The 144179-nt window shown below is 42.8% G+C and overlaps 2 protein-coding genes across 3 annotated transcripts; both read left to right on the forward strand.

Moving 5' to 3' along the window:
* The first annotated feature begins 13744 nt into the window (after nt 1–13744).
* On the forward strand, nt 13745–67210 carry LOC130357776 (interleukin-18 receptor accessory protein-like). 2 transcript variants are annotated; one of them, XM_056560523.1, is made up of 10 exons: nt 13745–13935; nt 27292–27532; nt 29786–29954; nt 33833–34013; nt 36258–36326; nt 47595–47718; nt 49266–49423; nt 50271–50414; nt 64804–64992; nt 66011–67210. In XM_056560523.1, the coding sequence occupies exons 1-10, from the start codon at nt 13854–13856 to the stop codon at nt 66346–66348; spliced, it is 1695 nt and encodes a 564-aa protein (XP_056416498.1). In that variant the 5' UTR covers nt 13745–13853; the 3' UTR covers nt 66349–67210. The 2 variants fall into 2 exon arrangements, with proteins under 2 accessions (XP_056416498.1, XP_056416496.1); XM_056560521.1 differs by lacking the exon at nt 13745–13935 and adding an exon at nt 19941–20078.
* Nucleotides 67211–92441: 25231 nt separating this feature from the next.
* SLC9A4 (solute carrier family 9 member A4) lies at nt 92442–136660 on the forward strand. Its single transcript, XM_056560524.1, has 11 exons — nt 92442–92888; nt 109133–109392; nt 112846–113063; nt 127164–127366; nt 127452–127538; nt 128487–128557; nt 128665–128823; nt 129177–129276; nt 129947–130066; nt 130453–130537; nt 136326–136660. The coding sequence occupies exons 1-11, from the start codon at nt 92457–92459 to the stop codon at nt 136601–136603; spliced, it is 2013 nt and encodes a 670-aa protein (XP_056416499.1). The 5' UTR covers nt 92442–92456; the 3' UTR covers nt 136604–136660.
* The last annotated feature ends 7519 nt before the right edge of the window (nt 136661–144179 follow it).

Here is a 144179-nt window from a genome sequence, read left to right on the forward strand (position 1 = left end):
AGGGACCCTCCGGCTGTCCTGCAAGCTGTTCGGGATGCCGCGATTTTGCCGCGGCTATCCCAAACAGCCCACTGAGCTAACCGGCAGTTTTTAATTTCACTTTTAGCCGCGTGGCTCAGCTTTGAGTGCGCGGCTAAAGGGTTAATAGCGCGCGGCACCGCGATCAGTGCCGCGCGCTATTATCGGCTGGGTCCCGGCTTCACTATGACGCCGGGCCCGCCGTGATATGATGCGGAGTCACCGTGGGACCCCGCGTTATATCACGGGAGCAGGTCCAAGGACATACTCATACGTACTTGGTCCTTAAGGGGTTAAGCAGGGGACCATTATCGGGACCATTATGTGTATGCAGGAAAAGAGGGCAGACGCAGAGATCGGAACATTGGAAGACAGGTAAGATAATATAATTTTATGTGATTTATTATTAATACATAATGTAATGTTGAATGAATGAGTAAATGAATGAATGCTGTATGAATGATTGATGTGTTTGATCGATGTGGTTGATTGTCGGGAGATTTATGTATAACATGTCATGTCACTTGCGCTAACACACTGTTACTGTTACCAGCGTGCCTCCAGCTGTTGCAAAACTACAACACCCAGCATGCCCTGACAGCCAAAGGCCATCTGGGCATGCTGGGAGTTTGCAACAGCTGGAGGCACACTTTGGCAAACATGCGCAAAGCTTTTTAATAAATTTTCAAATTCCGCTTGCTTTTTTCAGAAATGGGTTAGTATGTTAATGACATGCATAGTAATTGCCGTGGGAACATTTTCATTCATAAAACCACAGGCTTAATTGGATAATTGCTGTTTAGAACATTGGGACCCCAAACGTTCTAAACGGCAATTGTCCAATTAAGTCTGCGGTTTTATGAATAAAAAATGTTCCCACGGCAATTACTATGCATGTCATTGACCTACTATAACCCATTTCTGAAAAATGCTGGCGTAAGTTAAAAATGAAAAAAAAAAGCTAAGCGCATGTGTGCCAACGTACCAAGTGTGCCTCCAGCTGTTGCAAAACTGCAACCCCCAGCATGTCCAGACAGCCTTTGGCTGTCAGGGCATGCTGGGTGGGTGTTGTAGTTTTGCAACAGCTGGAGGCACCCTGGTAACAGAAACAGTGTGTAGCGCAACAGTGTTAGCGCAAGGACCAATACAAAAATTAGAATTAATTCTTTACTTTCGTTTATGGATAACGAATGCATTCGGTAAAGAACGAATGCATTCGTTATTTTGCTATTCGTATTATCGTGGCTATTCGGGAATGTTCAAAATATGTTTTCATGCATTCGGATCGGTCTGAATGCCCGAAAAGGGTAAAATTCGGTAAATTAGACATTCGTGCCGAAACAAATTGCACAAGTCTACCATTCACCTCAAGCCTGCATTACTGCAGGAAGGCAGACAGGCAGGTACAGTTCAGAGTGAGAGAAAGAGTACGCATATTTCTGGTGCAACTGTACTGGGGCGTATTATCCACAAATAAGTGTATATACGCACTCAGCAGTTCTAAGTTTTTTCTGGTTAAAGCTCATGGGGGCAGTTAGTGTAAAAGCATTAAAAGACTTCTGCACTAGAATGTTACACTCATTTCTGGTGCAAACTTTTTGGGGCGTATTATCCGCAAATAAGTTAAATATATACACACTCAGCAGTTCTACAAGTAAGTCAGGCAGAGAAGTGCCAGTCCGTGCACAGAGGAGTGGCAGAGGCCTAAATTCATCAGGTGCAGGCAGAGGTCGCAGCAGCTTAGGGGCGCGTGGCAGCATGAGTCACAGCTAGAGGCCTGAGCTCCCGGTAACAGCTAGCGGTCGTCAGTCATCCACTTCATCCCAAGTGACTTCTTACACCCCAAGTCAACAGCCGATGGGTTCTTCAGGCTCAACCCTCAGTTGGCATGACCCGGGAGCAGTCCCTGTCCTCCAACCGCCTCTGTCCTATGCTGTGCACGGTAAGGAATAAAGAGGATCCTGCAACTCATCACAAAAACTTGTCATTCATTGTCTTATAGCCATCATGGAGATCCGGGGTAGAACAGGAGGCTCAGAGGCTACAACAGGTAGTATCGAGCAGATGCAATTCTTCCGGTTGTGAGACCGGCAGAAGTGCATCTGCACAAAACTACCGGTTGTAGCCTCTGAAAGATGCTGAATGACAAGTTTTTGCGGTGAGTTGCAGGAGCCTCTTTCTTCCTTACAATGCATTGTGTCGTTCTTAAACTTTATCCTAGCACCACTGCATGTCACAGCCATAGGATCAATGTTCATAGGACTTTCTATTGCATTACCTGTCTTGGATTGTATTGCAGATAGGGTATATTGGCAGGTGCCTCCACTAAGCTTTTTCTCCTTTGTTACCAGAGTCTGTCCTATGCTGTTCCCTCCTCCAGAGAAGTATTGTATGCTGAGGGCTCAGCTCCACTATACAGTGAGGATGATCAACTAGAGGACAGTCAGTAGCTACTGCCCAGCCAAGAAGTGGAGGAGACATCTGCCACTTCCTCCGCTAGGCAGGCAAGTAGTGATGAGTAGAGTGCTGTGGGAGGTGGTGCTGCGAGCGTTCAGGCTCCTGAAACAGACCCCGTTGAGGATGACATCAGTGACGTGAGGGGTGGCAGGTTGCCCGTGAGGCAGCAGTAGCAGTAAGTCAGTGCGGACTGTTGGGGGGAAATCCGCTACTCTGTGGCGTGGTAGTTTTTATCAAGCATCCGGAGGATGTTAACATGGTCACATGCAAGATGTGTCGGCAGAAGGTAAAACGTGGCCAGGGTCCCAATGTTGGCACCTCGGCCCTGCTTCAACATATGCAGCGTCACCATCAAGTGGCCTGGGAGAACCATGGCTCCGATGCGGTGGTCCAGCCTGCTGCAGCAACCGCTACATCACCAGTTGGCACACTGCTCCCTGTTTCAGACAGCCAAGGCTCCACCACCTCAGCTGAAGAGAGCTGTCTGTCATTCCCATCTTCTGTTGGTCCAGATGCTCCTGCTCCTCTTACTTCTCGTCAGTCATTCCACCAGCAATCCATCACTGAAGCGATGTCCAAGAGACAGCAATATGCGCCCACTCATCAACGGCGCAGAAGCTGAATGTGCTCCTGTCCAAGTTGCTGGTGCTGCAGTCCCTCCCTTTTAGAGTGGTGGACTCTGCACCTTTCAGAGAACTGATGGTTTGTGCCGAGCTGAGGTGGTGAGTCCCAAGCTGTCATTTATTTTCTAAAAAGGCAGTACCAGCCCTGCACAAACAAGTAGAACAGAAGGTGGGCCTGTTAGTGTGTACCAAGGTGCACGGCAGTGCCGACGTGAAGAGCTGTAACTATGGTCAGGAAAAATACATGTCCTTTACGGCCCACTGGGTGAATGTGGTTCCTGCACAGCCACTCCAGCAACTTGTCTAGGTCACGCCGCTTCTGCCTCCACGCCGTTTGTCCTGCGACAATGTTCGACTATGCCTCCACATCTTCCACCATATCCTCAGCCTCCACTGCATGGACAAGTCACAGTGCCCCTCCAGCATACCATGTGCGCAGGGCATGGCGGTGTCACGCTGCTCCTCACCTGGTTTGCCTTGGCGAACGGAGTCACACGGGGAGGAACCGCTCAAAGTGACCGACAACAGGAAGAACACTGAAGCGATGTCCAAGAGACAGCAATATGCGCCCACTCATCAACAGCACTGAAGCTGAATGTGCTCCTGTCCAAGTTGCTGGTGCTGCAGTCCCTCCCTTTTCAAGTGGTGGACTCTGCACCTTTCAGAGAACTGATGGTTTGTGCCGAGCTGAGGTGGTGAGTCCCAAGCCGTCATTTATTTTCTAAAAAGGCAGTACCAGCCCTGCACAAACATGTAGAACAGAAGGTGGACCTGTTAGTTTGTACCAAAGTGCACGGCAGTGCCGACCTGAAGAGCTGTAACTACGGTCAGGGAAAATACATGTCCTTTACAGCCCACTGGGTGAATGTGGTTCCTGCACAGCCACACCAGCAACTTGGCCAGGTCACGCCGCTCCCGCCTCCACGCCGTTGGTCCTGTGACAATGTCCGACTATGCCTCCACATCCTCCGCCATGTCCTCAGCCTCCACTGCACGGACAAATCACAGTGCCCCTCCAGCATACCATGTGTCACGCTGCTCTTCACCTGGTTCGCCTTGGCGAACGGAGTCACACAGGGGAGGAACCGCTCAAAGTGATTGACAACTGGAAATGGGAACCATGGTGACCGACAACGGGAAGAACACTGAAGCGATGTCCAAGAGACAACAATATGTGCCCACTCGTCAACGGCGCAGAAGCTGAATGTGCTCCTGTCCAAGTTTCTGGTGCTGCAGTCCCTCCCTTTTCAAGTGGTGGACTCTGCACCTTTCAGAGAACTAATGGTTTGTGCCGAGCTGGTCCCAAGCCATCATTTATTTTCTAAAAAGGCAGTACCAGCCCTGCACAAACATGTAGAACAGAAGGTGGGCATGTTAGTTTGTACTAAAGTGCACGGCAGTGCCGACGTGAAGAGCTGTAACTACGGTCAGGGAAAATACATGTCCTTTACAACCCACTGGGTGAATGTGGTTCCAGCCACACCAGCAACTTGGCCAGGTCACGCAACTTGGCCAGGTCACGGCATGTTGGTCCTGTGACAATGTCCGACTATGCCTCCACATCCTCCACCATGTCCTCAGCCTCCTCTGCACGGACAAGTCACAGTGCCCCTCCAGAATACCATGTGTGCAGGGCATGGCGGTGTCACACTGCTCTTCACCTGGTTTGCCTTGGCGAACTAAGTCACCCAGGGGAGGAACCGCTCAAAGTGATTGACAACTGGAAATGGGAACCATGGTGACCGACAACGGGAAGCACATTTTGTCTGCGCTGCGTCAAGGAAGCCTGAGCCATCCACCCTGCATGACACAAGTGTACAATCTGGTTGTCAAGCAGTTCCTAAAGTGTTCTACCCATCTGTAAGGAATCCTAACAATGGCAAGGAAACTTTGCATGCACTTCAGCCACTGGTACACTACAAAGCACATCCTCCTTGAGCTGCAGTGTCAGAACTCGCCTGTCCACCAAAAATGGGGAGAGAATGACCTTTGTGAAGATGAATCAGGCTTGGATCAGCCTGGATTTCCACTCACCAATGCCTGATACATCAGACTAGATTAAACATGGTGCCACACCAACACTTATGGATACAGCAAATATTTAAGGAGCTGCTCCCCAGTTACAGAAATTCCTCCACATCAGACCACAAGTAAGTATTGAGAATATGCATTAGCTAAAACTTAACTTTTAATAATATTCTTAGGATAAAATAAATGGACCCACATTTTTTTTTTAAATCAAACAAAAGGAAAGGTATGCAAAAAACACCATGTGCCACCTACACCAGTATTGATGTGATGCAAAAACCTATAAAAAGGGAACAACGTATAGTTCATTGTAACAGGTGGGGGTAAAAACTTCCCCTGTAAGGCCCTACTCTGCCCTATTAACTCCCTTCTTGGCAAGTGTTACTCGCCCTAAAAAGGGTGACCACACACAGGAACTTCTCCTTATTTCCACCTAAAAACCCTGCTATTTCCCAGGATTTTTAGGTGGAAATAGGGAGAGGTTTGTGTGTGGGGCTGCCCTATTTAGGGCGAGCAACACTTGCCAAGAAGGGAGTTAATAGGGTGAGAGTAGGGCCTTACAGGGGAAGTTTTTACCCCCACCTGTTACAATGGATCATAGGTTGTTTCCTATCACCTTTTAGAGGCAAGTGTTACTCCCCCTAAAAAGTACAGCCCCACACAGGAACCTCTCCCTTTTTTAACCTCAAAACCCTGCTATTTCCCAGGGTTTTGAGGTGGAAATAGGGAGAGGTTCTTGTGTGAGGCTGCCCTTTTAAGGGCGAGTAACACTTCCCAAGAAGCGAATTAATAGGGCGAGAGTAGGGCCTTACAGGGTCAGTTTTAACCCCCACCGGTTACTATGGACCAAACTTTGTTCCCTACCACCTTTTACAGGTTTTTGCGTCACATCAATACTTGGTGTAGGTGGCAAATGGTGTTTTTTTGCACACCTTTCCTTTTGTTTGATTTCAGAAATGTTTTGGGTCCATATATTTTATCCTAAGAATATTATTAAAAGTTAAGTTTTAGCTAATGCATATCCTCAATACTTACTTGTGCACACCAACACTTTAACTAAAGAGACCGGTTTCTTCTCCCTACCTGCCTCAGCTACTATTCTGATCCTGCCACCCGCCTGATGACACACATCTGATGCCAAATGCTCCTTCTTTAACCCACCTTCGTCATCGGGTACTGGTATTGCCACCCACTGCCCCACTCTGTCACCAGGGCACTTTCAGGGCTCCTGATGCTGCTGCCATCTCCAGGCTGTGTCATTGTGCTGCCAAATGCTCTCCTCTTGCTGCCCCCACCTCCAGTCTGTGTCATTCTGCCACCATATGTTCTCCTCATGCTGATGCCACCTCCAGGCTGTGTCATTCTGCCACCATATGTTCTCCTCATGCTGATGCCACCGCCAGGCTGTGTCATTCTGCCACCATATGTTCTCATCTTGCTGCTGCCACTTCTAGACTGTGTCATACTACCACCATATGTTCTCTGCATGCTGCCGCCACCTCCGGGCTGTGTCATTCAGCCCCTATATGGTCTCCTCATGCTTCTGCCAACTCCAGGCTTTGTCATTCAGCCACTATATGGAAAATTAAACTATTACTGATTAAATGAAACATTCAAAGTTTTATATGCAGTTTCGCAGTACCAGCCATGTTTACTTACACGTGCATGGCTTGATATTTTCGACAAGCATTTGATCCTGGCAGGATCTACCCAATAGCTCTCCCGGGTCAGGCCTGCATCACTGATAGGGAATACAAACTGACACACTGCTCTAAAATGGTGCTGCTCTGTGGCCTACATAGGCTGCCGCCACCTCCAGACTATGTCATTGTGCCACCATATGGTCTCTTCATACTGCTGCCACATTCAGGCTCTATCATAGTGCTATCCTATGGTCTCTTCATACAGCTGCCATCTCTAAGCTCTGTTATTGTGCAGCCATGTGATCTCCTTGTTATTTTTTTTTTGTAGTTTAACAGTATTTTTTCAAATTAAACGCTTCGGGCACCCAGGACACTCAGTCATCAGCATGGGGGGGGGGGGCTGAGAGGCAGGGGCTGGGACAGGCGGTAGCTGGCCTCATGGCGGACCGCCAGCTCGATTGTAAGATACAAGTACAAGCTTTTTCACTGCAGCAACTTATGGCAGTATGCACCCACTCCAACGGCACAGAAGCTGAATATGTTCCTGTCCAAGTTGCTGGTGCTGCAGTCCCTCCCTTTTCAAGTGGACACTCAGTCATGAGCATGGGGGTGCGTTGAGAGGCAGGGCCTGGGACAGGTGGTAGCTGGCCTCGCAGCGGACGACCAGCTCAATTTTAAGATACAAGTACAAGCTTTTTCACTGCAGCAACTTATACACTGCAGCAATTATACACTATTGGAGCTGAAATTACCGCGGCTGCTGGCACCAGACTTGCCCTCCAATGGGTCCTCAAAAAAGGAGTTAAAGTTTGCTCATTCCAATTACCAGGCTCTGTCATTGTGCCACTGTGTGGCAGGGATTCTAATAGCGATGCCTGTAATCTGCATGTCATACTAAGTAGCAGTATTATTTCACTAAAACAGTACACACACTATGCATGTTACGACAAGTCAAAGTGTTCTACACCCCTATTGTAGCCCGGAAATAGCCATTTTTAATAGCGATTTTCTGCGAATAAATCCGGATTGAACTGAATTTTTTCGGAAAATTTGGCCAATCAGCCGAATCGAATTTTTCAGAAAATGTGCTCATCTCTAGTTAACATAAATATTGATAAAAACTTGATCCACAGTGGGTATGTTAAGGGGTTTCTTAAAAGAGTGTTGAAACATAACATAATAGCCAAACTTGAGACACCCATCCGTATGAAGCACTGTTTCAGCATTTTTCCAGGGTTCAGGTTGGCTATGTAGAATGCCTTTGAGAATGCAAATGTGAAATAACAAATTTCAGATAAAACAAATATGTTTTATAGTTATTTATCATAGAACAAATTCCACTTTGTGCTGAAAATGTCCAAAACTAAATATTCTATGACTCTTCGTTCATTAATTTATGAGACTCCTGTTTTTTTTTAACAACATTTCTCTCTGAGAAGGGTTTACCACAATATACCTACACAATGTATTACTCTAAATAAGCCATTGAAATGTACTATGAAACAAACAACCTTTCCAGTAATTTACTACTACATGTGCATGCATTATGTAGGTCATAGCTTGTTTTCTAGGTCAGATACTTGCCACTTGCAACCACAGAATGCAGGTAATAAAAAGGTTTCCTCTTTTGAAAGAGAAAAACATCCCATAACCCAGCAAAGTATATCTTCATTCAAGGGGTACTCTGCCCCTAGACATCTTATCCCTTATTTTTTTAACTAACATTTTCCAATAATAATTATTTATTTTTCAATAATTGATTACCGTAAATAAAACCTTTTTCCCCAAAAAAGAAAAGAAAAAAAAAAAAACTACAACCATTGCTGTGATTTCTACACTAGCAAAGAGCTGGTGTGAAATTTTTGATGTAAAATGGACTCTCACCTCTTTGAAAATATCATGTAAAACATGAAATTTACATAACCATGCCCACTTTTGCAAAACTGGTGTAAATAGTGTAAACCTTGACTCATTCTCATGTAAAACACTTTTTTGCACCAAAATTTTGACACAAAATGCTGATTTTTTTACGCAAAAGGTTTTGGATATAACCCCTTGTATCCGTTGCTGTGCACTATGAATGGGACTCACAGGAGCTCATTCACAGACTGTCTATTATAATACATTATACGCTACACTACAGTAGTAGGGAAGTGTGTTATATGTGTGATTGGAAGATAGCATGTCAATAAATAAAACAAAAAGTAAACATAAGCTTCGTTTAAAAAATATATATAATTTTTATATATATTTTGTTTGAAATCCCCCCCCTCCCCACCAAAACAAACAAACAAACACACTTTTTGCCCTTACAAAGTAATTGTAATATCCCCAACGGGTGTGGACACGTATTAACACGTACCATTATTCCCCTGTTTTTCACCCTTCATTTTGCTACAGGATACGGAAGTTGGACTTAGCCACTGGGAAGACACTATGTCGCTATTGTAAGAGTGGTCCTGGTAAGTGGCCGCTGACCACGCAGGCCAGAACACCCCGGTGCCAAGCATTGGAGATACAGGCAGGTGGAGTGAGCGGACTCTTATAGATGGCTTTAAGCCCAGTAACAAAGTAAGATGGAACAGAGTTTTCTAGTTCTAGCTGAGCTGCCGCTGTAAGAACAGCAGAGCTGAGGAGCACAGATATAGCCAGGTGGAGCACGCTGGAACAGCAGACAGAGGCATGGTCGACAATCTGGGTCATTTACAGGAGAAGCAGGCTGGGAAGGGATCAGGAAACAGGCTAAGGTCAAAAAGAAGAATAAGCAGAACTGGATACAGACACCTTTGCTTGTAGTGCAAACTACACTATTGCTTAGGCACCACTGGAAGGGAGGATTGCAGGAGGTTTCATCAGAGAGCGCACACAGGCCTTTTAAAGGGGTACTCTACCGCCCCAGCATTCGTAACATTTTGTTTGGGCTGCAGAGGTTGTGCTGCGGGGGTCGTGACATCACGGCCCTGCCCCCTCAATGCAAGTCTATGGGAGGGGGCCACCACATCACCTCCCATAGACTTGCATTGAGTGGGTGTGGCTTGAAGTAATGACCCCGCACCCAGCTTTTGGAACAAAATGTTCTGAACGCTGGGGCAGTGGAGTACCCCTGTAAGTCTTAGCCAGTGCTAGTGCACACCCCTTAGAGGGCAGAGGGAAAACTGCAGCAATGGTCGAAGTAACTGGAGAGAGTCCAGAGGAGGAAGGCAAGGGGGGTGCACAGCAGAGACATGGCATAGAAAGATGCAGATAAGAGACAGGACTCATAGTACACAGTGTAATTTTTATGTAAAGCATAAAAATATATTTTCTTTCGCTACATAACAATCTCAAATTATCTTATATTATTTATTCTGCTTGTTGAACTGAGTAAACAGAAAAAAATACCAGAATTGCTGTATATTGTTAATTCACCTCCCAAGAAATGGAAAAGAAAACTATCAAAAAATCATATGTACCCCAGATTAGTACTGATGAAACTGAATGTCTTATCACAGAAAACAAGCCCCACACAAGTCTGTAAAGAAAAAAATAAAATAGGTTACAAGTCAATTATATATGTATTTTTTTTAAGAAAAAAATATAAAGTTGGTATTACTATAATTGTACTGTCCCCCCTCCCAAAAAAAAAAAAAAACTATGAGAAAGTTATCCTGGAAAACAAGCTCTCATATGGCTATGTCAATAGGAAGAGAAAACTTACAGCTCCTGGAAAGCAACGATGAAAAACAAAGAAAATTAGTAAATGATTTTCCACAAAGCAAAGTTAGTAAAGAGAACTACATACCTTTACAGAGGTGGAACTTGTAGCTTCTAGGCTCTAATACAAAATCTATGACTTGTCTTTTCTTATCCCTTGGGGCCCCTTCAGTCACAGGGCTCCAGTGCAGCTACTACCTCTGCAACCCTTATAGTTACGGTATGTCCCTGTACATATATTTAAAAGGAAAAATAAAATTACCTACATCCATTGTACCTTGGAAATATTGTACCATGGAAATATGTATTTTCACATAATGCATCAGTTTAGACCTATCTATCTTTGTGGTTAACCCGTTTATGCAAAATTAGGTACATGTACGTGGTGATTAGGGATGACTTCCCGCATCACCACGTACATGTCCCTGATAACTTTAAACTGTCACAGCGCCTCCGGGCACAGCCGGGCCTCCCTGAAGCCAGACAGGGACCAATCGCAGCGGTCCCCAGACGGCGATAGCTGCTATTGGTCCGTCAGTACAGATGGACCAATAGCAGGGATATTGTGGGGGTCTCCTCCTTCCGCCGCTCCTCCGTCACTTCACACAATGCAGCGATCGGTGGTGAGGGGCCCCATCATAGGAGGCCATTCGCGGCACTCAGTATCTCTGAGTTAACCCTGTAGACGCTGCAGTCACTTTGACCGGAGCATCTATTAGAGTAAAAGCAGGAGGGAGCTCATGGCAACACGAGGATCAGTCACTAACATAAGGTAGAGACTGATCTATCCTATGTCTGTCAGTGTAAAACTGACAGCCATAGGTATAATTCAATGGAGTAAAGATGTGTACTCCATTGAATTATGTGTTTAATAGTAAAAAATTTATAAATGTAAAAAGGTGAAAAAAAGAAAGAATGTAAAAAAAAAAAGAAAACATTTGGAAAATAAATAAAAGAAGCAAATGTGAAAATTAAAAGAAAAAAATATAAAATAATAAAAAAAAAAAAAAAAAAATATATATATATATATATAAATATATATATATATATATATATATATATATATATATATATATATAGAAACCAAAGACAGGCGCAGCACTCCAAAAAATAGTGTGATTTAATATCTCATGTCAGCATTACAACGTTTCAACTCCTCCTGGAGCCATTTTCAAGCCGCGGCTATCCCGAACAGCCCACTGAGTTAACCTACATGGTTTCACTTTCGCTTTTAGCCGCGTGGCTCAGCTCTCGGGGCTAATAGCGGTTAATAGCGCACGGCGCTGCGATCGGCGCTGCGCGCTATTAGCGGCGGGTCCCAGCTTCACTATGACGCCGGGCCCGTCGTGATATGATGCGGGGTTACCGTGTAACCCCGCGTTATATCACAGGAGCAGGACCAAGGACGTACAGGTACGTCCTTGGTCCTTAAGGGGTTAAGGGGTGCAGTTTTTAAAATGGGGTAATTTAAGGGGGTATCTAACATACAGGCCCATTAATTCCATTTCAGAACTGAACTGATCCCTGAAAAATCAGATTTTGAAATTTTCTTGAAAATTTGGAAAATTGCTGTTAAATTTATAAACCCTCTAGAATTCTAAAAAAGTTTAAGAATGTTTATCAAATAATGAGAATTAATTGTAGATGTGAATTAATCATTAGGTGTGGCATGACTATTAATCGTACGAGTAGAAAATGTAAAATCTAGAAAAATGCTAATTTTGCTAAATTTGGATTTTTTTTACAAAAAATGCTAAATATATCAATAAAAATTTACCACAAATGTAGAGTACAATATGTCACGAAAAAACAATCTCAGAATCGCTTTCATAAGTAAAAGCGTTCTAAAATTATTACCAAATAAGTGGACACCTGTCAGATTTAGAAAATTTGCCTTGGTCATTAAAGGGGTACTCCGGTGCTTGGACATCTTATCCCCTATCCAAAGGATAGGGGATAAGATGCTTGATTGCTGCTGGGGACCCCCGTGATCTTGCAAGCGGCACCCCGTTTGTAATCAGTCCCCGAAGCGTGTTCGCTCCGGGTCTGATTACCGGCGACCACAGGGCCGACGGCGTGAGACGTCACGCCTCCGCCCCCGTGTGATGTCACGCTCCGCCCCTCAATGCAAGCCTACGGGAGGGGTCGTGATAGCTGTCACGCCCCCTCCCATAGACTTGCATTGAGGGACGGAGCGTGAGGTCACAAGGGGGCGGAGGTGTGACGTCACACGCCGCCGGCCCCGTGATCGACAGTAATCAGATGCGGAACGAACACGCTCCGGGGACCGATTACAAACGGGGTGCTGCGTGCAAGATCACGGGGGTCCCCAGCGGCGGAACTCCCACGATCAGGCATCTTATCCCCTATCCTTTGGATAGGGGATAAGATGTCTAAGCACCGGTGAACCCCTTTAAAGGGGTTATCCACCATAAGGTGATTTTAGTACATACCTGGCAGACAGTAATGGACATGCCTAGGAAGGATCTGCGCTTGTCTTGGGGCTAAATTGCTATTTTGTGAGATTTCCATAACTCTGTGGCTAGCTTTTTGTGGACTGGTATTTCCTGTTTGACTTTTCTTTTTTTGACTACCAATCCCACACATCAGCCACCCACCCATTGAAACATAAATGAGCTGCATCCATTCAAAAGACCTGTGGTTTTCAATCAGGGTGCCTACAGCTGTTGCATTAGTTGCAGATTGATCCCTCCACACATTGAAGCAGACAGGCTCCCTGTCATCAGCTGACTAGTGAGTCAGATCTCAGCCACATTGCAACCTGGGAAAAATCTGAGACAACAGTAATTTTGTATGCTGGTTCTAAATAAATATTGGAGTGAAAATCACATAAGAATTGTGAGAAAACCATCACACACAGGTACATACACTATATTATGAACTTCACTAACTTTACAGCCCCTGTAGCATAGTCAAATAAGGTCTAAAATAGGCCAATCACTAAGAGGTTAAGTACCAAATGCACAATCATACACAAACATATGCCTAATGAATAATCTGCCGTATGTTCACTGGGTTCTTGTAGAGAAGTATATCCTGTCAATAAGGATATTAGGGGAGATTTATCAAAACCTGTCCAGAGGAAAAGTTGCTGAGTTGCCCATAGCAACCAATCAGATCGCTTCTTTTATTTTTCAGAGGCCTTTTCAAAAATGAAAGAAGCAATCTGATTGGTTGCTATGGGCAACTCAGCAACTTTTCCTCTGGACAATTTTTGATAAATCTCCCCCCATTATCATTAGAATTACCAGAACACACCAGTTAATACATGTTTATTTAATTTTTATCTCTTTTATTTTTTTTTAAACTCTAGGTATAGGGTTCTCTTGTGCTCTTTGTGGTTACCGCTTAAAGGCAAAGTCTGACCATCATGTCTCTTATAGTCACTACACCAACACTAACCACTATAAATGCTGCCATGGAGAACCCAAGAATCCCTTCCATTTACCTTTGTAAGTGTTTAAAGGGGTATTACAGGACTATTATTTGACTGTGCTACAGGGGCTGTAAAGTTAGTGTAGTTCATAATATAGTGTCTGTACCTGTGTGTGATGGTTTTCTCACAATTCTTCTGTGATTTGCACCCCAATATTTTTACCAGCATACAAAATGACTGACAGATTTTTCCCAGGTTGAAATGCAGCCGAGACCTGACTCAATGGTCAGCTGATGACAGGGAGCCTGTCTGCTTCAATGGGTGGAGGGATCGCTTGGTGGGAGAGAGATCAATCTGCAACTAATGCAACAGCTGCAGGCCCCCTGATTGAAAACCACAGGTCTTTTGAATGGATGCAGTTCATTTATGTTTCAGTGGGTGGGGTGGCTGATGTGTGGGAGAGAGGACAATGGAATTATGGGGTTTGTAGTCAAAAAAAGAAAACCAAAACAGGAAATACCAGTTCACTAAAAGCTAGCCACAGTATTATGGTAATCTCACAACAAAGCCATTTAGCCCCAAGACAAGCGCAGATCCTTCCTAAGCATGTCCATTACATACTGGTATGTACTAAAATCACCTTATGGTGGATAACCCCTTTAATATAGTAATGTTTCATTGAGTCCCATTGCCACAGGTTTATAAAATCAAACACCTACCAAAGTAGGCTGTTGTTACATACATCTGTAAAAGCATGGGGTTATCTGAAGAGTTTATTGAATTCCAATGTGTAATAGGATGCTGTGGCATAAGTGGCCCATGGTTAGCAATTATCCTTGTCGTGACTCACAGTTTTTGTTGTGACATGGGGGTGCATGATATACCTGTCAAATCTTGATGCAAGGGCACTGTTAACCTACATGGTCCCAGGTGGAGATAGCTTTTCCTGGGCCAGGCACAGGGCAATAAACACACCAATGCCAGGTTACGGTTAACTGTCTTGTAATGAGACAGGAGCATATGGTACAATACTCGCAGTACAGAGCAGAGTAGAAGGGATGCAGTGTAACCTGGGGAAGCCCTCTGGCCTTACTGGGAGTTATGGTGCTTTTCACCCACTTGAATTGACTTGCCACTAGATATGATAGACTTGAGACTTGGAAATATCCCTCGCTGGCTATGGTTCTGCTAAGGTCCAATTTCACTGACACCGCCAGGGTATGAACTTGCCAAATCCTGTGTGGGGAACAATGGAGGGGTTGATTTAATGAAAGATTTTCCTTAGGATTCCCTTGGAATCACCTCACACTTCTTCCAACTCATTTCCACACTGCAGCTCACATGGAGCTCTGTACACAGTAAACAGCTCTAAACTGAACTCTGAACTAGAGCTCAACTCTGAACTGAACCGAAAAGCTCCTCCCCCCACACTATATACAGGGCAATTTGGAGGTTCCCATTGGGCAATACCTCCTTACAGATATCCAGTACATTTCTTAAAGATACAGTGTAACGTAATATAGATTAACAGACCAAATATTACTGTCAGGATTCGGCAGGCTGGAGGTGGATCCTCTGTGTCAGAGAGGGATTGGCGTGGACCGTGCCAGTGGACCGGTTCTAAGTTGCTACTAGTATTCACCAGAGCCCGCCGCAAAGCGGGATGGTTGTGCAGCGGCGGTAGCAACCAGGTCGTATCCACCGGTAACGGCTCAACCTCTCTGACTGCTGAGATAGGCGCGGTACAAGGGATTAGGCAAGAGCAAGGTCGGACGTAGCAGAAGGTCAGGGCAGGCAGCAAGGATCGTAGTCAGGGGCAACGGCAAGAGGTCTGGAACACTGGCTTGGGACATACAAGGAACGCTTTCACTGGCACAATGGCAACAAGATCCGGCAAGGAAGGGAAGGGGAAGTGAGGTTATATAGGGAAGTGTACAGGTGAACACACTAATTAGAACCAGGCGCCAATCAGTGGCGCACCGGCCCTTTAAATCGCAGAGAGACGGGGCGCGCGCGCGCCGGGACAGAACAGACGGGGAACGAGTCTGGTAAGCGGGCCGGGATGCGAATTGCGAGCGGGCGCGTCCCGCATCGCGGATCGCATCCCGGCTAGGGACATTATCGCAGCGCTCCCGGTCAGCGGGTCTGACCGGGGCGCTGCGAACAGGAAAACGCTGCGAGCGCTCCGGGGAGGAGCAGGGACCCGGAGCGCTCGGCGTAACAATTACAATGAATATCACAGCATCACCTGAGCAGCAGGGCTTAGCGCAGGCACCTGAAGCAATCTTTACCTGACAGGATGCACTCTGGTACTGGGACACCACAATGCCACTAGGCGGGTGGTGCTGCTGCTGGCTGAATGAGTGGTTTGGATGCTTTCTGTCTAACTTTCTTGCAGTGGGCAGAGTGGCGCCTCCATCAAGAGGTGCTCTAGGAGGCTGCCTATTTTGCTTATAGGCAGAGCCGGCCCTTAAGTCACCAATGCTCTTTTCTGGTAGTTTGGGGTGCACTTGGTGGTAATGTGCCCAAAAGGTAGACGCTTGATAATAACTTACAGTTCAGTTTTCTGGTGGTCAGAAAAAATCTTCCAAAATTCAAAATTGTGAGAAAATACAGATACATCAAAATAGACATGCATAGCTGAGGCTGGAGCAGGATTACACATGATAATTTTCCTAGAGACCTAGGTGCTGATCTTTTTTTACCCTAGCGTTTATCACTAACCTCACTGCTTTTTCTTTGAAACAGACTGTAGTAGTTACTGGATCACAGCGGAGCTCAGTTGAGGGAAAACACATCTACTTATCTAACCAGTGCTGTTTCCAACAGAGGGGTACAGATCTTAAGGAGTCATAACCTGGAAGACACACTGCACTAGGCTTGGCCAGAATCCCACTTTAGTCCTAGTAACCCAAAGGCAGGTTAAAGATCTTGAGTATTCATGACATGGCTGACGCGTTTCAGTAGGCCTGGCTGGCAGCAGATCTTGAAGATTCATGACCAAGTAAACATGCTGGTCTTAGTGTAGGGGTAGTAAGGCCCACATTGGGGTTGGCCGTACAGCCTATCTTTAGTGAACAGACACTCTGCTTGTGACTCCTCTCCTTCCTGCTCTCAGATAAGGATTAGGTCTGGATAGTGTCCTGGACAGAACTGTAAGTATGAACTGGCATTGTCCCAAGCTGCCCTGGGCTATTCTCTTCTAACAACCCTGCAGATGATAGGCTGCTCTAGACTTCATCTCCTCAGAAAGGCTGGCCTAAAATGAAGTAAGCTTTTATCTGCTTTCTAGAAGGTCTTTAGCTGTATGTGTGTAGGTCAACCCTAAGGCTAGGTTCACACTGCGGAATCTCGGGGCAGAAAATTTCCGCCCGGAGATTCCGAGTGCGGACAGCTCCGACTGAATCAGTCGGCGCTAGGACCGTGCAGACACTGCAGTCTCCAATAGACTGCAATGTGTTCCGCCAGTATTTCTGCCTGAAGAATGAGCAATGCCATTCAGGCGGAAATTTCCAAGCAAATTTTCCGTTTACAAATTCCGCTTCACAAATTCCAAAGTGTGAATTTGTGAACGGAAAACCATTCCCTACACTATACATTTTAGTAAGCGAAATTTCTGCCTGCAATTTCAAAGCAGAATTGCAGGCGGAAATTCCGTAGTGTGAACCAAACCTAAGGGGGAGATTTATCAGAACCTGTGTAGAGGAAGAGTGGTGCAGTTGCCTATAGCAACCAATCAGATTGCTTCTTTCATTTTTCAGAGGCCCTTGTATGAATGAAAGAAGCAATCTGATTGGTTGCTATAGGCAACTGCACCACTCTTCCTCAGCCTTTAACAGTATAAAATACTGTAGAAAATACAAATCAGTATAATACATGAATATCAAGGCGTCTGGCCTCACAGATGCACTTCTGGATGAATAGGCAAAAATGTCAACAGACGCCCTCACACGCTATCTTGAAGAAAGCCTTCCCAGTAGATATAACTGCAAATCACAAACCAACCCCCTAGTAATGCCCATGGATTTACAATGAGATGTCACAAAAGCTCCTTTAGGTGAAATGTGTATGCGGGCCAACACTTTTATTTATATGGATAACATACAGATAGGAGAACAATGGCACATCAACATATAGATATCACACTGCTTGGATACTTAGTCCACGTGCTTTGTGTGGTGGTCTCCCAAAAAAACAGCACAAAAATAGGGGACCGTTAATACATAACTTTTAATCACTTTTAAACCATTACAAATACTATGTTAAAGGGGTAGTCCAGTGGTGAAAAACTTATCCCCTATCCTATCCGACACCCGCTATCTGGCTCTCCGGCCAGATAGCGGGTGTCGACCCCCGCACGAAGCGGCGGCCGACACGCCCCCTCAATACATCTCAATGGTAGAGCCGGAGATTGACGAAGGCAGCGCTTCGGCTCTGCCATAGAGTTGTATTGAGGGGGCGTGTCGGCCGCCGCTTCGTGCGGAGGTCGACACGCCCCCTTCCCGCGGGCTGTCGGGGCTCTGTACAGGAGATCGCGGGGAGCCCCAGCGGTCGGACCCCCCGCGATCTGCAACTTATCCCCTATCCTTAGGATAGGGGATAAGTTGTTCACCACTGGACTACTCCTTTAATACTCTTACAGCCGCCACCAGACACAAACGCACATGTCTTGTCTTAATGTAGTCTCCACATACACTCTAGTCTGTACTTAATTATTGTCAAATATTCCAGACATTGAATATATGCTGATTTAGACAAATGCCTGTTATCCTGCCATCAGATAATATTCATCAAATCTGTTACATTCAAAGACAGCAAACAAGGTTAGTATCCACAGAACGTTAGTGTGGCACTGTTCACATTCAGTATGTCATCACACCAATATCATGCGTTTTATAGACAGCTACGTGAGTGGTCATAGTTCCAGACTTCTATAACAACAAAACTACTTTCATACACATGAATGGAGGGGGCGGAGTTTTCCGAAACTGGAGATTCAGCTCCCGCATAGAATGCGGGTGCTGCAGGGAGATCACGGGGGTTCTCATCGGTGGGACTCCCGCGATTGGACATCTTATCCCCTATCCTTTGGATAAGGGATAAAATGTTTTTGCCCGGAATACCCCTTTAAATCTACACAAGCTAATAGCTAGTGTACATTTCAGACACAGGTAGCAAACAATGTGCTAAATGTATTAAAAGGTGTGCTCCAGTGTATGTTAAATGCTTTTCTTAAAGGGTACCTCTCATCAAATAAACTTTTGATATATTTTTGATTAATGAATGTTGAATAACTTTCCAATAGCATGTTAATGAAAAATATGCTTCTTTCTATTGTATTTTTCCCGATCAGTCCTGTCAGCAAGCATTTCTGACTCATGCTGGAGTCCTAAACACTCAGAGCTGCCAGCCTGCTTTGTTCACAGCCAAACAGGCTGTGAACAAAGCAGGCTGGCATCTCTGAGTGTTCTCCTTTGTGAACAAAGCAGACTGGCAGCTCGTAGTGTTTAGGACTCCAGCATGAGTCTGAAATGCTTGCTGCCAGGACTGGTAGGGAGACCCCTAGTGGTCATTTCTTCAAAGTGGAAAATTAAATAGAAAGAAGCATATTTTTTAATAACATGCAATTGTAAAGTTATTCAGCATACATTAATCTATAATATATCAAAAGTTTTTTTGATGAGAGGTACCCTTTAATACATTTCCCTCAGTGTGTTTCCTCATATTTATTGTCTTAGTGCAAATCATCCACTGTGTATTGTGAAAACCAGACCATAAGTCAGCGGTCTTCAAACTGTGGCCCTCCAGATGTTTCAAAACTACAACTCCCAGCATGCCCGGACAGCCAACGGCTGTCCGGGCATGCTGGGAATTGTAGTTTTGCAACATCTGGAGGGCCACAGTTTGAAGACCACTGCCATAAGTCATCCCTTTCCTGGAAGACACAGTGGAATGAATCATGTTGTGTCCTGTTGTGATGAAGACTGTGTTCATCTCTTTTGTCACATCCTCCTTCTGGGCGTCTGCTATGAGGACAAGGAAGAGTTTGTAACTTCTGGTGTCTCTTTCCTTCTGTTACACAACAGATAGCTCCAACCTTGTTTCTTGTATAGATAAATATTACTGTAATATAAAACATGACTGGCAAGATCTGGCTACAGCTGATTGGTATTTTCTGCAGTTTAAAGGACTCCTCTTTAGAAGAAACCGGTGTATTAGGTAAGAGGAATGTATACAGTGTGTGTGCAGTGCAATAGATGTTCTTAAAATGACTACTTAGCAATGACATTTTTCATTTACTTTCCAATGTAGTAGAGATCATGAACATTGTTTTATTTTTCATATTTCCTTTACAAAAACGATCAATTTGATATGACACTATTGTATGTGAACATAGACATATCCATATTATAGGTGCACGCACATTCAGGAGTATAACCATAGCATGCAAGTGACAATGCTGGGGTGTGCTTTTAGGGGAAGGGGGCAATTAAGCACCATAGAAATCAGGGGCCGGGTGTGACCTTGAGCTCTGCACCTCCTATAGTTATGCCGTCTTTACTTTATTTATAGTATTCATTTGTATGAACTGTAAAGTTGATTTTTGTAAACTATTTAAATTTTACTTTTAGGGGTTTTATTTATTATTTTTCTACATAGATAAGATATTGTTGTATGTAACAAATATAAACAACTATTTTCCAACAGTACTTACAGCATACTGGGTCTGGGCAGTGGTTATCTTGTTGGTGAAGCAGAGCACAGTGAGGCTGGAACTCCACTGAGGTTTATTTTTTTTGCAAAAACGCCGTAAAAAACGCCAATTTTCCCGCACTTTTTTTTTTTTAGGTAGTACTACTACTCCCAGCATGGAACACAGTGTTCCATGATGGGAGTAATAGTACCTGTACTAATTGACAGACCGCCCGTTGCGGTCCTCCTGTATAATGTATAGATGCGTCCAGCTGCTCTTCTATGGTCCCCTGCACTGACGTATATATATACACATATTCATATTTCCCGCAGAGAGCTGTGATTGGCCAGATGGTTCCAGCCTATCACAGCTCTAGGAATATGTGTATATATACACGTCCGTGAAGGAGACCATAGAAGAGCGGCCGATGCATCCATACATTATACAGGAGGATCACAGCAGGTGTCAGTAGTGATACCCGCTGTAATCTTTCCTTAACAACAAGTACTACTACTCCCAACATGGGGTACACTCTGCTCCATGCTGGGAGCTGTAGTACCTGCATTAATAGACAGATCGCAGCGGGTGTCAGAAATTACACTCGCTTAGATCTGTCTATTAATGCAGGTACTACAGCCCCCAGCATGGAGCAGAGTGTGCTCCATGTTGGGAGTAGGAGTACCTGCAGGTAAGAACAGATCACAGCGGGTATAACTACTGACATCCACTGTGATCGTCCTGTCTATAGCAGAGATGGAGCGGCTCTATACAGCGCTCGCATCCCTGCTCTGCACTATACTCCGGGCTGTCCACTCATTCATTCATATTTTCCTCAGAGCTGTGACTGGCTGCAACCATCCGGCCAATCACAGCTCTGGGCGGAAAATATGAACCGCCAGTGATGTGAATAGAACATCACTCAGAGTACAGAGCAGAGGTGCGAGCTCTGTATAGAGCCACATCTCTGCTATATTATGGACGATCGCACCCGGGGTGATATGTCTATATTACAGGTACTACTACTCCCATCATGGAATAGTGTGTTCCATGCTGGGAGTAGTAGTACTACATAAAAAATGTGGGGGGAAAAGAGAAAAAAAAGTTAAACATACACACACTTTATAAAAAAATGTAAAAAAAATTTTGTTAGAAAAAATTTTACATCCCTACTGCATCCTTTTTTTTTTTTTTTTTTTTTTTGGTACCCAACTATTTTGTATAAAAAAACGACGCCAAAGGGGCCAAAAAAGGCAAATTCCACACAAAGCTAAAAACGCAAGAAAAAATGCCAAAATGCAGGGAAAAACTGAGGCAGTTTTTCTGGCGTTTTTTCTGGTGTTTTTATGCCACAAAAATCGCAGGGCAAAAATCTCAGTGGAGTCCTAGCCTGACAGATGGTTTAAGAAATATGTGTGGTGGCCCAGTACGGGAGGTGTTACCCCATACTCTTGCTGTCCTGTCAGGTAGCCTCCCTACAGTGTCCCCTGGGCCCCCTTGCATCTGTCCCCCCCATATAAATATGTTTCTAATGTATTATACCATGTCATGTGTTCAGAAAGCATTGTCACTTTAAGACTGTTCACCATGTGACTTGTCATGTGATTGTTACCCAGGAGGTACCTGTGACCAGTTGATCCCAGGGGTGACCTATGGGCTCCCTGCTAGTCTCCCCCATATAAGTCCAGGGTGGAGCGAGCTTCTCTCTCTTTTCCTTACAAGTCTTTGCTGAGGTCAGGTCGAGTCCTAGAGAGTGTCCAGAGTCATTGGAGGCCTCAAGTCAAGTCTGCAGCCACAGTAAATTGCAAGTAAGCTACAGTCATAGCTTTGTCAGTCATCAGTCAAATCAGTCCCTGTCAGCAAATGTCAAGTCAGTGTGGTCTGCATTAAATTGTCCAGTCCTATTACAAGTCCCAGCAAGCCTTTAAAGGAGTACTCCGGTGCACACTTTTTTCATGTTATCCCGTCCGGGCTGCAAAATAAAAGAAAACACACTTTATCTTACCTGCCAACGAGTCCCCGGAGCTCCGGTACAGGTGTTCGGTCCCCGGGCTGTATTCTTCTTACTTCCGGTTAGCCCGGCACGTCACACGGAGCTTCAGCCTATCACTGGCCGCAGCGATGTCCCGCCTCGGCCAGTGATAGGCTGAAGCTCCGTGTGACGTGCCGGGCTAACAGGAAGTAAGAAGAATACAGCCCGGGGACCGAACACCTGTACCGGAGCTCCGGGGGCTCGTTGGCAGGTAAGAGAAAGTGTGTTTTCTTTTATTTTTCAGCCCGGACGGGATAACATGAAAAAAGTGTGCACCGAAGTACTCCTTTAAGGTCTCTGAGCCACTGGTCACCTCCGTGCGTCCTGGCTGAACTGTATAGACTTTACCATCTGTCAACCCTCAGTAAAGCTACCGTTATCTGTAACTTGGCGTCGGAGTCATTATTGCCCCCGTGCCTAGCTCAGGATCTAGCAGTATATCTTCGGGTGGTATCGAGGATAAACCATGCTCTGGCATCACTAATACAAGGGGTTAATGCCATCTGCCCGAGGTAACAACATCTGCCCTCATCACACCCCGTTACCACATATGTTTATACTGATATTTTCCCTTGAGGTGGGATGCACTCTATATACAAAACTAATAAAATAGAAGGCCTGTTGACAGGTGCCCTATAGATCTTGTTCTGTATGTGGCTCTGTATGGTATTAGCAAGGAATAGTGGTTAGCACATCACTTATTTTATACAGAAATGCTAAGGATTAGTCAGATTGTTTTGCTGCATATAATTTGCAACACATCTAGAAATACAAATCGGATTTTAAGTCTGATCTATTACATTACGTAAATGTACCCAAAATGAAAGAATTACACTTCTGCTTTCCTGATCAGCTGTGTTGGAAACCAACATTGGTTGTTGAAATGTTTATATTGATGGACTTGAATATAAAGTAGAAGACAACAGAATGGTTGGAATGGATGGAATGCTGTCCGGTGCCAGCAGGACTTGCTCCAGAGGTGACTTGATTCAACAAGCTGATTAAAAGTCATTTGCTTCAATCCTGTCTGACTCCTTTAACAGTAATGTCAATAAGCCTTACATCTAAGTGATAACAATGGAGGTGAGGTTGCAGTTCCTGTTTTCCATCTGTTGTAGGGTCATAAAACCAATCCCTGCGGTGTAGTACACAATAGACAACAAAAAGTTCCATAGGCCTAAGAAGTCATTAAAGTACAAGAACTGATTCCAATACAAGTACGCCACCTACAGGACGGTATTCGCAATATAGTTTACGGAGTGTCAATGAACTGTACTGACTGGCTACAGAGGTGTTCATGGGATGGGCAATGTATGCGTTATGTGCATGTGCATGACTGATATATAAGTTACTCTAGATTACTTGTATTTCTACCCCTTTATTTGTAAGGATTCCCCCTTTGTATTTTTTTATATATTCATAGTGTGTTATAAACCCCTTTATAGGTTCCACTAGTCCTCAATCAATTATTAAGGCACCCAAAACCAAGCAGTTTCTAAAAGCTGTTTATTACCTTTTATGAAAGGATAAGTTTAGAATCATAGAAAACACGTGGAGTTCAGTTATCAGCTAAATATCCTCTTAACATTCAGCAATGTTATTACTACCTCTAAAGACCTTTATTTTTTATTTATTTATTTAAATTAGAAAGGTGAATGTGGGCCCTGAGTAATACTAGGACCCCTCTGTACGTAGTTCATGGCATATTAGTTAGTGGCATATCCACATATGACATGAATGTCTGATAGCTATGGGCACCACGTCTAGGACTCAAGAGCAGCCAACTCATCAGACAGGATGGTCATTGTGGACCCACTTTCTTAAAAAAAGGTGTCCTAGAGCTATAATATGCTATAAAGGTCTGAGATGTCAGTACCCCTCTATTCCTGGGGTTGCCTTAGGCCAGGTTCACACTGCTGGTTTGCCAGTTTCACCTGTTTCCATTTTATAACATTTCATCTTGATGTAAATCAAAGCATAATTGACTGTCATTGTATACAGCATAAAAAAAGTGTATACATTGCAATTCATTTTTTTCTATAATGTAACCAAATAGGACATCGATTCTGATGTATATCATTCAGTAGCATTCATCTTTAGCATCTGTTAATGTATACATTTTATCCTTTTCAAGAGTATAAAGCGTGTACATTAAACATAGTAACATAGTTTATAAGGTTAAGAAATGACCAGAGTCCATCAAGTTCAACCTATTTCCCTATTGTGTCCCTACGGTGTTGATTCAGAGGAAGGCAAAAAACCCTTATGAGGCTGAGGTCAATTGCCCTCATACTAGATGAAAAATTTCCTTCCCGACTCCAATTATGGAGAATAAATCCCTGGATCAACGTTCTGTCCCTACTGATCTAGTATCCATAACCTGTAATGTTATTATTCTCCAGAAATGCATCCAGGCCCCTTTTGAACTCTATTATTGAGTTTGCCATGACCCCTTCCTCTGGCAGAGAGTTCCACAGTCTCACTGCTCTTACAGTAAAGAACCCCCGTCTGTGCTGGTGTAGAAATCTTCTTTCCTCTAGACATAGAGGATGCCCCCTTGTTATAAATAGATCATGGGAGAGATCTCTGTATGGCCCCCTGATATATTTATACATAGTTATAAGGTCACCCCGAAGCCTTCTTTTTTCTAAACTAAATAACCCTAATTCTGATAATCTTTCTGGGTACTGTAGTCCTCCCATTCCCCGTATTACCCTGGTTGCCCATCTTTGAACCCTCTCCAGCTCCACTATATCTTTCTTGTACACTGGTGCCCAGTACTGTACACAGTATTCCATGTGTGGTCTGACTAGTGATTTGTACAGGGGTAGAATTATTTGCTTGTCGTGGGCATTTATGCCCCTATTGATGCACCCCATGATTTTATTTGCATTGGCAGCAGTTGCCCGACACTGGTCACTACAGCTAAATTTACTATTAACTACATCTCCTAACTCCTTTTCCATGTCAATTGTCCCCAATGTTTTTTCATTTAATACATATTCCCAGCCCGGATTTTTCCTCCCCATGTGCATTACCTTACATTTATCAGTGTTGAACCTCATCTGCCACTTCCCAGCCCAAACCTCCAACCTATCCTGATCCATTTGTGACAGTGCACAGCCCTCTATTGTGTTAACCCCTTAACAGAGCTTGGTATCATCTGCAAAGATTCATACACAAGATCATTAATAAATATATTAAATAGGACAGGACCCAAGACGGACCCCTGTGGTACCCCACTAGTAACAGACACCCAATCAAAATATGTACCATTAATAACCACCCTCTGCCTCCTATCACTGAACCAGTTACTTACCCACTTGCATACATTTTCCCCCAGCCCAATCCATCTCATTTTATGCACCAACCTTTTATGTGGCACCGTATCAAATGCTTTGGAAAAATCCAGATATACGACATCCAGCGATTGCCCCTGGTACAGTCTGGAGCTCACCTCCTCATAAAAGCTGATCAGGTTAGTTTGACAGGACCGATCCCTCATAAAGCCATGCTGATATGGAGTCATACATTTATTTTTATCAAGATACTCCAAAATAGCATCTCTTAGAAAACCCTCAAACAATTTACATACAACAGAGGTTAAACTAACAGGTCTATAATTCCTGGGGTCACTTTTTGGCCCCTTTTTAAATATTGGTACCATATTTCTATAGAGTCCTTAAATATTAGAAATAGGGGTCTGTCTATTACATCACTTAAATCCCATACAACTCGAGGGTGAATGCCATTTTTTTAAATACAAATGCACTGTGCACCTAGTTGCTGAATGCTGCCTTACTCGTTTAAGGCATTATATTTATTGCATTTGAGGGATGGCCAATTTAAACAGTAAGACTTGTGTCCATAAAAAATTTAGGCTGTTCATGAATTTCCAAACTTAATTTTCCACCAGCAATACCTCATAATAACTATGCAATCTGTTCACAACTACACCAAAACCTTTAGAAGATCACAAAAACATTGCACCAATAAGACACACTATGTATTCTATAATACAAACCGAAGAACAAGATAGTGGGTACTCAGGGGTAGGGACTGAGGAACTTATTGGACTGGTGATGTGCATCAAAATTATATGTGTAATAAGGCTGTGTGTGTGTAGTTGTACATCTGTGTAGTTGCCTTTATTTGGGCCTCTGTTGCAGATTTTGTTCAATGCATATTAATGGAGCCTGATGGATGACAAATGATTCTGACTGACCCCATTGACTGTAAAGGGGTCTGTTGGGTTTCTGTCTGTTTATTTAGCAGGATTTGACCAGGCAAAACATACTGCTTGCAGTGCATCTTTGGTCTAGTCAAATCCTGCTGAATAAACAGAATCTGTGATGGAGACCCACTCTCCCAATGGAGCCCTGACGCAGATGTGAACCTAGTCTTACTGTCCGCTCATCTTCTGTCTTAAGTGGTGACTTGTAGCTTTTGGGCCCAATGCAAAATTTTCAGCAGGGCCCTAAAATCTACCATGTGCCATTTATAATTTTACTCTTATATGGGGCAGATGTGCCTTGGGGGGGGGGGGGCCCTTAGGCACCAGGGCCCTTGTTGACTGCTACCTCTGCACCCCCTATAGTTACACCCCTGCACTTTGTTACTTTTGTAACCAGGTGTGTAAACTTGCAATCTGCTCTATCTCTCATTACAAGGTTTTTCATTCTCTTATGTGATGATTCTTCATTTTTCAGACTGCTTAGACAAGGAACCAGATTATCGATATCTTGTATATGCTGGAGAATTTGTATACCTTCAGTGTTCACCTTCCAAATTACTAATAAAGGCTGAAAAGAACACAGTTGAATGGTTCATACAAAAACCTGACAGAAGTCTTAAAGAAGTGAAAAGAAGAAATGATTTAATCATTCATGATAATGGAGCTCTTCAGATATCCACACTGGAAAGAAATCACTCTGGCACATATCTGTGCAGGTAAGCAAGTTCAGTATCATGACAGCAAACAGTGTCACTCTTGTCCTCAGGTTGTGTGTGGTATTGCAGCTCAGTTACACTAAGAGCAAAGTCGTAGCACCACAACCAACCTGAGGATAGGTATAGCGCTGTTTTTCGAAGAGAGCAGCTATTTTTTTGTAACCCTAGAATACCCATTTAAACCATCTGTATAATACTGAGCACATAATACTGTACATACATAATACATACATAATACTGAGCACAACTCAGTACTACTATACCCATATTGCTTTCACCAGATAAAAAAAACTCCTCCAAATGACAGCAAGGTAAAATCAAGTGCTGAGACCAAGATAGAATTCAGGGTGTTTAATTACCCACAATGCAATGCGTTTCACAGAAGTTCCACTTCTTCAGGCAGATGCCTGAAGAAGCGGAACTTCCGCGAAACACGTTGCATTGTTTTTTTTATCTGGTGCTATTTATACAAGCTTGGAGCGGCTGCAGAGACCCCTGGTTTATCATTACCTTTCTTGACGATTATCCATTGTTGTACTTGAATAGAGTACAACCACTTCTGGTAAGCACAATTCACACTGTGCGGTTGTGTCTCTTACCTAATGATATTACACTACGGAGCTCATCGTTTTGTCTTTTTGTCCATATTGCTTTCAGTCATTGCCAGAATTTGTATGATCAAGCAAGAATATCCATTGAAAGGAAATCCTGTTTACTTAAACAACTCTCTGACAAATGGGGTCAGAAGGCTATTTCTTTCTAAGGGAAAGAGTAAGGCAAGACTTCAGTGGGTAAAAGAGCACAAAACTTTGCATGGTCAGGTGATTCCCGAAATCTGTTGCATAATGATGATGGGAGAGTCAGCATATGGCTGCAACATGAATCCATGAACCCTTCCTGTTAGGTGCCAACAGTTCAGTCTGGTTAAGGTGACACAATGGTGTGGGAAAGATTGTATAGGTACACCCTGGGTCCTCCGATAGGTGGGGATGGACATATGGACAGTAGGACCTATCTAAGAACTGTGACCAACCAAATTTATCTCTTCATGGCAGCTGTTTATCTTATGGCAGAAGGACACATTCAGCTGGACCATGCAAAAAGGATGGAATAGTCATAGACTGGGTCCATGACCATGATATTCAGATTTGCTTCCTTCACAGCTTCCAGATATTATTTTTATAGAGCATCTCTAGAAAGAGGTAAAATTGGCTGTTCAGAAGATGTAAATGCCTTCATCTAATGTGCAATAACTGTGAGAAGCTATCCTGTCCACATGGGACATTATTCGGTAGAACTATTTCCACACGCTGTTCAGCTGTCATGGGTCATGTAACATATCAGGGCCTCTCTAATTCTGGTCTCTCTCATGGATGTTTGCAATGTGTTTTTTTTATATATTATAAATCCTTTAGGTGCTCCTAGGCTTTATGTCAGAATTTGCCAAAACATCACCCCATTACCCAATGCTCTTAAACCTCTTTCCTCCTTTTATCTGCCTTCTGCTATAGTTGGACCAGGATACAGAGAGTAATTGAAAGAGGCAGGCAGCTGTCAGTATTACCAGTATTATGTACAGAGTCAGAGGCGTAGCTTGTAGCTCCTGGGCCCCAATGCAAAATCTGCAACAGGGCCCCTTGTGCCAATTATAATACTGGTCTCTTATGGGGAAGATGTGCTTTGGGGCCCCCTTAGACACCAGGGTCCCGGTGTGTCTGCTACCTCTGCTACCTCAATAGCTACGCCCCTGTACAGAGTGATGGCAGGGGCAGGCGACATGAAGAACAGGAAGTCTATGGGTTACTGCTTCGGTCAGGTTTTCCTGTTACCATTTCCCTTTAACTAGAAATTCGAGATCTTGCCAGATAAACTCATGTTACTGGTCACATATTTGCCAAGCAACAAGATATACATTCTATTTTTTATGTTCTATAAACATATACAATTTTTTTGAGTGATTGACAAATAACTCTAGTATCAAGAACTATATCTGAGCTTTTGGCTTGGCTTAAAATACCAAAACTAAACAAGATGACCTAAAGACAAGAGTGGAAGGTTAAGTGTGGGTAAAGAATAAAAGAAGAGAGGGGTGGTTCAACGTAAGGGTTTTGGATTAGTTATGGCATGCTATGAGTTAATAAGGTTTGCATTTACTACTTATAAAAGATCAATCTACAGAGGCCTACAGTTTTTTTTTTGTAGATTATGTTATATTTAATATGTCAGTTACCATTCTTTTTTCTGTTCATACAGAATGAAAAATCTCTGCAGGAAAATGATAGTACGTGTTGAAGGAAAGGAAAATTGTTCAACATATGGTCCTAAAAGTTTTTTTTTTAGAATTACCGAAGCACCTACGACTTTGTCATGTCCTTCACTAAGTTGTCAAGGGGATATTAAGAGAAACGTCACATGGTATAGGGTAAGTTAGTTGTATTCTTTGGCACAAATATAGGCATACACTGATGGTTACAATTTAAAAAAAAAAAATTTAAAATTTTTTTATAGTATTGTTTACTATGTGAGACAATGGGCCTCAGTTTCTAAGGCTTTTCCCGAGTAGATTTTGTAGGGTTTTCTGTGTCCTTTCAAACAAGAATGCCTGACAGTATACCGGCATGGGCAATCTCTCACATTTTAGAAGAGATTTCATTTTAATATTCTTTATTTTCTTTAGATATTCTCAGATATAGATGTATTGTAAAAATAGAGTCTACACGAATATGGTAAGCTGCAGTCTTAGTCATTATCCAACTCTCCCATCCGTGAATGCAATAGCTTTTCAGGGACGGGCCTCCTTACTCCTCCTCCGAAATGCCAATGTAGAGATGAAATGAAGTTGGGAGGAGTCACCATACACTGGGCAGAGCTCCTATATAATACTAGTATCCACCATTAGATATTATCTGTATAGGAGGAATATTGGTTTTATCTTTGCAGTAGATTCAGTATATTTTTATGGTTATTATATTATATGGTATTATGCAGATATTCTTATATTATGCAGAGTTATACTGTAAATACAAGTTATTAGAGGACAGGGCTAATGTATCTATAGGTATATGTTTCATGATAAATTAATATCCAAGGGCAAAGTACAGATAAGGGGGGTTATCTATGCCTGTAGTGTTTTAAAAGATTTTATATAGATATGCCCATTTTTCACATTTAGAGAAGGCTGCTCTGTCTGGTTCAGAGTTAAAGGGGTACTCCACCCCTAGATATCTTATCCCCTATCCAAAGGATAGGGGATAAGATGTCAGATCGCCGGGGTCCAGCTGCTGGCGACCCCCGGGATCTACCATGCAGCACCCACCTTTAGCGGCTTCCGGAACCGCCGTCGAGTCCATCTCGACCCCGAGAACGGAGCATACTGACGTCACGGCTCCGCCCCGTGTGACGTCACACTCCCCCACCTCAATGCAAGAAATGGGGTTACAAGTTTTGGGGGCTTTTTTCCTATTTTAGTTTAAAAAAAAATTTTTTTTTTCATTTTCCCATCCAACTTTAATGAAAATTCGTCAAACACCTGTGGGGTGTTAAGGCTTACTATACCCCTTGTTACGTTGTGTGAGGGGTGTAGTTTCCAAAATGGGGTCATACATGGGTATTTCTTTTTTTTTCCGTTTATGTCAGAACCGCTGTAAAATCAGCCACCCCTGTGCAAATCACAGGCCTAATAGGCCTCAAATGTACATAGTGCGCTCTCACTCCTGAGCCTTGTTGTGCGTCCACAGAGCATTTTACGCCCACATATGGGGTATTTCCGTACTCAGGAGAAATTGCGTTACAAATTTTGGGGGTCTTTTTTCCCTTTTACCTCTTGCGAAAATAAAAAGTATGGGGCAAGACCAGAATGTTAGTGTAATTTAAAAAAAAAATTTTTACACTAACAGGCTGGTGTAGACCCCAACTTTTCCTTTTCATAAGGGGTAAAAGGAGAAAAGCCCCCCAAAATGTGAAACGCAATTACTCCCGAGTACGGAAATACCCCATATGTGGCCCTAAACTGTTTCCTTGAAATACGACAGGGCTCTGAAGTGAGAATGCGCATTTGAGGACTAAATTAGGGATTGCATAGGGGTGGACATACGGGTATTCTACGCTAGTGATTCCCAAACAGGGTGCCTCCAGCTGTTGCTAAACTCCCAACATGCCTGGACAGTCAGTGGCTGTCTGGAAATGCTGTGAGTTGTTGTTTTGCAACAGCTGGAGGCTCCATTTTGGAAACTCTGAAGTACGATGCGTTTTTCATTTTTATTGGGGGGGGGGGGGGGACAGTGTAAGGGGGTGTATATGTAGTGTTTTACCCTTTATTATGTGTTAGTGTAGTGTAGTGTTTTTAGGGTATATTCACACAGGCGGGAGTTTACGGTGAGTTTCCCGCTAGGAGTTTGCGTTTGCCGCAGCTCAAACTTGAAGCAGGAAACTCACTGAAAACCCCCGCCTGTGTGAATGTACCCTGTACATTCACATGTAGGGGACAAACTTCCAGCTGTTTCAAAACTACAACTCCCAGCATGCACTGACAGACCGTGCATGCTGGCTGGGAGTTGTACTTTTGCAACAGCTGGAGGCACACTGGTTGGAAAACCTTCAGTTAGGTTCTGTTACCTAACTCAGTATTTTCCAACCAGTGTGTCTCCAGCTATTGCAAAACTACAACTCCCAGCATGTACTGGTCGCCGAAGGGCATGCTGGAAGATGTAGTTATGCAACAGCTGGAGGTACGCAACTACAACTCCCAGCATGCCGAGACAGCTGTTTTCTTTTTGGGCATGCTGAGATTTGCAGTTTTGCAAGATCTGAAGGGCCACAGTTTAGAGACCCCTGCACAGTGATCTCCAAACTGTGGCCCTCCAGATGTTGCAAAACTACAAATCCCAGCATGCCCAGACAGCAAACTGCTATGTGGGCATGCTGGGAGTTGTAGCTTTGCAAGATCTAGAGGGCCACAGTTTAGAGACCACTGCACAGTGATCTCCAAACTGTAGCCCTCCAGCTGGTGCAAAACTGCAAATCCCAGCCTGCCCAAACAGCAAACAGCTGTCTGGGCATGCTGGGAGTTGTAGTTTTGCAACATCTGGAGGGCTACAGTTTAGAGACCACTGTATAGTGGTCTCCAAACTGTAGTCCTCCAGATGTTGCTAGGCAACAACTCACCAGCTTCCGTAGGATCGCCGCAGCAGGGAGCCACATCTCTGTCCTCTGACGCCCGCCGCCAATGGTAAGTGGACCTCTGGCGCTGGTCACCACTGGTTCCCCTGCTCTGCCCGGACTACAGTGGGCGGGTAGAGCGGGGAAACAAACTTTAACCCCCTGCCCCCGATCTGCTATTGGTCGGTCGCTTCTGACAGACCCATAGCAGGGATAGGAGGGGTGGCACCCCTGCCACCTCTCTCCTATCCCTTCAGGGGGATTGTGGGTTTCTTGGACAACCCCGATCCCCCTTATTTTCTGATTGCCGACATGGGGGGGGGGGTCTCAGGACCCCCCTGGGCATTGTCACGCGATGCCTGCTGAATGATTTCAGCAGGCATCCTGGTCCGGTCCCTGCCCGACACATGGCAGGGACTGAAATTCCCACAGGCGTACAGGTACGCGCCATGGTCCTTAAGTACCAGGGCGTCAGGGCGTACCTGTATGCCCGTGGTCCCTAAGTAGTTAAAGGGAAAATGACAGCTGGTTTACCCACACAAAACCCAATAAACAGGGTAATAGTGTGGGTTAACCAGATTAAAATGATGTATAATTTACCTGGATGCCGCCAATTTGGAGATACAGGGTGTATTAGCCTCTGTTGCTAATATGTAAATGTTGTCCTTTGCACAAGGAGGCAGGACCCAGCATACCCTGAATCCCTGCCTCCACCCCCTCTGTTCCAATATGCCCACCCACCTTGTGAATATTAATGGACCCCTTTGCACATGTAGGCACGAGGTGGCCGGACATATAGAAGCAGAGAGGATGGAGGCAGGGATGCCGGGTCCCGCCTCCATTGCGCAAAGGACAAAGTTTACATACTAGCAATGGAGGCTAATATACTCTTTATCTCCGGAACCGCGATCATCATTATTTTTATCCATGTGAGTGAACCTGGCTGTCAGTTTCCTTTAAAGCCAATAGTATTATGACTAAGCATTTTAATTTAAAAAAAACATATTGTCTGCAAATAATGGAGATTCCAAAATGAACTTACATAAAAATATAATATGTAAATAGCCTAAGAAATGTTGTTCCTGTATTATCACCTGTTTACAAATTAGAATGACCGATCAAGGTTTTTACACTTTATTTCAGAATGAGACTTTTGCGAATGTGACATCTAAAAACCGCTTCTCTGTAAAGATAAATAATAATGATATCCAGTTCTCTGAACTCTTCACAGAAGATGTTGGAATTTATACCTGTGACTATGTTTTCCATGATAGTAGTGAAGAGGAATGGATAATGAGAGCAACTATCCAGGTTTCAGTTGATAGTAAGTGTTCCCTTCTACATCTGTAAGATTTTATTACTGGCGGCCATGTCCAATAAAAATGAGCGGCAATACCATACATACTACTCCCGGTACAGAGTACGATGTCAGGGCAAGCCTTATTTTGAATGGTGCCCTATGCTGTTATTTTTAGTTGTCACTCCATGTGTTTGTAAGGGGTGCAGTAGCTTCAGCCTTAAAAGACCTGGTGTATTTTTGGCTTAACTCTTTACTGAACTTATTGTGATTGAACAAGAATGGTAATAGCCTAATATGGCTGCATCAAAATTAGGGATCTCTATGTTTAAACAAGGTAGTGTACAGGAAGGAACTCAACAGTTTCTTATCTTGTACAGTGCCGATTGGCTCATTTACAGTTTAGCAGTGGTTAATCTGGGTGCCCTTGCTATCCAAGTAGAATGGACAGTTCTATAGACTCTACTGAGAATTAACTTTTTATATGGCTCAAACTGGGTAAATTTAGGCCTTGGTCTTCAGGTCTACTGTGCTCTGGCTGAAGGTGCTTAACCTCTCGGTGTTAAAGGGGTACTCCGCTGCACACATCTTATCCCCTATCCAAGGGATAGAGGATAAGATGTTAGATTGCGTGGGTCACGCCGTTGGGGACCACCACGATCTCTGGGTCGGCAGCTGCGGCGTCCGGAACACAGAAGCTTGCAGTTCGGGATGTCACGCCACGCCCCTTGCATTAATGTCTATTGGAGGGGGTGTGACGATTAGTACAGAGCCGTCACGCCTCCTCCCATAGACTTGAATAGAGGTGGCATGGCGGTCTGCATCGCCAGTCATCGGGCACAGAGCGGAGTTCGCTCCATGACCCAAATGACAGGGGTGCCACCCCAGAGAACGCGGGGGTCCCCAGCGGCAGGTCCCCCGTGATCTAACATCTTTGGATAGGGGATAAGATGTGTGTGGCTGAGTACCCCTTTAAGGCTTACTGTGGAGATGATCAAAAACTATATAATTCTTAGATACTATAAGCTTAGATTTGTGAGAATTACAGAAGTGTCTACTGTATAACACATTGAAAATGAGGTGCGTATCATAAAACCAATTCTTTTAAGGCAAATTACAGCAGATATTTGGTGCAGGCAGTTTGATTATCTCCATCAATGTGCTCAGCCTGCTGGTCTTCAGTGCTCAAGAAGTTGGCATGCAGGCGCACTTCACCCAGGTTTCTGGTGTTCAGGCTGACAATGTACTATGGGACAGAGTTCATTGTTGAATATGTGTGTGCTCCAGAGCTGCCCTCTCTAGGTGTCAAACAGGAATTGAACTTATCCACTCCTTTAATCTTAAAGGGATGGACATCCTACTATGCTGAACACTGTATTACTGGTGACTGTGGCTCGTCTGCCGGGTACTGGTTCTCAGGTAAGCACTGTATCTGAGCTACATGCTGAATGCTTATAAAGCATATAATGGCATACAGTATGGTGCCTGAATAACAGTCCTATCGGTCGTCCCCATTATACATTTGCCCAAAATAACAGTCCTATGCAGTGCTATTTCCAACAAATGCTATAAAATAATTTACCATACTGTACCTAAGAAAAAGTGCTTCAAAATCCCTAAGCAATAAGCAAAATCTGTCTCTAAAATATGGACATAATAACAACATGCCTGCTAAGTGTGGACATACCCTAAAAAGATATCAACAATAAAAAAAACTTCACATTGGTCTTGCAATGTCCATAACAACCTGAAGTATATAGCTACCACATTAGTTAACTGTTATTTTAAATGCTGCAATGTTAGAATACAATCTTAGTATTGACTCCAAAATAACTGAACCATAAGTGATCAAAAAGTTGCATGTACACCGAAATGGTAAAAACAAAACTACAGCTTGTCCAACAAAATATAAAAAAGGAACATACATATTATAGGTCTTTAAATTCAGTGACACCTTAAAATGAAATTAAGTCAACATGTAACAAATTGTATAATAATACAATTTTTAATTGTATAATAATATTTTTTTTTTGGGGGGGGGGGGGAACGGAAAAACCTTTATATTGTTGTGGCCCAGTACAGGAGTTGCACCCCTGTACCCTTGCTGCCCTGTCAGGCAGACTCCATTTGGTGACCCCTGGGCACCTGTGTCTTGTATACAAATCCTAAGTGCCTATGTATTGTATATAAAATGTTATATACCTTTAAGTAATGTTGTCATGTGATTGTAACCAGGGAAGGTACCAATATATATTAATATTTTTCTTGCAGTACCAGATACAGAGGAACCTCCCAAAATTTTAAGTTCATCCAATGGGACTGAAATCCCAGCAGAACTTGGTAAGATTTTCCCAGTTAGGGATTTTAATGGTGGTTAGTGCTAAACATGCAGTTATACTATATATTATAAAACGTCCAAATTCTTTCCCATGTCTCAAAATCAACACATATGACTGCTGCAGCTTGATCACGTGACTTCTGATCAGCCACCATCTTAAATTGTATTGTTTATATGTAAAGTCTTAAATGTCCTCTGTTCATGTTCAGCTTGAACAAGTGCACAGTTTGTTAAAGGGGAACTCTGTTGGGAACAAGTGGAAAACAAATGTTTTTAAATCAACTGGTGCCAGAAAGTTAAATAGATTTGTAAATTACTTCTATTTCAAAATCTGAAGCCTTCCAGTACTTATCAGCTGCTGTATGCTTCAGAGGAAGTTGTGAAGTTCTTTCCAGTCTGACGACAGTGCTCTCTGCTGACGCTATTTTTATTAGAAAAATACTAAACTTATCAAATACAAAACACAAAGCAAGCTTAACCAGCTATAACATAAATAAGAAATACTCTAGAACCAAAAACAAAACCCAAAAACAAAACCCTGCCTAACCGTCCAGCCCAGCTTTGCTAAGATACTAAAATACTAAGATATTAAAATATGCCCAAAATATCTAATCAAACACTCACACGCTTACCGAAAATGAACATTAAACAAAACAAAAAAAAAATAGCACAACTTGGCTTATGAAAATATAAACATAAAAGTTATCATTACCCGGCTATAACTCAAAACCATCCATACTTGGGAACACACAACAAGAAAACTAAACAGAAACGTAGCAAGCACACCTTAAAAAAAAAAAAAATATATATATATATATAGATATATATATTTTTTCCATATATATATATATATATATATATATATATTTTTTTATATATATAAATAAAAATAATAATAGTAATAATAATAATCAAAATAATCATATCACACATGCATTCACTTACAAATCGACCAAATTAATTGAATCCTCTTTCTGGGACTAATGAAAATACCAAAGAAAACAACAAAACAGACCAAATAACTGAAATAAACTAAATAAACCACATATCAACACAACAACTGGTCCGGCTACCATAACGCTATAACATGAAACAATATGAAACAATATAGATATAACACAATATAGGTACAAAATCACTAAATATACTATATAAATAAAATATAATATAAACTATATATATGCACTACAGAAAACACCTACAAAATCAATAGAAAACCCTAGGAAAAAGCCTACACTAAAACTGTACCCTCACCCACACCACCCATCCTGTACATGGGTCAGAGTCCATACCGTTCTTACAGTTCACAAAGTCCAGTCCTTAACTGACCCATGCCAGGTCCCCCAAAGATGAACACCACCACCCACAAGCACAGCCTCCCCACCTAGCACTCCTCCCAAACAACTTATACACAAATTTATACACACTGAACCACAACCCACTTTAGGCCCAAGTTTGGTCCCCTGTAAGCCCTTCATACCATATCAGCTTAAAAACAAAACAAAAAGCTAGCGTGCACATGCATCAGCCCACCACCAGGAAGAAGGATGGCAGACTTGATACATTCAAAATAATTTTACACTCTTTCCCTAACTCCCCCTACAATTCTCCCTAATCCTATCCTCCCCCCCCCATTCAAACTAACCCTGTTCTCATCCTATCTCTATCCATAAAACACTGTCCCTAACCAAAATAAAGGTACTCTACCCAAAAGGTCTAGTACCTAGGGCACATCAAAAGAAAACCCTCTCCATAGGAGAGAAGCCCTACTGTTACCAAGACTGCCATACTCCAAAGACCTGATCTTTCCTAGGTCACCGGTGATATTCCTACAGACCTCCACCTCGGAGAGGATTTTCTGTTGGGTCGACACTAAACACTGTGCATTCCACGTGTAGTACCTAACCACTAAACTAACTAAGAATAAAGTGCCCCGGTCTAGGCCACCCAGGGTCCTGAATGCCCCATAAGCCCACTCCGGATAGGTAAGGCCGGCAAGCTGACTCCAGCCAATGGAAGCACCCACCCTGTTGTAAACCCCTATATTAAAGGGACAATGAAGCAGGAAATGGTCCATGCTTTCCAGCGTGTCCCCGCACTCTTCTCGGGGACATCCCCGGTCATCAGAGTTCCTACACTTCAAATTGTCCCTCACATATAGCTTCCCCTGAAAGCAGCACCAAGCCAAGTCCCACATTTTCTGTGGGATCCTTTTCATGTTTAAAAGGTACAACCCCACCCTCAGATCCCGACCTGGGCAGTCCCTGAGCGCCAGAGGCTTCTGGAAGTGGGTCAACAGAACCCGTTTGTCAAGGAACTGCCTTGACTGGGTCCTGATCTCCCACAGTCCTAGACCCCACCGACGTATCGCTTTCAGAGTTGGGGTAGCATAAGCCGGAAGATATCCATGGGGCGTACGGAGGCCGAAACCATTCCCTGCAGGAGAGTACACACGGAGAAACCCTCTCTGACCCGAGGTTTGAGATGTTGGCTTTCAAGAAGGTGTTCGTTAAGAACACTACAGGGTTTACCATAGATAAACCCCCTAGTCTCCTCGTGCGGTACGTAACCTCCTTCTTGACTAGGTTCATTCTGTTCCCCCATAACAGTTGGAAAAACAGGCTGTAGATCCTAGTGTAGTATGCTTCTGGCAAGATACATAGGCTGCCCAGATAGATAAACAAGGGGAGCAGGTACGATTTGATCAGGTGTACCCTTTCCCTGGTCCACTGGTCCACCTTCTGAGCGGCATCCTGGAGCTTATCATCCCAGTTTTTGGTGGGATAATCATCCTGGCTGAATGTGATGCCCAAAACTTTTGCAGACTCTTGGGGCCTTGGAAGGGTGTCCGGGAGATCAAACGTGGGATCTCCCAGCCAGAGACTCTCACACTTATCCCGGTTGCTCTTAGACCCGGATGCCTGCGAGTAGCGGTCCACTTCCGACATCACCACATCGACCTCCTCTCGCGAGGACACAAAAATGGTGACATCGTCAGCGTACCCCACCACTCTCTGGGCGACATCCAGCTCCGCCAGACTCATCACGACTCCCGCCAACGGTCCACAATCTACCCTTCGAATGAAGGGATCGATCGCAAACACGTATAAAAGCGGTCTCAAAAGACAACTCTGATGGACTCCGGACCCCACCACAAAAGAGCTGCCAGACTCATCCGTTCACCAGTGGGAAACTCTCTGCCCCTGTATACAAGATCTTAAGCCAATTAACAAAAGTAGTTGGCCTGATCCAGGGACAGCAAGTACCCCTTCCAGAAACCCGCACTACTCCGCTCCACTGCCTCCCTGACACTAAGGACCACACTTAAGGTGCTTAGGCCTGGTACAGAGCAGTGCTGAGCCCCCGAAAGGAGCCGGGGTGCAAACTTCACCAGCCGATTAAACAGTATCTTAGCCAGAAGCTTCCTTTCCGTATTAAGAAGAGCTATGGGCCTCCAATTCTCAATACAGCTGGGATCTTTACCCGTTGACAGAAGAATCAGGGCTGACCTCCTTATTGAATTCGACAGAGTGCCCGAGGAGAGACACTCATTGAATACCTCAGTTAAGAGGGGAGCTAAAGACTCCTTAAAGGTCCTGTACCACTCGGATGTTAAGCCATCCGGACCTGGCGACTTCTTAGGGGCAAGCCCCTTGATCGCCAGTCTCACTTCCTCTTCCCTGATTTTTTTCTGCCAAAATAGCAAGAGAGGGGTCTACCCCTGGCTCAGGAATGGTTTCAGCCAGGAAAGCCGACATCCTGTCTCGATCTAGATCCTTCCTTCCCAAGAGGTGCGAGTAGAAGGATCTGACGACCTCCAAGATCCCTGATCTGGACCGATTCAGAGATCCTGTACTATCAATCAGTCCTGAAATGACTTTACTACTCACTGACATCTTACAGTTTCTGTAAGGGTCAGGCGAGCGGTACTTCCCGAAATCTCTCTCAAAAACCAAAGATGCTTGACATTTGATACTGACACCCCATCAGCAAGGATTTCACTCTGGAGATATCCTCTCGGCTACCTCCTGTCGAGATAAGCTCGAGATTCCTCCTCAGACCCTGATACAAGCGGTACCTGTTCAGAGGTACCTGAGGCTCGAGAGCTGGCGGAAGAACATCGCAACCCGCTTCTTGAATATCTCCCACCACTCTGACTTACTACTACATAGGCCCAGTAAAGGTTCCTGACTCTGAAGAAAATCCTCAAAGGACTGTCTTATCTCTGCTTCCTCCAGGAGGGACGAATTCAGCTTCCAATAACCTTTTCCCATCCGGGGGGTCTCTGAAACATTCAGGGAAAACAAAATCATACAGTGATCGGAGAGCTCCACCTCAACCACAGACACTGCGGAAGAGACGGCTTCCTCCTTTAAATAAAACCTATCTATCCTAAACCTGCGACTACCTTGATGATAGGTGAGGGGCTGAGGGGCTCCGGATGTGGGCGTCCTCTAGGCGAGCTTCTCTAGCTATGCTAATCAGTGCCACACTATCGCAAGTCAGCGGACCTTTGGAGCCTCTCCTATCTTGGGACCTTGTGACATTATTGAAGTCCCCTCCAAAGATCACTTGCCAACTCGTAAAAAGAAAGGGCTTAATCCTCATAAAAAGATATTTACGGCCCTGCTTAGTTTGCGGGGTGTAGATGTTAATGAGACGGAGCTCTTGTCCCTTCATGAAGACATCTAAGATCAGGCACCTCCCCATTTCTAACTCAATTACCTGTCTACATTCAACAGGAGCGGTAAAAAGGACCGCCACCCCACTATACGGCTCAGCCACAAAAGACCAGTGGGAGGGACCGCACATCCACTCTCTCCTGGCTTTTACCAGGGAGGCAAGATCTGACAACCTGGTCTCTTGTAAAAAGAAAATGTCTGCTTCAACACGGCCGAGAAAATCAAAGGTTGCAAATCTAGCCGTATCTGATTTTATGCTGGCAGAGTTAATGGATGCCAACGTCAGTGGGGTGAGTGCCGCCATCCTGGATGATTGAATTAGATGACCTCACCCCTTAAACCTTCTTCCTCTCCTTCCCTCCACCCCCATCTGAATCGGAGGAAGACCCTTTGCCTCTTTTTAAACTCAGGGATATATCCACCCCAGGATCTTTACCTCCGGCATCTGGTGTTACCTCCGCCCCTGAGGAAACTGCCCCAGAGGAAGGAGGCTCGGCACCTCCTGGAGGCCGCACTATCTCCTGACCCTCGAGAAGAGGAGGGGAGATAGTATCCCCAAGGGCCTCATATCCATATCAAAGGACGATCAGAGTGTTGGAGACTGAGTTGTTCCTTCTATGGCCTGAGGCTACAACTGAAGAGGAGGACGGCGCCGCCTTCTTCCTCCTCTTCTTCTTTTTCTGGCCACCATTTACTGTCTGCCCCTCCTTCTCCTCCTCATCCACAGTTTCGGGTTCAGAGGCATGACTGGAGGAAGGAGCATCTTGACCTTCTTCCCTACGCAGTCTCCCTATCTCCTCATCCAGTTCGGCCCGACCCAAAGCCTCAGAGTTATTCTGACCTCCTTCTGAGCCAGTGTCTGGAGTGGGATCCCGAGCCACCCCTGGCACCTGGGCATTCTCAAGGGCCCTCTCCAACCTGCGCTTCTCCTCTCGCCTCCGCATAGAGGGGGTCTTATGTTTTTCCTTCACTGGCTTTGGTGCCCCCTCTCCTCCACTAGTCCCCTCCCCCGCCGGGGCAACCTTTAGGCTCTCCCCAGCCGGGGCGGTCACAGTGTTAGAGAACGAGCGTGGACACCAGCTGAACGGGTGACCTAAGTCACCACACAAGTTACACCGAATCTGCCCACAGGTGGCCGCCAGGTGACCCACCCCACAGCAGAGGGCGCATATCTGCATAGTGCAGTTGGCACTAAAGTGGTTTGGGTCACCACACCTGTGACACAGCTTCGGCTTCCCCTGGTAAAAGATCTGAATCCTGTAGCGTCCCAGGAAGGCGGCTGAAGGGATGTGGGTGACCGTGTTCCCTGAACGCCTGAGACGAACGGAAAACATCCAGGCCCCAGACCATATATTGTGCTTGTCAAAGTTCTTCCGGGGGACGTCCGTCACCTCCCCGTACCTGCCCAGCCAGGTCATAATGTCATAACAAGAAAGTGACTTGTTACGGGTAAAACGGTCACTTTCTTTACCATACTCTGGCGAGATACCGCTTTTACAGCGAAATCTCGCCATCTGGGCTCGTTTTTCATCAGCTCATAATTAGACCAAAATAGATCTAGTCCCTCCGGCCTAACAAAGCTGACGTCAAACTCGGAGGAGCCAAAGGGGTGAATCAGGGCAAAGATGTCCCCAGCCCTGAAACCCATGTGGAACAAAAGCTCCACCACCTTGCCCCTTTGGGGGCATGCATCTTCGCCTTTCCAGACCAAACAGGCCACATTCCTGCGACCTACCTCCTGCCCGGGTGTCTGGAGGGACCATACGGTCTCCCCATTCCTCTCTCGGAAAGCTCCCAGACCATGTCTCTCCACCCAAAAAGACAGGTCCATCTCCTTTCCCTCTACCTGGAGCGTCCTTTCTCCTCTCTTTAGTGCCTCCAGGAGGCGCTGTTGCAACTGACCGTCACTAGATGCAGGAGTTAGAGATCCTACTGAACCCCCAGCCACCACACTTGCATAACTCCTGGCGACCGGGGGGCAGCCGGACCAGACACCGTCCCTACATCCACACCACTACTACTCCTCTCATTCACACCACTACTCCTCTCATCTGCACCACTACTACTCCTCTCATTCACACCACTACCACCCCTCCTATTCACTCCACTATCACCACTCTTATTCACTTCACTGCCACTGCTCCCGATCACTCCACTACCACTCCTCTCATTCAATCCACTATCACCCCTCTCATTCACACCACTACCACCCCTCCCATCTACACCACTACCACTCCTCCCATTTACACCACTACCACTGCCACATACACCCCTCTCATCCACAGCACTACCACTCCCATCTTTCACACACCTTAATTGACATTACTTTTATTGACAGTATTATTGGAATTAGCAGCTGCTTCACCCACTACCTCTGGGCTGGCCTGGAGATGCTTTAGCTTGGCCTTCTTGTACATTCTCAGGTCACCGGCGGCTGCCATTGTTGGCAACGCTGACTCCTCCTCCATTCGAGATGTCACCGCTGACATCACCTCACGAAGCTGAGGCTGCCCCTCCGGGCGCACCTTCACCCCTCCTCCTGCCACTGATATGCAGGGACTCCCCTCTCTCACAGGGGAGATCCCTGCAGGGAACGGGCCACACACTGCGCCCAACCGCACGGGCTCAGCAGCAGGTTCTGACACCTGGATGCTCCCCCCCTCACAGGGGAGTGCCCCGCAGCACCGACACTACTAGCAGCACCCAGGGGACCGCCCCCCCAAGCAGAAGATCTCACCACACACCTGAGGCGCCCGGACATTCCCCCCCCCCCCTCTAAGGGAAGTGCCCCGCAGGGCTGGTAACATTGCCCACAATACTCGGGGAACCGCTCCCCTTGCACACTGCCGCATAACTATTGCCCACCATTAGCCTGCCCTGCTCTTCCCTACCAGCAGGACGCGTGACTGTAGCACCCGCGGCCATGTTGGATGCAGCACTGTACCCCCCCATGCTGGTCCCGTTCCAAAGCGGGATCTGGCAGGGTGGGGGGCCCAGCAGCCTGAACCAACTTTTCAGGTGGCCCAGACTGCTGGATAGGAGAGAAAACAAACTTTATCTGCTCCTCAGCCTTTTTCTTCTTCTTCTTTTTCTTCCTCTTACTCTCCTCAGGGCCCAGGTCCTGGCCAAAACTGAAATTTTCCAGACGGGTGGGTGACTCCTGCATCACTATGACCCGCAGGAGCCCCCCACCGACCGGGCCACTGTCACCTCCATCACTACTGTCACTTTCCTCAGAGGTGGCTGGCAAGGCGACTTGGGCAGGGTTGATGTAATCTGCACTCGGGGTGACAGACGTCTTAGGGTTACACGGGGTATCACACGCATCCCCCTCACTCTCATCACCCTCACTGCCGCCATCTCCCTCACCACCTTCCTCCATCTTCTCCTCCGTGACACACAAGCACTCTTCCTCCCCCTGACTATCCTCTTCCTCCTTCACAGGGGTCCGCATGGTTTTATAGCAGTCTTCATTCTTTAATTTTTCTTTAAACATGCCTGCTCCCTCTACAATCAGCATTCGGGCTCCCACCACCTCCTGCTCCTCTGCCTTCAGCTCACACACCCTGGCAGCAAACCTTGCCCTCATGGCCTTGGGAGAGTTATCTGTTTGGTAGCGCGCAAACTTCAGGTTTTCCCTTATGATTTTCAGCTTTTTTCCCAGCTGCTCATATTCTACTAGCTTTGCCTGCATGCGGGAACCGAAAGTAGCTAGCGACTCCCTGGGTCCCTTCACCCCCATTGCTGGGGTTCCATAATATCAGACACAGTCCCCGAAGACATAACCGTAAGCTTCTTACCGGACGCCTTGCGGTTTCCAGCGACGGACGGGGGAGTGGGCTCCACATTACTGCGGAGCCTGCTGGATCTTCTTACCCCGTCCTGGGAATCGGCCGTAGCTCTCTCACTCCCACCCCCCGCCGGCCTAGTTCAAGGGGTGGAAGTCTGGGGCTCCATAGCAGGAGGCTCTCCCAAGGAAGCTGCCACCCTCCTGGGGAAAAGGCTGTAGGAAACACTGCTTCAATCCTCTCTCTGAAAAACTCTGGAAGTCAGACACACCCAACAGCTGCTGTGTTCCAAGTGCTCTCTGCTGACACCTCTGTCCGTGTCAGGAAATGTCCAGATTTGAAGCAAATCCCCATAGAAAACCTCTCCTGCTCTGGACAGTTCCTGACACGGACAGAGGTGTCAGCAGAGAGTACTGTGATCAGGCTGGAAAGAACTTCACAAATTTCTCTGAAGTATATCTGTTTTCCTGGAGCTGATAGTGTTTGCCTTTTTATTTCTCAGCTAAATGTCAAAGAGGTGGGGCCATGCAGCTCAAGTTCTATAGCCAAGTGTCAAAGAGGTGGGACCAAGCTGTTCAGGTGCCACATCCTGGTACACATCCTCACTTGCTTTCACCTACCAGCCTGGTACACCTCCTTGCTCACCTTCAGCCCCAAGCCCCTCCTTGACTCTTGGTGGAGAAATAAAAAATGCAATATTGTAAGGTCCAGGAAATATACAGTTTGTTTTTATACCCTAACAGCAATCCAATGGTTTCTGCAGCTCTTAGCAGCAAATACAACTGATAGATTCCCTTAAAGTTTATCAGAACTCTCTCTCTGTATCAGCTGCACAATAAATTTAACACAAGTGGAAATTATAGTAAATTCGGCAAGTGGGGGCTGCCACACACAAGCCACCCCCTACCGCCAAAGCCCCGCCCACTTGGGGAGCACATTTCAGACCAATCTGCACCAGACTCAGCCTATAATAAATCCTCTAAAGTATAAAAAAAAAGGGTATGTGGATGTGTATTGTAGTTACAGTTTAATATCTGTTTGCGTCACCATTAGCAGCAGTCTTCTTTACTGTAGAAATTAAGCAGGATAAGGCCACTTTCACACAATTGTACTTTATATCCAGATTGCATCTTTTTTTTCTCATATGTGAATATAAAATATGTGCATAATAAAAAAAAACTGCAGCATGCGCTTCTTTACATCCATTTTGCACATGGAAAATAGCAATTAAAATCTATGGAGAAGAGCTTAATATGAATGCATCTGTATGTCATCTGTATGACAGACCTACACTAATACACTTGTGTGAAATGGGTAAAACAAGACCTGGAGGTTATTATTCATCCTTTTGTTGGCTTTTACTACATATGCTGTTGTGTATAGCTCACAATAAACATTTGAGCATATAAATGATGTAATGAAGTACCGTATATACTCGAGTATAAGCCGACCCGAGTATAAGCCGAGGCCCCTAATTTCACCCCAAAATCCCAGGAAAAGTTATTGACTCGAGTATAAGCCTAGGGTGGGAAATACATCATCCCCCCCTGTCATCATCCAGACCCCCGTCATTAACATCCTCATCATTATCACCCTGTCATCATCCAGACCCTCATCATCATCACCTGTCATCATCCCCTTGTCATCATCCCCTTGTCATCATCCCACACCCCCCTTCATCATCCCCTTGTCATCATCCCACACCCCCCTTCATCATCCCCTTGTCATCATCCCACACCCCCCCTTCATCATCCCCTTGTCATCATCCCCTTGTCATCATCCCCACCCCCCTTCATCATCCCCTTGTCATCATCCCCACCCCCTTCATCATCCAATTGTCATCATCCCAAACCCCACCTTCATCATCCTCTTGTCATCATCCGCCCTCAGTGCTCTTCAACCTGCGAACCTCCAGAGGTTTCAAAACTACAACTCCCAGCAAGCCCGGGCAGCCATCTGCTGTCCGGGCTTGCTGGGAGTTGTAGTTTTGAAACCTCTGGAGGTCCGCAGGTTGAAGACCACTGCGGCCTTCGACATCATCCAGCCCCCTCTCACCCCCTTTAGTTCTGTACAGTACTCGCCTCCGCTCGGCGCTGGTCCTGTGCTGCAGGACCGTCCGGTGGGGAGGTCGTACGGTGGGATAGTGGTTCCGGGCTGCTATCTTCACCGGGGAGGCCTCTTCTAAGCGCTTCGGGCCCAGCCCCAGAATAGTCACGTTGCCTTGACGACGACACAGAGGTACGTTCATTACCAACGTACCTCTGCGTCATCGTCAAGGCAACGCCTCTATTCTGGGCCCGAAGCGCGGAGAAGAGGCGCCCCCGGTGAAGATAGCAGCCCGGAACCACTATCCCACCGGACGACCTCCCCACCGGACAGTCCTGCAGCACCGGACCAGCGCCGAGCGGAGGCGAGTACTGTACAGAACTAAAGGGGGTGAGAGGGGGCTGGATGATGTCGAAGGCCGCAGTGGTCTTCAACCTGCGGACCTCCAGAGGTTTCAAAACTACAACTCCCAGCAAGCCCGGACAGCCGATGGCTGCCCGGGCTTGCTGGGAGTTGTAGTTTTGAAACCTCTGGAGGTCCGCAGGTTGAAGACCACTGCGGGTGGAGAGTTCACTCGAGTATAAGCCGAGGGGGGTGTTTTCAGCACGAAAAATCGTGCTGAAAAACTCGGCTTATACTCGAGTATATACGGTAATACTGAGGTTATTGACAGTACTTTGCTAAGACATAGTGTTGCCAACATTTATAGTGGATTCATTTTATAAACCTAAAGTATATATTTTTTTCTGTTCAGGAAAACCCACTGAATTAAAATGTAGAATTCATTTTGGCTATGAAAGATATTTTAATCCAGTGATCAAATGGACAGTTTTGCATCCTGAAGTCAAAGTGGAACATTCTGGAGGAAGGAATCTTTGGTAAGAGAAAATCTCTCCTCAAAATTAATTTCAATAGTGGAATCATTCAGTTGTTCTAATTTAGCAGTTACATCATTCTTAACTTGTGTTATTGCATTGATGCATTTCTCACCTTTACTTCACTTTTATAAGTTCTTTTTTGTGTGCAATTGTCATGCTGTGTTGTTTTTGTGTGCAATGATCGTCATGCTGCGTAACCAAAGTTGCTGAGATCACCTGGCCTTGGTGCATGTGACATATAAGGGGTACTCCCATGGAAAACTTTTTTTTTTTTAAATCAACTGGCGCCAGAAAGTTAAACAGATTTGTAAATCACTTCTATTAAAAAAATATTAATCCTTCCAGTACTTTTCGGGGCTGTATACTAAAGAGAAATAAAAAAAAAGAAATGCATTTCCTCTGATGTCATGACCACAGTGCTCTCTGCTGACCTCTGCTGTCCATTTTAGGAACTGTCCAGAGCAGCATATGTTTACTATGGGGATTTTCTCCTGCTCTGGACAGTTCCTAAAATGGACAGCAGAGGTCAGCAGAGAACACTGTGGTCATGACATCAGAGAAAATGCATTTCTTTTTTTTTTATTTCTCTTTAGTATACAGCCCCAAAAAAGTACTGGAAGGATTAAAAATTTTTAATAGAAGTGATATACAAATCTGTTTACCTTTCTGGCACCAGTTGAAAAAAAAAAAAATGTTTTCACAGTAGCACCCCTTTAACCCATAAGTCACTAAGATGACTCAGCAGTGAAAACATATACAGAATATGTATAGAACAGCACATTAATAAGTACAGCAATATTAATATATTAATCTTTAAATACACATACAGTATATGCAAAGTGTACAAAAAAAGAATGGCGACACTATGCTTCTAGACCTATGTCCCACCAATCACACAGGCATGCCGATACAACAGCAAGGCATATATTGGGGTATCTTCACTTTATAGCTGTACCAGCATAGTAACATAGTTCATAAGGTTTAGAAAAGATCAGAGTCCATCAAGTTCAACCTATATCCCTAATGAGTCCCTACTGAGTTGATCCAGAGGAAGGCAAAAAACCCTCATACTAGAGGTAAAAATTCCTTCCCAACTCCAAATATGGCAGTCAGAATAAATCTCTGGATCAACCTTCTGTCCCAACAGATCTAGAATCCATAACCTGCAGACTGTTCCATGGGAATCAGACTAGGATGCATGGAGCTAGTAATCCGCAGACACAATTATCATTTGGTGGCAACAGGAGTAGGTGGAGTTGAATGTCGAATTGTAAGAAAACGTTGATGTCAACAGGTCATGTACAGTGGAGCGATTGGCTTGGGGCACTGGCACCTGCAGGCTGCCACCTGAGGTTTACAAATGAGGGTTTTCTGATTTAACTATTCCCCAAATTATAAAATGTGAATGGAATTTAGTATTGACTATATCTAGTTAGTTAGTTAGTTACTGCATGAATGAGATTTAGACTAAAACAAGAAATGTATTTCAGAAGTGTTCTTATACGTAACTATGCAGTATTTGTGATCACTTTTTATTTTATTTTTAGTTTAAATAACACCAGCGGTCTGACTGGATATGAGTGCTTGTTCACAATAAAGCTGGATAAAGTAACAAAGAATGATCTGCTTACAATATTTCAGTGTTACGCTCAGAATTCAGTGGGCAATGTTACAACTACATTCAAGCTGTCCAAAAAAGAGTCAGGTAATTAAAAATCTTGAGGAACATTGATGGGAATTTGCCTGTCAGGTTACATGCTGCTCATACAAGTCTATGGAAAGGGAATGGATGGGAAAGCTGATGGAAGGAAGAGTGAGTTAATTTAGAGAGCAGAGAAAGACAGGGGGACCACCAGAGACTGCAAAGGAACTACACGAGAGCTTAGTTATAAATATAAGATCTTCCTGCAGGGCTTGATATTCAGCAGAAATGCTCTTCAATGTTCCCCATACTGCTGCTGCTTCTTAGGTTGAGTCATAGAGATATAGGCAAAAAGGATCCCCCTCCTTAGTGTGGATGGTGTTTAGGAGACATCTTAAATGAAAGTTTCTACTCATAGCATAGAACAACTGAAAATTAAAAATGCCACAGAGCAGAAATCTGATAAAAAAGAGACATTATATATATATATATATATATATATATATATATATATATATATATATATACATATATATATACATACAGAATGGAAAGAGATATTGAGGCTCCTCATTTACACATTTCAAGTATAAGTTACCTGAAAAGATAAATACCCTTTAATGGGTAATTACCATTACAGACATTAATGGCATATTTATATGTAATCACTGAGCTTTCATTATCAGTTTAATTATCAGTTTGGTGACATCACACGGCCACATCGGTATAGTAATAAGATAGTAATAGACATAATAGAATAGACAGTATTTTTATTCATTGGAGTGCTACCTTCTACTAATTATATTGCATTGAATATTACCATCACTGTATGGTTTTTCTGTATATATTGCTGCTGTTTTGAGTAACAATTGATTTGACTTTTTTACTTTCAACAATTTTCTCCTGACAGATGTGGTGTTCCTGATCTACATATTGTCTGCATCTGTAGCATTGTTGCTGGTCACGCTCATATGTGCTGGAACAGTATATGTTTACTGGGTGGAAATAGTGTTGCTTTATCGCCATTATCTGTCAAAGGACGAGACTATTGGAGGTAAGATCTTAATTCTCTATCCTCGGAATAAATATATACTGTTCACAAATCACCCTTGTACTGGATCTCATATTAGACACATCAAATATTTAGCATGCTTTTTATGTTTATAAAACACACGTGGGGGAGATGTATCAAAACCTGTGCAGAGGAAAAGTGGGACAGTTGCCCATAGCAACCAATCAGATTTATTCATTAATTATTAAAATGACCTCTGAAAACTAAAATAAGTCATCTGATTGGTTGCTATGAGCAACTGTATCACTTTTCCTCTGCACAAGGTTCTGATAAATCTCTCCCATGGCATGTAGAAACAAAGGGAGAGATTTATCAAAACCTTTTCATAGGAAAAGTGGTGCAGTTGCCCATAGCACCCAATCAGATTGCTTCTTAAATAAAGCAATCTGATTGGTTGCTATTGGTAGACAACTGCACCACTCTTTCTCTACTTAAAGTACAATAAGGTAAGTATGAACACTGATAATCATTGAATAGGCTGCGGAGCCATGCACAAGTGCTGTGGCCCCTTTCAACAGCTGATTGGAAGATATTCCAGGATCGGACCCTTTCCAATCTAATATTGGAATATAAGGCTGGCCAACCATTATTATCTCCTTAGTGCTAAATAAACAAGATTGCAGCACATACGTGAGAAGTAATGTCAATTGTCACTGGCAGTGGAATAATTGCTGGGACTGGCATTATCATTGAGATGGCAAAAGTCGCCACGCCCGCTCCCATAGACTTGTATTGAGGGGGAGGAGCCATGATGTAATGATGCTCCGGCCCCTGTATTGCCCGTCATTACGCACAGAGCGAGTTTTCTCTGTGCAGTAATGACAGCAGGGTGCTGCAGCCGAGATCCTCAGCGGCGGGACCCCCGGGATCTGACATCTTATCCCCTATCCAAAGGATAGGGGATAAGATGTCTAGGGGAGGAGTATCCCATTAAAATTTAGAAGTATTCTTGTTAGTGTTAAGACATTTGAAAATATGTAATGCCCCAATATGGATCAAAATAAAAAATCTTTGTATCAATACAAAGAAAGAAATGCATAAAAAAACATTTTTAAATATAATATATTTTATTTAACCCTTTACTGGCACAGCAAATTATGACCTTGCTGACACAAACAATTTTCTTTCTATGGAGCTGTTTGAGGGCTAATTTCTCTGCATAGGGATTCTATAGGTTTTTGTTTTGTTACCCTTTTGGTTTTGCTGGGACTTTTGTCAACTTTTTTTTAATGAATTTTTTTTTATCTATATATGATGTGACTTTAAAGCTTTTTGTATTTGTTGTACTTGTGGAATTTAATTCTGGTATAAACTTACTCCACTATGATAAAAATATATTATTTCAGCCATGTAAACAGGATATTTAATACCAAGACAAATACCAAGTTGAAAAAAAAAAAAGTGTCTGGTCCTTGAGCCTAAAAATTGCCTGGTCCTTAACCCATTAAGGACACATGACGTACCGGTACGTCATGTGTCCGCTCCCGATCTATAACGCAGGGCCATGGCCGGGACCCGTGGCTAATAGCGCGCGGCATTGATCGCGGTTCCTAGCGCTATTAACTCTTTAGATGCGGCGTTCAAAGTTGAACGCCACGTCTAAAGTGAAAGTGAAAGCATGCCGGTTAGCTCAGGGAGCTGTTCGGAATAGCCGTGGCGAAATCGCGGCATCCCAAACAGCTTACAGGACAGCTAGAGGATCCCTACCTGCCTCCTCGGTGTCCGATCGCCGAATGACTGCTCAGTGCCTGAGATCCAGGCATGAGCAGTCAAGCGGCAGAATCATCGATCACTGGTTTCCTATGAGAAACCAGTGATCAATGTAATAGATCAGTGTGTACAGTGTTATAGGTCCCTATGGGAGCTACAACACTGCAAAAAAAAAGTGAAAAAAAAGTGAATAAAGATCATTTAACCCCTCCCCTATTAAAAGTTTGAATCACCCCCCTTTTCCCATAAAAAAAAAAACCTGTGTAAATAAAAATAAACATATATGGTATTGCTGCATGTGGAAATGTCCGAATTATAAAAATATATCATTAATTAAACCGCACAGTCAATGGCGTATGCGCAAACAAATTTCAAAGTCCAAAATAGTGCATTTTTGGTCACTTTTTATATCATGAAAAAATTAATAAAAAGCGATCAATAAGTCCTATCAACGCAAAAATGGTACCGCTATAAACTTCAGATCACGGCGCAAAAAATTAGCCCTCATAATGCCCCATACGCGGAAAAATAAAAAAAAATTAAACGTATCAATTTTCCTGCATGTAGTTATCATTTTTTCCAGAAGTACGACAAAATCAAACCTATATAAGTAGGATATCATTTTAATCGTATGGACCTACAGAATAAAGATAAGGTGTAATTTTTACCAAAAAATGTACTATGTAGAAACGGAAGCCTCCAAAAGTTACAAAACAGCGTTTTTTTTTTCTTCAATTTTGTCTCACAATGATTTTTTTTTCCGTTTCGCCGTGGATTTTTGGGCAAAATGACTGACGTCATTACAAAGTAGAATTGGTGGCGCAAAAAATAAGCTATCATATGGATTTTTAGGTGCAAAATTGAAAGAGTTATGATTTTTTAAAGGCAAGGAGGAAAAACCGAAAATGCAAAAACGGAAAAACCCTCGGTCCTTAAGTGGTTAAATATATAGAAAACCAACTTCTACGAATAGCTATCAACCTAAACCTTTAAAGAAAGGGATACCCACTGGCCAATATTTGAGGGCAAAACGCAACTGCTCTCCTATGGAAACATTCTATAGAGAGAGTAACCTCCTATATGAGAGATTTAGAGCATGGGGGTACCCCAAAAAAAGCACTTTATCAAGCATTTGCTAAAGAAACCCCTAGGGAAGAGCTAATCCAGGAAAAAACAATGGAAAGTGAGAAAAAGTTGGTACGTTGCATAGGCACATACAATCAAAATAACTGCGAAGTGATGAACATACAGTCATGGCCGTAAATGTTGGCACCCCTGAATTTTTTCAAGAAAATTAAGTATTTCTCACAGAAAAGGATTGCAGTAACACATGTGTTGCTATACACGTTTATTCCCATTGTGTGTATTGGAACTAAACCAAAAAAGGGAGGAAAAAAGCAAATTGGACATAATGTCATACCAAATTCCAAAAATGATCTGGACAAAATTATTGGCACCCTTAACTTAATATTTGGTTGCACAACCTTTAGAAAAAATAACTGAAATCAGTCGCTTTCTGTAACCATCAATAAGCTTCTTACACCTCTCAGCCGGAATGTTGGACCATTCTTCCTTTGCAAACGGCAATATCCTGTATAGGAAGGTCCTATACAGGATATTCTCTTCAGTCTGTCTTGTCCTGTTGTGCATTTATTGTTTGCACTTTATCTGAGCCACAAGACTTATTACTCCCATTGGTCACTGACGTCTAACGAAAGGATTATTAATATCCAGAAACGCGTTGTGTGAATAAAAGAATTTAAGACACCTACTAGTATCCTGGAACTTGTCTGCAACAGCGCGATCTCAGCCTCCGATCTTCTCCTTCCTTTATTGTCTCTTACACGCCGGTGGATCCAGCATGGGAAGCCGCAGCAGTTGCTATAATAAGCGTACATCAGCGTTGTGCCTGGAATATGCACAACCCCACCAGGTGAGTGCGTTCCTCACTCACCTAAATAATCCGACCTTGTCTGGAAGATCCCACACAGAAGCGCTCTGTTGTTATTTGTCTCTTATTGGAGGGTGCCTTTTCCAAACAGCAATTTTAAGATATCTCCACAGGTGTTCAATGGGATTTAGATCTGGACTCATTGCTGGCCAGTTCAGAACTCTCCAGTGCTTTGTTTCCATCCATTTCTGGATGCTTTTTGAAGTATGTTGTCCTGCTGAAAGACCAAAGATCTCGGACGCAAACCCAGCTTTCTGAAACTGGACTGTACAGTGCGACCCAAAATCAGTTGGTAATCATCATATTTTAAGATACCTTGGCACAGATACAAGGCACCCAGAAGCAGCAAGACAACCCCAAAACATCATTGAACCTCCACCATATTTCACTAGGTACTGTGTTATCTTCTTTGTGGGCCTCATTCCATTTTTGGTAAAAAGTGGAATGATGTGCTTTACCAAAAAGCTCTATATTGGTCTCATCTCTCCACAAGACGTTTTCCCAGAAGGATTTTGGCATACTCAAGTTCATTTTGGAAAAATGTAGTCTTGCTTTTTTATGTCTCTGTGTAAGCAGTGAGGTCCTCCTGGGTCTCCTGTCATAGCGTTTCATTTAATTTGCTAGTGCTACCATAAAAATGTTTAGGTAATGTCCCAGCAGCATGAGGAGACCATATAGTGGCTGAATGACACAGCCTGGAGCTGGCGGCAGCATGAGGAGGCCATATAGTGGCTGAATGACACAGCCTGGAACTGGCGGCAGCATGAGGAGACCAAATGGTGGCTAAATGACACAGCCTGGAGTTTGCGGCAGCATGAGGCGACCACATGGCGGTACAGTAACACAGCCTGGAGGTGGCGGAAGCATGAGGAGACCATATAGTGGCTGAATGACACAGCCTGGAGTTGGCGGCAGCATGAGGAGACCCTATAGTGGCTGAATGACACCGCCTGGAGTAGGCGGCAACAAGAGCAGACCATATAGTGGCTTAATGACACAGCCTGGAGTTGACGACAGCACGAGGAGACAATAGGGCTTCAGAATCCCAAAAATTTAAAGATGAATTTTCAATTTTAAATTGAAGTTTTATGGTAGCTAGTGCTACCTTAAATTTTTTTTTTTTTAGCAATGTACAAGCAGCATGAGGAGACCATATAGTGGCTGAATGACACAGCCTGGAGGTGGCGGCAGCATGAGAAGAACATATGGTGGAAGAATGAAACATCCTGTAGGTGGCAGCAACAGCATCAGGAGTCCTGAAAGTGACTTGTTGACAGAGTGGTGCGGTAGGTGGCAATAACAGTACCCAGTGAAGTAGGTGGGTGAAAAAAGGTCTGATGCGGAGAAATGTTTGTAACTGGGGAACAGCGCCTTAAATCTGTTTTGCTATCCATATTTGTGAAGTGTTGGTGTGGCACCATGGTCAATAAACTCTGATGCATCAGGCATTGGTGGGTGGAAATTCTGGCTGATTAATGCCTGATTCATCTTCACAAAGGTCAGTCTCTCCACATTTTTCGTGGACAGACGAGTTCTTCTTACAGTGACTATGGCCCCCACCTCACTAAACACCCGCTCTGATTTCATTTATTTATTTATATAGTGCCTACAGATTCCGCAGCGCTTACAATTATGGGGTACAAACAAAGACAAGTATCAGACATAAAATGACACAATAACTATTCAAACAAGAGGTGTGGGGATATATTGAGGATATGTTGGGGATATGTTGGGGATATGTTGAGGATATGTTGAGGATATGTTGGGGATATGTTGAGGATATGTTGGGGATATGTTGAGGATATGTTGAGGCCAATTAGAGACTGTTGTAGGCCTGTCTGAAGAGATGTGTTTTTAGGCCACGTTTGAAACTATGGATGTTGTTGTGGAGTCTGAGGGATTGAGGGATAGCATTCCAGAGAACCGGTGCAGCACAAGTGAAGTCTTGGAGACGGGAGTGAGAAGTTCGGATTATAGAAGATGTTAGTGTGAGATCATTAGCAGATCGGAGAGAACGTGTAGGATGGTAGACGGAGATGAGAGAGGAGATGTAGGGAGGTGCAGCATTGGGGAGAGCTTTGTGTGTGAGACTGAGGATTTTGTACTGTATTCTGGACTGAATTGGTAACCAGTGTAGTGACTGGCACAGGGAGGAGGCGTCGGTGTAACGGCTGGAGAGGAGGATGAGTCTGGCTGCGGCATTAAGGATGGACTGGAGAGGAGAGAGTTTGGAGAAAGGAAGGCCTATTAGTAAAGAGTTACAGTAGTCGAGGCGGGAGTGAATCAAAGCAATAATGAGAGTTTTAGCAGTTTCAGTAGTGAGAAATGGGCGGATTCTTGAAATGTTTTTGAGATGCAGGTGACAAGAACGTGAAAGAGACTGAATATGGGGAGTAAAAGACAGCTCAGAGTCAAGTATAACTCCAAGACAGCGAGCCTGCTGCCCGGGAGTTATGGTAGTACCACATACCGAGATGGAAATGTCAGGGTTAGGTACAGTATCAGTTGATGGAGAAAAGACAAGAAGTTATGTTTTAGAAAGATTTAGTTTCAGATATAAAGAGGACATGATGTCTGAGATGGCAGAGAGACAGTAACTGGTATTCTGTAGGAGTGCAGGGGTGATGTTGGTGGAGGAGGTATAGAGTTGGGTGTCATCAGCGTAGAGGTGGTACTGGAAACCAAATCTACTGATTGTTTTTCCAATAGGGGATGTGTAGAGTGAAAAGAGTAGAGGACCCAGGACCGATCCCTGGGGAACCGCGACAGCAAGGGGAAGAGGAGAAGAAGTAGAGCCAGAAAACGAGACGGTAAAGAAGCGGCCAGAGAGATAGGAGGAAAACCAGGCGAGAGCAGAGTCGTTGAGACCGATGGAGCGGAGACTACTGAGGAGGAGTTGGTGATCCACAGTGTCAAAAGCCGCAGACAGGTCCAAGAGAATCAGTAAAGAGAAATTGCCATTTGATTTGGCCGTCAGAAGATCGTTAGTGACTTTGGTTAGGGCCGTTTCTGTGGAGTGAAGGGAGCGGAAACTTGATGGCACACTACACTGGCCGGGCAGGACAGTTTTTCCAGGGCTAACTCTGCTAGTTGTTGCCAGAAATCAAGTTTGGCTGCCCAGAAGTCCAGCGGATCTTCAAGGTGTGTTGGCAGGGGCATGTCAAGGTATGCCACCACCTGCTGGTTCAGGTCCTGCACCAGGTCTCCCTGTTGCTGATAAGTTGCATCGGCCTACTGACTACGTAGGATGTCTCTGTAGTAGGTCAGTTTGTCCTTCCTCTTAATGGGTTTAAAACAGGCCCCCATTTTGTGCCGGAAGCAAGGGTCCAATAAGGTGGTGAGCCAGAAGTCATCCCGCTACCGAATGGTGACAATTCGGAAGTCACTACGCAAGCAGGAGAGCATGCATTGTGCCATTTGTGTAAGTGACTCGGAGGGACTCCCTGCCTCCATCTCCATTGCATACTGCCACGGTGTGTCTGGGTCCTCTGTCTTGCCTTCCTCATAATCCACTAGCTCCTCTGGCTGCTCCTGCTCCTCCTCTCCTGTCAGATCCCTAGAAAAACCGGCCATTTTGCAAAACCTAAACTGTGCCCCTCCCCCTGCGCCATGTCTCCAGTGCCCTGACCAGCCATCATTTCCTACTCGTGTTGTAGGAAATGAAGCAGTGGAATGATGTCGTTCATCCCATAATCCTGGCGACTGACTAATGATGTGGCTTCCTCAAAGGGCCTGAGCAAATGGCAGGCATCATGTATGAGCTGCCACTGGTTGACATTGAAGTTACACAGGTGAGTCCCCTTATCTGCTTGGATCATCAAGAAATCAGTGACGGCTTTTCTCTGTTCATATAATCGGTCCAACATATGGAGGGTGGAATTCCAAGGAGTGGCAACGTTGTAAATCAGACTATGTTGGGGGATACTGTTCCTAAAGGTGTGCTTTGCGGTGTACAGGTGGCTGAGGTGCATGCAGAGTTTCCTTCCCATTGTTAGGATGTCTTGCAAATGGGGGGAACACTTCAGGAACTGCTTGACAACCAGATTGAACACCTGTGCCATGCAGGGCGCATGGCTCAGCCTTCCTTGTTGCAGCACAGACAAGATGTTCTTCCCGTTGTCAGTCACCACGGTTCCCATTTCTAGTTTTCGTGGAGTAAGCAATGCTCCGATTTATGAATTGCTTTTAGCAGTTCCTCCCCTGTGTGACTCCGTTTGCCAAGGCAAACCATGTGAAGAACAGCGTGACACCGCTGTGCCCTGCACACATGGTATACTGAAGGGGCACTGAGACTTGTCCGTGCAGTGGAGGCGGAGGACATGGTGGAGGATGAGGAGGCATAGTCGCACACTGTCACAGAACCAATAGCCTGAGAGCGTGGAGGAGGAAGCGGCGTGACCTGTTCAAGTTGCTGTTGTGGCTGTGCAGGAACCACATTCACCCAGTGGGTCGTAAAAGACATGTATTGTCCCTGACCATAGTTACAGCTCCAGACGTCGGCGCTGCAGTGCACTTTGGTACACACCGACAGGCTCAAGGACTGGCCCACCTTCTTTTCCACAAAATAGTGCAGAGCTGGTACTGCCTTCTGCGCAAAGAAATGACAACTTGGCACTCTCCGCCTCGGCTCGGCACAAGCCATCAGTTCTCTGAAAGGTGCAGAGTCCGCCACTTGAAAAATGAGGGACTGCAGCACCAGCAGCTTGGACAGGAGCACATTCAGCTTCTGCACCATTAGATGAGTATTAGATGAGTGGGCACATAGTGTTGTCTCTTGGACATGGCTTCGTCGATGGATTGCTGGCGGAATGATTGACTCGAAGTAGGAGGAGCAGGAGCATCTGGAGCGACAGAAGGAGGGTATGACACACAGCTTCCTTCGGCTGAGGTGGTGGAGCCTTGGCTGGCTGAAAGAGGGAGCGGCGTACCACTGGGTGATGTAGCAGGCTCGACCACCACATCGGAACCACGGTTCTCTCAGGTCGCTTTATGGTGGCGCATCATATGTTGACACAGGGCCGTGGTGCCAACATTGGGACCCTGGCCACGCTTCACCTTCTGCCGACACATCTTGCATGTGGCTATGTTCACCTCCTCCGGATGTTTGATGAAAAACTGCCACACCACTGAGTAGCTGATTTTCCCACCAACAGCACTAATTGACTGCTACTGCCGCCGTCTTCAGGAACCATTGTTCAACTACCTTCAGGGAAGGTAGCCTGCCACGAAGCAGGTGGTCTCCCTGAGCATGTTAGGCTCCGGAATTTCCACTTTTGGCACCATGCTGACTGTCAACCATGCTTCCACCTTGCTGGCTCAGCTGCTGCCTCCCGGGCAACCTGCAACCCTCTTATCCTGAGAATGATGAAGCCCCTTCTACATCCGGCTCCCAATTGCAATCGGCTTCATCATCATCATCATCAAAAAGTGTCTGCACGTCACTGTAGTCCTCCTCAGGTTCCACAACAGTGTCTGCTTCAGGACCCTGATCGCTGGCAACACCACCTCCCACGTCACTCTCCTCATCACTACTTGCCCGCCTAGTGGAGGAAGCGGCAGATGAACTCCTCCACTTCTTGGCTGGGCAGTAGCTGCTGACTGTCCTCTATTAGATCGTCCTCACTGAATAGTGGAGCTGAACCCACAGCATAAGATACTTCTGTAGGGGAGGGAACACCATAGGACAGACGCAATGGGAGGACTGCTCCCGTGCCATTCCAGCTGAGGGTTGTGTCTGAGGAACCCACCGACTGTAGACTGGGGTATCAGATGTCCAGATGTCACTTATGATGAAGTGGATGACCGTGTTAACCAATCGATGACGGCAGATGGATTGCTTTTCGAGACACGACAGCTAGCTGATAACTTCACTTATGAGGGCAAAATGCACTCCACTACGCTTAAAACTTACCCGTCAGATCCAACAAAATTTTTTTTTAATATATCACTCAGTACCTAATCCTAATTTTTATGTGTATAGCACCTTTATATATATTTTTATTGCATTTTTAATTTAGCTCACTAATCCGAATTCCTCTCAAAGGGAGGGGGCGTGGCCTCATTGTGCACGTCTCTGCCCAGTCCCTCAGTATGCTGTCTGCTCACTTCTCCCCTAGCATTAGCAAAACTACAACTCCCAGCTTGTCCTCACTGACAGTAGCGGGACACAAGCTGACAGTGGGAGGATTTTTCCTCCAGCTGTGAGCCCTGCGCTCACAGCTGTCAATCAAGGAAGAGTGTCCATGACATAGGTATTGATGCATGGACACAGCAGGACTAGTAAGTGTCCAAGCAGGCAGGGGGGGCAGTTGTTTGACTAGCTTTTTCAGTATGAAATACTATGAATTTTCTAACAAAAGCAATTGCAAAACCTTTTGGTTTTGCATGCTTTACAACATATCAAAAGTTTTTGTAGCTGACAGTGCCCATTTAACAGTATTTGTCTAGAACAGCAGCAGGTGTGTACTTTTGGCTGTCCTTTCACAGTATCTAGGCCCTTGAGACTTTAACAGGCACAAAATAGTACAGCACTTAGATGTATGTATGTGGTATGCACTTATGAGGGGAGAAAAATGCACTACAGTACGCTTAAAAAAGTATTTGTGCACAACACCAGCAGTACACACCAGTGCTGCAGCACACAGTTGCTGTGTACTACACCCAAAATTGCGCTCTCTCTCTCAATCTCACTCCCTTCCCTATCAGTGTTTCTAGGCAGGCCTTGTGCTTGAGCTGAATCATTGCTGTTCTTCTGTGCAACACACTGCTCTCTGTAATACTGTAGAACGCTGTAGACAGTGACTGGAAGGTGAATCGCTGCAGTAAGAATTATTTTCCGTGAAACACACACTGCTCTTTGTCCCTCTGTCTGTGCAAATGAACGGTGACTTGATTAGGAGGTGGATCGCTGCTGGAAAAAGCTTTTGTGTGCAACACACAGCGCTGTCTGTCCCTATCTATTTCTCTGCAGTGAAAGGCTGAAGTGACTGGCCACAATATGATTGCCGATTATATAGGGCTTTGACATCACAGGGATGACTGGCTGCTTATAGGCTGCGTCCTGCATGTGATTCAGGGTCATCCTGCCTACCTATGTTCCAGACTTCCCAGGATTCCTTGCCCCATATCATGACATGTGGATCCACCATTTTAGATGCCCTGGAGCTTGGAACACACTAAATGGAGTTTAATAAAGCGATTTGTGTGATAGAATTGGGGCAATTTTCGCATTAGTTGCAAATCGAATTTTTCCTGAAATTCGTAACGAATTCGGATATTTCAGATTCAATTTGCTCTTCCCTAGTTTTTATCCGTGTGGCAAGTGTACATTTTGCAGATTGATGCCAAAGACAAAGGATTTTGTGAATCCAGCAGATGGGGAGAAGTATGTAATTAGAGACTATATGAACTGTCAATCAACATGGGTGATCTTTATTGAAAAATGTGGGTGTCTGAAGGTGTATGTAGGCAAGACCATGCAAGAATTGCGTAGGAGAGTCTTATAGCACATTAGTACCATCCGCACGAAAGGGGACACTCTCTTGGAAGTTCATGGTGGAGATCTATCCACCTTAAAATTTGGGGGTTTAGCGAAATCTAGACTAGGACCAAGAGGTGGGAACCTTGAAAGAAATTATTATGCAAGGAGTCAAAGTGGAAATACAGGTTGCAGAGTTTAAGCCCAAAGGGCCTAAATGACAGAATATGCAAAATGGATATATATTAATAAGAAGCAAAAGCATACAGCCGTAGGGAAAGCATGAAGGTGGATTGAAATGAAGTAACTGAGGAAATGGGATGACATGGATGATAACAACTGAAAATCAACATAAAAAACTATGTTTAGTGTTGAGAAATGAGTCCAAAGAAAAGTTACCGAGTATTCAACCTATTATTCTATTATTACATGGAAGATTTAATGAGAATATCACCAAATAAAAATAAAAATATAAACAATAAGACTAAAAACATAAATTAAAAAAAATTATTGATTGTAAAATTAATGCCTCATCATCACTAATTTTTAAATATAAACAGTAAACTTTATGACAACAACAGAAGTGATGGATTATTTTCATGTAAATACTCACCTGAGGATTTGTAATACATAATTTGTTTAAAGAGAGAGATAGTCCTATGAGAATATCAGTGGGAAAACTGAGCGTCAGCGCATCCAACTTCGGGCATTTATGGGCAAGAGATACAATAAAAGTCTTCGCAGTATCATGGTATGATTCTAAATCTAAGTACTATCACAGACTGCAGACACATGCCCAGACAGAAAGCTCAGTAAATAATCAAAGTGGTAGCGCATCAAGAGCTGCGCATTCATGCACAGTAAATTGTACAGCTTTCAAAACTAAGTGCTAGCGCATATAGTGATGTGCATCTATGTCAGAAGCAAAGGGACAAATCAAAGCAGTTCCATTAACTCCGGTAATCCAATTGGTGAGGGTGAATGTTCACTGACAGGATATGTATCCTGTCAATCAGGAAATTAGATTGCCGGATAGGTTACTTGGTAAATTCATAGTTCTATTGGTTAGGAAAGTGTCGTCAGTGTCGTCATGAAAGTATCCACAGTGTCGTCATGAAAGGAGGTTTTAAAAACACCAGTCACAGCATTTTATGCTCAGTCCCGCAGCCTCTTGATAAAGCCACGGATGTGGCAAAACTGTCGAGGGGATCGGAGAGTAATGCTTTTAAAATAATGTTCCACGCTCAGTGCGTTCTCTTCCAACTCCGGGTCCCTTGATCGAGATATATTCTTATTGTAAGATTATGGAGAGTGTCTCAATCATGTGACACAGAGCAAGGAGTGTTGGGCGCGAACATTCGCATTTCAAATTTTTATTGCAAATATCGAAATTACGAATATTTGCTTTTTTTGCGCATATTCGCATATTCCTTCTTTTAACTTGTGGGCCAATTAGAATGATGCAAATACACTTGGCAGAGGTTATCAACAACATCCCTAGCAACCAATAGTAAAGTTGCCCACCCCCTCACTGTTTTCTTCCTCGAATACACGAATATAACGAATATGCGAAATTCACGAATATAGGACGAATATTCTTCTATATATTCGCAAAATATTGCAAATTCGAATATGGCCAATGCTAGAGATGAGTGTGTGGCATCGCAGTCTCCTCCCAGTTTCTCCTGATCGGTGGAGGTCTGAATGCTCAGTTATCTGCCAACCAAATATTTTGACATGTCACTAGGGATTCAATTAAAATGTACATAGTTAGAACTCATTCACACCAATTTTGGCCTTAAATGGGTACTCCACTCCTCAGCGTTCCGAACTTCGGGGGTCACCACGCCCACTCTTGACAATACTTCCCGCCCCCTCCATGCAAGTCTATGGGAGGGGGCATGATAGCCGTCGCACCCCCTCCCATAGACTTGCATTGAGGTGGCGGGATGTGACATCATGAAGGGGGCATGGTGACCCCCGAAGCCCGCACCCTGCGTTCGGAACTAAACGTTCCAAATGCTGGGGAGTGGAGAACCCCTTTAAAGGGTTTGTCCAAGAGTTTAAGAAATTAAACTACCTGCACAGACTGTTAAATAAGTATACCAACATTACCAACCTGTACATTCCCCTACTATTAATTCCAATGCTCTGGTGGTCCCTGTTGGTCTTTGTTCCTTTTTATGAGTTGAAATTCTGTACATCCACATGACCATTAATGCCAAACACTGGCCTGCCATACATACTAGCATCACTGGTGAGGCCAAATCATTACTCCAGGAAAATAAACAAAAATTGTCAGTGACCACCAGAACATTGGTGCTGGAGCACCAGGGGATTTTTTATAACATTTCCTACAGTAAGTTTAATTTCTTTAACTTTCAGACAACTACTTTAAAACTTTTCATCCAAATGGGACCAAACTGTTTAGAAGCTTCAATAATGTAAACTATAGTTAGACTAAAAATGTAAGAGTGACAATAACTTGTAAGATTTAACTAATTCAGAGTTCATCACTAGTAGTATATGGGAGCAAGGAATGAACCATTGCTGCCTGGAGATATGGCTCCATATCTTTTGCATTGTTTTTGCATAGATCCAAATAGTGCTGGGCGGTATGACCAAAAATGTGTATCACGGTATTTTTCAAACTTATGGCAGTTCCACGGTATTTGTCAGTATTTTTTTTCCCACTCATTTCCTGGGGGACTAATCATGTTACCCGCAGGTGCTGCTCTCCTTCTCCTCCTGTGAGCTGTGGGGCTGGAAATGAATGAGTTGTGAGGACTCTTCTGTTTGGAGAACGGAAGCTGTCACCGGATTTCTGCAGGCTCTTAAATCCAGTGGGCTGCTGACGCTGCAGCGCTTCTGATCAGAAGCTCTGCAGCACCCGCGGCCCACTGGCTTTCTGAGCTTGCAGGGGAAGGTGACAGCTTGCGTTCTCCGAACAGAAGAGTCCTCACAACTCATTCATTTCCAGCCCCACAGCTCACAGGAAGAGAAGGAGAGCAGCGCCTGCGGGAAACATGATTAGTCCCCGGATGTGGGGACAGCGCTGCAGCTGATAGTTCACTTGTTCGAGGGGGGGGGGGGGGGGCCCGACCGGTATTGCGGTATAGGGAAAAATTCATAAAAAACACACCTGTATTCTGTATGAACCGGTATACCGCCCAGCACTAGATCCAAATAGTGAGTAGATATACAGAAGTAATTGTATTTCTATTATTTTTCAGATAACAAAGACTTTGACGCCTTTATTTCATATGCGACACAGACTTCTGAGTATGGTGAAGAGATTACAGACAATTTTTGTAACAACTATGAGGATGAGCGATTTGCAACACAGTTGTTACCAAGTGTACTAGAAGACAACTATAACTACAAACTCTGTATCCTGGAAAGAGATATTTTACCAGGAGGAGGTGAGACAACTCTGCAGGGTCATATTTTGGCTTAGTACTTTCAATTCTTTGAAAAAGAGGGCACAATATTGTTTTTCGATGTAGTAGTCACTAAGGAAAATGATGAGGGTTATGCCAAGTGTAGTAGTCCCTGATGAATATGTCACATGGCAGTAGGGTTGCCATTTTTGTTGCAAAAAAAAAACTACCGGCCATGCTAATTTGCATAATAAATTATATATGCGTGACATCACAAGGAAATTGTGTCCTATTCTGACCCATATAACTTTTTTATTTCTCCTTATACGGGCCTGTGTGAGGGCTTATTTTTGCTCCCCAATCTGTAGTTTTTAAGAGTATAGTATAGGTCAGTGTTTTCCATCCAGGGGGGCCTCCAGCTGATGCAAAACTACAACTACCAGCATGCTGGAAGTTGTAGTTTTGCAACAGGTGGAGCCGCTCTGGTTGGGAATCACTGGTATAGTATATGGTGCAACATTCCCAGAGTTGGAGGATTGGTTGGATAAATACCAGCCATTGCATGCCAGTATTTTTAATATAAAACTACCGGAAGGGTGGCCAAAATACTGGCTGTGTCGGTAGAATACCAACCTGGTGGCAACCCTACATGTCAGAGTGGTATTAACCTGATGTTCCCCAGTAACCCACAGCCTTTTTGTCAGTGAAGCTGTTTCCATTTAAAAACCCACATCAATATCAGCCCCAAAAAGTGCACAAAAAATCATTATTATTTATTTCAGAGCGTTTTTTTGAGAACATACCCGGACATGGTAAGAAGTGAGATCTTCTGTCAGGTGCTCATGTAGAACCATGGGGAGTGGAGATTTATCAAAAAGGAAAAGTTGCAAAGAAAAAGTTGCCCAGAGGCAATCTGATTGGTTGCTATGGGCAACTGGGCAACTTTTCTCGGCACAATTTTTGATAAATCTCCCCCATGATGTTTCTGCCATTCTTTTTGATACTATGTGTTTATTACATTACCATTCAGAGATTCTCATCTTCATCTTCTGTTTTCTAGCATACGTTGAAGATATTGCCAAGATCATCAAGAGAAGCAGACGAGCCATTTTCATTTTGTCTCAGAGATACATCACAGGCCCACGTCTCTTTGAGCTCCAGGCAGCCATCACATGTTCTCTGGAGGAACAGGATAGCCTCAAATTGATTCTCATTAAGTTAAAACCTTTCAAAGAACCAGAGTCTTTACCACACATAGTAAAAAAGGCTTTAAGAGCCCTACCTACTGTCTCCTGGAAAGGGGACTTAAATAGTAAACCTGCTCACACTTCCAAGTTTTGGAAAAGAATCAGGTATTATATGCCAGTGAAAAAATGCAAGGAAAATGTAAGAATCTGATTTCTTACGGACGAAAAAGTTTGTGAAATCATCAAATAGACAATGGCCCTCATTTACTAAACTGAATCTGACCAGTTTTTAGGGTAGTTTTTGGCGCACACTTAATGTGGCATCCTTGCGAGCTTTGTGTTGACACTGTGTGCCAAAAGTTTCCGAACATCCAGACAAAAATCCCACAAAAGGGGCATGGTTTGAAAATAGTATACAAACCCACATATTAATTAAAGAGTACCTGTCATCAAACCATATTTTCTAAACTAACTCTGATTATATTCCCTAACTACTCCTAACATCCCTCCTGCCCTTAAAAAAAAGTTCTAAGCTTTAAAGAGCTCTGTATCATACCTTTCCTCTTGCTCACATTGTGTGAGCTCCCGGCAGGAGAAAGTGGGCGTTCCCCAGCAGGTGTGACATCACTAAAGCCTGTGAGAGCTGTGCCTCGCCATGCCCCCACACACTTCCTGAGTTTGGTCTCCTGCCAGGCCGAGAGGAGACCAAACAACTGTTTAACTTGTGGCAGGGAACAGAACAGAGCCACCTAGTGGATGTTTTTTCAATCACATTAAAAACATATAAAGTTTGAGAATTTTTACAGCAAGTAAATAGCAAAGTGTCTTATAATTACATAATGAACAATATATTAAACATTTAGCTTGGTGACAGGTACTCTTTAACATTTGCCGACTAAATGAAGAGATTTCAGTAGGAAAAATATCTAAGAAACAGAGGGTCACTTCTTGTCATTTTTAGCTTGTTAATATGTTCCCTATTTTTAATGTGTGCATATTTATTTATTTGTGCAAGAGATTTTTTTTATGCTTCAAATTTAAACCTCATAAAAATGTCATAAAATTTCCATAGTGACATAAATTGTTTTGGTTTGCAAAATGCTAAAGATGTGGGATCTTCTACTATTTTAGCTGCAACTTCTACATTAGAAAATGATTAACATTAGAAATGGTCTGTGCTATAATCACACATAGACTATGGGGGGTATTTATCAAAGGATTTATGTGTTTTTTTTCACGTAACTTTGGCGCAATACTTTGGCGCAGTGTCTTTTTGCGCCAAAGTTTGGCGCATCTTCTCCACTGTCATTTTTACAACTTTCTCAAAATCACACAGTCCTGTGTGGGATTTTAACTCTAGTCAGTAATTCATAATTTGCGCCAATCGATCTTTGGCACAATTTTGGCGCAAATCCCGTTTTTTTGGCGCAAATCCCCGCCAAGAAATTTTGCACATGGAAAACACACTTAGCAATGTCAGAAAATATAAAGGTGTCAAAATACATTACATTTTATTTTTGTGAAAGCAGCGACGCCTCCGGGGCTGCTCAATACTATCATGCGACATAGTTGTCTCTGAGGAACCTTCACCCTCCGTTGAGCCAGCATTGGACATGGCCACACAGGTTCAGGAAAGGTAAGCACTAAAGCAGTGGTCTCCAACCTGCGGACCTCCAGATGTTGCAAAACTAAAACTCCCAGCATGCCCGGACAGCCAAGGGCTGTCCGGGCATGCTGGGAATTGTACTTTTGCAACATCTGGAGGTCCGCAGGTTGAAGACCACTGCACTAAAGTAACAAAAAAAAAAAAAAAATACCCAAGTTGAAAATAAAATCCATTTCACATGGTGGCTATAAACTCCACAAAAGAAAATTACTCATGTCGCTTGCTGATATACTGCAGGAGGGACTCCGAAATGGCTGCTCTGCAGGGTAAAATACACTGTCCTCTGTGGTGGTAAGTTCTGTGTAAAAGGTGCTGTGAACAGCTGATTTCAACATTTGAGCCAAAATTACTAACAACTTGCACCAAATGATAATTGGTGCATGTCCACGAAAACCAAAGTGAAAAAAAGTGTAAAAAGAAACTGTCAACAGGCAAAATTGATAAATACTCCCCTATAATCCTAGAAATTTGCAGGGGCCACAGTGTTCAGGCCTCTGGTAATAGGTCATGGTTTTAAGACAATCCCTTTAAAGGGGTACTCTGGTGAAAACCTATTTTCTTTTAAATCAACTGGTGGCAGAAAGTTAAACATATTTGTAAATTACTTCTATTAAAAAATCTTAATCCTGTCAGTACTTATTAGCTGCTGAATGCTACAGAGGAAATTCCTTTCTTTTTGGAACACTGATGACATCACGAACACAGTGCTCTCTGCTGACATCTCTGTCCATTTTAGCAACCATGCATAGCAGATGCATAGCAGATGTATGAAAAGGGCAGCATGGTGGCTCAGTGGTTAGCACTGCTGCTGTGCAGTGCTGGGGACTTGGGTTCAAATCCCACTAAGGACAACAATAAATAAAGCGTTATTATTATTATAATAACGTTAGCAGAGAGAACTGTGGTCGTGATGTCATCAGAGAGCATTCCAAAAAGAAAAGAATTTCCTCCATAGTATTCAGCAGCTAATAAGTACAGGAAGGATTAAGATTTTTTAATAGAAGTAATTTACAAATCTGTTTAACTTTCTGGCACCAGTTGATTTAAAAGAAAAAAAGGTTTTCACCAGAGTACCCCTTTAAATACCCCTGTGCCAAGATTCACACATCCATTGGTTTTCATTCAAGTTTTCATGCAGCCTTTTATTTCAAACACAGGTGTGAGTGCAAAGCAGAGAGATATATATCAGTCTTTCCCTTCTTTTAGGACAAGTGAAAAGTTTTGATTGGTCAGGCTGTTAGTGCTGAGACTCCCACTGATTAGGAAAATGAGCAGAATCTACGTCCTGCAATGCTATAGATTTCCATTGTAGATGCAGGACTCAAATCACAAAAAGTAAAGTACCTTACTGCACACTAGATCCCTGCATTGGGATCCCACGGGACCCAACCCAAAACGTGCGGGCGCAGGTGGTCAGGCGCTATGCCTGCGGGTCCTGCAAATCCCACAAAATCCTGCAGCAGCCTCAGGGACTCAGCCCCACCCCCCGCTTACAGTCACCAGGTTCTGACTTAGGTCCGGACTCACCAGGGTGAGGCTGCTGCTCCTCCCAACTTGTCTCCTCCCCCGCCGCCATTGTGCCGCCATTTTATGTATTTGGATTCAGAGGCCCTGGGAGGATCACTGACCCAGCCAGGGCCACAGCACAGCACACAGTGAGTGTGTATTGTAACATTCTGACATAACGTAGCGGGCGGCAGTCGCAGAAGAAGATGGACTGATCCTTAAGGACCACAGGTTTTTTCATTTTTCCACTTTTGTTTTTCCTCCTTTTTTGAGGGCTTTTTTTTTTGCGCCACCAATTTTACTTAGTAATGACATCAAAAATTTCATCACAAAATGTAGGGCAAAACCAGAATTTTTTTTTTATTTCTTAACTTTTAGGGGCTTCTCATTTTACGCAGTGCACTTTTCGTTAAAAATTACAAAATGAGTATGTTTAAAATGTCCTCTTCGGACCCCTATAACTTTTTTATTTTCCGTATATGGGAAAGTGTGAGGGCTAATTTTTTGCACCGTGATCTGAAGTTTTTATCAGTACCATTTATGTTTTGATGGGACTTTTTGATCACTTTAAATAAATATTTTTAGGGTATATAAAGTGACCAAAAATACATCTTTTTTTATGCATACACCATTGACTGTGCGGTTTAACCCCTTAAGGACCGGGGTTTTTCCGTTTTTGCATTTTTGTTTTTTGCTCCTTGCCTTTAAAAAATCATAACTCTTTCAATTTTGCACCTAAAAATCCATATGATGGCTTATTTTTTGCGCCACCAATTCTACTTTGTAATGAAGTCAGTCATTGTGCCCAAAAATCTACGGTGAAATGGAAAAAAAAATCATTGTGAGACAAAATTGAAAAAAAAAAAACGCCATTTTGTAACTTTTGGGGGCTTCCGTTTCTACGTAGTACATTTTTCAGTAAAAATGACACCTGATATTTATTCTGTAGGTCCATACAGTTAAAATGATACCCTACTTATATAGGTTTGATTTTGTCATACTTCTGGAAAAAATCATAACTTCATGCAGGAAAATTAATATGTTTAAAATTGTCATTTCTGACCCCTATAACTTTTAAATTTTTCCGTGTGTATGGGGCGGTATGAGGGCTCATTTTTTGCGCCGTGATCTGAAGTTTTTAATAGTATCATTTTTGCATTGATAGGACTTATTGATCGCTTTTTATTCATTTTTTCATGATATAAAAAGTGACCAAAAATGCACTATTTTGGACTTTGGAATTTTTTTGCGCGCACGCCATTGACCGAGCGGTTTAATTAATGATATATTTTCATAATTCGGACATTTCCGCACGCGACAATACCATATATGTTTATTTTTATTTACACTGTGTTTTTTTTATGGGAAAAGGGGGGTGATTCAAACTTTTAATAGGGAAGGGGTTAAATTATATTTATTCACTTTTTTTCCCCACTTTTTTTTTGCAGTGTTATAGCTCCCATAGGGACCTATAACACTGCACACACTGATCTTTCACATTGATCACTGGTTTCTCATAAGAAACCAGTGATCGATGATTCTGCCGCTTGACTGCTCATGCCTGGATCTCAGGCACTGAGCAGTCATTCGGCGATCGGACAGCGAGGAGGCAGGTAGGGACCCTCCTGCTGTCCTGTAAGCTGTTCGGGATGCCGCAATTTTGCCGCGTCTAAAGGGTTAATAGCGCGTGGCACAGTGATCAATGCCACGCGCTATTAGCCATGGGTCCCGGCCGTTGTTAGAGGCCGGGCCCGACCCGCTATGACGCGGGGCCACGCCGTGGCCCTGCGTCATAGATCGGGAGCGGACACATGACGTTCCAGTACGTCATGTGTCCTTAAGGGGTTAATTAATGTTATATTTTTAGAGTGCAGACATTTGCGCACGCAACGAAACCACATATGTTTATTTTTATTATGTTTACATATTTTTTATATGGAATTTGAGGAAAGGTAGTGATTTAAATTTTTTATATGGAAGGGATTAATTGTTGTTTTTTTTTTTTACTTTTACTAAACTTTTTTTTTACACTTTATTAGTCCAGCCAGGCTCTGTCAATCACAGAGCCACAGCCAGCACAGGAGGAGAGGTAAGCCCTCCGTCAACTGGTCACAGCAAAGGACGCCAGAGGTCCGGTATTCAAAAACAGGCTTCAACTTTTTTTTAGCACCATAAATTGAACATATGCAATGTTTCGGCGCAGTGTCTATATTAATATGATTTCTGTAAAACATAATTTTTATCTCTGATCCATTACACATTTGGCCATTGAGCACCAAAATAAAAGACGGTCTAGTTTACTTTCTGTGAAAGGAAACCCATTGAAATCCACACTGTTTAATCCAATCACGCTTTGCCACTACACTGCCAAACAGAAAATTTTGTGGTGTCTGGGTGCGATGTGAGTTGTAGGGGCAGATGATGTTGCCCAGGGGTAGATAGTGTTTACCCCTTAGTGTTTGTGGTGCCAGGCCGAGGTTTGCTGGGACTTGCAGTGACTTGACAGACTTTAGCGCAGCCACACTGACTATAACTGACTTGACTTGTCTGAAGATAGTGACAGCAGACAAAGATGACTTGACTTACTGAAGTGTGGCTGCAATTCAGGCTTAAGGCCTCCAGATGTGCTGGACACTAGCTCTGAGATGTCTGGACTGGACTTGACCTCTGGATCTAAGAGAGTGATTGTAGTACCTCCACCTCTAATAAAGCGGGGGCTGAGCAAGGAGCCCATATGACTTAAACATGTGACAATCATTATCAGGTGACTAACAATCACGTGACCTTATCAAAGGTCCTTTACACTAAATATACAACTTATACACAATATGGGGGAACACTGCAGGAGAGCTCTGAGGATGTACAGGGACTCAACCTGACAGAACTGTAGGAGCATATCCCATACTGGGAAATCACAAACCCCCTTACTTAAGCAAAGTCGGCCTCAACATCCGTCCTGGAAGGCTTTGAGGAGCAAAACGGCCTCGGAGCCGCAAGCAGTCCTGGAGCATTGTAATTAATGTCCATTTCCAGGCTGTTGTTGACAAAACTGATAATGCAATACAGTCTCTGTATCAGTGTCCATACATGCTCTTTTAAATTGTATAACTGAATAGCCATGGATTACTGGAGAGTAAGGATTATGTATAGCAAGGACAATATACCTATGACTATAGTATAAACATGACTTATATGGACTATAACTATGCATATTATGACATGTGACTATGACTATGCATATTATGACATTTGACTATGACTATGCATATTATGACATTTGCACAAAAAAACAAAAATAGCCAGCACAACTACCTAATACACGGGTGCACGCTGCTGCGGCAAATACAGAGTATACAAAAAAAGAAGGTTGCAGTAGCACTCTTGGTTAAAATGGAGGCTCTTAGCACACTTTTTGATCAGCACGTGTCCCCCCATCCACCACGCAGAGGTGGCCTCATTTCGGATGGGACCCTAACACACATTCTGAGCCTAACACTCACCTCTGCTGGGCATATAGCCTCTGACTGGGTGACATGCTGGATCCATTATCAATTTTAATTAAAATACCTCCTGTGAAAAAGGGAGGGATGCACGGCTACAGAGGGTGCCACCCAGTCAGAGGCTATATACCCAGCAGAGGTGAGTGTTATGAGTGTTAGGCTCAGAATGTGTGTTAGGGTCCCATCCGAAATGAGGCCACCTCCGCGTGGTGGATGGGGGGACACGTTTTGATCAAAAAGTGTGCTAAGAGCCTCCTTTTTTTTTTATACCAAGAGTACTGCTGCAACCTTTTTTTTTATTATGACATTTGACTATGACTATGCATATAACAACACTTTATACATATGACTAAGACATGACACTGGCAGATTGGGTTGCTGGAGGCTTTCTGTCCAATGCCTTAGCTACTGGGGTCCCTTGGCATTACACACTTCTCCCCAGAACACTAGTTATATAGACATTTATTAGATAACATTAGACACTTGTTACCTTATGTTTTTTTAGGTTACGTGCTTTGTGGAAACAGGAATATCTTCTGTCCAGCAAAGTATCCTGAGCACGTGGACACAAGAAAAATCACATTAGACAGTTTAGCCATAGGAGACATTGGTATGGACTGTGTAGTTGGGAGTGTTACAGCCCTAATGTACATGAGATATGTGTACATGACTTTATGTGTACTTAATGACTGTGTAGTACACGACTTTACTTTTTATTAAGCTTTGACTGTACATGATGCTAGTGCTTGTATCTTGCTGGTAACTGACCCTGGGTAGACCGTTGGGATTTACGCAGCACCACCTCTTGCTACTCAGGAACACTTCCCTCTTTGGGAGCTATTGGCATGACTGGAGGGATAGAGGTGGACTTGAGCTGGTGAGGTGACTAGAGTTGGTTGCAATGGCCCCTGAGATGGCATGATACTGAAGATTGCAGGTTGGCTGGGAGAGAACATGGGGACATCCATGGATGGATGGATCCCTTCTCTAGGTATGTACTCCCATATAGGTTTGACAGCTGGTGGAGGAGGTACAGTAGGTTCAGGCAGGTCTTCTTTGCAGCATAACTTTATCTTGTTACGGTGGACGACTTGCAGCTTTTACCCTGGTTTCTGGATTGCGTATACATCTGACTCTGGGTAGGGTACGGCTGTTACCGTGTAGGGCTCAGTTTCCCAGATGTAGTCCAGTTTGTGGGTCCTGGAGAGGTTTGGCAGAGGCATGACGGTTGTAGTCTTTCTGTTTTCTTTGCTAAGCCTCGCCCATTTTTTTGTTGACAATCTCTTTTGCTTCCTGGATACTTCTTTGGTGGTCAGAGACCCACTCCATAGAAGCTTGCGGAGAATTGTTGAAGGAAGATTGAAGTCCGAACGGCCGATCTTTTAGCAGCTGCCTGTGTCGACCCATCATCAAGTAGAATGGGGTGTATCCAGTAGAACAGTGGACTGTGTTATTATAAATTTCCAGCAATTTGGGCAACAATCGGGGCCACTCTTCTTGCTTTGACACAGACGCGGCTCGCAGCATGGGGATAAAAACTTGAATGATGCGCTAACAGAGCCCATTCCTCTGAATGTGGTAAGCAGTAGTCTGGAGTTTCATGCAGGCATGGAACTGACATAGCTCCTCTGAGTTGGGCCTCAAAGGCCGTTCCTCAGTCTGTTAAGACAGACTCCGGACACCCAAGGATTTGTACCATATGAGTGTAGAACATCTGGGCAGTGGTTTTGGCTGTGAGGTCCTTAACGGGCATTACGACAACCTACTTGGAGTAGTGGTCCACCATGGTGAGAGCATAAGTGTACCCGGACCGGGTAGGAGACAACTTGACATGATCTAGCGCGACCAACTGGTTAGGCAGTTCACTCTGGATGGATTGGAGGGGTGCTCTGGCGTCTTTGCACCTGTTCTTGGTGACGTTGTAGACGGCACACTCACTGCACCATTTCTCGATGTTGCTCCGAATCCCAATCCAGTAGAACATTCATCTGACAGTAGCTTTGGTTTTGTGGACTCCAAAGTGTCATGACTGATCATGGTATGTGTTGAGGACCATCGCTGTGTCTCTTCGGGGAACCAGAATCTGATGAAGTTTAAAATCTGCCCCCGTGCATCAAGAGGCGGATCTTTAGTTCCTCTTCGCACACTGAAGAGGTGTCTCCGCTGGGGACTGACGGGGCGGAGCTGCGACAGCTCGTGCGCGTGGGAAACACCGGACTACGTTTAACCCTTTCAGGTACTGACTTTACATACTCTGCAATGGCAATTAACAGTCTTTCCTTCACCTCCCCCTCTACTTTACCAGCGCCTGTCAGTAACACTTTGCAATTAGCACAGTCCCGTAAACTTTTCTGGCGCAAACTTTTTCGCATCAACATGCGATTTTTCTCGGACACAGTTTAGACTACTGGGGAGGACTTGTGGCATATGGCACACACCCAAATCCTGTTTGTGACGCCAAAAGAGTTGGGGTGTTGGGGTGCGATGTGAGGTGTAGGGGCAGATGGTGTTGCCCAGGGGTAGATGGAGTTAACCCCTTAGTGTTTGTGACACAAGGGCGTAGTTAGCCTATGTATCCAGTCCTTGGTTAGGCAGGGCAAATAATAGTCCAAGGCCAGGTTAACCCCTTAACGACGAAGGACGTATATTTACGTCCTCCGCCGGCTCCCGCAATATGTCGCGGGGTCACATGGTGTCCCCGCATCATATTGGGTCGGTCCCGGCGGCTATCAACAGCCGGGACCCGCGGCTAATACAGGACATCACCGATCGCGGTGATGCCTTTTATCAACTCTTCAGACGCGGCGATCAAAGCTGACCGCCGCGTCTGAAGTGAAAGTGAAAGTAACCCGGTGAAATCGCGGCATCCCGAACAGCTTACAGGAAACCGGGAGGGCCCTTACCTGCCTCCTCGGTGTCCGATCGACGAATGACTGCTCCAGGCAGGAGCAGTCAAGCGCCGATAACACTGATCACAGGCATGAGAGATCAGTGTGTGCAGTTTTATAGGTCCCTATGGGAGCTATAACACTGCAATTTTTTTTTTAAGTGTTAATAAAGGTCATTTAACCCCTTCCTAATGAAAGTTTGAATCACCCCCCTTTTCCCATAAAAAAAATAAAACAGTGTAAATAAAAATAAACATATGTGGTATTGTTAATTAAATCGCACTGTCAATGGCGTACACGTAAAAAAATTCCAAAGTCCAAAAAAGCATATTTATGGTCACTTTTTATACTATTAAAAAATGAATAAAAAGTGATAAAAGAGTCCAATCAAAACAAAAATGGTACCGATAAAAGCTTCAGATCACGGCGCAAAAAATTAGTCCTCATACCGCCCTGTACGTGGAAAAATAAAAAAAAGTTATAGGGGTCAAAAGAGGACATTTTTGAACGTATAAATTTTCCTGCATGTAGTTATGATTTTTTTTCCGAAGTACGAAAATATACAACCTATATAAGTAGGGTACCATTTTAACCGTATGGACCTACAGAATAATGAGTAGGTGTCATTTTTACAGAAATATGCACTGTGTAGAAACAGAAGCCCCCAAAAGTTACAAAATTGAGTTTTTTCTTCGATAAGGTCGCACAATGATTTTTTTCCCCGTTTCGCTGTGAATGTTTTGGTAAAATGACTAATGTCAATGCAAAGTAGAATTGGTGACACAAAAGATAAGCCATAATATGGATTTTTTGGTGGAAAATTGAAAGGGTTATGATTTTTAAAAGATAAGGAGGAAAAAACGAGCAAAAGTGCAAAAACTGAAAAACCCTGCGTCCTTAAGGGGTTAAGGTTAATGGTAACTTTTACTGAGGTAGACAGATGGTACAGTCTTTACAGCTCGGCCATGATCCCAGAGAGGTGACCAGTAACACAGGGGACCTCGCAGCTTGCTGGGACTTGCAGTGACTTGACAGACTTTAGTGCAGCCACACTGACTATAACTGATTAACTACTTGAATGAAGATAGTGACAGCAGACAAAGATGACTTGACTTACTGACTTGTGGCTGCAATTCAGGTTTGTGCTGGACACTAGCTCTGAGACATCTGGACTGGACTTGACCTCAGGATCTAAGAGAGTGATTGTAGTACCTTACCCTCTTATAAAGGGGGGCTGAGCAAGGAGCCCATAGGCTAGCTGCGGGTCATCTGGTCACCTGGTGCTCTCTGGGTAACAAAACATATGACTTAAAGGGGTTATCCACCATAAGGTGATTTTAGTATGTACCTTGCAGACAGTAATGGACATGCTTAGGAAGGATTTGCACTTCTCTTGGGGCTAAATAGCTATGTTGTGAGATTACCATAATACTGTGGCTAGCTTTTTGTGAACTTGTATTTCCTGTTTCAGTTTTCATTTTTTGACTACAAATCCCATAATTCCATGTTCCTCCCTCCCACACATCAGGTGGGGTCCATTGAAACTTAAATGAACTGCATCCATTCAAAAGACCTGTGGTTTTCAATCAGGGTGCCTACAGCTGTTGCATTAGTTGCACATTGATCTCTCTCCCACCAAGCGATCGCTCCACCCATTGAAGCAGACAAGATCCCTGTCATCAGATGACTAGTGAGTCAGGTCATCGGCCGCATTCCAACCTGGGAAAAATCTGAGACAACAGTCATTTTGTAGGCTGTTAAAAATACATATTGGGGTGAAAATCATAGAAGAATTGTGAGAAAACCATCACACACAGGTACAGACACTATATTATGAACTACACTAACTTTACAGCCCCTGTAGCATAGTCAAATAAAAAAAAATTGAATACCCCTTTAAACATGTGAGAATTATCAGGTGACTAACAATCATGTGACTATATTACGGAACTTTACACTAAATATATAACCTATACAAAATATGGGGTAACTGCAGGTGAGCCCTGAGGACATACAGGGACTCAACCTGACAGGACTGTAGGAGCATATCCCATACTGAGATATCACAATTTTAAATGAAAAGATTAACTAATGCAGTGTTCAGCTTCAGTTTGCAGCTAAAGTGTCCCTGTCATTGGAAAAAAAATTGATATGTCGAAGAAACATGTGAAATGCTTTGATCAGTTGGGCTCTGAGTGTTCATGACCCCACTGATCTATAAAATAAGCAGGGGAAACAGTTAAAGATTTTTACTCCCCATCTTACTGCATGAGATGAGCTCTATAGACTTGGTCCATGTTCATGCGGAAAAATTCCACACAGACATTCTGCAAATTTTATTGCACAATAACTTCTATAGAGATTTCACTGTCCCTTTTACAGTGAGTTTTGCGTAATGTGGAATATGTTTTTATTTTGTTGAAATCTATCGGTCCCTTATCTTGTAGGGTTAGGCTTCCAGAATTTACTTGAGTGTTGGCTTTGGAAAACTTTTCAATCTAAAACACGCAGGTTGCAGCCAAAGGCACAATATCTGCAGAAAATCTTCTGCACAAAGCTAGCTAAATTTTGGTGGAATTCTGTGTTCTCAAAACAAAGAATTCTGCTGAAATTTAAAGCGCTATTGACTTCACTGGGATTCTGCCAAGAACTTCCACAAAATTAAACAAGTCTTTAAATTTAGCAGAATCCAGAGTTGCCGCCGTGGAAATTCCGTTGTGTGAATGGGACAGTGGAATCTGTGGACGGTAAATATTGTCTGAATTTTGCACAGAAATTATGCTGTGTGAACAAAGCCCAAGATTTTGTGCAGTGAAGAATCTGAAGCAATCCCGTAGTGATTTCTGCAGCAGCAAATCCACACTGAATTTAGTTGATTTAGCTGCAAACGTGCTGCTGTGGTTTTGGGGGCTAATATTGTAAAGTTAAAAAGTCAAGGTATTTTAATTAAAAAGTTGCAGATTTATGGCAGATTTTGATTTTCCCATTGAAGTCAGGGGGTTAAAGGGGTACTCCGGTGAAAAAACTTTTTTTTTTTTTTTTTTTTATATCATCTGGTGCCAGAAAGTTAAACAGATTTGTAAATTCCTTCTATTAAAAAATCTTAATCCTTCCTGTACTTATTAGCTGCTGAATACTACAGCGGAAATTATTTTCTTTTTGAAACACAGAACTGTCTGCTGACATCATGAGCACAGTGCTCTCTGCTGACATCTCTGTCCATTTTAGGAACTGTCCAGAACAGCATGTTTGCTATGGGGATTTCCTTTTACTTTAGATAGTTCCTAAAATGGACAGAGATGTCAGCAGAGAGCACTGTGCTCATGATGTCAGCAGAGAGCTCTGTGTTTCAAACGGAAAAGAATTCCCACTGTAGTATTCAGCAGCTAATAAGTACTGGAAGGATTAAGATTTTTTAATAGAAGTAATTTACAAATCTGTTTAACTTTCTGGCACCAGTTGATTTAAAAAAAAAAAAAAAAAAAAGTTTTTCACCGGAGTACCCCTTTAAGTCTCTATGGAAATGCTGTGGAATTTCTACAGTGAAAAACTTGCAGCATTTCTGCTGCAATATTTGCTGCAGCAAATCTGCACTGTGCAGATTTTGCACTACAAATATGACACGGAATATTTTAATATTTCTCAAGATAAAAGTCAATGGTTCACATTTATCATTGTAGAATAAGTGAAGCATTTTTTTTTACACCTTTTTTGTGTGCTGTAATGTGCAGGAACACCACATTTATTAAATGGTGAAAGAGCATTTGATACATTTTGTGCAGGTCACATTTTCTTAAATTTCTGTCTTCACATACACCAAAAAGCTAAACTAAGTCTGGGCTGGTATAATTTTAGAGACTTTTCAGTGGCTTTGCGCCTTTTTTGCTCCTTTTCACAAAAAGGAACAGTTGATAAAACCCATCCATATCACGTGTATTGCCAAAATCAGTGGTTTACAAGTCAAAATCAGTAAAAATGTGTAAACCAAAAGGCACAAATAAGGCGCAAAAAACCCTGCTTGCTCCTTTTTTTTTTGCCCCTTTTTAGATACAAAAAACAGTCTAAAGACTGTCTAAAATGATAAATGTGGGCCAATGTATTTCAATTTCACAGTTGCAGATTTTGTCATGGATCTTCAAGGTTAACTACAGCAAAATCGACAACACCTGTGGATTTATTGCATTTACACTTAATCTACAATAATTTTTTTTTCTACTGCGCTTAGCTGAAATTTTGGATATCTTATATGCTTTGTACAGATTATGCAAAGATAATCCTCCATGTGTGTTGCCATACCTTGAACATTATAGAATTAATGTATGGAAATTCAATATGGAGAATTGACAGTGAATTCACCATGAATAGCTATACCCAAAAATGAACTTCAAATTGGGGTACACCATACTCATGATTTATTAATATATAACCAGTCATACAACCAAAATGTCTAAAAATTATGGCCAAGTGTAACACATTGCGTTCCGTCCGCTTCTGCTGTCCGTGAGCGCATTGTCTCGCTCTCCCCTACTGGCTGCAAGGATGGGATTTGCATCGCGGGACGCATCTGCATGCGAATCCCAGCCCGTCATTTACTATAGTCCTTTGCTGCCTCCTCCACTGCCTCTTAGCTCCGGCGTGCGTGTTTCCATCTCCTAGGGCGCGATCGCACCGGAGCTCTGAAATTTAAAGGGGCAGTACGCCCATAATTATGTGCAAAACCTGACACTATTCTATAAGTCCCTGCACCTCCCACTCTTCCCTGCCAGATCTTCAGTGTCATTTGCCTGAGATTAAACGTACCCTTTGTATGTTTGCCTAGCCCGTGTTCTGACCCTTCTGCTACGTTATTTGACTATGCCATTTGCCGCCTGCCTTGACCTTCTGCTAAGTCAGACTTTGCCTCGCCCAGCTACTTGTGTGGTCGAGACGTATTGGGGGTAGCGACTTGGGTGTCGCCTGCTGCAGCAAGCCCATCCTGCCTTGCGGCAGGCTCTGGTGAAGACTAGTGTTGAGCGGCATAGGCCATATTCGAATTCGCGAATATTCGCGAATATATGGACGAATATTCGTCATATTCGCGAATATTCGCATATTCGTAATGTGCTCTTTTTATTTTCGCATATGCGAATATTCACATATGCGAAAATTAACATATGTGAAAATTCGCGTATGCGAAAATTAACATATGCGAAAATTTGCATATACAAAAATTAACATAAGCTAAAATTCGCATATGCGAAACTTATCATATGCAAATGTTCGCATATGCGGAAATTCGCACACCAGTCTCACACAGTAGTATTAGAGCCTTCTTACACCACATAAGCTGGAAGCAGAGAGGGATGATCACTGTGATGTGTACTGTGAGAAAAAAAAACAAAAAAAAAAACGAATATTCGTAATTACGAATATATAGCGCTATATTCGCGAATTCGCGAATAAAATTCGAATTGCGAATATTCGCGAGCAACACTAGTGAAGACCAGCGGCACCTTAGACTCCGCTCCCCAATACGGCCTGTGTCATCAGCCACACAGGTTAGTGAATCCACATCCAGCGTCATTACAGCATGATCTGGGCATGGATCCTGCTGGGGTACCTCTACCCGAGAACCTGGATCTCATCACCATCGTGGTTCCCCAGTCGCAGCAGTTGGCTCAGCAGGCACAGCAGTTAAACCAATTGTCTGCCATGATACAGCAGCTGCTTTCTGCCCAGCAACAACCGCAGCAGCCAATGCCTCCTCCTGCTCCAGTATTGCCTCCCGTTCCTGCAGTTACCACGGGATCCAAGCTCCGTCTGTCCCTTCCCGAGAAGTGTGATGGGGATCCCAAGTCCTGTCGTGGTTTTGTGACACAGTGCTCCATGCACATCGAGCTAATGGTGGAACACTTCCCTACGGAACAAGCAAAGGTGGCCTTTGTCCTCAGTCTCTTAACAGGTGGGGCCCTGGCCTGGGCAACCCCATTATGGGATCACAGTGGCCCACTCACAGCCAGTCTTCAGGCTTTCTTGGCTGAATTCTGAAGCGTATTTGAAGAACCTGCTCATGCTTCTTCCGCTGAAATGGCCTTGCTGAGTCTTTCCCAGGACAACTCCTCTGTGGGCGAGTATGCCATCCGTTTCCGTACTTTAGCTTCAGAGTTGTCTTGGAATAATGAAGCTCTTTGTGCCACATTCAAAAGAGGACTTTATAGCCATATTAAGGATGTCCTTGCTGCCCGGGAATTGCCTTCTACTCTGGATGTAGAAAAGAGAAAAAAGAGACAGGGAGAGGATAGCGCCTCGCGTAATTCAGTGGGATAATCCCGGTCCACAGCCCCAATGCTAGTGGTACTCACCTGGGGTATGGCTCGATATGTCAATATCACCCCTCCGTGTGGGGTCTGATGGTCTCTGGCTGCAGCCTGCAGGATCCAGCCGGGTACTCGATGAGAGGTCGGCAGTCGGCTTATAGAGTAGTGCAAAAAAAATGGTCTGCGGTGGCGCTGCCTTGGACAATAGATTTAAGGAGAAAGGTTATCCAAAATCTCTAATCAAAAATAGTAAGCTGAAAGCAAGCCGCCTGGACCAGAGGTACAAACTCAACAAATGTAACTGACAAAACCTACACATACAACTTTTTAATTACCTACTCTACGGACCATAGGAACATTAAACACATACTGCAATCGCACTGGGATATATTACTATTAGATCCATTACTAAAAGACATCCTACCTACACATCCATAAATCACCTTCAGAAGAAATCAATCACTGAAGAATATGCTGGCCCCGAGTATGTTAAGAAATGTAAGGAAACCGACACTAACAACCAGCACTATTACAGGTGCCTTCCGTTGCGGCACCGTGAATTGCAAATGTTGTTCCAGCATAAAAAATCGATGCAAAGTGTTTACCTCCAAAACCACTGGCGAAACATTTAAGATTAAAACTATAATGACTTGTAAAACGGAATATGTCATTTACCTACTAGAATGCACCTGCGGTACCCAATATGTTGGTAGAACAACACAAATGCTCAGCACAAGACTCAATGACCATCGATCTAATGTGAAAAAAGGCTACCAACAACATAGCGTCTCTCGCCACGCCGCACTACGACATGAATGCAAAATTTTAAAATTTTTCCGTAGTACCTATAGAACATATTCCGGCCACCAGCCATCGTCGCTACACGCAGCTGTGTAGGAGGGAGAATTATTGGATTTTTAAGCTGAAGACTTTAAATCCACTGGGCTTGAATGACTATATCGAGCACACGATCTAATTCAAGAAAGACTGCTCCTAACTCACTAGTCCCTGAAGAAAATTTCTTTCCTCCTAAGGTCTCTCTGCAAAGTTATCGAGATCCATTCCTATTGGTCGTTCGCGGCAGGAGCAGGACAGGGATTGGTCACCAGACTTACGAAACTCCCAGCGGGAATCATCACTACATACTACTATGCACTTTCCCATTGAAAAGCTATACAGATGCCGGCTTGTCACTGATTGGCCAATCGCCTGATCCAATGGTGCATACCTAGGATTGGATGCTTACAAATACGAGCTCCACATAGAAGTAAACCAAATAATCCGGCGCAAAAATCTGATTGGCTCAATCTCTAGTCTTTTTTGAATTTTGCACCATCTAGGAGATTTCGTACCGGCATCTCCACGATTACTCGCGTCTTTCTCCATTGACACAATACAAGTAATTCTGATTGGCCACCTCGCCCCGTACTTCATAGCGATTGGTCGTCGTATCTACCAAACAAAGAGCGAATAGTACGGCGTACACTCCCCCAGCCGATAACATGCTCCATTGGCTACTAGCAGTAGTGACGTCACGAGCGGCTCCACGCTGATTGGTCACTATGATTTGTGAATGAACTAGCGTACCAGCACCAAGTATGACATACACATTTGACTCCAAGCCTCGTCTTGGTTAATCCAGAGTCCAACCCTGTTCTTTGGACATGCACATACACTATAATACACTGTACGCTCACAAAAGTTTTATAAATATATACAATTTAAACATGATTTTACTTAACTACATGTTTTTTATACATATCTTTGTTTTTATACATGTCTTTGTATAATATGTTTAGGGAATTGCTTATATGCAATTCTAACAGTTTATGTGATTTTATTCGTAATGCCCCTTTGTGGGCGGTACTGAGTTTTGTTTTTAGCGCCTTTTTTTCTTGTATAAATGGCGCCTCACTGTATGCACCTTATACTGTAATTCCTGCAATTGAGAAAGGGGGAACTTACCCTTGAAACGCGTTTTGCATGTCCATATCTCAGTTTATGTCACAATAAATGAGATTCTAATTATTAGACTGAACCTTCATTCCGATATCTACTCTGGATGATCTCATACAGTTGGCCTCTCGGATTGATATCCGTTTCTCTGAACGACGTGAGGAACAACGTCAGGAAAGGGAGTCTGCACGACCACGGCACTTTCCTCGCCTGGCACCAGTCTTCCAGCATCCACCGCAACCTTCTACGATGCCTCCCGCAGTGGAGGCTATGCAGGTGGATCGGTCTCGCCTGACTTTGCAGGAAAGAATTTGCTGACAATCTGAGAATCTTTGCCTCTACTGCACCAGTGCAGATAATTTCCTCAGAAATTGTCCTGGGCATCCACAGTCACACGGAAACACTCGCACCTAGGGTTTGTGGGAGAGGCTTTCCTAGGTGTGAATACCTCCTCTCCATGTTTGAATTTGAAGGTCCAGCTTTCTCTACCCACCAAAGAGGTTATTTCCGTTTGTGCCTTCCTGGACTCTGGTTCTGCTGGAAATGTTATCGATGCCTCCTTCGTACATAGGTATCATCTGCCTGTTGTCTGTGTCTCGCCTGTTGGAGCCCTTGTACATCTCTCCGGTCAATGGAGAAAATCTTGACTGTACTGTGCTATTCCGCACAGTACTGTTATCTATGCAGGTCGGAGTCTTGCATAAGGTGAACTTCTATGTACTTCCTCATTGTATCTCCTCTCTCCTGCTGGGCCTTCCTTGGTTGCAACTCTATGCCCTGCAGCTGGATTGGAAAACTGGAGAAGTTCTCTGTTGGGGACTTTAATGCAACGGTCACTGTATTCATACACGTCCGTCTAAATTGGTGCCTCCATCTACTCCTCTGCCCAGTTTGCCTTAAATTCTTCAGAACTATGCTGATGTCTTCAGTGAGAAACAAGCTAAAGTTTTGCCCCTTCTTATAGTCCCTACGATTGTCCTATAGACTTAATACCCAGGACTATTCCTCCTCGGGGAAGAATTTACCCTTTGTCTATTCCCAAAACTCAGGCCATGTCTAAATATATTCAAGAAAATCTTCAAAAAGGCTTTAGCAGGAAGTCATCTTCCCCTGCCAGAGCTGGATTCTTCATTGTAGAGGAAAAAAGACGGTTCTTTGCAACCTTGGATTGACTATCGCGGCCTGAATAAAATCACCCTCAAGAACCGCTGCGTGCGTGGAGCGAGGATTTTCTCTAAACTTGACCTTTGAGGTGCCTATAACTTAATTCGCATAAGAGAAGGTGACAAATGGAAGACTGCATTTAATACTCGGAATGGACATTTTGAGTATCTTGTGATGCAGTTCGGACTCTGTAATGCTGTCAATGATATCTTTCGTGAACTCTTATACTCCTGTGTTGTGGTCTATTTGGACGATATTCTCTTCTACTCGCCCAATCTTCAGACTCATCGTTCCCACATCCGCCAGGTCTTACAACATCTCCAAGACAATCATCTTTATGCTAAACTTGAGAAGTGTATTTTCTAAAAAAAACAGTCTTCCTTTTCTGGGTTACATTGTTACTAGTCAAGGTCGACAGATGGATCCTAACAATTTGTCTGCTATTCTTGGCTGGCCCAGACCTACCGGCTTAAAAGCTATTCAGCGCTTTCTAGGTTTTGCCAATTACTATCGGCAAATTATTTCTCAGTACTCTACCTTGGTAGCGCCCATTGTCTCTCTCACCAAGAAGACTTCTAATCCCAAGGTCTGGACTCCAGATGCTGAAGATGCTTTTAAACAGTTAAAGACCGCCTTCGATTCGGCTCTGATCCTGTCTAGACCCGACTCAGGCAAGCCTTTTCTTTTGGTGGTGGATGCTTCTTCAGTTGGAGCAGGTGCTGTCCTAACACAAAAGTACTTGCGCTGGCCGTGAGCACATTGTCTTGCACTCCCCTGCTGCTGGCGAGGCTGGGATTCGCATCGTGGGACGCACCCACATGCGAATCCCAGCCCGTCATTTACCACAGTCCTCTGCTGCCTCCTCCACTGCCTCTTAGCTCCTAGGGCGTTCGCGCACCGGAACTCTGAAATTTAAAGGGCCAGTACGTCCATAATTATGTGCAACACCTGACACTATTCTATAAGTTCCTGCACCTCCAACTCTTCCCTGACGGATCTTCAGTGCGATTTGCCTGAGATTAATTGTTTGTTTGCCTAGCTGTGTTCTGACCCAACGCACCTTTGCTGCCTGCCTTGACCTTCTGCTAAATACGACTTCATCTCTGCCTTATCCTACTGTACTTCGCCTCGCCCAGCTACTTGTGTGGTCGAGTCGTATCAGGGGTAGCGACCTGGGTGTCACCTGCTGCAGCAAGCCCATCCTGCCTTGCGGCGGGCTCTGAAGACCAGTGGCACCTTAGAATCCACTCCCAGATACGGCCTGTGTCAACAGCTACACAGGTTAGTGGATCCACATCCAGTGTCATTACACCAAGTACCATTGTCTCGGGATTATCTTTGCATTAAGTCTCAGAGGTTGAATGATCTGCCCCATTGTTGCTCAGGAAAGCTTAGACCTAATGAGGCAATGCGGATAGTAGAATTTTTTTAGATGTTGCTGGGGCAGCAATGAAAATAAGAAAAAAAAACACATACTAACCTACTTTGCTCCCTCTGGGGTCCAAATGTGAAGTCTTTTGGTCCCCTTGAAACTAGCAGTGACAGCCCGCTCAGACAATAACTGTATGCCGCAATCTCAGTCCATCTTGAAAGTCGCAGCTGGATCATTCAGCAGGGGACCAGAAGACTTTACAGAGGAATCCTTGCGACAGTGTTACGCCGAGCGCTCCGGGTCCCCGTTCCTCCCCGGAGCGCTCGCCTCATCCTCGTTGCTGCAGCGCCCCGGTCAGATCCACTGACCGGGTGCGCTGCGGTACCGCCTCCGGCCGGGATGCGATTCGCGATGCGGGTGGCGCCCGCTCGCGATGCGCACCCCGGTCCCCGTACCTGACTCGCTCTCCGTCGGTCCTGTCCCGGCGCGCGCGGCCCCGCTCCCTAGGGCGCGCGCGCGCCGGGTCTCTGCGATTTAAAGGGCCAGTGCACCAATGTTGGTGCCTGGCCCAATCTTCCCAATTAGCTTAATTAGTTTCCACCTGTGCACTCCCTACTTATACCTCACTTCCCCTGCACTCCCTTGCCGGATCTTGTTGCACTTGTGCCTAGTGAAAGCGTTCCCTTGTTTGTTCCTAGCCCGTGTTCCAGACCTCCTGCCGTTGCCCCTGACTACGATCCTTGCTGCCTGCCCCGACCTTCTGCTACGTCCGACCTTGCTTCTGTCTACTCCCTTGTACCGCGCCTATCTTCAGCTGTCAGAGAGGTGAGCCGTTGCTAGTGGATACGACCTGGTCACTACCGCCGCAGCAAGACCATCCCGCTTTGCGGCGGGCTCTGGTGAAAACCTGTAGTGACTTAGAACCGGTCCACTAGCACGGTCCTCGCCAATCCCTCTCTGGCACAGAGGATCCACTACCTGCCAGCCGGCATCGTGACAGACAGCAAGGTAGGTAAGTTTGTGTGTTTTTTTATTTTTATTGTCATTGTGGTTCCATCAACATATAAAAATTTCTGCAATCCCTATAACCCCTTTAAACAGTGCTACAAGCAGTAATGTTGCTTTTTGTCAATAGAAAGGGGTTAGAATCAGACTAAGCCCCAGGTGGGTATTTCAAAGGGGCAATAGTGCATTAAAAGAAGGCAACATAACAGAAGGACCAAACACCTTGTCTGCTTACAATGCTGTTCCACTGGAGAGGGTAATATTACACAAGCTCCCTTCCTCCAATGGCTCAATAGCAGCTGCAGGGTTTGCCTCTAAGGAAAAGGGCATGTGATTTGCTAAGTACGTAGCCAAATACAGTCGCTGTAATTCCTGAATGGTTAATGCAATATTTTTATTAAACCCCTTAAAATACACTTCAAACATATGTTGATGGCTGTGTCTTACATGTACAAATAAACCGCATCAAAAACCAGAGGAATACATTTCCAAAAGTTGCTGTATATTAAACCACCTATTTATTGTTAACAAAAAAAAAAAAAAAAATTAATAGAATTGCAATGTTATAATATAAACTACAAATTGTTTCTATTAACATCAAGAGGTAATTGGCCTGACTGTTCACAAGGTGGCGACCTTGTTATCTGTAAACACAGAGTGGCAGAACTTTTGTGTGCAGTAACCACACCTGTGTACACCACGCTACTGCTGATGTCACTGTTCTCTCTCTATCAGGTTTCACAATGGCACAGAGTCAGTAGGCAAAGTCTGGGTGGACTTATTTGTTGGGAGATTGACGGGCAATATTAAATCTTTGCATTTTTAAGGGAACATGATTAATATCTTAGGTAAACACAGTGACCAGGTGATATTCTCCTGAGAGAGGTATCGCACGGTTTCCCGGATTTGTATTAGACTATTGGAATTGCTATTGAATAGACTATTGAATTTTAGATACATTTATATCATATCCTGCACTATAATGTTTTGTGGTTGACACATTAACAGCATATTTCCTGTCCGGAAAACAATGTCAATCTCCTTAAAGTATATCTTCAATTGTCGCTAAGTCTTATTTACACATAAAAGATGAAGCCAAGCATTCTTCTCACAATTCTGATGGTTTTCAAGACCACAAGTGGAAGCTCAGAGGTCACCACAAAATACCCAGTAACAGAAGGGCCAGAAACAACATCAGCATTTCAAGCTTTTACTCTGGATTACAACTTGGTCCAAATTCCCTATGAAATCACTTTATGGATTATTCTTGCTTCCTATGCTAAAATTGGTAAGTAGTTTACAATATAAATCTATTATTTCTTGCTTTATTTTATAATAATTGACCTCTTATAGACAGGCCTGTCATTCTTGTGTTTACAAAACCGCAATTTCCAACCAAAATTATGCTTTTAGAAACATTAAATGTTGATGTGTCCCAAAAGCAGGTGCTTCAAGGGTTAATTGAAAAGTTTTGAAATTATGAACATCTTAGAGGTTTTCATAAAGACCTTTAAGTGTATGTTCACATGCAGGAGATTATTGTACAGAAATTTCTGCAACTTTCCCATACCTCTGATGCTTATTACAATGCATGCATATACTGCAGAAACAGCCCCATTTACATGTATGGAAATTATTATAATATATAAAAATTGTATGAGTGTGAGTGTGAATGAATCCTTAACCCCTTTTATCTTCTTTATTATTAAATATCACTCTGACTTCTGTGTTCCTAATGTTATATACAGTACAGGTGACAAAACATTTTACATATATATATTACATATATGTGTGTGTATATATATATATATATATATATATATATATATATATACACACATACAGAGGACTCTTAAGTTACAATATTGATTAGTTAATATTGGAAATTGATTCTTAAGCCCCAAAATATCATCCAAGAATAGGGAAAAGGGGGAGGGGTTGTGCGCTGCCATGCAGTTCGGAGCTCCGCTCACAGCGTCCGGAAGTTCATTTCTCCGAACGATGTGTGCGGGCTTCCGTGTTCGCAGCCGCTGGGCGTGAAGTCTCCCCCGCCCCCTCGTGACGTCTCGCCCGCCCCCTCGTGACGTCTCGCCCGCCCCCTCGTGACGTCACGCCCACCCCCTCTACCAAAGTCTATGGGAAGGGGGCGCCCCGGTGGCTGCGAACATGGAAGCCCGCACACAGCGTTCGGAGTAATGAACTTCCGGACGCTGTGAGCGGAGCTCCGAACTGCAGGGCAGCGCACAACCCCTTTAAAGGGGTACTCCAGTGTAAAACATTGTGTTTAAATTAACTGGTGCCAGAAAGTTAAACAGATTTGTAAATTACTTCTATTTAAAAATCTTAATCCTTCCATTACTTATCGGCTGCTGTTTGCTCCACAGGACATTTTCACTTTTCTTTTTAAATTTATTTTCTGTCTGACCACAGTGCTCTCTGCTGACACCTGTATGTCTCAGGAACTATCAAGAGTAGGATAGGTTTATTATGGGAATTTGCTCCTGCTCTTGACAGTTCTTGAGAAAGACAGAGGTGTCAGCAGAGAGCAAACAGCAGCTGATAAGTACTGGAAGGGCTAAGATGTTTAAATAAAAGTAATTTACAAATCTGTTTAACGTTCTGTCACCAGTTGATTAAAAAAAACAGTTTTTCACCCGAGTACCCCTTCAAAGAAAAATAAGACAAATCTAGATAAAGCAAGTAAGAAAGATCTGCTGAAAGCTGTAAATCACTGTAGAGGACAGGACCTTTTTCAGGGTCCTGTACAGTGTACAGTGTCAGAAAAATAGTGTCCAAAAAATAAAATGGAGCCACCCTCACCTGTTGTCCAAATGAGCAGCTACCTTGGCACAGGTAAAGAGTAGAACATGTAGTACCTCCCAACACTGTAGGGAGGTGCTACCAGACAGCCAATGAGTGCATGCTCTTCATTAACACAGTTTTTTTTTTAACCAGTGAAATGTCCATTCTGATTGGTCAGTGCTTCCAGCCATTGACCTATTTTGCAGATCTTGACTGAAAATGGTTTCAAGTTACAATTATTCAGAATAGACTATTATAAAATATTGTTACCTAAAGCCATTGTAAGTTGAGGTACCACTGTATATAATTTTTTTTTCATAATTATTATAATACAAACATTTTACAATAATTATATTCAGTGAATATTTTGTGCTTTTGATATTGCAAATTGACGTCTTCCTTACATTTGATGTACTATTTCGCTATAATACTAGGAATGGTATATGGTGTGGGCTTGGCAGCTGAGCCAGTTAGATACACAGTGCATGCCAGCCCTGCTTTACAGCTGTGTCCGGAATGGGAGAAAAATCCAATACGGTCCATTTAAAGGGGTACTACCTTGCTGACAACTTATCCCCTTTCTAAAGGATAGGGGATAAGTTGCCTGATCGCGTGCAGTCCCACCGCTGGGGACCCCCTAGATCTCGCTCGCAGCACCCCGTTCTCATTAGGCTCCGGAGTGAACATTGCTCCGGGTCTGATGACTGACGATCAGGGGGCCGGAGTATCGTGACGTCACGGCTCTGCCCCCATGTGACGTCCCGCTCCGCCCCGCTCCGCCCCGCGTGAGGTCACAGGGGGCAGAGCTTTGACATCACGATACTTCAGCCCCGTCATCAGACCCGGAGCGGATGTTCGCTCCGGGGCCTGATGAGAGCGAGGTGCTGCGTGTGAGATCTAAGGGGTCCCCAGCAGCGGGACCCTGCATGATCAGGCAACTTATCTCCTATCCTTTAGATAGGGGTTAAGTTGTCAGCACGGTAGTACCCCTTTAATCTCCTAGTTGTCATGGTCAATAACAACTAAGGCCTCTATAAAGCTGAGGTGGCACACCTCCTGCACAAGAGAGGTGGCCCAGTGTAGGAGATCGCAGGGGATCCCAGTGGTCAGACCCCAGTGATCAAACACTTATAGCCTATCTTGCGGATAGGGGATAAGTTGTTTTCTGCCACAGATAGCCTTTAACTACTGAAAGAAAATGTTCATTATACGACATGGTGAACACTGTCTGTATGGAAATACTACATACGGTAACGTGAAAGATGAGCTGGGCAAAACCAGACAGTTTTTCAGATATAGGTGCGGAGGGAAGGGGATAACATCTGTTTCTAATAAATAGCCACCTGATATGTTATAAAAGTCTGGTCAAGGTTAAAGCGCTGGGACCTCCAATGATTTTGAGAGCACATTTTTTGTGATAATTGCTGCCTCATGTTGTACACCAAGTACAGGCCTTGGGCTGGCCTGATAAGTGATCAGCCCCCTGTGATTACATTGTGTGGGGATTCATTCAAAATGTATGGATGCAGCAGAGATGGAAAGAAACACTGCTACAATATTGCTGGGGAATTATATGTCCTCCAAAATTGCTGATGTGTTTCTATAGGGTACATTCACATGCGTATGTGTATGTAACCTTAAGAAAAGGCCAAAAACTGAAATGGTAACACACTTTCTGAATTAATGAAAAAAGTGGTATGTCCACCCAAATGTTGCCCCTGCATATAGGGAAGGGTGTTGTCTGACACAATGTTCTCACATCCCCTCATGGATGACTTAAAAGGGTTCTCTTTGATGACTTATTCTCATTGGGGTGCCATTGAAGTGAATGGGAGCTGAGTTTTAGTAATCCAGCTTGGTCACTACACGATGTACAGAGCTGTCTCCTTCTGGTTGTGTCCTCTGTGTATGAGGCCAGCGAAGCTCTGGAAATCTGCTGAACAGCTGATCTGATATCAATGTCCTAGGATAGGATATGTAAGCAATAAATTTAGCCTGAAAAACTGTTATCATACCAAAGTACAGCTAAACAAAACTGTGACAATGGAATGAATCATATCATTCTCATAAACCCCAAGTTTAAGCTGTTACAGTGTTATTTCCAACATTTGTATTGTCTTTTTATTTTTCAGGATTTCATCTCTATCGTAAGTTGCCAGCCATAATGCCCGAAAGTTGCATCCTAATTGCCATTGGTGTCTTACTTGGTGGAATTATTTTTGGGACAGATCACAAATCTCCACCTGCCATGAGGACTGATATTTATTTCCTTTATCTCTTGCCCCCAATAGTGCTTGAAGGAGGATATTTTTTACCTACCCGTCCTTTTTTTGAGAACATTGGAACCATTATTTGGTGGTCAGTGATGGGGACCTTAATCAACGCTTTCGGCATTGGCTTTTCTCTATATGGTATATGCCAGATTGAAGCCTTTGCATTAAGTGATGTATCTCTTCTACAAAATCTGCTATATGGAAGCCTTATTTCAGCAGTGGATCCAGTGGCTGTCCTTGCTGTCTTTGAGGAAATTTCTGTCAATGAACAGCTGAACATGATGATTTTTGGAGAGTCATTGCTGAATGATGGTATTACTGTGGTAAGTAGATATACAAATATAATTCGATAACCTCTACACAATTGTGCTAGGTGAATCCAACCAAATCTTGAATGACCATAGGCTAGGAGAAAGGATGGGCAGGCACTATTGCTATATGTGAGTCATGAAAACTGTGTTCCAAAATTATGGATATCATGGGTAAATAAACAGTCCTGGGGGAGGGGTGCAAAATCCAAAAGAAAAACAGTCCATAAATGCAAAACAATAGAAGCAGTGGATATTATGCACTCACCCGTGAAGATAAAAGCATTCTTTTATCGCTGATCCATTAAAAGCCTGGTGAAAGGGAAGGGGATCGCGGTCAGCATGAAGCTGAGCGGAGGTCCGGAGGTTATACAAACAAGGTGATAGTGCATATACCATGTGTTAGAGTCAATAGCAGGAGCAATACAGGGTGACATTTTCCGGTGATTGTCCAATGTGATATTGGACCAGGGGTAGGGGAGTTCTCACCCTAAATTGTCCCCTATCTTGCCCTTGTTGACAAGTGTTGCTCACCCTAAAAAAGGAGGCCCTACACCGGAATCTGTCTCTAAGTGTCCCTCTTTGTCCCTACGCGTTTCCTGCACCTATTGTAGTACACTCATCAGGATACTCTTGGACATATAGCATTAATGTATATATATATATATATATATATATATATATATATATATATATGGATAAGAATAGACATCCGTTAATAAATAAATATAAATATAAGGTCCTGCAAAAGAAACTCTAACAGTAGTGTACTGTTGTGACATAAAAAACAATTAACATAGCAGAGATCCCTGTATACATCTGTCATAGAGGTATTAGTGTATAAATGTGTATATAACCTCCTCATATAAATATACTGTAGACAAGTGTATAAAAAATCAGCTAGATGTTGATTGCCAGTATGGGCTACTCACAACCCTTCAGTAACAGTCAGGAAGATGTTTGAACCTGACAGCGCTGGGGTTACGTGTATAACGGCACAATGGTGCCTCTGACACCGGGATCTCCTGCTGTTACCACACAATTGTTGCGGGCTTAAATAACATTTGGTAAAGTGCTCAAACATATTAACTGTAACAACCAGTCTTTTAGTGGGCCCAACACCTGTGCCACAGGTCTGCCTGGGGAGGTCCGCAGCCCACAGGGTTAATCTTGTACCTGGTAGTAGTAATGGCAACTTTGATATCACCATAATGCTCAGAAGAATGTTTCTCCACAGCAGCCACATGCATGATGGGAGTAGTAGTCTGACACACATTGTGCTGTGCCTGGTATCTGGTAAAATCCCTCACCTTCATCTGCTTAAGAAAAAAAAGAAAAATGAGGTACTACAAGTCCTAGCATAAGACATAATACAGAAATCACAGACCTACAAATCAGCTTACTATGTACACATACTGTATATCCATTGTGTTGTAAGATGAAAGGCTCCGGGCTCTACCTGGAACGTCCCATGTTGAGTAAATAATGGTGCTGAAACTGTGATCACGCATTATTCTTGTGTCTAAGCTATTACTAAAAGGCATTTAGTTAATGTATTTTTCTTGATTCATACATATGTACTGGACTGATGGGGAACAATAGATGAAAGCAGCAATCTCATTTACAGTACTTAGTACATTGCCTAATGCAAACACTGAGGCTGGCATGCTATATTTGCAGAACTAGTAACATGGATCTTTTCTCTTCTCGACACCTTTGTGACTAAATGTTGGTGCTGGTTGTGCACATCTTAGGAAATTCATACATATACATATAATAAGGCGAAGAGGTAGCAGTAACACCCATCCTAAAAGTGAGCCAGAAAGTCATTGCTTTGGGTTAAAAACAACAAAGAACAAAGCGCTCCATGGTGTATTAAAAGAGTAACTTATCAGGCAACTTATGCGCTGAAAAAGGAGGCTCACCTGGAAGTGTTGTGCACCCACATACACAACAATGGTGAGCGCATGTAGTGTCCGCAGCCAGCCGGCTGAGCAGGAGGTGTATGGAGGCAGACTTCAGACAAAGGTGCCGGCTTTCAATGGCACAGGTCACAGAAGAAGCATGGATAGGTAAAAGCAAGTGTAGTTTATTCTCCCAGCATGCAACGTGTTTCACTGCAACAGCAGCTTCATCAGGCAGCCTGATGAAGCTGCTGTTGCAGTGAAATGCGTTGCATGCTGGGAGAATAAACTACACTTGCTTTTACCTATCCATGCTTCTTCTGTGACCTGTGCCATTGAAAGCCGGCACCTTTGTCTGAAGTCTGCCTCCATACACCTATTGCTTTGGGTTGTCTGGTTCCCTACACTAGAAGTTGCAGTTTTACCATTAGAAATTCAGCTCGAGGTAACAGAATTGTCATTACATAGCAATTTGCTGATTTTTATTGAATAGTTATTTCTGAATTGTCTTCCTACTATCTCACAGCTAAATTGTTATCTCCGTATTATTAGATACTTATGGGAGTAATTACAAGGTTCCCAATTTAGCTAATAACTATGCTAAGCAATTACAATGTGATTCTAGTTTCCAAAACATTTGTAGTACAAAATGGCAAAAGTAACAATCTTTTAGTATTGATTCACTAATTTATTTACAAAGGCTGTCTAGGGCATTATTCCTACTGCAATAACAGCAGTCTGAAAGTGCAAGGTCCTATGATGTAATCCAAGGCAAAAGAAATATATCGAGAACAGTTTGCTTCTTGTTATTATGTTATTTATTTCTCAACAAATAAATGAATCGCTAGTATTAGATATTAGGGATGAGTGAATCGAATCTGACGAATCCGAATTCATTACGAATTTCAGGAAAAATTTGATTTGCAACGAACGAATTTGATTGCGTGAATCGCTTCATTAAACTCCATTTAATGCGGTCCAGGCTCCAGGGCATATATAATGGCGGATCCACATGTCAGGACATGGAGCAAGGAATCCAGGGAAGGTGGGAACAAGGGTAGGCGGGATGACCCTGAATCACATGCAGCATGCAGGCTATAAGCAGCCAGCCACCCCTGTGATGTCACAGCCATATATAATCGGCAGCCATCTTGCGGCCAGTCACTTCAGCCTTTTATTGCAGAGAGAGAGAGAGAGAGGGACAGACAGTAGTGTATGTTGCACAGAAAATCATTTTTCCAGCAGTGATTCACCTCCCAGTCACATCAGTGTTCTATTGCACAGAGGAAGCACTGATATGGAAAGGAGTGAGATTGAGAGAGAAAGTGCAATTTTGGGCGTAGTAACCAGCGACTGTCTGCTGCAGCACTGTTGTGTACAACAACTGAAAAGCTAATGGTAGCCAGACAGTTAGGCTGAGCAGAGCACTAAAAGCATATTGTCCTCCAAAAGTGTAACCTGTGCTTACATCTAAGTGGTGTACCATTTTGTTCCTGTTAAAGTCTTAAGGGCCTTGATATTGTGAAAGGCCAGGCAAAAGTACACACCTGCTGGTGTTGTAGACAAATACTGTTTTAAGCATAGTGGAGCGTATTGCATAGTTAGTACGGTTGAAAAAAGACATAGGTCCATCAAGTTCAACCAGGGAATTGAAGGGTAGGGGTGTGGCGCGATATTGGGGAAGGGATGGGATTTTATATTTCTTCATGAGGATAATGTTATTTTGTTCCAGGAATGTGTCTAACCCTGTTTTAAAGCTGTTAATTTTTCCTGCTGTGACCAGTTCCTGAGGTAGACTGTTCCATAAGTTCACAGTTCTTATGGTAAAGAAGGAGTGTCGCCCCTTGAGACTTTTCTTCTCCAGACGGAGGGAGTGCACCCTCGTCCTTTGGGGGGGTTTGACCTGGAACAGTTTTTCTCCATATGTTTTGTATGGGCCATTAATATACTTATATACGTTTATCATATCCCCCCTCAAACATCTCTTCTCAAGACTAAACAATTGTAACTCCTTTAATCGCTCCTCATAGCTAAGATGTTCCATGCCCCATATTAGTTTAGTCGCGCGTCTCTGCACCCTTTCCACAGTGTCCCTTTTATGGACTAGTGCCCAAAACTGAACAGCATATTCCAGGTGAGGCCGTACCAATGCTTTATAAAGGGGGAGTATTATGTCCCTGTCCCTTGAGTCTATGCCTCTTTTTATACATGACAATATCCTGCTGGCCTTGGAAGCAGCAGCCTGACATTGCATGCTATTCTGTAGTCTATGATCTACAAGTACACCCAGATCCTTCTCTACCAGTGACTCTGCCAGTTTAATCCCCCCTAAGACATACGACGCATGCAGGTTATTAGTACCCAGATGCATAACTTTACATTTATCCACATTGAACCTCATTTGCCAAGTGGATGCCCAGACACTTAGTCTATCCAAGTCATCTTGTAACTTATGCACATCCTCTATAGACTGTACCGTGCTGCAAAGCTTGGTGTCATCTGCAAAGATAGAAACAGAGCTGTTAATACCATCCTCTATATCATTGATAAATAAATTAAACATTAGCGGGCCCAGTACTGAACCTTGGGGTACACCACTAATAACCGAGGACCAATCAGAGTACGAATCATTGACCACCACTCTCTGGGTATGATCCATGAGCCAGTGTTCAATCCAGTTACAAACTAAAGTTTCCAAACCCAAAGACCTTAATTGTCCTCCCCTCATACGTACATCTAAGTGGTGTACAATTTTGTTCCTGTTAACCCCTTATAACCCTTAAAAATTTTCACCTAAAATTACATATTATGGCTTATGTTTTGGCCACCAATTCTACTTTGCAGTGATATTAGTCATTTTACAAAAAAATCTACGGCGAATTGAAGAAAAAATGCCATTTTGTAACTTTTGGCGCTTCTGTTTTCACGCAGTGTAAAAATGACAGGTAGGTCCATACGATTAAAATGATATCCTACTTATATAGGTTTGATTTTGTCTTACTTCTGGAAAAAATCATAACTAAATGTACGAAAATTAATGCTATTATGTCCTGCACTCTGGCCAGACGCGTTGCCCACCCCAGCCGGCGGGGCTGGTATTCGCATCCCGGGACGCGCCCGCATGCAAATCCCACCCTGTCACTCACCTCCGCTCTCTGCTGCTCCTTCTCTGCTCTCGCAGCCCCGATGCGCATGCCCCCGCCTTCTAGGGTGCGCACACGCCGGAGCTCTAAGATTTAAAGGGCCAGTACGCGCTTACTTATTGTTTCCACCTGCACCTCAGTTATAAATTTCTTCACCTCCCATCATTCCCTGCTGGATCTTTGTTGCCTTAGTGCCCTAGTGAAAGCCTATTCTGTGTTTGCCCTGTCGTGTCCTTACCCTCTGCTCCGTGTCCTGATCCTGCTCCAGTGCCGCCTGCCAATTGACCTCCTGCTATGTTCCTGACCTCGCTCCACCGGCACCAGCCCTGACCTCCCGCTATCCAGACCACATCTTACCTAATTCCTCCTGTGCCTCACATCACCTCAGCCGCCTGTGTGGTCGAGTCGTGCCATGGATAGCGACCTGGGTGCCGCCTGCTGCAGTAAGACCATCCCGCTTTGCGGTGGGTTCTGGTGAAAACCAGGGACAACTTAGACTCCTCTCCCTGGCACGGCCCGTGTCATCTGCCACACAGGTCCAGCAGATCCTCTACTTCCGTGAGAGACCTGTCTACTGCTGTGAGTCCTTACAAATGTGTTTAAAATTGTCATCTTTTGACCCCTATAACTTTTTTATCTTTCCATGTACAGGGCGGTATGAGGGCAAATTTTTTGCGCCGTGATATGAAATTTTTAGCGGTACCATTTTTGTATTGATCAGACTTTTTGATCACTTTTTATTAATTTTTTTCATGATCTGAAAAGTGACCAAAAATACGCAATTTTGGATTTGGAATTGACTGTGCGGTTTAATTAAAGATATATTTTTATAGTTTGGACATTTCCGAATGCGGCAATACCACATATGTTTATTTTTATTTACTCAGTTTTTTTTTTAAATGGGAAAAGGGGGGTGATTCTTACTTTTATTAGATAAGGGGTTAAATGATCTTTCTCTAGTGGCTATAACACTGATCTTCTACACAGATCACTGCCATGCATTAACATGGCAATGATCAGTGTTATCGGCGGTCATTGCTAAAGCCTGGATTTCAGGCTTGGAGCAATCAATCGCCAATCGGATGTGCCGGAGTCAGGAAACGGACCCTCTGCTCACGTTCTATCTGATAGGGACATTGGAATTTCACCGTGATGGTCCCGATCAGCCCAACTGAGCTGCAGGGAGTGTATTTTTGTTACTTTAGACGCGGCGATCAACTTTGAACACTGCTCCAGTCTTGCTATTCCTTGTGAAGTCCTTTCTGTTTTTGCATTACCTGTGCTGGATAGCTGCCGACTGGATTACATTGGCCTCTACACGTGATAAGCATTATTGTATAACACAACATTGTTGATGTGGTTACACAACCAACTGTGGTAAGCAGCATCCAGCATTTTCTGCACCCCTTTCCCTGTGTTGTTTGGCTATGGAGTGCCTTTTCCTTCCCTAGATTACTCCACATCTATAGGCTCACAAACTTTAATAATGCCCCCCCCCCCCCCCCCCTTGGTGTCTGGTATGGTAAAAGTGGGTAGGTTGTTCACTCCAGGGACAACTGTGTCTACATCCTCAGGACTGGCAGGGGTTCCAGCAGTCAGAATCCCACCTATCTGCTTGTTATCCTCTATACTGTGGATAGGGGTTCACTTAATATTTTGAGAAAAATAAACCTTTAAATGCATATTCACATAGACTGCATGGTTTTTGATGCAGAAGCCACACCAATTTCTGTGCCAAACTGTGACATGTCCCTTCTTTTCTACATGGATACATCCTAAAGCTTCCTTTTAAATTAATGGGAGCTTCAGGGTCTAACTCCCCCATGCGCCCCATAGCTCAGAGAGATAATACAGTATGTGTCCACAATGTATAAATGTAGTGTTGTTATAATTGCCCCCCTACTTTTTTCCTGGCCCCCAGTGTACCCCCCCAAAATTTAAAAGCTGGAGACACCATTGAAAGGGTAAACCAGTCACATGTCTAAAGATGGAGCAAACGAACAGGAGTTTTCTTACTGTCAGGATACAGCCCAGCATTATTGTATGGTGTATATGTTTTACCTGTAAGGTGAACATTTGTGTAACCTTTTATTATCTTATACCGTATATCGCACAACAGGATTGTCCAGAATGGCTTTGAATGGAAACTAAACACAATTTGTCATCTGTGTTTAGTTTCCATTCAAAGCCATTCTGGATATTGTAGACACAGATCTACCCCTTAACACTGCTTGTCTAATTTACACTCTTGCTCAAGATTTACTAAGTTGTGCACGTCCTTTGATACCTTTTGCACAGATATAGAAACGCCCCCCTCGCTCTACCGTGGACTCCTTCTCTACCTCACACTTCACAGAGCTGGGGCATTTTCCCACTGTACACTGCTCACATAGCTAGAAGTGCCGGAGCAGCAGTGTGCGCCAAACAAAACTGTGCACAATAGTAAAATCATAAATCTTTATAAAGTACACAGAATGTTTTGGTTTAAAAAAAATATGTAATTTTGCTAAATAATCTGTCCCCTTACCCCTATATTAGTGTTTACCAACAAGAAAGCCTCCAAGTGTTGCAAAACTCCAAGTGTTGCACCCTGGTTGGTAAACACTGTGTACATGTACCAGAGATGAGTGTGTGATCATGTACATGTAGCAGAAATTAGTGTGCGGCATGTATATGGAGCAGAGCTGAATGTGTGCTTATGTGTATGCATGACCACGCACACACTCAGCTCTGCTGCATGCACACAATCACACACTTAGCTCTGCTGCATACACATGATCACTCACTCAGCTCTGCTGCATATACACAATCACTCACTCAGCTCTTCTGCATATACACAATCTCACACTCAGCTCTGCTTCATACACAGTGCCACACACATTTCTGCTGCATACACACAATCACACACTCAGCTCTGCTGCATTTACACAATCAGCTCTGCTGCATGTACACAATCACACACTCAGCCCTGCAGCATACACACAATCACACACTCAGCTCTGCTACATACACACAGTCACACACTAAGCTCTTCTGCATTTACACAATCACACTTTCAGCACTGCTGCATACACATGATCACACATATACATAGACCTAGCAGCCATACCTCCTTCTCCCTCTCTGCACATACAGTGGTATTATTAGCTGTATGGCGACCAGGGGTGTAGGAACCGGAGGGGATGGGGTATGGATCCCCCCAGGAATTCAGGGGGAGGTGACCGATAATGGTTTGATCCACCCACGCAGGCCACCGCCGCCACTGAGGATCCGGGACACTCATCCCAGATCCCCAGCAGACATCGCTGCCTTCTCCGGTATGTGACGCATCTGCAGCTTACACAGAGGAGATGTGTCCTCCGCCCCCACGCAGTACAGGCACCGATGACGTCACTCATCGGTGCCTGAACTTTGGAGGAGAGAACACGCAGGCCCCTGCTGCTGAGGAGATCGCTGCGTGGGACATCAGGTGAGCATAATTTTTTTTAACTCTGCATAAACCTATGGGAAAGAAGAGGGTAACTCTGCATATACCTTTGGGGAAAAAGGGGGGGTGTAACTCTGCATATACCTATGGGGGGGTTAACTCTGCATATACCTATGGGGAAGAGGGGGAGGGGGTAACTCTGCATATACCTATGAGGAAAAGGGGGGTAACTCTGCATATACCTATGGAGAAGAGGGAGGAGGGGGTATCTCTGCATATACCTATGGGGAAGAGGGGGGAGGGGGTAACTCTGCATATACCTATGGAGTAAAAGGGTGGAGGGTGTAACTCTGCATATACCTATGGGTAAAAGGGGGGGGTGAAACTCTGTATATACCTATGGGGAAGAGGGGGGTAACTCTGCATATAATTATGGGGAAGAGGGGTAGGGGGGTAACTGCATATACCTGTGGGGAAGATGGGGGGGGGGTAACTTTGCATATACCTATGGGGAAGAGGGGGAGGGGGGTAACTCTGCATATACCTATGGGGGGAGTGGGTAACTCTGCATATAGCTATGGGAAAGAGGGGGAAGGGGGGGTAACTCTGCATATACCTATGGGGAAAAGGGGTGTGTGTAACTCTGCATATACCTATGGGGAAAAGGGGGGTGTAACTCTGCATATACCTATGGGAAAGGGGGGTGTAACCTATTAGGAAAGCTGAGTGATGATTCCTGTGAGAAATACAATTACAGCCATATTTGTTTCACCCAGCTTTCCTAAACTTTGGAACAGCAAAGTTTGCCTAAATATGTGTAACCACATATTTAGGCAAACTTTGCTGTTCGGAAGTCTAGGAAAGCTAGGTGAAAAAATATGGCTGCAATTATATTTCTGCAATTATATCATATGTGTTACCACATATTTAGGCAACCTTTGCTGTTTTGAAGTCTAGGAAAGCTGGGTGAAAAAAATATGGCTGGAATTATATTTCTCACTAGAATCATCACTCAGCTTTCCTAGTAGGAAAGCTGAGTGATGATTCCTGTGAGAAATATAATTGCAGCCATATTTTTTTCACCCAGCTTTCCTAGACTTCGGAACAGCAAAGTTTGCCTAAATATGTGGTAACACATCTAACACTTCCTACAGGGGGAGTGTATGTTGTTACCACATATATAGGCAAACTTAGCTGTTCTGAAGTCTAGAAATGCTGGATGAAAAAAATATGGCTGCAGTTATATTTCTGCAATTATATTATGTGTTATCACATATTTGGGCAAACTTTGCTGTTCGGAAGTCTAGGAAAGCTGGGTGAAAAAAAACATGGCTGCAATTATATTTCTCATAGGAATCATCACTCAGCTTTCCTAGAAGGAAATCTGAATGATGATTCATGTGAGAATTATAATTTCTCACAGGAATCTGTAGCTATCCACTTACCTACCTATCTAGCTAACAACCAACCTAACTTTGAACATACCTAGCTACCTACTTAACTGCCTATCTACCTTGCTAACAACCTTCCTACTTTCTGATGTATTTTCCTACTGGGGGAGATCTACAGTGGGGAAAAATGAAGAGTCTAACATGTTTTTCCTGCAGATGCTAAATAGATGGTTTTTGGCTGGAAGAATCAGTCTGATCCAGATGCAGAAGAAAAGGAAAGAGGACATCGCTGATCAGAAATGACCGCACCTGTGAGTCCCTAGATTTAACTATAATCTCTTACAGTATATGGTATACAGATCATGTGTACAGCTGATATCTACCTTTATATTGTCCTGTATACAATCACTTATATGGTATACAGGTCCTGCAACAAAGTCGAAGGCCACAGCACCAAAAATTGAAAACTCTGCATATGTGCTAAAGAGCTGTAGTTTATTGGTTCCCCAAAAGCTTTTTTTGAGGAACAGATAAATGATAGCTCTTTTGCACATATCCGGAGTTTTCCATTTCTGGTACTGTGGTCTTGGACTTTGTTGCATGTTTGCTATACGGATACCAAACATGCAGCAAAGTCCAAGACCACAGCACCAGAAATGGAAAACTACAGATATGTGCAAAAATGCTATCATTTATCTGTTCTATCTGGATGACAACGGAGACAATGGATTTATCCAGTGCTGTCTCCTACTGCTTTTCTGTATACAGATTCTGTTTACATCTGGTATCTACTTCTTTATGGTCACTGTACAGGGAGATACATGTCTGTATACAGTGGTTTTATTCAGTAACAGTATAATGCATTAGTCAGCGACTGTGTGATGTAAAGTGTGTTCCTGATAATGCAGTATCATTTGGTCCTGTTATTGTTTATATTCTGGTATTATTGGTATGGTTAGTCTGTACATAGTGGTTTTTACTCAGTATGGCGGTATTATCCAGTCTTTGTGTGCTGGTATAATTTGTTCCTTCTATACTGATATTATTGGTAATATTGGTCTTAGTATTCAGGATTTGGTCAGTAATAGTATGGTGGTAATATGTATGGTGATTTTATTACTCATGTAGACTGGTTTTAATGCTTACAATTGTCTTCTTCTATAAGACTTTTACTTATGGGACTTATTTTTTGGTCTGTGGTCTGTAGTTTTTATCAGTATTATTTTTGTTTTGATGGGACTTTTTGATCACTGGAATGTGAAGTGACCAGAAATAAGCAATTAGGGACTTAGTTTTACTTTTATGTTTACAACATTTACCATGCAGTTTCATTAATGTTATATTTTAATAGTTCTGTCATTTCCACATACCAAATATGTTTATTTTTGTTTACACTTTTATTAGGGGAGGGACATAATCACTGATGTCCGGCATTAGCAATAAATAAAGAAGCGCTCAGCTAGTAAGCGTACTTCATACATCCAGACTGCTAACACGGCATACATGTACACCATGTTTCATCAAGGTGTCAATGGTGCCTACACTAACCCCTCGTCCTGACCTCACACACACAGCCTACCTCCACAGTCCTGACAGATCCTTATCCCTTGAATTCACTGCTCCATGAAGGTACCTGTGATGAGGAGCCGGTACTGTCATGCAAAATTGAGTGACCCCGCTCCCTTTAGTCCCTCCCTTTTATGGCTCCGCCTTTTTTCAAATTCACACCCAGTTACAATGCTATCCCCCTAGATTTGTGACGATTCCTACGCCATGGCTACAGTCTACACAGGGGCAATCTCCTGCTCTCATCAAGAACAGCAGGAGTTTGAATTTTACACAGTTTGAAGTTTGAACATTCTACCTCCTCATGCGGTTTTACTGCAGTGGTCCCATTCAGCTCTGCTGAGCTGCCAGGAAGTATTTCTGTATATTTTAGACCGGTGATCAGATTTGATAGCTGTGTCTAATGGGTCAATACTGGGCATCACCGCGAATGGTGAGGTCCAGTATTAGCCAGGGGTCACGGCCTCTCCAAAGTGCCAGAACATTAAAACTATTACTGGGATGACCCCGATTTAGATCAAAGGTTTACATGTCCTCGTGCTGGTTTATTTTTGCAGAATTATTTTGCTTCTTGCGCAAACTTTGAGCGTCTATATTAAAAATACACAGTTGATAGATTGAGGTATACTGCATAACTAGCTCTACCTTTGACTGTAACGTAGAATTCCAGATGTGATCTTCTATCAAAAATTACGGGGAAAAATACGCAAAATACGACATTGCGCAGTTTTTTTAAATTCAATATAGAGCCTGAAAACAGTGTATACATAATGATAAATCTCCCCCTATGTATTTATAATTAGGATCTTTATTATAGCTTAAAGTGGTATAAATTTAGATATCACTTTGTCTTAAGATAGTCTATCTGAGACAGAACATTTTTATGTATATATGTGTAAAGAACAAAGCAGTTGCAAGCAGTAATTTTTTTATGTAGTTCACATACATCCAGTTAAGACAAAAAAAAAAAAAAAAACAGCGCAGGTGACACTGATAACAATGGTACTCACCTTGTTCGGTCTGTTGCGGGGATCTCCTGTAATCTTCTCCGGTATCTTTGCTCTGGGCACCGGCTTGGGGCACGGACAGAGCTTAATGACGTAACTGCTGCTGCTTGGGACCCTGCTGAAAGCAGCAGAAGCTTGGGGCATGGGCAGAGCTTTGTGACGTCACCACTGTAGCTCTCTGCTGAGTCCCGGGTTCTGGGAACAGCAGCGGTTACGTCATTAAGCTCTGCTTATGCCCAAAGCCGGTGCCCGGAGCGAAGATATCGGAGAATATTACCAGAGATCCCCTCCACGGAACGGGACAAGGTAAGTACCGTTGTGTTCCTTGTCACCTGGTCAGCCTGTCGGTACCGACATGTTAGTGCAGGTGACACTGGTGACAGATTTCCTTTAAATCTACATTAACACCTGAAATTCCAATGCAGCAGCCTCCCATTGTCTTTATGGGATTAGGCTGCACCATCATTATTTTGGCGGGATCCACTCGGAAATGCAATGCTATCTATGGAGACAGCATGTTTGAGCGGTCCTAGCACAGATTAATTCAGTCAACGCCTGCTGTGCATAGAATGTCAGCCCGAAAATTTTCCCAGTAGATATTCTGCAGCATGAACCTGGACTTATAGGGGTTATTCAGGATTAGAAAAACAGAGGTAGCCTTCAGTGCACACATTGTTAGACTTTGGCTGCTTCTCTATAGACCACATAATTCAGCAAAAACATGTCCACAATTTAACATTTTTGTGAAAAATATGGCTCATTTTACACTGTTTAAACATAGCCTAAGACAAGTTTTTCAGCCACAATCAGGAAAAAAATGGGTAATAAAAAATTCTGTGTTTTTTTTTACAATTATGGCTGGAAAAGCGAGTGTAAAATTTAGTATGTTGCAAAATTTTATGCAGAGTAAACCTTGCCTAAGGCTGGATTCACAGTGTGGTTTTGTTTACCTTTACTTTGTCTTTTATACCTTTAAAAAGCATAACAATGCAATTGTTAACAGATGCTTAATCCAGATGTATTTCATACAGAAAAATCTGTTCCCATTTACTTACGTATTACAAGGTATACATAATGGTTTTCTGCAGTGAAATCTAAATCCTTGAACAGGGGTTAAAGGGTGAAAACAGTATAATGGTTTTTTGTTGTTGATAATATTTCTCTTTTTAATTGGTCTCAGTATACTGGATGTGGTCAGTAACACTATGATGGTAATTTCTATGGTGATAATATTTCTCCTTGTACACTGACAATATTGGCCTCTGTATACTGGATTTGTTCAGTAACAGTATGATGGTAATATATAATGTAATATTGTTACTTGTATACTGGTATTATTGGTAATATTGGTCTCAGTATTCTGGAATAGTTCAGTAACAGTATGATGGTAATATGTATAGTGATAATATTTCCTCCTTGTATACTGGTATTATTGGTCTCAGTATACTGGAACAGATCAGTAACAGTATGATGGTAATATGTATAGTGATAATATTTCCTCCTTGTATACTGGCATTGTTGGTACAATTGCTTTCAGTATCCAGTATTTGGTCTGAAAGAGTATGATAGTAATATGTATGGTGAAAATTTTTCTCATTGTATACTGGTATTATTGGTCTCAGTATACATGATGTGGTCAGAAACAGTATGATAGTTATATCTATAGTGATAATATTCCTCCTTGTATACTAGTATTATTGGTCACAGTATACCAGATTTGGTCAGTAACAGTATGTTGGTAGTGTGCATGGTGATTATATTCCTCCTTGTATACTGGTATTATTGGTAACATTGGTCTTAGTAAACTGGATTTGGTCAGGAACTGTATGATGATAATATGTATGGTGATAATATTCCTCCTTGTATACTGGTATTATTGGTAATATTGGTCTCAGTATACAGGATTTGGTCAGTAACAGTATGATGGTGATATGTATGGTGATTATATTCCTCCTTGTATACTGGTATTATTGGTAATATTGGTCTCAGTAAACAGGATTTGGTCAGGAACAGTTTGATGGTGATATGTATAGTGATAACATTTCCTCCTTGTATACTGGTATTAATGGGTAGCTATATGACATATATTTAGAGTTATAGAAGTACTTGGCATTGTAATGAATAGAAATTGCCTTACCAATATTAACAATATATATATATAATTGTAGTGGATAAGCTCACACTTTTCCCCCCAGGACTAGTCCTCTGTATACACGTACACATACTGTTAACAAATAATTCATGAGTGCTTTGATATTTAGATAAGTACCAAATTAATATTTGAATTAGCAATATGCCTTTCCTGAGGAAGGAATTACTGCTTATTTAGTGCACTGTTTTGCATAGTACATTCTGTTCAGTTTGTGTTCTTTGCAAATACAGAAGAAAAAACTATTGATTGCCTTAAAATATATGCTTGTTCTGTACAGATCTTTAGCAAAATTGATTTCTATATTGCTTGGAAACACAAAGATTTGCTTAAGGAAATATGCATAGATGGGATAGATCCATTTGTTTGTTAAACAGAAAAATAAAATGTACATTTTGAGGTAGTATAGATTGTATGTATGGCCTTAACTGTATGGCTAAATCGCAGCAGGGTTTGTGATTTTATTTATTTATTTTTAAATACTTTATTGTTTTTTTTTTTTGTGAATACTTTTGTGAACATTTATAACATTAACTAGAATAATATTATGTAATGCTATAAATTTGCTTTTGAAGACTGATGCTGCTATTGGTTTGAACGTTTACTATTATTAAAAAAAGAAGGAAAAAAGAAGGAAATTAATTAAATTGTTCTGTATTCTAGAGTGACTTTTTCTATATATGGCTTTTCAATAAACCAAAAGCAACAAAAACAAAGGAAGCCATAAAACCTTCTTCACAAATAGGGTTTTTGTAAGGCCTTCAGATAGGAGCATTTTTTGATGTTTTATTAGTATTTTTTTTATATGGTTTATTTCTTTATAGATGTTCAGTCAACATCTGACCACTGTGTTTTTTCCAAGGATTTAATCCCTTAAGGACACAGACAACTTTAGCTCTATTGATACCATTAATTTGCGGCTACCATAACTTTTTCGTAATTTTATTGACTTGGTCATACACATGACAGTATAGTTAACAACAAAAAGGTAGGATTGGTCTCTGGATTAACAACCCAGTTAGTATCCCAAAATAAGCTGTATTGTATGCATGGCTGATCGGTAGCAAAATCTGTAGCCATACAACACAAGATATAATTGGAGACATTAAAGGGGTACTCCCCTGGAAAACATTTTTTTTTAAATCAATTGGTGACAGAATGTTAAACAGATTTGTATATTACTTCTGTTAAAAAAATTGTTATCCTTCCTGTACATATCGGGTGTTGTATGCTCCACAGGAAGTTCTTTTCTTTTTGAATTTCCTTTCTGTTGACACCTCTGTCCATTTTAGGAACTGTCCAGAGTAGGCGCAAAGCCCCATAGCAAACCTATCCTCCTCTGGACAGATCTTAAAATGGACAAAGGTGTCAGCAGAGAGCACTGTGGTCAGACAGAAAGGAAATTCAAAAAGAAAATAACTTCCTGTGGATCATACAAAAGCTGATAAGTACAGGAAGGATTACTATTTTTTAATAGAAGCAATTTACAAAACTTTCTGGCACCAGTTGATAAAAATTTTTTTTTTCCAGTGGAGTACCCCTTTAAGTCACATTGCTATATTTGGAAATCTACTGAATTAATAAACCATAACAACCCCTATGCATATACATGTATATAAAACCCTTGTTTTCAGTAACTCACTGACCACTTAATCCAATCTTTTCCCTCTAGGTTCTTTATAACATTTTTATATCATTTACACACATGCACACCTATGAAGAAATTGAAGCCGTGGACGTTCTTGCTGGCATAGGGCGTTTTTTTATGGTTGGTATTGGAGGTGTGTTTTTTGGGATCATCTTTGGATTCCTATCAGCGTTCATCACTCGGTTCACCAGGAACATCACTTCTATTGAGCCTCTTCTTGTTTTCATGTTCAGCTACCTATCCTATCTATCAGCAGAAGCATTCTACCTCTCCGGAATCCTGGCGTGAGTATTACAATGGAATTTTGCAGCAAATCGTAAATTCTTACTCACTGTGATAAAAAGCTCTACCTAAAGTGTTTATATATTTTATAATACTATATTGTTATATTGTATGGACTATTTTTGCTTTTTTTATGTTTTTGAGATGCAAACCTCTGTTTTATGTCTCAAAAAAATCAATGTTATGTTATGCTACTCTTTTATTGACTTGCATTAAATTCAATGAGAAACTATTTGACAGTTCATATGTAGCTGAATTTTATGGTCGTAATTATACTAGCTGTTACAAAAACTATATGGTACAAATATTGGGTTATTTTCCATTCAAAATATGTCTGCTGTTGCACGTAAACGCTTCATGACAACTGAAAGTTGCAAGTAAAGACCTGATTTTATTTTCTCAAATGCCGTAAAACTGCTTGGTATGAGGTACATTTTTTTTTAAGTGGTATTTACTATTTTTTTTTTACTATGCAACATGCACAGTAGTTTACACCTCTGATTTGTTTGTGTAACTTGGTCTAAAAATTGCACCAGAAATTAACCATTTTCATCAGGAAAACATACATCCTTCTAGCCATGCTCCCTTTTTAGGACTTAAAGGGGTACTCCATCCCTAAGACATCTTATCCCCTATCCAAAGGATAGGGGATAAGATGTCTAATTGTGGGAGTCCCGCCGCTGGGGACCCCTGCAATCTTGCATGCAGCACCCACCTGTGGGAGCTGCATGCAGTGCTGCAGCCTTGGAGTCTGCCAGGTCACGACTATGGGGCTGGAGTATTGAGACGTCACAATTCTCCCCCCACAATGCAAGTCTAGGGGAGGGGGCGTGACGTCACACGGGGCGGAATCATGATGTCACGATCCTCCTGGCCCGTAGTCGTGACCCGACAGACTCGGAGGCTGCAGCGCTACGTGCAGCTCCCACAGGTGGGTGCTGCATGCGAGATTGCGGGGGTTCCCAGCGGCGACATCTTATCCCCTATCCTTTGGATAGGGGATAAGATGTCTTAGGGCGGGAGTACACCTTTAAACCTTCAGACATGTCACCCAACAGTGTACATTAATAGTAAATTGCATGTATCTGCTGCACCCTTAACGTTGACTTCCAAGAGAACAAATATGTGATCCATAAGGAATAGTATCTTCCCCTCATTGTGTGAACATAGCCTCAAGGTGACAAGATCACATGCTACATGTACACTAGTATTTTTGTTATTACAGTGTGGGAAACCTTTTTCTAATGGTCTCCCATTTAAGCTGTAACATTAGCTGTAGTAAACACATCATATTGATGTTGTGGTAGAACTAATATTTTCCTTTTATTTTGCCTTAACCTTTCAAAACAGACCACAAATTATTTCTTGCTTTTCATAATATTCCATCTTTCAGCCAGCAATGTAATTGTCACAAGTAACTGCCTCCTACATTGATACCTCTACATTATTTAAAGTATTTGATGGAGCATTTTCTCCACCAAGAAGAAAGATGCATAATATACAGTATAGTACAACTGTCACCAAGAATATGCTTGGGAAGCTACACACACACAGGGCACTAGGGCTTCACAAGCATATTCGGCATACCTTTATAAATAAATTAGACTGTTTAATACCTATGAAAAATCAGCTTTAGGGTAGGGTCATATGTTGCACATCCGCAGCGTATTTGATACTGCATATGAGCTACTGCCCGTCCCTAGATTGTGCCTCCAGCTGTGCCCTTGTGTCCAGCTCACAGTAGTAATACACCACTACGAGCAGACACAGAGGGAGCTGCAAGTTGTGCACTGATGCGCAGTTCTCCAGACATCGGGTCTGCTCCCCCTGTTACCTGAGCTAGGCTGAGAGTGGCTGCGATGTCTGGAGTACACTGTGCATGCACGCCTGTGACTCGCAGGTGTGACACCTCTGTGTCTGCTCGTAGTGGCGGATGGCTGCTGTGAGCAGGACACACAAGCACAGCTGGAGGCACTCTCTAGGGACAGACAGCAGTGTCTACACCGTCAAATACACTACAAATACCCTACCCTTATAATTCCTCGGTATGCTGGGCCAAAAGTAGTATAGACGGAGCCTGCTTGGGGGCTGCACGCTCTCTCCTGTTATGTCACGCAGTTGATTGACATAAAGGGCTTACTTGATTGACACACAGGGCCCTGCACTTGCAATGTCTGTCATTCAACAGCGTGACATAAGCAAAGAGAGGACTCCGTCTCTCAGACTGTTGGTCCGGCTCATGGGGGAATTAAAAAAGCTGTTTTTAGGTAAGTATAAAATAGTCAAATTTATCCTACCCTTCATTCCTGGAGGGTACTAGGGGTACTCCACCCCTAGACATCTTATCCCTTATCCAAGGATAGGGGATAAGATGTCTGATCACAGGGGGTTCCGCTGCTGGGGACCCCCGCGATCTCTCCTGCATCCCTCAGAGTCATCAGCTGTACAGAGGGTAGTTTGCCAAGTGGCTGATGACTCATAATACTGGAGCCGAAGTATCATGACTTCATGGCTCCACCCCTTGTGACATCCCGCCCCTTAATGTAAGTCTATGGGAGGGGCATGACCGCCATCACGCCCCCTCCCATAGACTTGCATTAAGGGGGTGGGATGTGACATCATAAAGGCGCAGGCCATGACAAACCACCAGCCCCTGTATCGTGAGTCATCAGCCACAGGGCTGCAGGAGAGATCACGGGGGTCCCCAGCAGTGGGACCCACGCGATCAGACATCTTATCCCCTATCCTTGGATAGGGATATGATGTCTAGGGGCGGAGTACCCCTTTAAGGCTTGATGTCTGGCCTGGTATCACAGCTGTAAACTTTGAAAACTCTCTGGAAATAAATTGAAGATTAAATGTGGAACTCAGCATTTAGAACATTTCAAAAATGTGAACAGTTAAAGGGGTACTCCACTGGGGGAAAAAAAATTAATCAACTGGTGCCAGAAAGTTAAACAGATTTGTAAATAACTTCTATTAAAAAGTCTTAATCCTTCCAGTACTTATCAACTGCTGTACACTACAGAGGAATTTATTTTCTTCTTTCAATTTCCTTTCTGCCTGACCACAGTACTCTCTGCTGACACCTCTGTCAGTATCAGGAACTGTCCAGAGAAGGATAGGTTTGCTATGGGGATTTGCTCCTGCTCTGGACAGTTTCTGATACGGGCAGAGGTGTCAGCAGAGAGCACTGTGGTCAGACAGAAAGGAAATTTAAAAAGAAAAGAACTTCCGGTGGATCATAACAGCAGCTGATAAGTACTGGAAGGATTAATATTGTTTAATAAAAGTAATTTAAAAATCTGTTCAACTTTCTGGCACCAGTTGATAAAAAAAAAAAATGTTTGCCAGTGAAGTACCCCTTTAAGAAATCAATACGCTGACATCTATACACAGGTTTAATGAATTTTCCATAGATACACAAAGATTTATTATTTTTTTATGCTCAACAGCATGACAGCCTGTGCAATGACCATGAAAAAATATATTGAAGAAAACATCTCAAAGAACTCAAGCACAACCATAAAATACTTCATGAAGATGATAAGCAGCGTGTGCGAGACTCTCATATTTATCTTCATGGGCGTTTCTACTGTAGGAAAAAATCATGAATGGAACTGGGCTTTTGTCAGCTTTACATTACTCTTCTGTCTCATTTGGCGAGCACTGAGTAAGATATTTCAAATTGTCTCTTTTTATATATGATACTTAGCAACAGGCTACAACTGAATTAACAAATGTTATAAAGTTGAATGACTTCGCAAATGCTTTGTTTGTGTTGTGTACTAACCTTGTGCTAGCCTTTTATGTGTTGGTCTTAAAAGGGAATGTGTCAATAGAAAATGTCCTATTAAGTAAATAAGGTTTTTATGTTAATTATATTTAGGACCATTGTATGTTGAAAATATTGAAACTTTTAAGTTATTGTCTCTTGAGGGGCCACTGTACAAATATAGATTATATAGGCTGATTCTTTTTGTTCTGTAAAGAATACCTCTCAGTCTTTGGGTATGTTCACACTCGTGGAACTCCGCAAAGTGAACATTAACATTAGTGTAAATGGGTCTTCCTTGAGACCCGTTCACACGGAGGAATTTTAGTGGCAGACAATTACACCGCTGAAATTGATCCGCGCAAAGAAAAACATGTTCATTCTTTTGTGCGGAAGTCCGTGAGCACTGCATAGCTGTCAATGGTGATGGCGCAGTGCTGGCGGTCCTACCGCCGAAGTATTTCAGGGGCAGCCATCAGATGGAATCTCTGCTCGAGGAATTCTGTGAACAGAGCTTCCGCAGTGTGAATGTACCCTTATGATTACAATAAAAAGTGAAACCATTTTATAGAATAGATAGGATCAGCTAATTCACAAAAAAAGTGATGGCTAATGCTCCCCCTCTTCTCCTCTATGGCCTCTGCAAAGGTTACATAGCATGTCTAGAAAACTATCCTATAAAAGTCAATAGGGTCCCCCTTTAGTCTATTGTACCTATGCCCATATTATCTTTGACTGCAAAGTTTATTGCATCCTTTAAATGTACATTGGATCTCACTACCTGCTCTACCTCTGTGGCAAAGCAGCTCATATCCATTACACAAGGTACTATAACTGCAGAGAACTGTCCTCAATTGAGTTCTGTACTGTAGCAGCAGAGGTGTTCTGGAATAATGAAGCGCTGGTTGCTGGATTCTCCCACAGACTCTCCAATACTATAAAATATATCATTTCAGCTAGAGATTTGCAGACTGAACTTTAGGAGCTAGTGTCTTTCAACATCCTCATTGACACTAGGTCCCAAGAGGGACCATTATTTCAGGAGCTCATGTGGAGGTTTCTTATCAAATTGGCACCTCAGTTTTCAACCCATCTGTGCCTTTCTCACCTCTTGGTTCAGAATCATTTGAAGGGGTTGAAACAGTGCAGCTCAGGTTCACCAATCTCTCCATGGAGGAGAAGGATTATTAGAGGAGGGAGGGGTTATGTCTTTATTGTGGCAATTTGGGCCAGTTGCTGAGATCATGCTTAACCCAGCCGGGAAACAACTGCATCTGAGGTTTTGCCAGGGATAGACCTTGGGTGGGCTTTCCTCATCCCCAGAGGTCCTCAAAGAAAACCCTATAATTATAATTATCCTCTCATGGGCTGGCCAATTCCTCTGTGGTTATGCAGGCCCTCGTAGATTCTGATGTTGCTAGCTATTTTGTGGGTGATGCCTTTGTAGCCAAAACTCTATTCCACTATAACTTTAATCCTTGTCTCTAGCCATTGAAGCAATTGATAGGTGCTCTCCACCAGGTGACCTTCCAGTTTCAGTTGATTTACTCTCCACATTTTCCTGTGGTGCTCAGTTATCCCTGGATAGAGACATATAATCCACGTTTTGACTGGCACACAGATGAAGTTTGGTCTTGATCCCCTCAGTGTGGTACCACATGTATACATAGGCCATTTAGTTTGCTTTGTACTTCCATTGTCTCTTCTCCTAAGGAATACCAGAAGTAGAGCAAAGTTTGTGATAAGGTATAGGTAGAGGACCTTCCTCTCCACTGGCCTTATGAGTCTGATATTGAGCTTCAAGTAGGTTACATACACTCAAAAGCCCAAGTCTACCCTCTGTCTGTGCAGAAAACCAACCATGGATGAGTATGTTGCAAATGTACTGTCCTTGGGGACTTCTTCAGCAGGGACTGGCTTATCTTTGTCAAGAAGATGGCAAACTGTGTCCCTGAATCAATTACTGGGGTTTAATTCCATTACTATTCAAAATGCATACCACATTCCTCTGATTAAAGAATTCTTTGACCACTTTAGGGGAGCAATGGTCTTTACCAACTTAGACTTAAGGGGAGCCTATAATATCATAAGATTCAAAGAAGGACATGAGTTAGAAATTACCTTCAACACCAGGAACAGGCATTCTGAATCACTTTTTGAGTTAAGTAATGCTCCTGCTGAATTTTTTAATGATGTCTTACGAGAAATGCTTCAGCAGTGTGTATAAGTATACCTGGATGACATCCTAATTCACTCATCATCCTTGGGGGACCACAAAGCGAATGTTAGCAGGGTACTATAAAGGTTGTAAGAGAATGGTCTCCACTACAAACTGAAAAAAATTGGAATACCACCAAATTCCAAGTCACTTTCCTAGGGTATCTGATTTCTAAGGAAGAGTTTGCTGGAGACCCACAACAGGTATCAGCAGGACTGCAGTAGCCCTGTCCTACTAATCTACAAAGTGTTTGAGCTTCTGTAACTACTACTGGAGGTTCATGCAGGGTTTTTCCCTCTATAGTAAAACCCATAATTGATATGAGCCACAAAGATGGCACTTCAAAAGTATTGTACCAAGTTGCGATAAAACCCATAAAATTGCTTTTGCACAGCTCCCACCCCAGCTCCCCTGTTTATATTCAAAATCAATGTGTTTGAGAAATAAGTGACAGAGTGCCCTCCTTTCTCATCGTCCTACCCAGGAGAGCCCATCACATCCTTGTAGATTTCTATTCAAGGAACTTTTCTCAGCCATATGCTTCTATGAAATTGGAGATAGAGCTGTTTGCCATAATTTTGTCCCTCAAGGAATGGTGGTGCTTGAAGGCACTACCATACATATTCTAATGCTTATGGTCCAAAAAACTTAATGTACTTCTGTGAGACCAAATGTTTATCTCTACTAGTGATGAGCAGCAGGGGCCATATTCGAATTTGCGATATTTCGTGAATATATTGACGATTATTTGTCCTTCGCTATGTTCGTTCCCTTTTTTCCCATGCAAAAATTCACATGCAAATTTTGTATACAAATTTTTATGAAAATTTTTCATGTGAAAAAAATGAATATTCGTTATTACGAATATATAGCACTATACTCTAAATATTCGTGAAATCGCGAAGTGCCTATATTCGCGATAAACATTTGCATAATGAATATTCATGCTCAACACTAATCTCTACAACAGGCTAGGTGGGCTCTCTTCCCTTTCTAATGATGTGGTCTTCTATCTTCCTGGCACTAAAACTTTAAAGCCAATGCTCTGTTTTGCCCAGATTGTCGCTGCTCAAAACACTGCTCATTGTGAAAAGTCCGGTAGGGGTGCTTTGTGCCTGAAAAACTCAGACTACGTCTGCTATGTATGTGTCATAATTTCAAAGCAGCTGTGCACTCCAGGATAAATTAGTTATTGTGGACCCTTTCATTCATATTCTAGTGGCCCAGTCTAAGAAAGTCTGATACAAAATGACTAGTAGAGAGCTTCGGTTGTGCACTAAGTATAGTTTGTACACCTATCACTGGATCTGCCTGGGTTTACTCTGGCCCGTGGCTCTATACTCCAGGGTCAACAATAGTCAGAACTTCCAAAATTAAAATGAACGGGGCCCTCAACCAGTTGTAGGTTTCTTAGACTTTATTAGATAAATTCAGTATTTTTACATGCAGAGGAGGATACATACAAAAAGACAGTTTGAGCAATACCTGGCGGCTACAGCCGTTTTATGCGCCACCACACACTTTTTCAGGTCAGAGGTATACATCAAAGCTTTCAGGTACGTGCCCAAAATGGGTCTGGGGTTACCATGTCTACATATAAACAAAATAAATACTTTAAAAAGAGTAATAACATTATGTTAAACTTGCAAATTTCAGGTCACTGCTATCCCCTCTGTGCGTCTCTTTTATCTGGACAATAACCTTTTTTTTTTGTTCCCAAATTAAACTTACAAAAGCAACTATTCCTGCATGGATAATTCCCTGTTGGCGATAGCTTGGTAAGGCACTTAGAGGGGGAGATTTATCAAAACCTGTCCAGAGGAAAAGTTGCCCATAGCAACCAATCAGATCGTTTTTTCATGTTCCAGAGGCCTCTTCAAAAATGAAAGAAGCAATCTGGTTGGTTGCTATGGGCAACTCAACAACTTTTCCTCAGGACAGGTTTTGATAAATCTCCCCCAAAGTGTGTGATTTTTTTAATCTTGATTTTTACTTTTATTAGTTTTTAAAACATCACCTATTGTTCTGCTTATATGGTGTATTTTTATGGGTTTTCTATTTGCTCCATTACTTAACAGAGGATATGCTTCTGATGTAAACCAACATCATTTATTGCCTGAAATAATTATGTGGTTTATGTTATTATTCCGAAATGTAAATATAAACCTTTTATATTAATTGTTATTAATTGGGGATTTCCCTAGCCTTGGTGCTGGAAAATATAGATTTTACTAAAGACAAGAGATGAGTATTATGCAAATTACTTTCTATTTACTACAGCAGCAGCAACCAATCACATTACAGAAAAAGAGAAAAAATTTATGAATATGTAAATGAGGTATAGATGGTCATCCAATCAGCTTATGGCATAGTTCATAAAACCGCTGAATTCAACTGTGACTTCTTCTTTCTTGATGCGAACTGTAACTCTGGAGAAGATAAAACTGTAATAACTTCTTAACAATAGGTCTGGAACACCTTGAAGGATTCATATAATAACAATCCAGAATTTAAGCTGAAAGAATAGGAAAAAACAGGGATGGGTTAATTGGGTGGGATAATACTCGTCTCTTGTCTTTAATAAAATCTATACTTTCCAGCACCAAGGCTAGGAAAATCCCCAATTTTATCACAAGACAAGAGATTCCTATTATGCAAGTTAAAAGCTGAAAAACAATCGTAATCAAATATAACATGTAAATAATATACAAGACATATATTGCGATTAAATAATAACCCTGGAGACATGAGGTTCTGGTCTGAAATAAAAATTAGGAAAAGTAGTTTCAGAGGACCAATCTGCAGCTTTGAGGATATCAGATAGGGCACCACCTTGTTGAAAAACTGTGGTAGACATAGCGCCTCTAGTGGAATGAGCGCCAAAGACAGTAGTATCAATGCCTGCTAAAGACATAGCATATTTAACCCATCTAGCTAAAGTTGGAGATTAAACTGGAAGATGAGGTCTAACATAAGTTAAAAGCTAGTCTAAGTGCGTCTAAAAATAGCAAACTGTACACCATGAGGAGAAAAAGTACGATGAGAAATATCTAAGGCCCTAACGTCTGAAACCCTTTTGAAGGATATAAGGCATATCAGAACTGTAAGTTTGATGGATAAACGTTTTAAGAATAGGAGAATGTGAACATCCCAGGTAAAATAATATTTGGGAGTAGGAGGAAGCTTGAAACGAATACCACAAAGCAATTTACTTATAAGAGGATGCTTGCCTATTGGTAAAAAATGTATGGGTTCGTGATAAAAAGATATGGTTGAACGATAGACGTTGATTGTATGGTAAGCTTTTCCTGAGTCAAAAGAATCAGATAAGAAATTTATAATGTGATTTAAAGGTGCATGTATGGGATCCAGATCCCGTTCCAAGCACCAATTACACCAGAATTTCCATGCAGAAAGATAGGCTTTCCTTGTACCAGAAGCCCAGGCTTCTGATAAGATGTTTTTAGCTGATTGTGAAAGTCCAAAATCAGGTCTTTCTGACCCAATCTGCACCAGGCTACTAGAGAGAGGATTCCTGATTGAATGAGAGGATCAGGAGATCCCTATGGATTGAGGAGAATGGAAGAATAGGACAGAAAAATTCTGGGAAAGTCGATCATCATGCTCAGAATGTGAGGAAACCATGTCTGAGTTGGCAACCATGGTGTTATCAGAATCAATGTGGATTTTTGAGCTTTCGCATGAAGCAGGACTCTTGGAATGAGAGTGAAGGGAGGAAATGCATGGAGCATTTTTGATGGCCATGTTTGAAGAAGAGCATTCATGTCCAGGGCTTTGGGATCCGGACGCCAACTGAAAAATCAAGGAATCTGATGATTCAATCGAGATGCGAAAAGGTCTAGGTATAACGGTCCCCAAAGAAGATCGAGTTTCTGAAAGATTTCTCGATCCAACATCCAATCGCTTGAATCGGCAAGATAACGGAAATTCCAATTTGCTACCAAATTGGAAATCCCAGGAAGATATTCTGCTTTGAGAATGATGTCCTTGTCTAGGCAGAAGTGCCAGAATTTCTTTGCAATGTCTGTTAAAAGTTTGGATTTTGTACCTCCTAGACAGTTCACATATTGGACCACTGAGATATTGTCCATCTTCAATAGAATGCAGCAATGAGATTTGTCCTTTGCAAAACTCTTTAGAGCGAAGGATGCTGCTAGTAGCTCCAAACAATTGTTGTGGTGGTGAGATTCTTCTATGGACCATTTGCCTCATGTGGATGAGGAGCGCATCTGTTGCCCCAGCCAAGGAGGCTGGCATCCGATTCTATGATGAGGTCTGGCATGGAATTGAAAAGCGTTTTCCCAAACCAAGCCTGAATGTGGTTCAACCACCAAAGGAGTTCTTGTCTGGTTCTGAATTTAAGGTAATTTTGTCCGAGTAACCTAAACCATAAATGTAATGCTTTCAGACGTTGGAGAGCTCTGTAGTGTAAGGGGGCCGGGAAAATGGCTTGAATGGAAGTGGACAAGAGGCCGACTATTCTTGCAATGGTTCTTAGAGAGATGAGGGACTTGTTTAATACAGAACGGATTTCTTTGCATATGGTTTTCAGTTTCCTTGAAGGAAGGCTTAACATGGCCGATTGTGTGTTGACCATGAAACCTAGAAATTCTACTTCTCTAGAAGGGGTGAGGATGGATTTTTTTGTAATTGATTACAAAAACCAAATTGGTTTGTAGAGCAAGGGTCCATTGCATGTGGCGATGAATGAGAGACCAAGAATCCGCCATGATGACGATGTCATCCAGATAAATAATTAGACTGACACCTCGACTCCGAAGGTGAGACACCACTGGTTTTAACAATTTTGTGAAGCACCAGGGGGCGGAGGATAGACCGAAGGGAAGGCTTAAAAATTGCCATTTTGCATTGTCCCATGTAAATTGGAAATAAGGTTGAGATTCCGGATGCATAGGCACCGTGAGGTAGGCATCTTTCAAGTCTGTTTTGACTAACCGCCTGCAGCCACACACAGGAGCCGGCCTGGGCAGATAATCATAGGTATTCCTATCCCGGACATCCCTGTGTCCCGAAAAATCTTTTCATAAGGATGTCCGCCGCTCACTTAACATTCCCCGGCATCCTCCTGCGGTCCGGTCTTCCGTTTCTATGGTTGTACGCACTGGACATCAGTGACTTCCTGTGCGTACAACCATAGAAGCAGAGGCGCGCAGGACCAGGAGGACCGCAGGAGGACGAGCGCCAACCGGGGCCTGGTGAGTGACTGGCCGTGATCCGGTCACCGCTCCCTGGTCCCGGCACCTACTGCTATGGTCCATAGGCCATAGCAGTAGATGGAGACCCGGGCCGGAGGAGCGGTGATCGGAACACTGTGGGGGCAGTACAGACATACAGCCTCCAGCCATACACTGTATATGGCTGGAAGCTGTATGTCTATTGGGGGAAGCTGCCAATCTAATGTGGGGGAACTGCCTACAAATGTGGGGGGAGCTGCCTACTATTGTGGGGAAACTGCTGACCTAATGTGGGGGGAGCGGCCTACAAATGTGGGGGGGCTGCCTACAAATGTGGGGGGAAATGCTGACCACAAATGTGGGGGAGCTGCTACTAATGTGGGGGAGCTGCCTACTAATGTGGGGGAGCTGCCTACTAATGTGGGGGAGCTGCCTACTAATCCCGACCTAATGTGGGGGAGCTGCCAACCTAATGTGGGGGAGCTGCCGACCTAATGTGGGGGAGCTAGCAACCTAATATGGGGGAGCTAGCAACCTAATGTGGGGGAGCTAGCAACCTAATGTGGGGGAGCTATACTTCCTACCTAATGTGGGGGAGCTAGCAACCTAATGTGGGGGAGCTATACTTCCTACCTAATGTGGGGGAACATGCTGCCTACCTAATGTGGGGGGAAATACAAGGTACTGTACATCGCGGTAGGAGGGGTAGTCTTATATGGCGAGTATATCCCAAACTCTATATTTTAACTGTAGAAGTTGGGGATTGTCTTATACGCCCAGTCGTCTTATACGCCGGCATATATGGTATAAAATTCTTGGAACATAGTTCTTTGTCTTGGTTGGAAAAATGAATGGGATGAGGCATCTCCCATTGAATTGGAGGAGTATAAAATTCTATCTAATATTCTGTGATTGTGTTTAGCACCCAAGAATCTGATGTTAGAATAGACCAATTTTGGAAAAAATGGGTTAATCTGCCTCCCAGAGGAAATTGAGATTCTAGAGAAAGAAAAAGACTTACCTGAAGAAGGTCGAGATCTGGGATATCCTCGCTGACCTCTGGCCCTCCAAGGACGACCTCTGGGTGGGAAGAAGGGGGTTGGTTGTTGAAAGGTAGGTGTTTGATGGCTGCGGTCATATAATGAAGAACCTTTGTAGGATCTTCGATCCAAAATCTGGCGGCCGGGAAAGTGGCTCCTGCCTCTCCCAGCCCTGCCAAAAACCTTGGGGTTGAAGACTTTCTTCATGGAGGTTTGTGCCTTTTCCAAAGAAGAAAATAAGTTAAGATACTTATTTAGCTCCTTTACAAAACAGTCTCTAAATAAAAAGCCTTCGGTGGAGGTAGAGGGTTCAGATTGGGCTAAATTGACCAATTGTGGGTCAAGCCCGAGTAAGACAGATATTCTGCGCTCACAATTAAGAGCTGCATTAGCATTGCCTAATAAACAGCTCAGAGGAGACGGACTCCTCAGTCATGTTCAAAATTTTAGTAATAGGTTTGGCCTTGGGCATTCCGCTCGTAACATGTTTCTAGAATTTTTATCTAGGGGATTATTTATCCAGTATTCCAGAAATGTGGCAACTTGTGGATGAGGGAGCCATTCAACTGAACAAGGGTGTTTAATGCTCTCTGGGTGAAAAATTCCCCAGTGCTATCCTGTATCAAAGAAGTTGGATCCTCAGTTGAAACTGAGATATCTAAATCATCATCAGAGTCCTCTATACAGACATAGTATTCACCTTCTGACGAATCAGAAGAGTTGTCAGAGGAAGAGCTTGAAGTGACAAAGGAATCTGGTTTCTTCCTATTGGAAGCTTTCTTTGTCCATACATTATGCACTTCCTCTCGGGCTGAGGGTTTTGGATGTACTTTTGCAGCATCAGTATTTTAATTGCATGAAAGTTGCAATGTATCTTCACCGGTCTTTTTACTGTGTTTTGGGGTTATTTTTGATTGAAGAACAGAAGGGTTAATTTCAATAAAATTCCTTTTTTGAGTGGCTTTGCCTGATTTTTTAAAACCCTGGGCAAGCTTTGCCGCTGAGTCCTCAGCAGACCATAACTTATCTGAAGGGGTAGAAGGCAATAATTGTACAGGGTGGGCCATTTATATGGATACACCTTAATAAAATGGGAATGGTTGGTAATATTAACTTCCTGTTTGTGGCACATGAGTATATGTGAGGGGGGAAACTTTTCAAGATGGGTGGTGACCGTGGCGGCCTTTTTGAAGTCGGCCATTTTGAATCCAACTTTGTTTTTTTCAATAGGAAGAGGGTCATGTGACACATCAAACTTATTGGGAATTTCAGAAGAAAAACAATGATTTGCTATGTTTTAACGTAACTTTATTCTTTCATGAGTTATTTACAATTTTCTGACCACTTATAAAATGTGTTCAATGTGCTGCCCATTGTGTTGGATTGTCAATGCAACCCTCTTCTCCCACTCTTCACACACTGATAGCAACACCGCAGGAGAAATGCTAGCACAGGCTTCCAGTATCCATAGTTTCAGGTGCTGCAGAATGGGCAAAACAAAAATTGGAACAGGACCCTCAGTTTACGCAGAAGATTTTGTTCAGTGATGAGGCAAACTTTTATGTGAATGGTGAAGTTAACAAATAAAACCACCGCTATTGGTCTGACACTAACCCACATTGGATAGATCCCTCCAAGACTGTTGGAACACAAAAATTGATGGTTTGGTGTGGTATATGGGGTACAAAGATAGTGGGGCCATTCTTCATCAATGGAAACCTCAAGGCCACTGGATATGCGAAATTGCTACATGATGATGTGTTTCCCTCTTTTTGCACTGAAGCTGGCACGTTCCCTGTGTTTTTCCAGCAAGATGGTGCACTATCACATTATGGGTGTCAAGTCCGAGCATTAATAGATGAACAGTTTCCTGGAAAGTGGATTGGTCGTCGTGGGCCAGTTGAATGGCCCCCAAGGTCTCCAGATCTGACCCCCTTAGACTTTTAGCTTTTGGGTCATCTGAAGGCAATTGTCTATGCTGTGAAGATACGAGATGTGCAGCACCTGAAACCATCCATATAAATGGCCCACCCTATATATGAAGCGATAGAAAAAAAGTTTCCTTATCTGTTGTTGCCACTGGCACCAGCAAGAAAGAGGAAGTCACAGATGAATTCAATGGTTTTATGAACTATGCCACAAGCTGATTGGATGACCGTCTATACCTAATCTACATATTCATAATTTTTTTTCTCTTTTTCTGTAACATGATTGGTTGCTGCTGCAGTAGTAAATAGAAAGCAATTCGCATAATAGGAGTCTCTTGTGTCGTGATAAAATTCTGGATTTACTATAGTAACAGGAGGGGAGACACTGCAGGAGAGCCCCCATGTCACTGAGGGACTCAACCTGACAGGGCCTAAGTGTAGTGCAGGACCATGTCCTGTACTGGGACATTAAACATTATGCGGATGGAAACTATGGAAATGAATGAGGGGATTCTTGGAGATCTTCTTTTTTCTTGGAATCCTGAGGTGACCAAGCTAGCACCAACAAGGAATTATCCCCGCAGGAATTGTTCCTTTAGTAAATTGAACCCCTCAAGTACGAAGGGCGAACAGGTACACCCTTGCGTCCTGGTACTTAAGGACAGAGGGCATACCTGTATGCCCTTGTCCCATTACCAGGGTTTGAAGCATGCTTCATACCTGATGGGTCCCAGTTGCTATGAACAGCCAGGGCCTACGGTTAATGCTGAGCATCACCGATCATGCCGTTGCCCGGCATTAACCCTTTAGACACCACAATCGAAGTTGATTGCGGCATATAAAATGTGAGGTTAATTCTACCAGTTAGTTCAAAATCACGGGTCCTATTCAGCTTGGTGGATGGCAGGAGGGCTCTTACCTGCCTCCTCGCCGTCCAATCGGTCCTCTGCTGCTCCTAGCCAGCTATGGCAGGCTAGAGCAGCAGAGCACCAATAACACTGATCAATGCTATGCTATGGCAAAGCATTGAACAGTGTATGCAATCAAAATTTCATGTTATAGCCCCCTATTGGGACTATAAAAATAATTAAAATGTGTATAAAAAAAGAGTTCATAAAAGTAAATTAACCCCTTCCTTAATAAAAGTTTATATTACCCACCTTTTCCCATTTTAAAAAAATAAAATAATGTAATAAAAAATAAACATAATCATATATGGTACAGCCGCATGCGTAAATATTCAAATTATTAAAATATAAGGTCAGTTAAGCTGCGCGGTCGATGGCGTACACAAAAAAAACACCAAAGACAAAATTGTGCATTTTTGGTCACTTCTTATAACATAAAAAACTGATAAATGGATGAAAACTACAGATCACAGTGCGTAGGGGTTATAGGGGTTAGAAGATGACAATTTTAAACATACACATATTGGTGAAAAGTAGTAATATAAAATCTACATAAATTGGGTATCCTTGTAATCTTATGGACCTACAGAATAAAGTTAAGGTCTCATTTTTTTCTTAAAAGTACAATACGTGGAAACAGAAGCCCCATAAAGTTGCAAAATGGCCGGATTTTATTTATTTTTTTTCAATTTCACCCCACAATTTTTTTTTTATTGTTTTGCCATAGATTTTGTGGTGAAATGATTGATGTCATAATAAAGTACAATTGGTGATGTTAAAAACAAGCCCTTAGGTCTGTAGGTGCAAAATTGAAAGCATTATGATTTTTAGAAGGGGAGGAGGAAAAAACAAAAGTGCAAAAACAAAAGTGGGCCTGGTCCTTAAAGGGGTACTCTGCTCCTAGACATCTTATCCCCTACCCAAAGGATAGGGGATAAGATGTCTGATCGCAGGAGTCCCGCCGCTGGGACCCCCTGTGATCCCCCTGCAGCACCCAACGTTCGTTTAATGACAGCCCATTTTAGCAACCCCATTTTAGCATTAAAGGGGTACTTCACTCCTAGACATCGGGATAAGATGTCTAGGGGTGAAGTACCTCTTTAACCCCTTAAAGGGGTACTCCGGCACTAAGACATCTTATCCCCTTTCCAAAGGATAGGGGATAAGATGCCTGATCACAGGGGTCCCGCCGCTGGGGACCCCCGTGATCTTCCACGCCGCATCCCATTAGAATCAGCCCCCGGAGCGTGCTCGCTCTGGGTCTGATACTGGCGATCACGGGGACGGAGCATAGTGACGTCATGGCTCTGCCCCCGTGTGACGTCACGCTCCACCCCCTCAATAAAAGCCTATGGGAGGGGGCGTGACAGCTGTCACAAAATGTAAAAAAGAATGCCATTTTGTAACTTTTGGGGGCTTCCGTTTCTACGCAGTGCATTTTTCGGTAAAAATGATACCTTCTCTTTATTCTGTATGTCTATACAGTTAAAATGATACCCTACTTATATAGGTTTGGTTTTGTCGTACTTCTGAAAAAAAATCATAACTACATGCAGGAAAATGTATACGTTTAAAATTGTCATCTTCTGACCCCCATAACTTTTTTATTTTTCCGCCTACTGGTCGGTATGAGGGCTAATTTTTTGTGCCGTGATCTGAAGCTTTTATCTGTACCATTTTTGTATTGATCAGACTTTTTGATCGCTTTTTATTCATTTTTTCATTATTTAAAAGTTTGGACATTTCCGCACGCGGTGATATCACATTATATCACATGTTTTATCACATTATATCACATGTTTATTTTTATTTGCACATTTTTTTTTAAATGGGAAAAGGGGGGTGATTCTTACTTTTATTAGGGAAGGGGTTAAATGATCTTTAATTAACTTTTTTTTACACTTTTTTTTGCAGTGTTATAGCTTCCTCTAGTGGCTATAGCACTGCACATACTGATCTTATACACAGATCAGCCCCATGCATTAACATGGCGATGATCAATGTTATCGGTGGTCGATTGCTCAAGCCTGGATTTCAGGCTTGGAGCAATAATTCGCATATCAGACGCGATGCAGGCAGGTAAGGTAATGTCAAATTTTTTGTCAATTAGCCACCGGGACTGACCCGCTATGACGCGGGGTCACGGCGTGACCCTGCGTTATATACCGGGACCGTGCACAGGGTGTACAGGTACGCCCTGCGTCCTTAAGAGGTTAAGGCTAAAATGGGCTTGGTCCTTACAAGATTAATTTGGCTACAAAAAAACTTTCACTCTGGGGGTGTCACTCACAACATCAAACAACTCATTACTTGCAAAAACACCTTGTGGTATATTTATTGACTTGTCTATACATTTTTTTAATGTGGGCAAAGCTATCAGACAATTGTTTGTTTTAATTCGTGAACACTTCAGGTCTGACAGAATGGTCTTTCCGCTAGCGTAATTCCGCAAGCCAAAATTCAAAAGTGTGAATTGGAATGCGGAACCCATAGAAGTCTATGGGCTTTGATTTGAGGCAGAATTCGGCAAACGGAAATTCTGCCATGTGAATAGACCCTATGGGTTCCATGAATATTAAAATTGAAGCAATTAAAAATTTATAAATATCACAAATCTATATATTGTGTGTCAATATTATCCTTTAGATTACTTTACTGTCAATTTTTTTTCTCTTTTTTACAATGTAGGTGTTTTACTTTTGTTCTCTGTCATAAATCGTTTTCGGACATATCCATTCAGTTTTAAGGACCAATTCATCATTGCCTACAGTGGTTTACGTGGAGCCAGTAGCTTTTCACTTGTGTTTTTGCTGCCGGTGCTATTATTTCCACGGAAAAAAATGTTTATCACTTCAACGATTGTAGTTATTTACTTTACAGTGTTTGTTATGGTAAGGTTGGTACATTAATATCTATAGATACATACAATATATAAATATAATATGCAATAAACAATGTATGTTTATTTAAATACAGGGAATAACAATTGGACCGTTGGTTAGATTTCTAAATGTGAAAAGAACATCCCGAGAAGAAACAATTAACCAAGAGATTCACACACGAGTAAGTATAGGAAAATGACCATTTAAAATAAAATTTTATATAGTACAGTTACAAAGGTCCTGGGATGCTGTTTAGAACCTTCCATTTTTCTTGATCATCATGAGATGTTTCTACTCCTTATTTGGAGTCACCTTTGGTACATTCACATTCATTGTTTCTGTGGACACCATAAATCTGGATTTTCATGGCAGAAATTTCTGGTGCAAAAAATTTCACCATGTGAACAGTGTAGCCAATTAAAATCAATGGGACTCTGCTGCAGAAAGGAATATTTCCGCAGAATTCAACTCTGAACATGGCCTTACTTTTTTTGGTGAGCATTATCCTGCTGAAAAGTGCCAATTGGAAGTCCTGTCCTTAGAAGCAACACATTTGGCTGCAGAATGTCTTGCACATATCGCCGAACTATTAGTTTCCCTTGTACCCCGATTAGAGCTGACTGATGGCTCTCCAGAGGATCACACCAGCAGTGTGTTGCTCCACAAGGCAAGATTAAGGCACTCACCACGAGGTCTCCATATTCAACCCCAACTGTCAATGGATCCCAAGCAGAACCTAGATTTGTGCATGTGAACTTGGGAAAATGCCTTTGAGGGCATCATAGCAGCATTATCTAGCAGTCAACAATCTCTCAAGAGGTACACTTCCCCAAAGTAGCCTCTGAGAGCCTTTTTATTGTCCAGTGGGCAAAGCTCTTTTATGCTTTCTTGTGGCAAGACCCAGTGTCTTATTAGACCACACCTGTAATCATTTACAATATCTACCTTTGACATAACTCCCAAATTTTTAAATCTGACTTTTGTATCTGGGTGCTTTTTTTTTTTTTTTTTGTCAATGAATGTAAATCTCTTTTTGATTCATGTATCATCTCATGATACCTCGATCCCAGGGTTTCTTGAGATTACTATGTTAATAATGTGTTTCTACAACCTTTTTCTTACTTGTTAGCTAATGGATCACCTGAAAACGGGAATTACAGATATATGTGGCCACTGGGGACATTATCAAATGAGGGAGAAGTAAGTATTTTGTTTAATATAGAAAGCAGTATTAGACACATAAGAGGAGAGAGAAAATCGACAATTCATTTTTGGCAAAAAATATCAGAGATAAATTTGCGTTTCAGGTTTAAAAAAGTTGACCACAAGATTTTGCGAAAAGCTCTCATTCGTGAAAATCAGCCTAAATCCCGTATTGTTGATCTCCACAAAAAGCTTGAAATTAAACAAGCCATTGAAATGACAAAGTTTGGTATAAACAGAGATATTTCACAGACATCATTACAGTAAGTGTTTTTTTCAGTTGTTGGATGAATTCCCCATAGCAGTGTCATACTACCGGAAACTGTAATACAGCACAAACAAATGTTCCTAAGCCATAGAATGGGTTTACCACTAGTTGTACCTAATACATAAGGAACATTCTATAATACATATTCGGGGAATTAAACCGGATTCACATGGATGTATTAAGAACACATTTTTGCATCCATATTATGGTCTCAAGTCCCAACCTGACCACAAATCTGACACATAGGTTTCAGTTGGGATCTTCAGACACGGATTCTTCTTGGCTACTTTAAGTTAGTGGGCCTGAATAGGTACAAGCATAATACTTTCATACTTTCATCATTTGTAGAAATTTTAGAAAAGGAAAGCTGGCAAGAACACATTCATCAGAAGAAATTGTACAGATGAAGGACATATTATCAAATAGCCTATACCGCGTGCGTCAAAGGGTAAGGTACAACTTATTCAACAACTTTGTTCATAACAATAAGTATCTAAATACAGTAATGTACAATTCTAAATATGTTATAAGAAACTGTTAAAGTAGCCCATAGCAGCCAGTCTAACTTACTAGAAACATAAAAACTGAAATCGCATTGGTTGCTATGGGAAAAAGTTTCTTTTTATGCAGTGCTCAAACTAATGTCACATACATACAGCAGAACCATGTGTAAGGGGGCTTTAGAGGAGCACATTCAGAGGGAGATTATTCCAACTTGTGCAGAGGAAGTCGGCCATTTGCCCATAGCAACCAATCAGATTGCTTCTTTCATTTTTGAAAAGGCCTCTGAAAAATAAATGAAGCAATCTGATTGGTTGCTATGGGCAACTGGTCAACTTTTCCTTAGCACAGGTCTTGATCAATTTCCCTCTAAATCCCTATGACATACTATGGAGCCAGCCATGTGCCGTCTTGTTCCATATAGAGTTATATATTATAAGAATAGCAGTGTAATACTACATCTGATGAAGCATGCCACATTTATATGGTTCCAAGTTGATGTCTACTGTATTACAGATTCACACAATGCTACACCAAAAAGTTGCCAGGCCGGTCACAAATTCAGGTTCCATATATATGAATAAATATTTATCTTTCTCTTCCTCCCATTATTCTAGACATCTTCTTATGTCAAATACAATTTACCAAAAGATGACAGTGAGAGGCAAAACAGGGAAATACTTATCCGCCGTTTTTCAAGCATCAAAAAAGGCAGCAGCCTCCCATGGGAGAGACAGGTAAATGGTATACAAGAGTAATGCTGAATGTTCTTATTTATGTATTCATATAGATGTGTAGTTTATTAAAACAAGAAGTGTGCATAGCGTTTGGTCCATCAGGACTACCCATGCCCCCCACACTCATATAACGACAAAATTGTATTTGACATGTTATAGGTTGCCATGACCATCACAATTCTTATTTTCACTTAAACAATTGGGGATGGAAGTGATTGGTAATTCTAAGACATTTGGACTTACTAACTAGAAGATTATTGTGCTTTGAAGGCCCACATATTAAAATATTGATATGACACTATGTAATGTTAGTACTTACCTACTATTACTATATAATGTTTGAGAAAAACTACACATTTTTTTTAAACTTATTTCTTTCTTAATAGACAGATGCACAGAATGTCCGCTATTTATCACTGCCTCATGACTGTTATAAACCAGGGGAGTACTTCAAGCAAGAGTCCTTTCTAGGTAATATATCTGTATAGAAAAAATATAGCCAAGGATGAGCAAATCGAATCTGACGAATCCGAATTCGTTACGAAGTTCAGGAAAAATTGGATTTGCAATGAATCCGTAATTTGATCACGCAAATCGCTTCATTAAACTCCATCTACGCTCCAGGGCATCTAAAATGGCGGATCAACATGTGACGACATGGGGCAAGGAATCCTGGGAAGGCGGAAACAATGGTTGGTGGGATGACTCTGAATCACATGCAGCCTATCAGCAGCCAGCCATCCCTGTGATGTCACAGCCCTATATAATGGGCAGCCATCTTGTGGCCACTCATATCAGCATTCTATTGCAGAGAGAGGGGCAGATAGCAGTATGTTGCAACGAAAAGCTTTTTTACAGCAGCGATTCACCTCAAGTCCAAATCCAGCCTAGAAGCACTGAAAGGGAATGGAGTGAGATTGAGAGAGAAAGTGCAATTTTGGGTGTAGTACACAGCCACTGTGTGTTGCAGCATTGGTGTGTACAACAACTGAAAAGCTAATAGTAGCCAGCCAGTAAGGGTGAGCAGAGCACTAAAAGCGTATTGTCCTCTATTAATTGTAAGGGTGTGTTCACACTGCCGTCTGTCCCCTGCTTGTAAACTGATTACAAACGGTTGTAAAATAATCCCTTTGATGTCAATTAGATTTTTTTTACAATCCTTTCTCATCCATTTGCACCCCTCTGCGCTCATTTCCATAATGACGGTGCATGCAGTATTTTTTCTCCCGTCAAAAAAAACGGTTACAGTAAATCTAACATTGGAGTCTATGGAAAACGGATGAGCTTTTAATGTCATCCGTTTGCATCCATTTTTCAATCCGTTTTTGATCCATCTTTACTTCTGAGCATGCCCAGAACAGGAAAAAAAAAATTGGGGGGGTTTATTAACTGAACAATAACAGATCTAAACGGATACAAATGGATAACATCCGTTTGCATCCATTGTTTTCCATTCTTTTTTAAATCTGTTGTTATTTTTGACGGGAGAAAAACGGGACGGGTCTAGATGGCCATGTGAACGCAGCCTAACCTGTGCGTACATCTAAGTGGTGTACCATTTTGTTCCTGTTAAAGTCTCACAGACCTAGTTACTGTGAAAGGCCAGCCAAAAGTACACACCTGCTGATGTTGTAGACAAATACTGTTTTAAGCGTATTGGAGCGCATAGTACTCCCCTCATAAGTACATACCACATACGTACATCTAAGTGGTGTACCATTTTGCTCCTGTAAAAGTCTCAAAGGCCTAGTTACTGTGAAAGGCCAGCCAAAAGTCCACAGCTGCTGGTGTTGTAGAGAAATACTGTTTTAAGCATAGTGGAGCACATTGTACTGCCCTCATAAGTGCATTCCACATACGTACATCTAAGTGGTGTACCATTTTGTTCCTGTTAAAGTCTTAAGAGCCTAAATACTGTAAAAGGCCAGTCAAAAGTACACGCCTGCTGGTGTTGTAGACAAATACTGTTTTAAGTGTACTGGAGCCTATTGTACTCCCTTCATATACGCACTAAGTATGTCAGGCAGAGAAGTGCCAGGATGTGCACAGAGGAGTGGCAGAGGCCTAAATTCATCAGGCACAGGCAGAGGTCACAGCAGACTAGGGGCGAGTGGCAGAAGGAGTTGCAGCGAGAGGCCTGAGCTCCTGGTATCAGCTAGCGGTCGTGTCTCGACCAGCAACCCATCTGCTGTCATTGACTGGTTAACTCGGTCATCCTCTTCAACACAAGTGACATCTGACACCGCCAGTCAAGTCAGTGGGTTCCTCAGACACAACCATCAGTTGGCATGGCCCAGGAGCAGTCCCTTTACCCCAATTGCCTCTATCTTTTGCTGTTCCCTCACCCATAGAAGTTTGCTATGCTGTGGGTTCAGCTCCGCTTTTTAGTCAGGACTAGTGTTGAGCAGCATAGGCCATATTCGAATTCGCGAATATATGGACGAATATTCGTCATATATTCGCGAATATTCGCACATTCGTAATACCCGTTTTATTTTCGCATATGCGTAAATTCACGTATGCGAAAATGAACATCAACAAATATTCGCATATGCGAAAATTAGCATATTCTAATTTTCGCATATGTGAAAATTCGCACGCCAGTCTCACACAGTAGTATTAGAGCCTAATCTTTACACCACACAAGCTGGAAGCAGAGAGGGATGATCACTGTGATGTGTACTGTGAAAAAAAAAAATAATAAAAAAAAAAAAATATTCGTAATTACGAATATATAGTGCTATATTCGCGAATATTCGCGAATATGCGATATTCGCGAATAAAATTCGCTTTGCGAATATTCGCGAGCAACACTAGTCAGGACGATCTACTAGAGGATAGTCAGCAGCTACTGCCCATCCAAGAAGTTAAGGAGACATCCCCTGCTTCCTTCACTAGGCGGGCTAGTAGTGATGAGGAGAGTGGCGTGGTTGGTGGTGTTGGTAGCATTCAGGCTCCTGAAGCAGACACTGTTGAGGAACCTGAGGAGGACATCAGTGACTTGCTGACACAACTCGATGATGATGATTAAGCCGATCGCACTTGGGAACGGGTGCAGAAGGGGCTTCATCATCATCATCAGGAAAAGAGGGTGGCAGTTTGCCCATGAGGCAGCAGTTGAGCCAGCGAGGTGGTAGTATGGCTGGGAGTCAGTATGGTGGCAGATGTGGGAAGTGTGGAGCCAAACGTGACCGGGGTAGACCACCTTCTTCGCTGCAGCCTACCTGCCCGGGAGGTAGTGGAGCGGGGGTCCCTGGAGTCGGCGGCAGTAGCAGTCAGTCAGTGCGGACTGTTGGGGGGGGGGGGGGAATCAGCTACTTTGCAGTGTGGCAGGTTTTCATCAAGTATCCGGAGGATGTTAACATGGTCACATGCAATTTTAAAAAATATCTTTAATCTTTTAAATGGTGAGGCCCTATGGTCTCCTCTTGCTGCTGCCACCTCCAGGCTTGGTCATTCTGCCACTATATGGTCTCCTTATGCTCCTGCCACAGGCTTGGTCATTCTGCCACTATATGGTCTCCTTATGCTCCTGCCACCTCCAGGCTGTGTCATTGTGCCACCATGTGGTCTCCTCATGCTGCTGGCACATTACATAAAAATTTTAAATAATAAATTATTTGAATTAATTATAATAAATTAATTATAATTTTATTTAATTTTTACAAAAATAAAAATATTTTCTATTGTGAGGCACTATGGTCTCGTCAGGCTGCTGCCACCTCTAGGCTCTGTCATTGTGCCGGCATATGTCACCTTGTTATATTGGGTTTTGTGGTCATACAGTATTAGTTCAAAGTAAATGCTTTGAGCACCCAGAACATTAAAGGGGTATTCCAGGCAAAACCTTTTTTTATATACATCAACTGGCCCTGGAAAGTTAAACAGATTTGTAAATTACTTCTATAAAAAAAATCTTAATCCTTCCTGTACTTATTAGCTGCTGAATACTACAGAGGAAATTCCTTTCTTTTTGGAATGCTCTCTGATGACATCACGAGCACAGTTCTCTCTGCTGACGTTATTATAATAATAATAACGCTGTATATATTGTTGTCCTTAGTGGGATTTGAACCCAAGTCCCCAGCACTGCAAGGCAGCAGTGCTAACCACTGAGCCACCATGCTGCCCTTAGCATACATTTGCTGTACATCTGCTATACATGGACAGAGATGTCAGCAGAGAGCACTGTGCTCGTGATGTCATCAGTGTTCCAAAAAGAAAGGAATTTACTCTGTAGCATTCAGCAGCTAATAAGTACTGGAAGGATTAAGATTTTTTAATAGAAGTAATTTACAAATATGTTTAACTTTCTGCCACTAGTTGATTTAAAAGAAAAAAGGTTTTCACCGGAGTACCCCTTTAAGATATTAGTATGAGCTTTTTCACTGCAGTCACTTCTAGCTTCATGCGCGGCACAGAAGTTGAATGTGCTCCTGTCCAAGTTGCTGGGGCTGCAGTCCCTCCCTTTTGAAGTGGACACATGGGGGTGCGCTGAGAGGCAGGGGCTTGGAAAGGCATTAGCTAGCCTAGTGGTGGACCGCCATCTCGATTTTAAGATACAAATACAAGCTTTTTCACAGCAGCAACTTATACACTGCAGCAAATTTTACACTATTGTAGCTGGAATTACAGTGGCTGCTGGCACCAGACTTGCCCTCCAATGGGTCCTCAATAGAGCTGAGCGAATCAAATCAGATGAATCAAATTTTTTAAAAATTCACTCCTCTCTAGTCATCGTCATATATTATCTCTGGAATCATCACAAGAATCCAATGAAACAGGTTGGAGCGATAACAATGAACCATAACTGATTAAATTAACCAGTTTCAGAGGGATTCAGGCTCACACCTGAACAGTGCAATTTGACGGATAAAACTGAGTACTGTGCCAGACACATAGACATTCTTTATTATATGGCTGATTAAATGAAACATTTGCAGTTCCACACAGAGTAAGACAGATATTCAGATTAAATAAAATAAAAATTACATTAAAAAATCTCTTTAATCCCTTCAATTTTGATGCCATATGGTCTCCCTGCTGCCACACCCAGACGCTCTGCGGCAGTGATTCTTACAGCAATGCCTTTGATCTGCATGTCCTACTGAATAACAGTATAATTTCACTAACACAGCACACTCCCTATGCGTGTTTCGACAAGGCAAAGTGTTCTACACCCCTATTGTTGCTCTCTGTAGCCCAGAAATAGCCGTTTTAATAGCGATTTGCCGTGAATAAATTTGGACCGAAACAATGTTTTTGGAAAATTCAGCAAATCAGCCGAATTACATTTTTCAAAAATTCCCTCATCTCTAATGATAGCATAAAAATACATATTCCTCCTATCAAGTGCCAAAACAAAAGGAAAATGCATTGTAAGAATATGAGGAAAAGAGAAGCAGTACTGTGAAGTGTTAAATACCTACATGCCCCCCGGTTTAGAGAGAAAAAAAAACTATTCTGGAGTGATGTACAGGAATATGTATAATAATATTATATCTTAAGGCAAATACTAGAGATGAGCGAACTTACAGTAAATTCGATTCGTCACGAACTTCTCAGCTCGGCAGTTGATGACTTATCCTGCGTAAATTAGTTCAGCCTTCAGGTGCTCCGGTGGGCTGGAAAAGGTGGATACATTCCTAGGAAAGAGTCTCCTAGGACTGTATCCACCTTTTCCAGCCCACGGGAGCACCTGAAAGCTGAACTAATTTATGCAGGAAAAGCCATCAACTGCCGAGCCGAGAAGTTCGTGACGAATCAAATTTACTGTAAGTTCGCACATCTCTAGCAAATACCTATTGGATTTCCATGAGGAGCAGTCAGATGGTCTTGGGGCTTTACATATTGCTGCAATAAATTTGTTTTTTTACATCTATAGACTGATGGGGATACAATAAAAAATTATTACGTAAGTAAACATACACTGGAAACAACTCCACACTTGTCAGCGGGCAAGTTCTGGTATTGCAGTTCAGCACTTCTCAAGTGAATGAGCTGCAATACAGAAATAACCCATGGAAAAGTGTGACACTGTTTAAACAAAAATTGATGGACAGGATATATTATGGCAAGAATGAAATGACTTACAGTATACAGTTACTGCCACCACTATAAGAAGACCATCCTCGTATCCAGACCTGATGGATTTTCAGTCTACACTACATTGTGCATAGTGGCTATTTTCTTTGAGATGATCATGTTCATGGATATGTCCATTTGTTGCATTTGGTTGATTATCGCTTTTTTTATTCAGGTCATGACAGTGATGAGGACGACTCCGTATTTGAAGAGAAAACAGAGATCCTGCTTAGTCCTGGTGCCAGTTTAGCAAAAAAAACATCACATAAAAGAAGGGAGCAGGAGGTCCAAGGCAGAAGGAGCAGAACCAGAGGACTGCATTGGCTAAAAAAGCCAAATAAACCTATAACAGCAAGGTCAATGTATGAACCTGCAAAATCAAGACCCTACTTTGACATCGTATTAGAAGAAGAAGATGATTCTAATGTAGACAGTAACAATGATATACTGTAACAATGGAACAGTGTATAATGCTGAGAGACTACAAGACATTATTAATCCGGTAACTTAAAGGGGAACTCCGGTGGAAAAAAAATGTTTTCAAATCATATGGTGCCAGAAAAAATATATATGTGTGTGCAGCTCACAATTGATACACACCGAGGTCAATCTGGGCAAACAACTATACCTTAATTGCTAAAAAAGGAAACCAAAAGACAAAATGTAGCCCGGACCTTCTAGGTGAGTATATAAGAATAAATGATCTCTGGATCGTGCTTCAATAATAATAATCAACAGTTTATTAAAATAATATAATGTAAGTTAAAATTAGATACTTCTCACAGGGCCCTTGTGAGAAGAACATACATAATAAAAACAACCAACCAATAAAAATTATGCATGGAATTAATGTAACGGTATCACGGGCATAGATTGGCTTCTAATGTGTAACCAGTGTGTGCCCGTTAGTGTAACAAGCAAACACCAACTGCACAGGACAAGCAAAATAAGCGAAAGTGCTTAATAAATTGTTTCCCTCATATGCATGTTCAAAGTAAATGTGTCCTTTTTGTATACAATATTAGACAGTTTGTAACAGTTTCAGATTGTGTTACCGATCTTTGTGGTGGCAACCCGGGCAGTAGATGTTATTCCCACAGTGCCTGGATGTCTTTAGTGCACTGGGTCCTCTGTGCAGCGATTCCAGGTGTAGGCAGCTTAATCCAGCAAGGTCCGAATGGAGGCTGTGGCAGTCGCTTTCGGCTGATGGCGCTGGCAGGCGCCGATGATCACAAGATGCCAAGAGGCTGCTGGCGCTGGCATGCGCTGGAGATGGTATAGTCCTCATCGCTAGCTGGATGGAGCCGGGGACCGTGCGCTGGATGCGAGGAGCTCGCCTCGTGTTGCCGTCGTGTGACGTCAGCTGTTGTAAAATTTTACTACTGAGGAAAGGGTAATACTATACAACCCTGAAACGCGTCTAGTCGTGTATGCATGATAACTGATATATTACAATAACTGGCATATTATATTTGTGAACTGTGTACATCCATTAACGCCAGTTACCTCCTATGAACTGTACAACTATCAGCGCATCCAGTCAGCTGTTTGCCCGGTCCAGCAATTGCAAATCCACTCTGATGCAGTGGTCCCGGCTCCAACAACAGCTGACGTCACACGCCGGCAACACGAGGCGAGCTCCTCGCATCCAGCGCACGGTCCCCGGCGCCATCCAGCTAGCGGTGAGGACTAAACCATCTCCAGTGTATGCCAGCGCCAGCAGCCTCTTGGCATCTTGTGATCATCGGCGCCTGCCAGCGCCATCAGCCGAAAGCGACTGCCACCATTCGGACCTTGCTGGATTAAGCTGCCTACACCTGGAATCGCTGCACAGAGGACCCAGTGCACTAAAGACATCCAGGCACTGTGGGAATAACATCTACTGCCCGGGTTGCCACCACAAAGATCAGTAACACAATCTGAAACTGTTACAAACTGTCTAATATTGTATACAAAAAGGACACATTTACTTTGAACATGCATATGAGGGAAACAATTTATTAAGCACTTTCACGTATTTTGCTTGTCCTGTGCAGTTGGTGTTTGCTTGTTACACTAACGGGCACACACTGGTTACACATTAGAAGCCAATCTATGCCAGTGATACTGTTACATTAATTCCATGCATAATTTTTACTGGTTGGTTGTTTTTATTATGTATGTTCTTCTCACAAGGGCCCTGTGAGAAGTATCTAATTTTAACTTACATTATATTATTTTAATAAACTGTTGATTATTATTATTGAAGCACGATCCAGAGATCATTTATTCTTATATACTCACCTAGAAGGTCCGGGCTACATTTTGTCTTTAGATTTGTAAATTATTTCTATTAAAAAATCTTAAACCTCCCACCAGTACTTATCAGCTACTGTATACTACAGATATACTACATAGGAATTTGTGAAGTTCTATCCAGTCTGACCACAGTGCTCTCTGCTGACACCTCTGTCCGTCCCAGGAACTATCCAGTGCAGGGGAAGTGTTGCTGTAGGGATGTTCCTGACACGGACAATGGGTGTCAGCAGAGAGCACTGTTGTCCGACTTTAAAGAAATACACAACTTCCTCTGTAGTATACAGCAGCTGATAAGTACGGGAAGGCTTGAGATTCTTAAATAAAAGTAATTTACAAATCTGTATAACTTTCTGGCACCAGTTCATTAGAAAAAAATGTTTTGCCTTCAGAGTACCCCCTTAACAGAATATTGAAGCCCAGTCATAACATTCTTCAGCTGGGAGGGCATAGAAGCTGAGCTGCAGTAACCCTGCACAACCACTACACCATGATGGCGCAGTCTGCTTCCAGCTCCATTCACTGTGTACTTCCAGGTACATTGGACCTGTCAAACAGCTGACTGATGATGGTGTCCGGTGTCAGCACCCTACCGATCAGATATTGATGGCCTATTATAAGGGGGGGGGGGGGGGAATAGAAAAGCCCTTTTAAGTGATACTCTCTGCCATTCTATGTGTGCACACACAGAGCCAATCCAGTAGATAAACTAAATGCAGATACTTTAAAAAGTGTCCCAGGATTAGTATAACAAAGCTGATTTCTTTAAAAAAAAAACAGCACCACACCTGTCCTCAGGTTGTGTGTGGTATTGCAGCTCAATTCCGTTGCCTTAAATGGAGCTAAGTTGTAATACCACACCCAACCTCTGTTGTTGGAAGAAATTAGCTCTAATTTTCTACCCCATTACTGCTCTGTAAAGCTTAAAGGCTGTATAGAAATATAACTCCCCCATGTGCATTAGAAGCTAATTATAAATCACCAGAAAGTCTCCCAAATAGGCCTATACAACATGCAATAGTCTCCATACAAGCATCTGCATTGTATGTCCATGGCAAAACAGTTATCATAGGTAAATGCCTTTTCATTAATGGAGCACTTTTTCACTGTTAGGCCATGTTCACACGGCAGAATTTCGGAGCGGAGTATGGTGGAAAAATTCAGCTCAGAAATTCCGATACAGCAGAGTCCAATTCTTTTCAATTGGATTCTTCTGCACCGTTCACACAAATTTTTTCATTTCTCCGGAGCACCCCTTTAATATAAAATCACAAAACATGTATGTCGTCAGTAGGACGTCATCTTTACCAGCAGCCGGGCTCCCTCTTTAACAGATAAATCCAGTCCAGGCAATTTAATCCCTCTCCCTCCTATAGTGATTAAAGGGGTACTCTCCTGAAAAACGGAAAGTTAAACAGATTTGTAAATTACTTCTATTTAAAAATCTTAATCCTTCCATTATTTATCAGCTGCTGTATGCTCCACAGGAAGTTCTTTTCCTTTTGAATTTCCTTTCCGTCTGATCACAGTGCTCTCTGATGACACCTCTGTCCATTTTAGGAACTTTCTGGAGCAGGATAGGTTTGCTACAGGAATTTGCTCCTACACTGGACAGTTCCTAAAATGGACAGAGGTGTCAGCAGAGGGCACTGTGGTCAGACAGAAAGGAAATTCAAAAAGAAAAGAACTTCCTGTGGAGCATACAGCAGCTGATAAGAACTGGAAGGCTAAAGATTTTGAAATAGAAGTTATTTACAAATCTGTTTAACTTTCTGGCACCAGTTGATTTGAAAACATTTGTTTTCCACTTGTTTTTACCAAAGTTCCCTCCCTTTGAACCCCTTAAGGACCAAGCCCATTATGACTTTAAGGACCCCAGGCATTTTTTGCACATGTGACCGCTGTCACTTTAAGCATTTATAACTCTGGGATGCTTTTACTTAGGAATTTGATTCAGAGTTTGTTTTTTCGTGACATTTTCTACTTTAACATAGTGGTAAATTTTTGTCGATACTTGCATCTTTTCTTGGTAAAAAATTCCAAAATTTTGTGAAAAATTTGAAAACATTTAGCCTTTTTCTAACTTTGAAGCCCTCTGCTTATAAGGAAAATAGACATACCAAATAAATGTTATATTGATTCACACATAAAATATGTCTACTTGACATGTTTTTAATTACTAGACATCAAAGTTCAGCAGCAATTTTCCAATTTTTTACAAAATTTTCAAAATCAGAATTTTTCAGGGACCAGTTCAGTTTTGAAGTGGATTTGAGGGGCCTTCATATTCAAAATACCCCATAAATGACCCATTATAAAAACTGCACCCCTCAAAGTATACAAAATGGCATTCAGAAAGTTTGTCAACCCTTTAGGTGTTTCACAGGAATAGCAGAAATAGAAATAGAAGATTCAAAATCTTCATATTTTACACTCGCATGTCCTTGTAGACCCAGTTTTTTAAAATATTTTTTGCAAGGGATAAAAGGAGACAATGCCCCCCAAAATTTGTAACCCAATTTCTCTCGAGTAACGAAATACCCCATATGTGGATGTTAAGTGCTCTGTGGGTGCACTAGAGGGCTCAGAAGGGAAGGAGCAACAATGGGATTTTGGAGAGTGAGTTTTGCTGAAATGGTTTTTGGGGGGCATGTCGCATTTAGGAAGCCCCCATGGTGCCATAACAGCAAAAAAAAAATAAAAAAAAAGCATACCATTTTGGAAACTACACCTCTCAAGGCACATAACAAGGGGTACAGTGAGCCTTCACACCCTACAGGTGTTTGACGACTATGTGGTAAAGTTGGATGTGTAAATGAAAAATTTGATTTTTTTCACTAAAATGCTGGTGTTACCCCAAATTTTTTATTTTCACAAGGGGAAAAAGCCTCCCAAAATTTGTGAGAACATTTCTTCTGAGTATGGAAATACCCCATATGTGGATGTAAAGTGCTCTGCAGGCAAACGACAATGCTCAGAAGAAAAGGAGTGCCATTGAGCTTTTGGAGAGAGAATTTGTTTGGAATGGAAGTCAGGGGCCATGCGAGTTTACAAAGCCCCCCATGGTGCCAGGACAGTGGACCCCCCTCTCACACATGAATTTAATTCACAGAATTTAATAAGGGGTGCAGTGAGCTGTGCAAACTATACCCCTCACGTAATGTAATAAGGGGTGAAGTGAGAATTTACACCCCACTGGCGTTTGACAGATGTTTGGAACAGCGGGCTGTGCAAATGAAAAATTGAATTTTTCATTTTCACGGACCACTATTCCAAAAATCTGTCAGACACCTGTGGGGTGTAAATTCTCACTTCACCCCTTATTACATTACGTGAGGGGTATAGTTTCCAAAATGGGGGTCACATGTGGGGGGGGGGGTCCACTGTTCTGGCACCATGGGGCTTTGTAAACACACATGGCCTTCAATTCGGGACACATTCTCTCTCTAAAAGTCCAATGGTGCTGCTTCGCTTCTGAGCATTGTAGTGCGCCCGCAGAGCACTTTGCATCCACATATGGGGTATTTCCATATGCAGACAAAATGGAGTTGCAAATTTTGTTTCCCCCCCCCTATTCCCCCCACCCCCTTTTTCATGTTCACATCCAACTTTAATGAAAATCTATCAAACACATGTGGGGTGTTCATGCTCACTATACCCCTTGTTACGTTCCGTGAGGGGTGTCGATTCCAAAATGGGGTCACATGTTGGTATTTTTTTTTTTTTGCGTTTATGTCAGAACCGCTGTAAAATCAACCACCCCTGTGCAAATCACCAATTTAGGCCTCAAATGTACATACTGCGCTCTCACTCCTGAGCCCTGTTGTGCACCCGCAGAGCATTTTACATCCACATATGGGGTATTTCCATACTCAGGAGAAATTGCGTTACAAATTTTGGTGGTCTTTTTTTCCTTTTACCTCTTATGAAAATAAAAAGTATGGGGCAATACCAGCATGTCAGTGCAAAGGGGTAAAAGGAGAAAAAGCCCCCCAAAATGTATTAGCCAATTTCTCCTGAGTACGGAAATACCCCATATGTGTCAAAAAAAAAAGGGGGGGGGGTTCCCACCGGAGTACCCCTTTAAGTGAATAAGGAAAATGGGACAAAGAAATAAGTCTCCTCAGTATGTTTATTTCATAAACGGAGGTAAACTCAGTAAATATATATTCAGTGCAGTAAGATGGAGCAATATTATTTTTGTAAGACATTATATTTACTGTTGTTTTCACTTTTATGTGGCACTGGCATGTTCTAAATTGCTATCTGTCCAAGACTTCATAAAACTTAAAGGGGTACTCCGGTGGAAAACTTTTTTTTTTTTTAAATCAACTGGTGCCAGAAAGTTAAACAGATTAGTAAATTACTTCTATTAAAAAATCTTAATCCTTCCAGTACTTATTAGCTGCTGAATACTACAGAGGAAATTCTTTTCTTTTTTTGAACACAGTGCTCTCTGCTAACATCACGAGCACAGTGCTCTCTGCTGAAATCTTTCCATTTTAGGAACTGTCCAGAGCAGCATATGTTTGCTATGGGGATTTTCCACCGGACTACCCCTTTAAGGCATAGATACTGAGCCAATGACCAATGAAGTCATATATTTGGGAAAGCAATATACCAAAGAGTTATACCAAACTGTAACATAAAACCTGTAGATTTCAATTGAGTTTTATCACATTGGATTATGAGTGCCTACAATTCCATAGTATGTAGCTGCAGGGACCCTGTGTGCCCCTATACAGTCTCCGTGTCCAAGGGCAGGGCCTCCATCAGGACAGTACTGCTGCCAGGGGCCTGGGCCAAATTAAACATAAAAAGGGGTCCCTTGCTGGTGGCTCTGCCCACTTCCTCTGAACTGTGGACCCAGATGATTCAGCAGTATGGGGCCCCAAGATTTCTGATGGGATCCTGTCCATAAGACTTAAGGTACGTAATTTGTTTAAAGAGATGTAAATTTAATGTATGATAAACCTCTTGATTAATAAATGTATTGTAAAGTATTTGTCTATAAAATATGTTTACATATGATGTTAGGATTATTGTTTTAAATATTGTTTGTGTTACTATGTGTTATTTTGTAATAATATCTGATGTTTTCTAAGAATGTAAATAAATAAATTATGAATGTAAATTAACAAATTATGTTTTGTTGCACCGAACAGATGAAACTAGTTAAAATAAAATGTTGGAAGAGCGTAAAGTTCTATTCAATTATATTTTAAAGTACTCCAGGATATAAAAACTTTTCCTAAGGATAAGGGATAAGTTTTTATATCCCGGAGTTTTAGGGCCATAGCTCTTATATGACAAATTCTAACATCAGTAGCCCAAGTTATATCTGCTCCTCTGGTCAATATGATTTGCTGTGGATTAAAAATGAAGAAGAGAGCTTTTATCATCACACAACAGTCTGCTGGACCTTTCTTCCACTACTCCACAAACACATTACCTATTCCCGATCCCATAAGCTGTTTATTAACTGAGACTCAAACAGATTATTATTTGTGTCTTGTACAACTGGAACATTTCACCTTCCAAGCAGTCGTCTGACCAGGAGAGGGCAAGGAGGGCTAAATAGATCTCTGTGGGAACCTAGTTATTTTTTACTTTGTATACATGAAACAATTGCTTATATACAGACTAAATAGTGTAAATGCAGTAAGGCCCCTGTTAAATCAAATCCAAGCACTCGAAAACATAAAATATTTCTACCAGCTTTAGTGTTGTAGGA

Source organism: Hyla sarda, chromosome 2, assembly GCF_029499605.1.
Source record: "Hyla sarda isolate aHylSar1 chromosome 2, aHylSar1.hap1, whole genome shotgun sequence".
Classification (NCBI taxonomy): domain Eukaryota; kingdom Metazoa; phylum Chordata; class Amphibia; order Anura; family Hylidae; genus Hyla; species Hyla sarda.

What these genes read in the sequence shown, in the direction of transcription:
- LOC130357776 (XM_056560523.1), top strand. Translation starts at nt 13,854, where the DNA reads ATGTCTCTTATAGTCACTACACCAACACTAACCACTATAAATGCTGCC. An exon ending in AATCCCTTCCATTTACCTTT is followed by an intron (nt 13,936 to 27,291) that starts GTAAGTGTTTAA and finishes TTCATTTTTCAG; the next exon opens with ACTGCTTAGACAAGGAACCA. An exon ending in AGATATTTTACCAGGAGGAG is followed by an intron (nt 64,993 to 66,010) that starts GTGAGACAACTC and finishes TCTGTTTTCTAG; the next exon opens with CATACGTTGAAGATATTGCC.
- SLC9A4 (XM_056560524.1), top strand. Translation starts at nt 92,457, where the DNA reads ATGCCCGAAAGTTGCATCCTAATTGCCATTGGTGTCTTACTTGGTGGA. An exon ending in TCTCATTTGGCGAGCACTGA is followed by an intron (nt 113,064 to 127,163) that starts GTAAGATATTTC and finishes TTTACAATGTAG; the next exon opens with GTGTTTTACTTTTGTTCTCT. An exon ending in GCCTCCCATGGGAGAGACAG is followed by an intron (nt 130,067 to 130,452) that starts GTAAATGGTATA and finishes CTTTCTTAATAG; the next exon opens with ACAGATGCACAGAATGTCCG.